Raw genomic sequence first — 144,179 nt, forward strand, 5'->3', positions numbered from 1 at the left:
TTCAATCAAAACAGTATAAAACAAAATAAGAAGCAAAAATATTTGTTGGATAGTATTGAGCTTTTTTTCTTCGACTCTCTTTCCCCTAGAATTTTTTTCTTTGAAAATGTTGTGTACGCACTTGCGTACTCGCGTATAGGCAGTTATAGGCAGTTATTCCCGAATGGTTATGGTGCAGCAAGAGAACGGGGGGGGGGGGAGGGGGGCTACCACTAGAGCACCTGTACATAAAAATCTATACATTGGTATGTACACACATTGAAAAACTTGACCACGTATCATGTACATCAAGTTATCTTTCTTTGCACTCGCTTTAGTTTTCCTCCTTCTGAAATAATGGAAAATTGATCAATCAAAATGGATAAAAACATTTATGCATTCGATAGAAAGAATGAATAACTTTGTATCGATTGATTTTTATCAAATAAATTTTCATGAAATGTCTGTGACATTAAAATGCACGTCATCGTCATCAATAAACATATTATTCATTTATTGCATAAAACACCCATATGGGTGAGTAATTACATACAAAATTTACATATATGACATACAGTTACACATTTTAAAATGGCTTCATTATAAGTACAATGTTAAAACTTTTGACTGACATGGACCTCATTTTCGCAGTTCTAATGACTGCTGCTCCAACTACTGACAAACGTTCATATTTTGGATTTACATACATGTATTACATATTCCTATGTAAAACTTTGATCCTAGCTGCAGAACTATACCGTTATGGTTTTATATTTTAATCTTTGGTCATTATGCTGTTATGGTCAAGACGAGATATGAAACCATAACGTTACGATTCTGCAGCTACTTTGATTCCTGTTGTGACCCCCACCCTACCCCAGGTGTCATGATTTGAACAAATTTAAATCTACCATATCTAAGGATGCTTCATATTCATACGACTAATCTTGACAAGAAGATTTTTAAAGATGTGGCCCCACCCTCATGATCTGAACAAATATGAATGTACATTACCTACATTGCCTGAAGGTACCTCCAAATCAATTTGACTAATCATGGTTTTGCTGCTCTTGAGAAGATTTTTATATTTTTTTCTATTTATCCCTGTGTTAACTCCGATAGCCCATTCTGGCCCAACTCTACCCCCAGGATCATGATTTAAACAAACTTTAATCTGCACTAACTGAGGATGTTGCCATTTCAATATGACTATTCATGGTTTTGCTGTTCTTTAGAAGATTTTTTCCTAGATGTTCCATTGTAAAACGTTGATCCCCCATTTTGGCTCCAACCTATCCCCCATCCGGGGGGGAGTTCATGATTTGCTCTGCTGTTCTTGAAAAAAAGATTTTAAACTATATATTCATATGTAAAACTTTGAGCCCCTCCCCCCCCCCCACTGTGACCCCACCCTACCCCTGGGATCATGATTTAAACAAACTTGAATCTACACTACCTAAGGATGCTGCCATATCTATATGACTAATGATGGCTTAGGCTTAGCTGTTCTTGATAAGAAGATTTTTAAATATTTTTTTTCCTATATATTCCTTTGTAAAACGTTGATTCCCCATCATGGCCCCTGAACTAAACTGTGAAATGGTTTCACAAAAAGAAGATGGGAGAACAGGGAGGGCGAAATGCCTATAGTGCGACAAACATGAAGGTAAAAAAATTAAATCTCAATTATAACAAAACTTTCTTTGATATTTCTTATAACATTAAAGTATACTTTATGTAAAATCTCCACAATTTGCAAAAATCACACAAAGATTGAAATTATTTGCCTATGAAATAGCATACACACAATAAAGAGGGCAAAAAGGACCATTTTCTTATACTGTGACACAATTTTTTCGATTTGAGTGGGTCTTCGCTCCGTTTTTCTGAAATTTTATCCACCAAGTTCGCATAGACTCTTCCCAAAGCCATCACATCTTGAAAAACGCTCTTCTGAAATCTTTGCTGAACAAAGTAAGAGACAAGGCATTGCACTAGAAAACAAAGTAATCACAACTAGCAGTATCAATTTAGAAGTTCCTAATCTATTTTGGGCCAATGGCTATGTTCACTTGGAAGTTCAAATCTTAAGGATATCCGATCCTCAGCTAGGAATTATAACTCTTAAATCTATTATTTAATTAAAAAGGTCTCAAAATGAAGCTTGAAATTGAAATATTTTCTTGCAACAATTTTCATTTTATGCATCTCAATATGATTTAAGGTTCTTTGAAGTCTTAGAAATGATATTATAAAGAGTCGACATTTGTACCCCACTAAAGTAAAAAAAAAATAATTCATTTTTAGAGAAATCAAATTTCCTTCAATGTAGCATTAGATCCCGGTAATTATTAACATGATATGAAATTAGAAGTGATCTGGGATGTCTTGCAATGCTAACAAAATTTTTTCACACTATGTATTTTATAACAATTGAAGTAAATAGAACTAAAATACTGTATAAGTGTGCAAAACATGCAATTTTCTCCAAATGCCTGGATACCTATAATTTTGAATCCAAAAATATATTTTTTGATCAGTTTTCAAGTAGAAAATCCACAGCTGGTGCTTTTATTCGCATTTACTGAAAATATATTTGAGATCTGATAATTTTCCCTGTATAATATGATTAACTTAGTGATGAACTTTGAAGAAATACCACGGGTAAAAACACGTTATTCTGTGACATCCAAGACATTTTTGTGAGAATTTTCAATTACTGAAAAGCTGATTTTCGGAACCTGAGGATCGGACTACCTTAAAGATTTTTAGAATGTTGGATTTTAACCAATTATACAGCATAAATAGCTCATTCATAAAATGATATGCATGTACAATTACTGAAGTTTTGCTGTCAATATGATAAGTACGAGGAGTGCGATATTTACCGAGTCATAATAAACAAATAATAAAGGAATTCATTTTGGGATTCATTAACGAGTTGGCGATGTGACTCAGGTGAGCGTTGTTTCCTATGGTCATCATTATCAAAACAATAGAGGTTTCGGCCCATCGTTGACTGCAAATTGTTTGTTGTTTACTTTTCAATTAAAAAAATGTTCATTTGCCAGATTGCATAATTGTTTCCAAAAGACATAGAAATTTCAAGTTGAAGAGTTAAACTGTTTGTCAGTCTAGCAATATCATAATATACATTACTTTTGTCATATATTTAGATGCCGTATATTTGAAAATTTGAACAACCGGCGAATTTAAAATTGAAGTGGTTTTGTAATCTTTGGAAAATCATACTTTACGTTGACAAGAGAGTAACCAGTGAAATTAATCTTCATTATACTATTACTCATTATCGTAGCGTTTGAGAGAATTCATAAATCTTGCAATTAATACAAACATTTTTTGTTTAAATGAAATTTGGTCATTAATGTAGAAATATAATAAAACTTGAATTGTTATCCTGCAACGTTGGCGCATAAATGAGTCAAAAATCAACCAACCAGTATTCTTACTATATTTCTCAATGTCCTACTACTGTTTTGAAATTTTCCACTTTCATTTACGATGCCGATCGAAACATGATTCCACAACAGTAAATACTTAACTAATTAAAAACAGAAAATGAACGTAGTTAATGAATTTCCCCGAGTATAAAATCAATTTACTTCATCCTCATAATCGCAAACAAGTGTGATCCCTTCTTGATAAATAATTAATCATGTTATTCCGTTCAAAAATTCAAGTTTTGGTTCAGTTTCATATATTCGAGCTTTAGATAGACCTATTTATCATTTTTGAGTTAACAGATCAGAAAAATCCCCTGCAGTCTTATAATGGGGTTAAAATTTTCAACCAAGCTTTCAAAAAAGAATTTTAAATCACCAAGCTGTGATCTATCAGTTCCGCAATGCCTGGGAGTTGCATAACATGCCATAAAATGAACTGATTGGTTTTTATTAGAAACCCTCGTTTCTATTTACGCTGACATGATAAATCGTTAAATTGAAATGAAATAGAAATTTATTACAAGTTAATTGTCATTCGAATCCCTACTGTGCTTATACAGCCATCATGTTTGGTTCATGGCGGTTTTGTTAGTTGTTGTGAATTACTTCCATCGATTAAATCGTTTGCTTTCGAGGAAAAATAAGAAAACAAAAACGTCACCAAGGTTCTTACATTGTGAAATTCTATCAATATAGGATACAGCACACGACGTTTCCTTTCGGAACAGTTTGGAAACAAATACATTGCCTTTGTTTGTTAATTGGCCGTTGAATTCCTCTCAAACAAATATGATGTTTGTGTTTAAAAATCAATCTCTTTTAATAAGTGCAGTTCGATACCTGTGTTTTGACAGGCAACAATATACATTTAAACGATAGATTCATGGATTAAATCGTATACTTTCTTCCAAAATTTAAGGATGTGCTGTTCTTAGTAAAGCATGACAATATCTAAAGATAGAAGGATAATGGCAAGACCAAATATTATTATAAACGGAGTTAAAGAAGACACGGATCGAAAAGTTGTTTCGGCTTTCTCTGATTGTGAGGATTGGTTTACACAAACTTCGAAAAACTCCGCCAGCAAAGAACATAGACGGAACTCAAGTCGAGATATTTTGGTAAGACTTTATTCAATCTGGCAGCCCCAAAACAGCGAATCATACAGACCAAGTGCTGTAGAGATGTCTCGCCCTCGAACACGAACCCGTGAACATTCGCGAAATAACAGAGGCGCAAAAAAAGAGAGCAGGGAAGGAAAAGAATCGCGAAATGGAAGGGATTCGTCAAGGTCTAAGTTACGGATTATTGAATCTGTGGTGGAAACGATTAACCATCTTCAGAAAAAACATAGGACTGCGTCAGAAGGCACATCACCGTCCAGCAGTGTGATAACCAGTAAAGCAAGGGACCAGTTTAAAAAGAGTATCCAGCAGACTTTAAAGACGCCTCAAACAGAAACTTAATTTTTTTTCGTAATGAAAACGTGTTGTGATTACCCAAATTCACATGACTGGCTCAAGGTTCAGGGATTTTCACAAAACTGCTTCTTAAAACGTGTATCACGTGTCACATGAGATACTTAATCATGTGTTCGGGAAAAAGGTTAACCAGGACATTTTGCTGCACAGTGTAGTTTACCTTGGAAATATGTATGTAAACTCTGGGATGTTGTCAACGTATACTTCTGGATATTTACATGTTCAAATTTCTTTGTCCTAGAGAAAACTGTAAATAGTAAAATAACTTAATTTAATTCAGGAATAACTGTCAGATTTTTTGGTTTTATGATGTGATCAAGCAATTGGCTTGTGTGATAATTTGCATAAATGCCGAAGGCGTTTATGCATAAGATTATCACACAAACCAATTGCTTGATCAGCATCATAAAACCGAAACATCTGACAGTTATTCCTTATATTTACGTGCTCTTGATTCCGTAAATTCATGTGCTTTAAGTCTCTCTCTCTCTGTCTCCCGCCCCGCACTTGATTTTTTTAAACCACGCCTATCGATGAACCAGTAGTTTTATGTAGAAATCAAGTAGTTTTGTTATTTGTAGTTTTATCTTGGACAAAGAAATTTTAAAAATGTAGATATTTCTTCATAAAACTATTGTTTCATCGATAGGCGTGGTTTAAAAAATCACGTGGGGGCGAGAGAGAGAGAGAGAGATAGAAATGGGCGGGGCTTGGATCGAGCTCGTGAATTTACGGAATCATGTAAATATAAGGAGTAACTGTCAGGGTTTTTTTTTTGGGGGGGGGGGGGGGTTCATGATGATGATCAAGAAATTGGCGTGAGTGATAATTTTTGCATAAACGCCTTCGGCATTTATGCAAATTATCACGCAAGACAATTGTTTTCTCTTAAGACGTGATTTTTTTAAGTATTGAAAGCTAATGGTTTTCATGATTTAGGAAAGGCGTACAATTTTTATCATTTACATCTTTTTTTTATTTGAAGAAAGAATGTTAATTATAATGTCATGTTCTAATTTTGAATTTACTGAGTGCACGCGAGTTAAAAATTACGATGTTGTCATGTTCTAAAACTTTGTACTCCCACCCAGTAAGTTCAAAATTTAGGACATGACATAATACTTTTACCCCCCCCCCCCCCCGAAGGTGTTAACACTTAACAGAACAGTATATCCAATGGGTTTCTCACTCAGTTTGATGTACAGTGTATAAGTTGCTTTCATTACAAAAAGAAAGGGTTAAAGATTTTTTTCTGGATCTGTTTTGTTTTCTTTTTGAAGTTTGTAATTGTACTTATTACATGCAAAAAGATTGAATAGGTTTTTTTTTTCAGCTTCGTGATTTCAAAAACAAGGGTAATAATGATCAGTCGCAGAAAAGGTTTTTAAATTTTCTTTTTATTTATACAACGTGAACTTATAATTTTGAATGACTATGGGAGAATATAATGGTATATGAATTCTCCATTATGAATGTTAATTAAATTTGCATTTATAAGGAATAAAACACGAGATTTAAGACCACCTTAAATTTTGTCAATAATTTCATGATGCGTTTTGATTATAACGAAATCTATTTAAAGAAACAAATTGTTTTTTATCGTTGTTATAGTGCATAAGGATCCGTTTTAGATGTTTCCTTTTAATTCTGTTTACCTATTTGTAATATATTCTAGATTATACAATACCTTTCCATAAGCGAGTCATATTTTTTTAAGGACAAATTTCATTGAAAAATTCCATTTTTGAAAAAAGTGCAATATTTTTTTAAAACTCATTTTAGCTCTACTGGTCAGAGACCAGAAGAGCTTATGTAATAGTAAGGTGTCAGTCGTCCGTCCGTCAGTCAATATGTCTGTCTGTAAACAATTTTTCAAAACACTACTCCTCCTACAGTTTTGGTCTGATTTCAATATAACTTGGCACACAAGTAGAGTACACTAAGATACTTAATTTAATACATCGGTTTTTGATTTTAATGAATGGTGTTTTCATGGATACTAAAAACAGAAATTTCTGTGAAATACTTTCGAAACGCTACTCCTCCTACAGTTCTAATCTGATTTCAATATAACTTGGCACACAAGTAGACTACACTAAGAAACATAATTTAGTGCATCGGATTTTTAATTTTGATGAAAGGTGTTGCCATGGTTACTAAAAATAGAAATTTATGTGAAATACTTTCAAAACGCTACTCCCCCAACAGGTAATCTGATTGCAGTAAATCTTTCCACAAAGAGACTAAACCAAGGTCCATTACTGTATTTATTGCTGTTGCATAGTTTCAAGTGCAAGTGCTACTTTTCTCTTCCTTTGTTATAAATACAAACCGATAGAGCTACAGTCTCATCAGAGAATTCTAGTTAATCATTGGATGCAGAATTTTTTGCACTTTCTTCACATAATATTTTATCAGTAGGCGTTTTGATGATATCACGTGTCAAAAATGAAACATAAATTTTATGGCACAATTTCTTAAAGAAACCATATTATGGGTGACCAAAAAAATTCCATGATGATTTCTTAATTTTTTTTTCTCATTGGTCAGTGTATCATTTCGCTTAAAGCATAGGAAAAGAAAATTCAAACAATTCTGCATAATCTAGTTTAAAAAATCCTGGAAATTGGGCTAAAATTGATCTCACAATAAACATGCCATATGCCGTATCTATACAATCACAGTAAATCAATTCATCTTCTTTCATTCATTTTTTTTCTCTTGGATTTCTTTAATTTTCAAATTTAATTTTTGTCATACGTATCCATGGAGATTTTTTTTTACCTCGGGAAATGCATGTACGCATGAAACATTGGTCGATAAAATAGAATTCGACAAAAGGAAGTTGTTGGGTTTGGTACATAATCAGATATTATGAAAATATCAATATTTCAACCTATTGGGTATCTTTATAATTTTTTTTATTATTATTACTATTAATATTAATATTTCATCGTGAATTCGATCTGAAATCGCAAAAAGTTTAGTCTTTACCATTATCTTTCATTTCAAGATAATGATTTTTTTTTTAAATGCATTCTTCTATTTTACTGCTTTAACGATACTCGCTGTAGTTATGTTTAATAAAATAACAAGCAATGTTTAAACTCACTGAAATATAAAAAGTAAAATACATGTAAAGTAAATTTATCAATATAAACTACGTACATGTAAAACAATGTCAACAGATTAACGATTTATCAACGCTTTAAACGCCAAGTCATCTTCTCTGAACATTTGTAATCTACAAAGAAAAATACGAGCAGTAATAATCATGTGATTAAAATTATATGAAACGTATGCATGTTGAAAATCGCTTCGATAATAAATAAATATACAGTACCTTACGAATGTCTTTCGTACAACAGCACAGTAATGTTCTCAAACGTCTTTTTCTGACTTTCATTTCTTTATCCTGCTTTTGATAAATTTTGAGAGTATACACAGTATACTTGTATGGTGTGTAAAATATTGCATTATGATTATATAAATGTTGACAAAACTTGTGATTTATATCCAAAATCTTGTTATTCATATTCGAGAAAACTTGTTATTATGTGCAAAAACACGATTTGTTTTCGATAGCGAATACGAATCACAGGTCTCTGAGGTCTCTAATTTTTCGAATATGAATAACAATTGTTATCAACATAAGATTTGTACAAGTATTAGCTTCCCTAAAAAGCTTGTCTGACTTGAGCAAATTTATTTTTACGTGAAGAATCAAGAAATGTTAAATACAGTGTAATCAACATGAGTCTTAGTCATGAAATGAATTCTTTTGCTAAGAAACAAAAAAAATTTCAATTCAGTGGCATCAACATAAAATAAAACTTGTCATGAATTTATTCTGTGTACATTATATTACTTGTAATTTCTTTTTTTCTTAGATGTAGGAACCGGGGGGGGGGGGGGGGGGCAATAATTTTGTCGATTTATATACATAGCTATTTTATGATTGTGTCACCTAAATCATGTAAATATTAACTTCTGATAACTTTTGTATGCTCTATAAGGATTTTTTCCTTGATAGTGTCCACCCTAAACTGCAAATTTCTGAAATTTCTTCCAACGGGTCTGTTCATTGGATACAAAGATAAAACCAGTCTTTTTGAAAGAAAAAGTTGCAACATATAAAAATCAATTGGTGAACAATTTTGATAGTTAAGAAATGTCTTATTTAAAGAAATGAACGTACCTAACATCTTGGCATTTAAGGACAAATGATACAAACAAAAAATGGATGTCTGGATAGGTGTATATTTTTGGACCTATTTTGATCGCAAATGATGCAAATAATAAATTTCTAAATTATTAAGAAATTGTAAACTTTCTATGGTGTTCAAAATTCTACCTGTCTTCAACCATCCTTATTAATCTATACAATTTTTGTCACTTTAAATCTTATTAATGTGAAATTTCGAATGAAAAATTAAAAAATATGCGGTTAAATTTATTCATTTTACTTATATAAACATGGCTTTAGTTGTTATTTTCAAGATATTCAATAAAAGTTTGTTTGTATCATCTGTCCTTAAGCAAAAGAATATTCAACATCTATCCTTCACTTTGATAATTTTTGAACTATGTTATAGTTAAATTATAGATATTAACTGGTTATTGGTAAATACACTCACAATTTTTAATTCACGAGGGGCGGAAATCAAACATCTGCAAGTTATGAATATGTGTAGATTTATAAAAATTCTAAAGGTAGAGAGTCTTAGTATGTATTGAAAATATACATTCATTAGTTAATCTGATAAAGATAATCGACAAGTGTTGACCTGATCAGCTTCTTCCTGCTGTTTTGCTGGACATAAATGATATGCATTCGAGAATGGCCAAATGTTATGTAACCTGTAATGTATAATGTGATAATAAATAGGTCCAGTACTCTGGCTTGTTTGGGTGTTTAGCATGATTGTTTTCTGTACTACCCATGCTCTCCAACTGAGTATGAAGTTTCCAAGATCAAGTTATCACAAGAATTCTATTGAACGACTTGACCAACAAGCCTTGGCTAAATCTAATACTGTCTGACGCCATGACGTCAGACAATAATAATGCAATGTTTTACATGCCATATACATGTTATCAGATACGTGTTATATACTTGTGGCTCCAATAATGTAACACGATGTCCTTGAATTACGGATCCAAGCCGGATGGATCTCAGAAATAAATGGCCGGATCTGAGAACCTTCTCCTCAAATTCATTTCAGATCTCTGAGAATTTTATAGCTTTGACCTTGAAGCATCCATACTTTCGCCTCAAAGAAGCTTTTTCCCCCAAAGGAATCTAATACATATGGCCAAATATAAAGTTTAATTGTGAAAGAATAAAAAAAAAAAAAAAACATGGCCATGGTATTGGGAGGGGTGTATGTGTTAATCTTCGACGTCCAAGCATGATCTGGACCAAATATAAAAGTTATCAAAAATTAGTTTCTTTTTTGTTTTGTTTTGTTTTGTTCTTTTTTCTTTTCTTTTTTTTTTTTGTGTTTTGTTTTTTTGTTTTTGTGTTTGTTTTTTTTTTTGCTTTTTTTTTTAGTTTCGATTACAATATATAAGAATGTGTATATGGATTATTCTTTCCCAATGAAATTAAACTTGTATCCCCAGTAACATCCAAAATCAGGATCCGTTGGTTCTAACCAACATCATACATATGGTTCTAACCAACATCAGACATATGGTTCTAACCAACATCAGACATATGGTTAAATTTAATTTTACTATCTACTATGATACTTGAAAACTTACCTTATTTTTATCGTTGGTTTTCTTTTTTGAAAACTCATCCAAACAGCTATAGAAAATGAACAAAGATAAGCTTTCTTACCACTCTTGCCAGAGGATAATTGCAAACATATTTATTATAGAAATGTATTTGCAGTCAATTTCATAGCACGATCAGTTCGAATCGTGAATTACATGTAGATCGAATGGATATCAATGAGTGTATGTACAGGCATGCAGGAGGGGGGGGGGGGGGTCCTAGGAAGCTGTAGATATTGCTTGTTGTGTTGTTACCTTTGAATAACAGTTTCAACAGAGTTTTAACATCAAACCGGACATTACATTATAGTATAACTGTACACTTAAAAGAATAAGAATGGCCAGAATCTTCGGATATTCAAAATCTGCTTCTTTTGCGCTTTCTTTATGCGACTATGATCTCCTTTTGTTTTTAAAATAAGATATACTTTTTTCATACATACCTTCTAATAATCGCAGCGCCTGTCAGTAACTGGTCCACATCTTTTGCGGCAGCTGTGTCGGTTTGCTTTACAAAAATTAAAATTATGATATTTTTTTTCCACAATTATACTTTTAGAAAGGGTGTTTAAAAAAAAAAATAACCCGTTGTAACATCTGCAATTTCTAAAAACATTCAGAACAAAACAAAGAACAAAAAAAATCCAAATACCTCTTGGTCAGCAAGTTCTCGTAGATTCAACGACCTAAAACATTTCGTGTCTCCGAGGTATTGGTCTACGTTCTCCATTTGGGCACATTGTCCATGATTTGTTTTCGCAGTTTTAAATTCATCAGAATTATGTGAAAATGAGTGGATGAAGAGGGACAATTATCATATATTATCAGACTTCCATTCGTCACGTTTACTGCAGGAAAGAAGATCAAATGTTAGATAGTGACTTTGTCCATAAAAAAAGTTCTAATGACGGTGTCGACTATAACGAAAAATATGACAGGAGAGCAGAACATTAAAAAGCGGAGATTATAAAATATTCAAATACATAACAATTAGTTGAATGAATTATAGGCGGAAAATCCGTGTGCATCGAAGAGTGTATACCCCATATACTGCAAACCTAATTAAGCTAAAGCCGACTCAAGGGAATAAGAGTGTCTTTTATAACTGTTTTAGTCTCTAGTTTATACGATAGACTTGAACAATCTATCAAAGATATGCAATGTTCCAAGTTTGAATGAATCAATTTTTTTTTGACTGGGGTGGAGCCCCCCCCCCCCCACCCTTCTGGAAAAAATTCCTGGATCCGCGCCTGTCCTGTATCAGCCCGAGACACCAAATAATATCAACCAGAAGGCCTGAGGGTTGATATTGGTCGAGACAAAAGATTAAATGAGAACGTTTATTGATCCCAATACGAATTTCAAAGCAGACATATTGTCCTTCCTGATATACTTTATTTTGACAAATAAAATATACGATAGTCAAGATAGTCATATTGTATATTTTATTTGTCAAATAAAGTATATCAGGAAGGACAATATTTTATTAAAACATCATGGATGCTTGCTGTAACTGAAGATTTCAAGACCGCGCGAGGCATTTTATATGTTTGAAGTATTTTTATTCAACTGTTCAATCTGTTGATTCAAATACATAAACTATCATAACCCGTGTCCTGGAAATTAAAAAAAAATCATATCTTTACAATTTTATAATCAAGATTTAAATCCTTCTATGAATCCGGAAATTGCATTCTTACTGTTCATGAGTTTTATGTCTCTTTGAAAATATACACTTCTCTGAAATTCAGAAATCCTTAAATTTTAATGTATGAATTTAGAAATAAATGAGTGAAACCTGGTTTGTAATTAAGAGTGATTAGGTAATTAACAAGACACAAGATGAACATATTTAAAATCTAATTACTTTTGTGGCTTTATTTAATTAAGGACTTAATAACATAATTATCGAACAGTTTCATTGTAATTCCGACCAACAATAAAAACAAGAAATGGCTTGTTGAAGAACCTGCTATATATTCCATTGTTCGGCATAATCCAATGTTTCAAAGACAGAATCTCTAATCACTTTGTGACGAACCGTTATTCGGCCATGTTTTTTTTTTTAATCCTCTGTCATCATGGCTGACCGAACATTATGGTGTATTACGTCATATTACACGGTCAGTATAAATACAAAGACAGTAATGCTATGTCTGCCAGTTTTAGATGTTGCCGTATATAATTCACAGGGTAAGTGGTCAAATCCAAGTGTTTTCTGTTGTTAATATTATTTTTCATACGTTGGGAAAACAGTTTGTTGCAAAATATGTATCTAGTTATTCCTTGTAATTTAGGTCATTAGATCGAAAATATAATTCGGGTTTGTCGTTAATCTTTAAAAAAAAATCTCAGAAAAATATAATATCTATCGTGTTACCGTGAATTGTTTATTATTTTAAAAACAAGTATAATTTACGTTTACTTATTCAAGTATTCAGTAAAATCAATCCTGAAAGTTGTACTTTTTTGTCAAATGCCAGTAATGATATTTGATCAATTTTTTCCTATACTAATTTTGTCAAAATCATTTATTTAGATATGAGTTTAAAAATGCAATATTAGGCAACACAACATCTAGAAAAATTCTTGTACACTGTTTTACGTAAAAGCTGAGACAATGCAGATAATCATCAGTCTCCAGGCCGCCCTTGTAACATGTAATACATGCATGTATTTGTCTTGTCAAATGATTAGTCGATATGTCATTGATTACATCGAGGAAGTTTTTGGCAGATGTGTTAACACCTCACTGAAAATGATACGTACGAAATTGTGTCAACTGACAATGCTAATGAAAGGTTCCTAATTATATATTGATCATAACGTCCATTTTACAGTTTTATGTAGAAAACTTTAATCGGGTGTCTTTTAAGTGTTCAACAACAGACGGATTTGAGTTTGGCTCAGATATTTTACGGTGATAAGTTCATGACTCTTCAAATATCAGGATATATACTTATATATATATATATATATATATATATATATATATATATATATATATATATATATATATATATATATATATATATATATATATTTCATGTTAATAATTGTAGAGCGCAACAGTTAAAAAATCATGCAGTCCCAGGATATATCAAAGGAAATTCTTGAGAGAATGAAGACCATTGTGCAAGCCGAGACGCGTGGAAAATCTCAGCTTGCTTTACTTGATGTCAAAATAAGAGACCTTAAATTTCGGATTAAGCGTTGCTCGGAGAATGGAAATAAGGCGTACAAGTATACATTAGAACACCGGAAGCGCGTGGCACAGAATGTGCGCGCAGTATATCAACGTTACGTCATGAAGAAGAAAGTGGATGCTGCTCGTCTTCTCATCCGAGACTTCATGAGACAAACTTTGCCAGCGGTGCGAAACAGGGTCATAGTTCAAGAGCTGTCACCACCCGTGGAGACAGAAAGAGAATAAATATTGTACTTGCTGTATTAGTATTGTATTGAGGAAGAGGAAGTATGAAAGAACGGTTGTTTAGAACTTGACTTTGAATGCAAAGGACGAAATCCGGGAGTACACGAACTATCTGTATAAATGTGGTATATCATTAGATGATATACTTGTCAAGAAATCCGACATCCACCGAAGTGTTAACCAAAACAAAATGAAAGGAATCCTTTTAATACGCAGAACAATTATGAACATAAAAACTTTGTATATAAATTTATTCATGTAGATTGACATTTATTTATGTTGTTGACTATGTTGTATGTCTTAACGAATCATTTTTATGTATTATTTTTATTATGTATACATGTTATATGCAGTTCTACTATTTGAGTGCTAATCTTAGCAAAAATTCATAAAAGAATCAATAATATTGCAATATCTGTTTTTAATTATTTAAAAACATTTGGGAATCGCTGGAATCATGCATTTCAAGATCTGATCCCGTCCGAAGATGAAGGAAGAGTTATAAAACTTTCGCTTTGATTTAAGAAATCTCTTCGAAATGCAATGACTAAAACCATTTGGTCGTTTAAAGCACTGCCCATAAAACCATAAATCCGGCTTCCATATTTTTAAAAAAAACTTCTATAACAGGCTACGCTACTCATACATCTGAATTTATAATTGGACATTGCTGCCATATGCCAACATGATCATATCAACTTGAACCTCGGTGTGCCTAATATACACTATACAAAATTTCTAACGCACCACCGAAGAAAATTCATATCTGACTTTTCATAAATTGCTTATAATGTATTTAATGTATAAAAACGTTACTAAAGTTAAAAGTCATTTAAATGTCTAATGACATATGGAGATAACGAACAGTATTCAAGCTCAAAGTCCATTCAAACAATACAAATCGGAAGCAGAGCAAACACAAACCTCCAAAAATATCAGAGGTGGGATCAGGTGCCATGGAGGAATGAGCATCCCCTGCCGACCGGTCACGAAATGAAAATAATAACAAAGAGCTGTACGTACTCTATGAATTACGATACTGATTTAAAGATATGCGCATTGTTTAGAGAAATTCAACATAAAAGGATGACTGCACTTAACGCCTGTTTTTGGGTCTTTTTCGGTTGCTTCTGTTGCTTTTATATCTAAACCTTATTTCACTTTTGTATGTTTATGAAAGAATCCTGTCAATTTGGAACCAAATTTAAATCTTAAAATCATTTTAGACTGTGATACAATAAAATGATTCAATGTTTTTTGTCCTTATTGCTTTCCAAATATAGTGAATTTACACTTATCTGCCCTTGATTGAACATTAGATATGCATGAGAGGTGGAGCTAACATTGTAAGAATGGGTCTAAAATTAGACTTTATAAATAACAATGACATGTTTGGAAAAATAGAACGTGATCACTCTTTCCAGTCTCCCTCTCCATTCTGTATGGCACAAATGCACTTCTGACAAAGGTTTCAAAACGAAATTAACAATAGGGGCACGTCAATGTAATTAAAGCAGATTTTATATCAATGCCAGATGACTTAACGTGTTCGAACAAAATGTCCTAGTTAGCACAAAACATGCTTCCTTACAAGTCACGTGACGGAATTTAGTATTCACAAAGTTACCTGAGGTAAGAAATCATGTGGTGAATTACAATATTCAACATGTCACAATCCTTGGTTACAACTCAGAGAGCAAATGTAAGAAGAAGCAGTTTTTTTTCTCTTTTTAACCATGAGCGCATGTTTGTCTATTAATCTCCTTTTGACACATTATTATTTATGCAAATATACAACTACTGTTAAACGTAGAACAATAGACAAACATGCGCTGACTATATATAAAGTCAGTAAAAAAGTGGGCGTCCTCATTATCGAACGGAGATTCAAGAAATTGTGATGACCCCGGCCTTTGAAAATAGATTCGAACTTCGTAAATACACACTTTTTTTAAACGTAATTAAATAAAGTTGTAGATTGGATGTTGACCATTCTTGCAATGAAAAGAAAAATACTTGTTTTGAAAGTTTATTTTGTCGCAAATTTCGCATATCCTTAAGTGCAGTCATCCTTTGTACATTTGATGTTAATAAATACACGAGAAAGAGAGAAATTCTATAATTAATTTTCTTTCTTTATGAAAATGCTAAATTTTATATAACTTAATTCCATTAAAACAATACAAATCAGGAGCAGAGCAAACACGGACCTCTAAAACATCGAGGTGGGATCAGGTGCCATGGAGGAGTGAGCATCCCCTGCCGACCGGTCACACCCGCCGTGTGCTCTTTGTCATGATCGGGAAAAACCAGAAAATCCGTAGATAATTCATTGTGTAAATCATGGCCTAACAATATTAGTATAAAAAAAACTTGACTTAATGATAGGTTGCATTTGCTAAAGGTCATTGTATCGACCATAAAATGATGACTTTAAACGAGACTGTTGATATCCTTGTTTCATCAACTTGTTTGTCAATAACTTGCCTCGTTTTAGAAATTTTTCATACGTAAAGTATGCTCTTGCGCATCGAATCAGCTGGGAGACAAAAACCCCATATGCAGGTGATAAGGGTATATTGCTACATAAGTAAGGGAAGATGACGATTGAAAAATTGAAGTCATCACGTTTATCATAAAGCTTTGAATAGCTTAGCTTAGAATACCATTAAGGTCTTCTTCTTTTTTTCTAGTGAAATATCTAAATATGAAACAGATGTGTCCAACTCTATGGTATCTTTTATTTCAAGCTCACTGGGATATATTAGTCGAAAATTTCGACTCGAAATATGAATAGAAGTAACTATTGTTAATTGATATTAAGTCCTTGATATATTTAAATGTCAAGTAGAAGGTCACAACAAGTTCTTCTCATGGAGAAGTTTTTGAATAAATTCTGCTTCATATGAATACAAAAATAGGTTTGCTAATAAGGAGGCGCAATTGGTACCCATGGGAATTCCAAAAGATTGTTGAAAGACATGATCTCCAAAAGCTACATAGATATTGTCAATCAGAAACTCAAGCATCTTTTTAATATCAACTTCAGAGTACTTGTTTGTACAATCAGGATGATCTTTTAACAAAATAATTTTGCTAATGTTCAATGACAAGATAAGAAAAACTTTCGAGTTCCATTACAAATGAAAAAGCAGCTGTCTAAAAAGCCTGGACTTTAATTTATCGTGGGGAATGGTTGTATAGTTTGTAAGGATTTTTATGGAGTTTTGGAATCCAGTATAGGTATATATGGTAATTCAAATTCATTTTGATGGTTGTCTAACTGATAAATAAATGCAATGTTAACCATTTCATAGAAAACATCAAGATCGTACTTACTGGAGGAACTAAAACTCGGGGGAAAAAAAACAACTTATGCGGCGTTTGACACGAGAAGAGCGTGCTAAAGTAGCCAGTATAGTAGTTGAAGGGTGTTCCTTTGAAAAGGTTTATGTAAAAATTTCAAGAAATCAAACATATCTCTTTCCTCCAGTGAAAAATTGTTGCAGATAAATTAACAAACTTTAAAATGTTTTCTATTGATGACAACAGCATTCTGTTGTCACCACACGACAATTGCAGGATTGTTCCACAAAACTGGGGCAACCGGAAGTATGGTAGACGGGGTATGGATACCAAAGCACTAGGTGACGACTAGGTGTCGTGATATGATGGACAAACCGCCCTATAGCATTTGACTTTTGACTGGGAGACCACCATTGGTAACCCTCAGCTTTATATCAAAACAAAGACGGTGCGCAGAGGACTTCTGGAAATTGTGCTTTGGATACGACGACCATTTGAGGGTCTTTTCATGACACCGAGACATTTTCTAATTCGACTACATTGGGTAAAAAGGCATATCAAATATGCTACAGTCGATTAGGCAAATGTTCAATAATAAAATGGGAATACTGAGTGGTGCGTTAGCATTTTGTTAGTGCATAGGATCTAGAATGGATACCCTCTTAGAATATATCACTGATTCAAGAAAATTACCAAAAACACAACTTTCGTCGAAATGTTTTTTTTTAATTAGCGTACACATTGAAATAAAAGTTAAGTTAACACGTATTTTAATATGTCAATGAAATCTGAACGCAGATCAAAGTAATACTTCAAGGTATTATCAAGTCTTTTACCTTGGAGATTTACAAATAAAATATTAATTATTATTATATATTATATGAACCACAACTGACATTTTCCAATCAATTGCCGCAAGATTTTAATGTAGCTCTTATACGTATATAAGACTATTGTGTGAAATCTTACAATGCAAGAAACTATATTTACTTAGATTTAGAAAACAGTATTGATTAACAAATATTTTTTAACGTTTGAAAGCCAAACACACTTGTTAAATGATACAAAGAGTAAGACATTCGAATAGAAACTGTAAGATCTAATAAAAACATTACCACTCCTTGTGGAAGCAACAACTCTCTCTCTCTCTCTCTCTCTCTCTCGTGATTAAATGACCTACGGATAAAATGTCAGCTCAAACCGACATCTTATATTTTTTCAATGATCAAAAACTTTAAGCGATGTGAATACTTTAAGTACTGGTTATTTAAAATCGATACGTCTCATTTCTGAAGATTGTACGGGTTGTTCAAAAGTTTTAACACTTACATAAATATAAAATACCAATTTATGCAAACAAATACGCAAAAAAAAAAAATGTCCAACATGCTATAGAATTACAACAAAATCAATTCAAATTTTATAATGATTCAGCGTTTTAAATTTTAATAAAGTTTTAATTCAAATTTCCTAATTTCAAAAGCCCATACTGTCTATGTATTTTATAACTTAAAAGGAGATGGGCGAACATAACATGCAGAAAGCCTATAGCTTCAGATATATAAAAAAATCATGTTCAATTTGTGAATTTAGTATTTAGAGTAAAGTTCTCATTCTTGAAATTTATGAAATTATGATAAACAAAACTTTTCTGAGAAAAATTTTCTCGGCAAAATTTATTCTTTTATTTAAAAAAATTAATGTGGTATTCGTGGGGTTCGTACCCTAGCAATAAAAATCCTGAGTATCATTTTCTTACGAGACTAGCACGCTAACCACTAGGCTACACAAGTCCTGATGAAGAGTGGCATTTAAATCATGTTTGTGATATGACCCTTGACTTAATGTACTTCAAGAGTATTTTTCGAAAAGATGCGAATGTTATGTAATAAAAGTATATTTTTAAGGTATAGTGGGTCATTGCTCCATATTTTTGGTAACCATAAAATGTATATTTTTATGCAAACTTTGAGGATTAACTTTCAAAAAGGTGGAGCAAAGACCCACTCATATCGAAAAATAGTGTTATAGTATGAGAAAATTACTCTTTTTGCCCGCTTTAGTGTGTGTCTAATATTTCACAGGCAAATAATTTCTATCTTTGAGGGATTTTTGCAAATTGTAGAGATTTTACATAAAGTATATTTTAATGTTAGACGAAATATCAAGGAAAATTTTGATATCAATGAAATTCAATTTTTCATCTTCATGTTTGTCACACTATAGGTTATCGCTCGTCATGTTCACCCGTTTCCTTTCTGCTGAAAAATCTAAATTTTTTGATTTTTAAAATTTCGAATATGCATAAGATTTTAAGATAAATAGAATTTTTACCTTAAGTACCACAAAACACAAACAAATCTTTATTTAATACTAATATTTATTTTTTTCTTAAAGAAATGAAATAAACATAGACGTAAACTTGTATCCCTATACGCTATAGTTTCAGAATGAAATTGGACGACTTGTGCATTGGACGTTGTCAATAATTTTTATACATGTACGTTAATATCTTTGAGATCTGTAAAATGTTCCTCGGTACAATTTTATCATTTTCACCGTACCTAATTATTGATTTATCAAGATTGGACAAAAAAATCAAGATTGAAACAAAATAAACAAATACAATTTTTAGTTACTATAAAACGTATGTATTGTCTTCTGAAAGAAAGCTTCTTTTTAATCTAAATGATACAAATGTTGAGTAAAATTGCAAATATTTTCAGATTCCTATATTGTTCACAAAGTATATGAAAAGACATAGATACATTATCTATAAAGACACAAACTTATTAAAGATCAACATTTAAAAACTTACACAGGTTTGATATCTGTATTTAACAACTTCATTTTCATAATCAATTCAAACGCCAATGATAAATTATCATATTTTTTTTTCTAAAACAAACTTGCTTTTTAAATGCCTTTTCATTATCTTCATAATTTAATTATTTTTATAATATATAATGAAATACATTTATTAAAATGTTAAAAACTGGTTTAAAATAGATAATGTTTTGATCATTTGTAATGCGCGCCACCAACAGAGCCTAATTTCTTTTCTGTGTGTTGTTGCACATTTGATACCGTCTGTATTTGTGAACAAGAAATAATAAATATTATTTCAATTCTTCCTGTAAACAAAGCAATAGTCCCAGACAATATTAGTCATAAGATGTTGAAATCCACAATGTATACTATAGTAAAACCGTTATGTTTATTGTTTAACAGGTCATTAGTTGATTGTATTTTTCCTTGTAAATGGAAAGTTGCTAATGTTCTCCCTTTATTTAAGAACGATGATCCTTCTGTCTAATTATAGAACTGTGTCATTGTTAAGTTGTATCGGTAAAGTAATGGAACGAATCATATTAAACATTTGTACAATCACTTTCGTAATAACAGTTTTTTTAAATAAATACCAAGCTAGATTCTTACCAGGTCACTCTACTGTATATCAACTAATAGAAACATATGATACTATTTTGACGACGGTGAAAATCGTTGCATGATATTCTGTAATTTTTCTAAAGCATTTGATCGTGTGTGGCATAAGGGTCTCTTATTTAAACTCAGAACTTATGGTATAGAGGGAAATCTGCTTTATTGGTGTAAGAGTTACATAGAAGGTAGATCACAACGAGTTTTATACAGACACTTGTTATCTAACGAAAAACCTATATAAGCAGGTGTCACTCAAGGTTCAATGTTAGGACCTATATTATTTCTTATATATGTTAATCATGTTGCTGAAGAAATGACAAGTTTTTGTAGATTATTTGCAGATGATAACTCCTTACAGCAGTCATCTTAAGATGTTAATACTATCGAAAACAAACTAAATTCTGATCTTACCGAGCTAGAAATTTGGTCGAAAAATATGGCTTCTTAAATTAAATCCTTCTTCACTTATGTTCCTGTGGAAGAGTGGAGGACACTCATCGTTATTTCTTCTCAAGCAAAAAATATACAGAAGCCAGAAAAGAATTTTTCGATAAATTTCTGCGAATGGGTAAATTACATACTTTTGATACTCACTTTACTCTGGGGAGATGAATATTTAAATGATGTGGAAAATGAATACCTATTTTCCATTGTACAAACATTTATTAAAAAGTCAGGTCGATTTGGTTGATGCAATAATTACTTCTTGCGAATTCTATACAGCTTGTATATTATATAAGGAATGTATTCTATTGAATGTTTGTTCCTCTGATTATTATGCTTTTCTTTTTTTTATTCATTTTAAGCTGAAACCCATGTATGTAAATATGTTTGATATAATTCATATGTAGGGAAAGGGTGTATTATGTTTTTAAAACTTTTGCCCAATCCCATTTGTAAAGTTTATGGACAATAAAATATGTTCAAATCAAATCAGAGCTTAATACCAAAATGTTCAAGTTCATTTATGAAAGTTGATATCAAATACAATGTATAGTTATCAATTAGAATGTAAAAATATCAAATAGAATGTATAGATATCAATAAGAATGTAAAAATATCAAATACAATGTATAGATATCAATTAGAATGTAAAAATATAAAATAGAATGTATAGATATCAAATACACTGTATAGATATCAATTACAATGTAATGATATCAATTACAACGCAAAGATATCAATTACATTATATAGCTATTAATTACATTGTGTAGACATTGTGTACTTTGATTAATATATTGCTGTATTTCTTTTACTTCAACAAAATGAAGATTTTGATATGTCTTTTTTTTCAATTTCAAGTTCAAGTTCTTTATTTCTTTGCGTCATACGACACATCAGATTACATATATTAATAACTAAACATAAATACAATATTATAAAATATAACAATATGAGAGTGAGCATAATCATTAAATTGCAAGTAAACTATGTAGGACGTGTTTTCTAACAGGCAACTGTAATTATAAAACACTAAAACTTTACAAATGTTTCATTCTTCTAATGGAAGCTTGATATAAATATTTTCCAAGGTTACAAAGTTCCTTTATATTTTGTACACTTAGAAGATGAATTAATTTCCAAACACTGGATTTCATATAATAATACTTTTTCAAATAATTAGATCTAAGTTCATGATAAAAAGGACATTGTAAAATAAAATGAAATTCGTCTTCGACAACATTGAAAGAGCACATTTTACATAATCTGTTTTTTTTCTAATTTCATTAACATATCTACCAGTTTCAATATTTAGATTATGGGCAGATAGTCTAATTCTAGCAATTTGTATTTTGTACATATAATTAATAGGTTTACGTAGGGAAATTGTATACCAAAATTATCAACCAAATGTTGGTATAGCGGGCTATGAACACAATATGTAAACCAAGTACTGTACTAGTTTTGTTTGCACTTTTGTTTGCGATTTGTCTGTCCGCGACGTCTGAGATATATAATTCATATATACATAATAAATTATTAATTTCAGGCTAGAAACAAGGTCTGTCTGAAACGCGGATTTTTCTCCGATATAAACCTGTTTACATTATCTAAGGTACATTTAGTTACAATGAAGGGACGGTTCCATCACTTTAACTCCACCTTTCTTCCTTTCTCTCTCAAAAACATAAACAATATCAGAAGTTTAATGAATGATACAAATGGAGCAAATATTCTTTTCATCAGTTTAACACTACTTAATATAAATTTGCATACTCGATCAAATATTTAACCAGTATAGATATAGTGGTTTAAGTAATGGACATTAGAAATCGAACTCTCTTAGACAGAATTCTGGCTTTTAGAATACCTACAATATATTTCAATATAACAAGGTTAAGTATTTTAAGCTTTCAAATAAACAATGAAAAATCAAAATGTTTTCTGTAAGGCACTGTTTACCGATTTCCAGTGGGGTCCCATGGAAAAGGTTAAACAGATCATCACGCTAAATTATTAAGACAAACAAGGGATTTTTTTGCCATTACTAATGGTCTCTAGCAAAAAGCTCAGTTTATTGTGTTTTTTACCTTGATATTAGAACAAAATGTTTATCATTTGAATAAAACTGTCTTGAATCAAATGCAATGGTTAAGCTCATTAAAATTTAAAGTTCTTGACTGTAGTTTTTCTAAAACAGAAAAAGATGTGCAAGATCCAGACTATTGTTCCAGACAAAATTTGACTAAAGATAGCTATAGAATCCCAGAAATGAAGGTACCGTGACCTTCTTGTTTGTTGCAACATACCGGTAATTATGGCACATTTCGCTATGTACAGATGCATCAACTGACCAAGGTTTCCTATCGTGGAAGAAATATTCCAGACATCGTATTACTACATATATAAAGCTATAAAATTCCAAAATGAGCCTACAGTTAGTTGCCTTTGGTTCGCGACATGTACCCCCCTCCCCCACCCCCACCCCCCACCCCAAAAAAAATTAAAATGCATCGACTAGCTAGGTTTGATGGTCCTAGGCTTCACAGTGTGCAATATATGAATCTGACACAAAAAAGCCAACAGACGAACGGACGAGAAAGCCAACATCATAATATATACGTAAAAAATTTGCTAAGATACACACTGAAGGAATAGTAAACATATACAATGTATAATACTTTAAAATACAATGTACATGTATAATAAGTTAAATTTACCCATTTCCTGATGAAATATACGTGTATATCCTAAGAACGCGAAATGCTATTTCAAGTTACAATACTATATATATAGTATTTTAATTACTGTTGTTCTTAAGGCAAATACGATGATTTAGCCACCTACGGAATATAATATTTACCAAGCCCGGAGGAGAGGTGAATATTGTACTTTGAGGGTGACTAAATCACCGTGCTGACTGAAAACTGCAATGATTATTTCATTATATGATTCAATGATTAAATGAAACAAACTCGTTAAGTAAACCTTGCTATCTTTCTTGATTGATTACATTTGTTGAAACAAAGAAGATGGGCGTATTTAGCGTGTAATCTGCAGGAATTATCTGTACGAAACATTTATAGTTTAAATGTACACGATTTGGTCGGCTGACCGCAGCTGGACAGACTTTCCAAAGTTACGCACATAGGAGAATGCTATATTTAATTTGAAATATCTTGTCAAATTGTTATATTTAAGTCCGCTTATCTTAATAATTACTACACTGTATAACACATTAATGCTTCACGTAAATAATAAACACCTATAAGATAATAAGGGTATAGTTAAATGCAATTACAAGTACGCAGTTGTATATTAAATGGATTTTAAAACGATAATGAAGCACTGCATTTACACATTGGATTTTTTTTTTCGAAAAAGTTCATTTTTATGGTCTCAGGGTCTTCTCTCCATTTTTACAAATGTTTGTTTGTTTGTTTTGAATGCACGTAAATAACGTTCCAAATATTGACAGATGACCCAGAGATAGCAAACTTTTTAGAAAAAAACGTGTTTAAAGATATAACATTTTGTATAAAATGACTCGTCTAGCAAATTCTCAAGTTATTTTTTAGCAAATCAAAACACAATATCAGGAAAATATTTCTTTCCTATTTCACAGGAACCCGATACATCGAAAGAAAGCTAAAATTTGACATATCAATGAAATTTTCACTTTTCAAGTGCGTCCAGATTCCTATTTATTAAGTTTAATCTAAAGTGCCCTCGTTCTTTGATTTTTTACATTTGTTTTTTAAAAATACATTTCCTGAAGTCCTAGCCAAACGCAGTGAGAGAAGTGGGATTTAAATAAATATTACCAGTTGTATTTATTTGGAATCTCTTATCTATTTTTGGTTAAAAAAGTTATGCTCATCTTGAAAACTTGTGGGTGAAATAATGAAATATGGAGATAACGAATAGTATTCAAGCTCACAAGTCCATTAAAACAATACAAATCGGGAGCAGAGCAAACACAGACCTCCAAAAACATCAGAGGCAAGATCAGGTGCCATGGAGGAGTGAGCATCCCCTGCCAACCGGTCACACCCGCTGTGTGCTCCTTGTCATGATCGGGAAAAAACGAAAAAATCCTAGACAATTCAGTGTATAAATAATGGCTTTACAATATGTATGAAAAATGTCAGTCAGCGTTTGACTTTATGATGGGTTGTATTTGCTGACAAGTCATTGTATACCATAAAACTTGCGAAATGATGACTTCAAACGAGACTGTTGATATCTTTGTTTCATCAACTTGTTTGTCAATAGCTTGCCTTGTTTTAGAAATGTTCATACGTAGAACATGCTCTTGCGTATCGAATCAACTGGGGGACAAAAGCCCCATATGCAGATGATAAGGGTATATTGCTACATTATAAGTGATCGAAGTTGGCGATTGAAAAATTGAAGTCATCATGTTTATCATAAAGCTTGGTTGTTGGGTTACCATTAAAGTCTTTTTCTAGTAAAATATCCAAATATGAAACAGATGTGTCCGACTCTGTGGTATCTTTTATTTCAAGATCACTGGGATATATCGAGTCGACATATGAATGGAAGTAACTATTGTTAATTGATAATACGTCGTTGATATATCTAAATGTCAAGTTGAAGGCCACAGCAAGTGTTTTTTCTTCTTCTCATGTAGAATTTTTTGAATAAATTCTGCTTCATATGAAAACAAAAATATGTCTGCTAATAAGGTGGGGGGTGGGGGTGGTGGTACCCATGGGAATCCCAACAGATTGTTGGAAGACCTTATCTCCAAAAACTACATAGATATTGTCAATCAGAAACTCAAGCATCTTTTAATATCAACTTCAGAGTACTTGTGTGTACATCAGAATGTTTTTTAACAAAACTTTTCATAACTGACCGTATCAATTTAGAAGTTCTTGATCTATTTTTGGTCGTATGTAGGGAAAAAAATGTTATGTTCACCTGGAAGGATGGGTGCAGGTGAACATAACTTAGTATGATCTAGTTGGTAATTATGTATCATAAAAATATAAATTAATTAAATTATGCTTTATACTAAAATGAAGTTAAGACCTTTGTAAGAAATCAGTGTCACCCGTTCCTTTTTCTATCCCTGAATGAAAAAAGTAAAGCGTTCAAGTAAAACACCCCCATGCTGAAGACTTTTGATGCGCGCAACAATTCTTTTAGAGATCTTATCACGTAATTAGCAATACCTTCAATTCTGAATTATTGTACACATTAATTCAATTGTTGATAGCTTTATTACATATCACGTAATTAGCAATACCTTCAATTTTGATTTATTGTACACATTAATTCATTAGTTGATAGCTTTATTTTGCTGAAATACACACGATGACTGAATTGATGCTCTCTTCAAAAGAATAAATGATAGCCCTAATTGAATTGAAATATTTTTTGGAAAAATGTTCGAATTGAAGAGAGCAATAATTCAATTAATGTGCGCATTTATCTTTCTCTCTCTCTCTCTCTCTCTCTCTCTCTCTATATATATATATATATATATATATATAAAATTAATTCATTTATCTACGGTTGAGGGGTCATTTTTCGAAGTTGAAAAGTGACCCGGTCATTTTTGCACGGGGTCAATATTTACCTTTACACCGACGACAAAATGGGATCGATTGCATTTCATAAAAAAAAGAAGATATGTTTGCACTTCTGTATTTAGAGTGTATGTATTTAAAGGACACATGAATATACGTATTGATTGATATTCAGAAGTGAACTCTTAATCAAATAGAACCCAATTAAAAAACGAGGGTATTCTGACACTATAGAATTTTAGAAATAATAAATTTTTTAATACTTTACAGAGGTTTTCTTTTCTTCAAGCAGCAGATATCGCCATAATTTCACTCTTAAGAATCCTTCTTTTTCCTAAAATCAACACACCACATGGTAAATAAAAATTAAGAAATAAAGCATTTCTCATTTGTCTCAACAATACCTTTTTCCTTAAAAGTTTTACAGAATATCCACAGAGAGCCATGATGTATAGGTATGATAAAACTAAAGTAGATGTCTTATTACATCAACTTTTAATATCTATTTCAGAATTAATTTAATTTTGCGGATAAAATAAATGAAAATACACAAAAATGTACCTCTGTGATTAAGTAAATTTTAATCATTTTTTTAAGTAATATTTTATCAAACAATTCAGACAAAAAATATTGCCTTCCCATATTTCGTGTCACAATGCTAGGCCTCATATCAAATGATATACATGTACATATACTTGGTTGCGTAAAAAGGAAAGCAAAATAAATATATACACCTCGCAGATTGCATATTTGGAAAGAGAATAAAAAAATGTTGATCATGGCTTTATTCTTGATTTAATTACCATCAAAATGCATAAAACATTATACAGTTAAAATGCTTCCCGTTTTGCTTAAAGCTATATATGGCGTATATGAGCTAAAAAATGATAATACGAGATTGAGTGTAGATATACATGATATAATGTAATTTACGTTCAAATTAAAATTTTCACCGATTTTGAACTTCAATAACCTCGCATTTCTATAACTAAATTGACTTTAAATGTGTCTTTTATTTAAATGTGGAGTCGGTAAATAAATCGATTATTGTTTTAATTTTTTGATATCTTTGAAGCGCGGTTGATTTAAATTGTGCAATTTACAGATAACTCCTATCTTCAAGTAATAAATCAAATAGAGAGATATTTTAATTTTGGTTATCTGAACTTATAAAAAAAAATACGCAATATATGACTTTAAGCCGTTCCAGGCAGTAATTCACATACATGTATTTAATTCTCACATTTATGCATTCAGAGAAAATATTTGAGTAAGTGATTTTCGCAACATTAGTAGGAAAATCTTACTAGAGACGAGGGTACCCTTGCCAGTATGTAATATTTACCCCTGTATACTAACAACACATTAATAAAGAGTAAAAATAGTGAAGGAGAAAACAAAATAAAGTCACGGTCTCTCCCAAACGAAAATTTAAATTTCAATCTGTTCATAAAATATTGACTCTCCTAACCTTTTGCGTTCACATAGGTGATTGGGAAATGTTTTAAGTCAATGATTTCCCAACATTGCTCATAGGTCTGCAACATTTACTCAGTAAAGGTACTGATCATTGCCTGACCTCTCATTTAATTATTGATTATAAATGGAAGATAACTTCATATTTATTGATTTAAAAAAAATACAGGTCAAGTTTGGACTGTTTCAGAATATTTTTCTCGCTCCTAATTTTGTGATTTTTGCTGATTTTTAGATTTGACAGACTTATTTTCGGAATTTATTTTAAGAGGATTGTGTGGGGGAAATTCTTAATGTTTGTCTTGTGATTCCGTTTGCTGTGGAATGGTGGAACTACAATATGCTATACTGGTCCTTTTTCTGGTGTCCGGAGCAGTCAAAGGCAAGTCAAGACAGTTGTCCAAAAAAAACCTCATGATTATTACAGTGATTTTCCCTAAAATGGAAAAAAGTACTGATACACTGCAGATAATGCTTATAAGTCCTTTTTTTTAAATTCAAAATTGTAAATTAAGGAAATGTTGTTAAATGGATTTTTTTTTATCATACTGGACTAGTGGTCATAATGTTCTGACTTTTGTTGTAGAATTGATCGCTTAAGTTAAAAATTATCTGAATTTGAAACCTTTCCGACTAAGGAAATGGATTTGACAAAAGTAATTTACAGTCACGAGAAAGAGAGGGGGGGGGCAATTTTTGATTATTAAATTTTTGAGGAGCAAATACATCATTGTATTAAGAATTTTGAAGAAAGAAATATATATTATACATAAATCTTAAATTTTTCACAATCAGAATAAACATTTTCTAAATCCTTTTGAACAACACTTAAGTTCAAAGCACACGTACAGTATAAGAGTCAAAAATAAAACTTTCATCATGTATTGTCTCATAGATTTAATTTAGTTTCGTTAACTGATACTAATTTCTATTACCTCAACGAATATTATAAGGAATCTGTTAATTACACAATGAAGAGCCTTAATTCTCACTGAAATAGGAGAAATAAACTTAACTGAGCAGTCTTTTATGACCTGATTTAAACAATATTCACAAGATTTTTCGACAGAGAAACAAGTCAATAAGAACAGGTTTCATACTATGAAAACATGGTTATTTCACAACTTGCATATCCTGTAGAATCATGATTGTTCGTGGTTTTCTTGGGGACACTCTTACCCACCAATTTACATGTCTAGGAACAATGACTTTGTAAACATATCGGTATGTACAAAATTGATGCAGAAATCAGTTTCTATGATTCATGGGACACAAGTTTTTAACTGAAAGAAGCTACGACTATATAACTGGAATGGTTTTTTTTCTTTCTGGTTCAAAAATGAATTAAGATTACACGTTACCGTAGTAGTAGCCTTTATTTCTGTATATTTCCCCCTTCTCACTTATTTTCTTAAAATAAAGATATTTGCAACTGCCATATTTGAACGCGAAATTTCTAAATTTAAAAACACATTTCCAATTCTTCAAAAAAGATTAACAGAAATAACACAGAGAAAAAATATGATACCAATTTTTTTTAATGCAAGTTACGTTCAAGAGCATAAGAAAATTACCTTCCTGAAAACAATAACTACTGACTTGCATGCAATAACCCTTCCAGTTCCATTAACATTTATATGCTACATGTACAAGTAGGTGATACTTATGACATTTAAAAGTTTTGCTTTTAAGCAAACCTCACATTCACATTTCAACATCTACAAAGCGACCTATGTAATCATCGAGTAATTTTTGGATTTTAACTATCTCGAAGATGCAATCCGAGAACGTTCAGGTACAATGGGTTTGTGTGAAAACATTTAAAAGAATCCCGCTTCAACATTTTCTATTTCTATCAAATCCTACATTATAGGATAATCTTCAAAAAATATACATTTAATATATACAGGAGGAGTTTGCACTACGTCTTAATGATATGTACATATCCAATGCTTCAAGGAAACCATTGAAAGGATTTTCTGACCGCGTAAGCGGTTATGTATTTTTTTCCTGCAATAGCTGCCACGCTAATTCCCGTACTAACAAAGAAAGAAAGACATTTTATTGTTTATATTTATATCTGTATAAAAACATTTAAAGTAAAATTAAATGTGTTAAATATTGAAATATGGATGTGTATGTCACTGTATGCATAATTGATGGAAGAGCGGTTTCTCAAGAAATCTATGCAAGTGGCTTGCTTAGTGGCGTTTACTGACTGATAAACGACAATGGTTTTCATAAGAAATAATACACAATGTTACAGCAAGCTCAGTAGGAAGTCAAATGCCTACTAGGTTCAGTATCTTTCACAGTTTGGCCAGCCACGAAGCTAAATTGAAATAAATTTCTTTAAATGAATGACCTGTCCTATCGTTAATGAAACATAAAACATTGGATAAATTCATCTGTTTTCGTCAAAATTCCTTTCTGATTAATGAAATATCTGAAATTTGTATTCTATCATGACTTTGAATAAAGTAGTCAGGTGCTGTAAACTTCTCTTCAGCCCATACATAGCAAATGTACATGGATATTTTCTCTGGCAATTTGATCACTCGTTATACCAGATCAACAGCTTAGGAGGGTCTTCAATAAATAATACAAAATGCGATCTAAACAAAAAAAAAGCATAAGAGGCAATTTCTTCATTATACCCCCGCTCCGAAGGAGAGGGGGGTATACTGTTTTACCCTTGTGTGTCTGTCTGTCTGTCTCTCTGTCCGTCTGTCTGTCTGTCCGTCACAAATTTTGGTCGTAGTTTTCTCAGCAACTACTCATCGCAGGTGCTTGAAATTTTAGCACAATCTTTGTTTAGGCATGCCATTTGGTGGGATTCATTTTTGAACTAATCCGATGTCAACTTCCTGTTTATCCGTGCGTCTGTCCGTACCATACATAACAAATTTTGGTCGTAGTTTTCTCAGCAACTACTCATTGCAGATGCTTAAAATTTTAGCACAATCTTTGTTTAGGCATGCCATATAATGGGATTCATTTTTGTACTAATCCAATGTCAACTTCCTGTTTATCCGTGCGTCTGTCCGTACCATACACAACAAACTTTGGTCGCAGTTTTCTCAGCAACCACTCATCGCAGATGCTTGAAATTTTAGCACAGTCTTTGTTTAGGCATGCCATATGGTGGGATTCATTTTTGTACGAATCTGATGTCAACTTCCTGTTTATCCGTGCGTCTGTCCGTACCATACATAACAAATTTTGGTCGTAGTTTTCTCAGCAACCACTCATTGCAGATGCTTGAAATTTTAGCACAATCTTTGTTTAGGCATGCCATATAATGGGATTCATTTTTGAAACAAATCCGATGTCAACTTCCTGTTTATCCGTGCGTCTGTCCGTACCATACATAACAAATTTTGGTCGTAGTTTTCTCAGCAACTACTCATCGCAGATGCTTGAAATTTTAGCACAGTCTTTGTTTAGGCATGCCATATGTTGGGATTCAGTTTTACAAATCCGATGTCAATTTCCTGATTATCACTGTGTTTGTCCATAACCGAACTTGTGTATTCACATCAGAGCGGGGGTATTATTAGTGAGCATTGGCTCACAGACTTCTTGTTTTTTATTACTCAAAGTATTCCCTGTTTTCCTTAATACATGTCTAAAATTTTTATACCCATGACCAGAACACCTCAGCATGCTCTTCTTTAGGGACGCCGAAAAGACGCTGATAATAAAACTTTCAGTGACATACAATAAATCGTAGAGTCGTCTTTTGATTGTTTTCTTGGGTTTTTGGAATTAGAAAATCTCACAATGATTGAGATTTAGCGAATACGGAGGATGGCTAAGCTCTGTAAACGTTCTTTTCCTCAAAATTTCGTTTATATCTCCATGCTTATTTACAGCAGAGTTGTAAGACACAAGAAAATTAACTCCGGGACCGGTATTTGGACTTCCCTCACAGAAAAACTACTGAACTTTCCTCAATGCAATTTTGACATTTAAAAAAATCCATTGATTTCCCTTCCTTTGGGTGTAGGTTGATGTATTACCGGACCTCTTGACTAAAGAGAAAACCTGTATGAAAAATGTTTGGAGCTCTTCCTTTTCTTTGAAATAATAAGATGATTTCTCTCTGGTTCCCCTTCTTATTATTGTTCTTCCTTTTTGGCTGTAAAAAACGTACCAATGTTTTAACAGCCATAACCCATGTTTAGCATATTTTTTTGGAATAATGTTTATTTTTACTAGACCATTGTGCATTTAACTTATGTTTCCCCTTAGGCATCTGTAAGGAAATAGACACCCATCTGATAAAGAAACATTTTTTGATTCATATTTCCTTTGTCAGAAATCTATGAACTGTGATGATAAATTGTTTAGTGTCTTAGCAATTTCTTTCACTGTAAATCTGGCATTAACAAATATCAAGTTGATCACATCATAGACATTTGTTGGTGTCTCTACAAATTTTGATCTACGAATTCAACTGCAATCTTGTAACACTCTATTTCCATTTTTGGATTTCTTATTCCATCTGTACACTGCATAGTTTTAAGGCTTGTCTTTCCAAATATCTAAACCATATCTTTCATATTGGTTCTTCAGCGATTTTTGTAAACGAATAGCATTCTTAACATACGCCCTCATTTTCTTCTTCGTGGATGAGCCCATTTTTAAAAAGCACTTCTCGACTGTGAAAAAAAATTAACTGTTTCTACATTTATTATGATAAACCGTATGTTGCATTACTTATTGAACGACCCTCGTATTAACAAGCCATGAAGCATCGATTGAAAAAAAAACAACAATTCTTAAATAATTTGCCATAAACCGAATTTATTTCAAACTGAGAAGTACCTATGTTTTATTTGAACAACTCTAGAGAAATCAATGAAAAATACACAAATTCACTTCTATAGGTCAGTCTGCTCAAACCCTAATGATAGATGTGGATGATCGCCTACTGGTGTTCAGCGGAGGAAGTATTAGTGGAACGGCTTGTATCTGGGAATTTGACGACAACGATGCCAGCGTTTTATGCCGGCAGTTAGGATATGGTACTCATGGCACGTCTTACGCTGTCCCTCGATCGAGTTTTCCACATGTCTTATTCAACGTCCAATGCCAAGGAACCGAGGCGAGATTGGATGAATGTGCCTACGATACACAAGATATTACTTTAATGTGTCCTGGTGCAGATGATGTTGGAATTACTTGTTCCACTTCCACAACGACAGTTACAAGTCAAAGTAGTCAAGGTTTCATTTCCACAACAACAGTTGCAAGTCAAAGTAGCCAAGGTAGATAATGTAGGAATTTACATTTACGATTATTACCTTACTCATAGACCTTCTAATGAGAAATAGGAAGGTTACAAGACAAGATTTGCAAAACATCTCTTGTGTCTCAATAAAAACATTTTGTTTTTTAAAGATCAAGTTTAACTCTCTATCTATAAATAGGTATTACTTTATCAGTATTATATAAATTTTCTTATAGGACAATTCACCATACATGAGATGTGTGAAACAACATTTTCTTTTGTAATAAGAAAAAATCCATATTGCCCTCTTTATAAAATACAGATGTAGACTTAGAGATTGTTTACAAATGAACACGTAGAGAGAGTTTAAAAACATAGATGTAGATAATTTCATATAATACAAAAAACAGAGATATTTTACAAATAAAAGGTTTCGATAATTTAGGAATATAAATGTATAGATACATGTAAATTACGAACGTAGATGTATATAAGGAGGTTGTTCGGTTAAATCTGTACAAATTGTACAAATCTAGAGTGAAAAATAATCAACACTAAAATTTTCCCTGCTGCTCAGAATATTAATCATCATTATAGGATATTCCACATTAAATATATGCTTAAACAAACAAATAGGGCATTTTATGTTAGGTGTGGGATCACCTTATAGCACACGGTCAAAGTATCAAATACAATGCCATCTCTGCTAAGAAAACCCCACACAAATCCAGAAATTTCATTAATGCTGACACTCTGACTTTCCTTTGATATTACGTAAACAGGTGAAGAACAAATCTTGCACACCCAGTGGACCATCAATATGTTCTGAACAGTAGTCTGACTACATTCAACTAAACAGGCAATATTGTTAACAGTTTTTCGACGGCCTACTTCTTTAGCAATTTTTAATCATCACAAGTATAGGTTTGTTCGTATGTTTTGTACTACTCAGGGGCTTTATGCCAAAAAGATTGAGCTTATAATTTTCCCATGCCATTTTCATGCACTATAAATCTAGTGATAGTTTTAAATTTCCCTGAAAGTTCGTAGAGGCATCATTACTAAATCTACATAAAACTGAAGTGCTCCACTTTGCGCCCTGACGTCACCAAACATGTTGCATTTACCACTTTCCATTTCAAATCTCCAGGAAACTGCTGAAAAATTAGGCAAATGACTTGAAATTCTCAAAAATAAAAAAAAAATTCTATATTTTTTTTATATTGAAACCAGATCCATTCTCTACTTTCATTTCGAAATATTGCTTGCGTATTTGCTGCGTCTTTTAGTTGTGCGCTGTAGGACTATATGTACCTTCAAATAAACCTTATTCTTTTCTCTCTTTTTCCAAAATATTTAACATATATTCAAATTTGATAGAACAATATTTACTGAATTTTTCTGCTTATTGCACGCATGGCATTTCAGTAAAAAAGCTTCGTCTATGAATTTAACCGGTCACGGTAGCCTAGTTCGCTTCGTGATCAGGAGGCCCGTTGTCGTATAGTGAGACTTCCCCCGGAAGACTGGCTATATAGTGAGACTTCCCCCATAGAGAGATTTCTCCAGGAAGATTGGCTTTATAGTGAGACTTCTTCCGGGGAAGTCTAACTATATATATAGCTAGTCTTCTGGGGGGAAGTCGTACTATATAGTCAGTCTTCCCTTCTTCATAGCGAGACTTCAGCCTCAAATATAGTTTCCGGAATAATTTTTTTTATTGAAACACAATGTTTTTTTTTTACACTAACGTTTTCAGTGTTCGAATAAAAGTCATATGAATTAATTATTCAAACATCTTAATAGCGTTTTAACAGTTTCTTAGCGATAAATACTTTGGGGATTACATGTATTTATACTTGAGTTAATTGAAAGAAAAATGTGCGTATACGTACATTATTGTAAGAAATATATCTTTACTAAATTTTATTATAGGAACCTCCATGCCGCCATACATAGAGTACGAGTCCACGAGTAATGACCTCTTACATGTTACTAATTGTGTATTTCTTTTGATAAAAAGTCGTTTCGAAACGATTCAATATTTTGCTGTGCACGACAGTTTTTTAATGCGCTCTTTTATATTCATTTGAAAATATATATCTAATAGTATCTAATAAGATCATTACCTACAGTAAATTGTTTCAGAGCTTCTCAGCGGACGCCCTATAGTGATAAGTTTGTCCGCCCGTCCGTCCCGCTGTCCGCCAGAGTTCCATTGCCCGGAGCATATTTCCTTTCTCTTTGGCCAAGCTGGGCCCAAACTTCAACCATAGAGTGCCCATGGGTAGAGGTGGTCATTGACCTTGATTAAAATTTCTGGAATAAAATACAAGGTCGATAGACCTTTCTCTTTAAAATACTTGTCAGGGGCATTTTTTCTCTCCCTTGGTCCAGTTGGGTTCAAACTTCACGTAAGGAGTGCCCTTTGATGTGCAGTGACCTTGAACTAATTTTTTTTTCGATCAAAGGTAAAAAAAACTTGTAAATTAATTTATACAAGGCAAATTTTCATTCCCCTGAGCCATGTTACATCATTATACCCATGGAGTACCTGTTGGTACATGATACGATGTGATTTTGAATGAAGTGTTTTGATCAAAGGCCAATGGAAGGTTTTTAATTTTTTGTAAATTCTTCTTTGAGAATATTTTCTCCTCCCCTTTTGGGTGCAAACTTTACACATAAATTGCAATTGGGTAGTGGGCGTGTTGTGACCTTCAACCAATTTTTTTGTACAAGGTTCAAGGTCAAACATATACTTGATTCAAGAATTATCATAATGTTTATTTGACACTCATTGAAATTCTGTAGTGATTCGTGCGATTTTTTTTATTTGCATATATCTGTTTTTAGCATATACTTATAACATTGCTATTATAAATTTAGCGCTTAGTTAATTTATGCAAGACAAACCAAAGACGTTAAGACGTTAACTTAGGTAATAACTGCTCCTAGGCCAAACGCCTAGCATTAGAAGTGAAAGTCACGGGTCCTTCGGATGAGACCTTAAAAACCGAGGCCCCGTGTCAAGGTAGGCGTTGGCACGATAATGAACCCTCACTGCTCAAAGGCCCTGGTCCTGAGTGTAAGTCTAAATTTGAAGCTCTTCAACGGTATATAGTGACGTCTCTATATAAGTGAAAATTAATTGAATGTAGCATAAAACAACATATAATCAATCAGTCTATGAATTATAAGAACATTCCTTGTAGATAGAATTAGTCTACCAACAAACACGTAGAGTGTACAAATACAGAAATAGAATTCGTTAAATGTTTCCAATTATAAAAATCATTCACAACCAACTCTCCACACTGTAATTTTCTAGCAAATAATAGAAACAAGATTTTTAATTTTTAATAACATAATTTAAAAATATTGATATTTTAGAAAACAGCGTTATATTTAGTGGACAACTAATTGCCGCTCATTTACTTTTGCTCCTTCAGTTTGCAAACTAAATTATAATTGAATATCAAGGGAAATTGAGTATAAAGTTCCATTATCTATAGCGAGATCTTCATTGGACTTAACTCAAGTGTCATGCACTACAACCAACGCGATTTGTGCATTTATCGAGTACCTTCGCGGTGTGAATCTCGTTACAGTTAGTACAGGTGTCACGGCTAACAACCGTAAGCCACTGCAATTCACATATACCCTTTTATCCTTCGCTAAACACATTCCTTTCAATTCAAAACTTGTAGTACTAAAGAAATATTATACTTGAACAATTCTAGAGAAATCAGTTTAAAGTGTGTATAATTCATGTTTAGGTCAGCCAGCTCTAAACCTGGTGATAGATGTGGATGATCGCCTACTAGTGTTAAGTGGAGGAAGTATTAGTGGAACGGCTTGTATCTGGGAATTTGACGACAATGATGCCAGCGTTTTGTGCCGGCAGTTAGGGTACGGTACTTCTGGAACGTCTTATGCTCTCTCTCGATCGAGTTTTCCACATGTCTTATTCAACGTTCAATGCCAAGGGACCGAGGCGAGATTGGATGAGTGTGCCTACGATACACAAGATATAACCTTCATGTGTCCTGGTGCAGATGATGTTGGAATTACTTGTTCCACTTCCACAACCACAGTTGCAAGTCAAGGTAGATTTTGTGAAAATGATAATTTTAGTAAGTGACAATTAGGACGCTTTCACTTTGCTCACGAAATATGATATAAGAAATAGGAATGGAACAAGACAGATTTTAAAGAATTCTTGTCTTTCATTAAAATGATAACACAACGTAATACTTGTTTTTACTCTTTTTTTTTATTTTATTCTGATTCGATAAATGGATATAAATTCGTCTTAATCTACTTTGAACTCTTCATTAAGTAACAGGCATAGACATAGAGGTAGTTTACAAACGTAGATATAGAATAACAAGCAGCTTACAAATGTTGAGATAGTCAAATATTTACAGGCATAGATATAGTTTACAGTCTCTACTGTGTTATGACGCTGTTTTTTTCTTGGAAAAAGATGATATGTTTATTATTTTCTGATTTGCTATTCAAATTTTTCTCACATACAAAGCAAGCATAAAGCACGGTTGAATAAAAAAATTATCGGAAGAAAAGGGAGAAAAGACAATAACCAAACAACCACATCTTACTAATTTTCCTATATAATTTTGTATCTGTTTTAAAAAGGACATTCAACTGTGTGGGTTGGACCAGGAGGTAGGGTGTTCGCTTCAACCACGAATGGAACGGGGACTGTGTGCAGTGACCGGTGGGATGATATGGACGCTGACGTTGTTTGTCGACAGATGGGATTTCCTTCTGGAACTGCAAGTTTTCTTCCACGTGACTACATGAACAATCACATCATCTTCAATGTTCGTTGTCAGGGTAACGAAACCAACGTTCAGCAATGTCCAGTAGACGAGTGGGATATGTTTGGAAACTGTGTTTATCATGGTGACGCCGGAGTCAATTGCATGAATACCTCTCAGGGTTCGTGCTTTTTTTTTAATATGAAATCCTATTTGATCTCAGGGCTTGAAATAATTTGATAGGTTGAGGGGAGTTGTTGTTTGACATAAACCGGTGGTTGTGTCTTGATAGGGTTTCTGTTCATACAAAGGGTTTCTGTTATCTCGATATAGTTAAAATTCAGAATACAAAATAGAAGGTGAAACAGGATGATCAAATGGCAGTAGTACTTTTCATAACTCTCTAGTAATTAAATCAACATTTCGAAAGAAGCTTCTGAAAAACATGATGTACAAAGGATACGAGACCAGAAAAATCAATATTGATTTGGAAAAATGATATCTAAGGAATCAGTCCAAATGATTGCTGATAAATGTCAATAAACTTAAGAAGGCTTTTATGCATCTTCTCAGGTATGCAAGCCGTTGTTTCTATTGGACCCAATGGAAGAGTATTTGTTCACAGTAACACGACTGGCACGGTATGCGGTAACATGTGGGATGACGTAGATGCTAATGTCGTCTGCCGTCAGATGGGATTTTCCTCCGGAACTGCAATCCACTTGCCACGTGATTACACGTACAACCGCCTGTTATATAATGTCAATTGTTTCGGACACGAGTTCCAACTTCAATCTTGTCAGGGTGAAGACTATGATATGTCAGGAATGTGTGGATATGCTGATGATGCAGGTGTTTCCTGCAGTAACATGACCAATGGTAAGATTGGAGAGTATGGACATGAAGAAAATGTCTAAGCCTTTAAGTAGTTATTTCTAAGACAAATGAGAATGCACTACTGAAAAGAGAAAAACACACACCATGTGAGAATTATACTTTAAGCGCATTTCATTTGATTGTGTATTCTATTTTGTGCCTTCGGCAGAAAGCATCCTCAGCTAATTGCAATAGATCGCTTTACATCTTGCAAACCTTTTTATTGATATATACCTACAATCTAACATGCGCTTATCAAAATCCACACTTCTTTGTTTAAAAATCTATTACCGACAAATGTCGCTAGAAGAAATACTTTTGAGGAAGTAATGTCAATACAATGTAGTTTATTTTCTTTTATGCTCCGAAGAAGATTTCCTGACCATGATTTCTAGACTCAAAACTTGACGATGCACAATTCATTTAATTAACCTCTATATATATCTGTCTTTCATTTCTAAAGTTCAATCATCCGTGACGCTGGGACCTGGAGGAAGAGTGTTAGCTCACACCTCGAACGGAACAGGGACGGTGTGCAGTGACCAGTGGGATGATATGGACGCTGACGTTGTTTGTCGACAGATGGGATATCCTTCTGGAACTGCCAGTTTTCATCCACGTGACTACATGTACAATCACGTCATCTTTAATGTTCGTTGTCAGGGTAACGAAAGTCATGTAGAGCAATGTCCAGTGGACCACTCGGACATGTTTGGAAACTGTGCTTATCATGGTGACGCCGGGGTTAATTGCATGAATACGTCTCACGGTTAGTGTTTTATTTAAATTGTTAAATTACATACAGTACCAAGATATCTAAGAACTAGACAGAATTGAGTAGGAATAGAGATGTTATTTTGCTTAGTAGACAGGAGAGCTTTTTGTTTCGGAAGAGTTTCCCATCACTCAAAGAGTTTGTGATTTCTCAGTGATATTGTAATCCAAAATAAAAGTTGAAGGTGTAAACAAAATCCGAATGTCACTTTTTTGTAACATCTTGAAGATTTGATAAGAATTGCAAAAGAACCAACACAGAAGTTAGCTGTAGAAAGGCCAAAAGAACCAGTAATTTTTATGTTAATTAGGAAAGATTTTACCAAGAAACCACGGTAAACAATTGATGACTTGAGTTTTGTTTCCGAAAAGTGTCAAGAAAGTAAAAGAATGCTTTCATGAATTTTCTCAGCTATGCAATCCATTGTATCTGTCGGACCCAGTGGAAGAGTATTTGTTCACAGTAACACGACTGGCACGGTATGCGGTAACATGTGGGATGACGTAGATGCTAATGTCGTTTGCCGTCAGATGGGATTTTCCTCCGGAACTGCAATCCACTTGCCACGTGATTACACGTACAACCGCCTGTTATATAATGTCAATTGTTTCGGACACGAGTTCCAACTTCAATCTTGTCAGGGTGAAGACTATGATATGTCAGGAATGTGTGGATATGCTGATGATGCAGGTGTTTCCTGCAGTAACATGACCAGTGGTAAGATTGGAGAGTATGGACATGAAGAAAATGTCTAAGCCTTTAAGTAGTTATTTCTAAGACAAATGAGAATGCACTACTGAAAAGAGAAAAACACACACCATGTGAGAATTATACTTTAAGCGCATTTCATTTGATTGTGTATTCTATTTTGTGCCTTCGGCGGAAAGCATCCTCAGCTAATTGCAATAGATCGCTTTACATCTTGCAAACCTTTTTATTGATATATACCTACAATCTAACATGCGCTTATCAAAATCCACACTTCTTTGTTTAAAAATCTATTACCGACAAATGTCGCTAGATGAAATACTTTTGAGGAAGTAATGTCAATACAATGTAGTTTATTTTCTTTTATGCTCCGAAGAAGATTTCCTGACCATGATTTCTAGACTCAAAACTTGACGATGCACAATTCATTTAATTAACCTCTATATATATCTGTCTTTCATTTCTAAAGTTCAATCATCCGTGACGCTGGGACCTGGAGGAAGAGTGTTAGCTCACACCTCGAACGGAACAGGGACGGTGTGCAGTGACCAGTGGGATGATATGGACGCTGACGTTGTTTGTCGACAGATGGGATATCCTTCTGGAACTGCCAGTTTTCATCCACGTGACTACATGTACAATCACGTCATCTTTAATGTTCGTTGTCAGGGTAACGAAAGTCATGTAGAGCAATGTCCAGTGGACCACTCGGACATGTTTGGAAACTGTGCTTATCATGGTGACGCCGGGGTTAATTGCATGAATACGTCTCACGGTTAGTGTTTTATTTAAATTGTTAAATTACATACAGTACCAAGATATCTAAGAACTAGACAGAATTGAGTAGGAATAGAGATGTTATTTTGCTTAGTAGACAGGAGAGCTTTTTGTTTCGGAAGAGTTTCCCATCACTCAAAGAGTTTGTGATTTCTCAGTGATATTGTAATCCAAAATAAAAGTTGAAGGTGTAAACAAAATCCGAATGTCACTTTTTTGTAACATCTTGAAGATTTGATAAGAATTGCAAAAGAACCAACACAGAAGTTAGCTGTAGAAAGGCCAAAAGAACCAGTAATTTTTATGTTAATTAGGAAAGATTTTACCAAGAAACCACGGTAAACAATTGATGACTTGAGTTTTGTTTCCGAAAAGTGTCAAGAAAGTAAAAGAATGCTTTCATGAATTTTCTCAGCTATGCAATCCATTGTATCTGTCGGACCCAGTGGAAGAGTATTTGTTCACAGTAACACGACTGGCACGGTATGCGGTAACATGTGGGATGACGTAGATGCTAATGTCGTTTGCCGTCAGATGGGATTTTCCTCCGGAACTGCAATCCACTTGCCACGTGATTACACGTACAACCGCCTGTTATATAATGTCAATTGTTTCGGACACGAGTTCCAACTTCAATCTTGTCAGGGTGAAGACTATGATATGTCAGGAATGTGTGGATATGCTGATGATGCAGGTGTTTCCTGCAGTAACATGACCAGTGGTAAGATTGGAGAGTATGGACATGAAGAAAATGTCTAAGCCTTTAAGTAGTTATTTCTAAGACAAATGAGAATGCACTACTGAAAAGAGAAAAACACACACCATGTGAGAATTATACTTTAAGCGCATTTCATTTGATTGTGTATTCTATTTTGTGCCTTCGGCGGAAAGCATCCTCAGCTAATTGCAATAGATCGCTTTACATCTTGCAAACCTTTTTATTGATATATACCTACAATCTAACATGCGCTTATCAAAATCCACACTTCTTTGTTTAAAAATCTATTACCGACAAATGTCGCTAGATGAAATACTTTTGAGGAAGTAATGTCAATACAATGTAGTTTATTTTCTTTTATGCTCCGAAGAAGATTTCCTGACCATGATTTCTAGACTCAAAACTTGACGATGCACAATTCATTTAATTAACCTCTATATATATCTGTCTTTCATTTCTAAAGTTCAATCATCCGTGACGCTGGGACCTGGAGGAAGAGTGTTAGCTCACACCTCGAACGGAACAGGGACGGTGTGCAGTGACCAGTGGGATGATATGGACGCTGACGTTGTTTGTCGACAGATGGGATATCCTTCTGGAACTGCCAGTTTTCATCCACGTGACTACATGTACAATCACGTCATCTTTAATGTTCGTTGTCAGGGTAACGAAAGTCATGTAGAGCAATGTCCAGTGGACCACTCGGACATGTTTGGAAACTGTGCTTATCATGGTGACGCCGGGGTTAATTGCATGAATACGTCTCACGGTTAGTGTTTTATTTAAATTGTTAAATTACATACAGTACCAAGATATCTAAGAACTAGACAGAATTGAGTAGGAATAGAGATGTTATTTTGCTTAGTAGACAGGAGAGCTTTTTGTTTCGGAAGAGTTTCCCATCACTCAAAGAGTTTGTGATTTCTCAGTGATATTGTAATCCAAAATAAAAGTTGAAGGTGTAAACAAAATCCGAATGTCACTTTTTTGTAACATCTTGAAGATTTGATAAGAATTGCAAAAGAACCAACACAGAAGTTAGCTGTAGAAAGGCCAAAAGAACCAGTAATTTTTATGTTAATTAGGAAAGATTTTACCAAGAAACCACGGTAAACAATTGATGACTTGAGTTTTGTTTCCGAAAAGTGTCAAGAAAGTAAAAGAATGCTTTCATGAATTTTCTCAGCTATGCAATCCATTGTATCTGTCGGACCCAGTGGAAGAGTATTTGTTCACAGTAACACGACTGGCACGGTATGCGGTAACATGTGGGATGACGTAGATGCTAATGTCGTTTGCCGTCAGATGGGATTTTCCTCCGGAACTGCAATCCACTTGCCACGTGATTACACGTACAACCGCCTGTTATATAATGTCAATTGTTTCGGACACGAGTTCCAACTTCAATCTTGTCAGGGTGAAGACTATGATATGTCAGGAATGTGTGGATATGCTGATGATGCAGGTGTTTCCTGCAGTAACATGACCAGTGGTAAGATTGGAGAGTATGGACATGAAGAAAATGTCTAAGCCTTTAAGTAGTTATTTCTAAGACAAATGAGAATGCACTACTGAAAAGAGAAAAACACACACCATGTGAGAATTATACTTTAAGCGCATTTCATTTGATTGTGTATTCTATTTTGTGCCTTCGGCGGAAAGCATCCTCAGCTAATTGCAATAGATCGCTTTACATCTTGCAAACCTTTTTATTGATATATACCTACAATCTAACATGCGCTTATCAAAATCCACACTTCTTTGTTTAAAAATCTATTACCGACAAATGTCGCTAGAAGAAATACTTTTGAGGAAGTAATGTCAATACAATGTAGTTTATTTTCTTTTATGCTCCGAAGAAGATTTCCTGACCATGATTTCTAGACTCAAAACTTGACGATGCACAATTCATTTAATTAACCTCTATATATATCTGTCTTTCATTTCTAAAGTTCAATCATCCGTGACGCTGGGACCTGGAGGAAGAGTGTTAGCTCACACCTCGAACGGAACAGGGACGGTGTGCAGTGACCAGTGGGATGATATGGACGCTGACGTTGTTTGTCGACAGATGGGATATCCTTCTGGAACTGCCAGTTTTCATCCACGTGACTACATGTACAATCACGTCATCTTTAATGTTCGTTGTCAGGGTAACGAAAGTCATGTAGAGCAATGTCCAGTGGACCACTCGGACATGTTTGGAAACTGTGCTTATCATGGTGACGCCGGGGTTAATTGCATGAATACGTCTCACGGTTAGTGTTTTATTTAAATTGTTAAATTACATACAGTACCAAGATATCTAAGAACTAGACAGAATTGAGTAGGAATAGAGATGTTATTTTGCTTAGTAGACAGGAGAGCTTTTTGTTTCGGAAGAGTTTCCCATCACTCAAAGAGTTTGTGATTTCTCAGTGATATTGTAATCCAAAATAAAAGTTGAAGGTGTAAACAAAATCCGAATGTCACTTTTTTGTAACATCTTGAAGATTTGATAAGAATTGCAAAAGAACCAACACAGAAGTTAGCTGTAGAAAGGCCAAAAGAACCAGTAATTTTTATGTTAATTAGGAAAGATTTTACCAAGAAACCACGGTAAACAATTGATGACTTGAGTTTTGTTTCCGAAAAGTGTCAAGAAAGTAAAAGAATGCTTTCATGAATTTTCTCAGCTATGCAATCCATTGTATCTGTCGGACCCAGTGGAAGAGTATTTGTTCACAGTAACACGACTGGCACGGTATGCGGTAACATGTGGGATGACGTAGATGCTAATGTCGTTTGCCGTCAGATGGGATTTTCCTCCGGAACTGCAATCCACTTGCCACGTGATTACACGTACAACCGCCTGTTATATAATGTCAATTGTTTCGGACACGAGTTCCAACTTCAATCTTGTCAGGGTGAAGACTATGATATGTCAGGAATGTGTGGATATGCTGATGATGCAGGTGTTTCCTGCAGTAACATGACCAGTGGTAAGATTGGAGAGTATGGACATGAAGAAAATGTCTAAGCCTTTAAGTAGTTATTTCTAAGACAAATGAGAATGCACTACTGAAAAGAGAAAAACACACACCATGTGAGAATTATACTTTAAGCGCATTTCATTTGATTGTGTATTCTATTTTGTGCCTTCGGCGGAAAGCATCCTCAGCTAATTGCAATAGATCGCTTTACATCTTGCAAACCTTTTTATTGATATATACCTACAATCTAACATGCGCTTATCAAAATCCACACTTCTTTGTTTAAAAATCTATTACCGACAAATGTCGCTAGATGAAATACTTTTGAGGAAGTAATGTCAATACAATGTAGTTTATTTTCTTTTATGCTCCGAAGAAGATTTCCTGACCATGATTTCTAGACTCAAAACTTGACGATGCACAATTCATTTAATTAACCTCTATATCTGTCTTTCATTTCTAAAGTTCAATCATCCGTGACGCTGGGACCTGGAGGAAGAGTGTTAGCTCACACCTCGAACGGAACAGGGACGGTGTGCAGTGACCAGTGGGATGATATGGACGCTGACGTTGTTTGTCGACAGATGGGATATCCTTCTGGAACTGCCAGTTTTCATCCACGTGACTACATGTACAATCACGTCATCTTTAATGTTCGTTGTCAGGGTAACGAAAGTCATGTAGAGCAATGTCCAGTGGACCACTCGGACATGTTTGGAAACTGTGCTTATCATGGTGACGCCGGGGTTAATTGCATGAATACGTCTCACGGTTAGTGTTTTATTTAAATTGTTAAATTACATACAGTACCAAGATATCTAAGAACTAGACAGAATTGAGTAGGAATAGAGATGTTATTTTGTTTAGTAGACAGGAGAGCTTTTTGTTTCGGAAGAGTTTCCCATCACTCAAAGAGTTTGTGATTTCTCAGTGATGTTGTAATCCAAAATAAAAGTTGAAGGTGTAAACAAAATCCGAATGTCACTTTTTTGTAACATCTTGAAGATTTGATAAGAATTGCAAAAGAACCAACACAGAAGTTAGCTGTAGAAAGGCCAAAAGAACCAGTAATTTTTATGTTAATTAGGAAAGATTTTACCAAGAAACCACGGTAAACAATTGATGACTTGAGTTTTGTTTCCGAAAAGTGTCAAGAAAGTAAAAGAATGCTTTCATGAATTTTCTCAGCTATGCAATCCATTGTATCTGTCGGACCCAGTGGAAGAGTATTTGTTCACAGTAACACGACTGGCACGGTATGCGGTAACATGTGGGATGACGTAGATGCTAATGTCGTCTGCCGTCAGATGGGATTTTCCTCCGGAACTGCAATCCACTTGCCACGTGATTACACGTACAACCGCCTGTTATATAATGTCAATTGTTTCGGACACGAGTCCCAACTTCAATCTTGTCAGGGTGAAGACTATGATATGTCAGGAATGTGTGGATATGCTGATGATGCAGGTGTTTCCTGCAGTAACATGACCAGTGGTAAGATTGGAGAGTATGGACATGAAGAAAATGTCTAAGCCTTTAAGTAGTTATTTCTAAGACAAATGAGAATGCACTACTGAAAAGAGAAAAACACACACCATGTGAGATTTATACTTTAAGCGCATTTCATTTGATTGTGTATTCTATTTTGTGCCTTCGGCGGAAAGCATCCTCAGCTAATTGCAATAGATCGCTTTACATCTTGCAAACCTTTTTATTGATATATACCTACAATCTAACATGCGCTTATCAAAATCCACACTTCTTTGTTTAAAAATCTATTACCGACAAATGTCGCTAGATGAAATACTTTTGAGGAAGTAATGTCAATACAATGTAGTTTATTTTCTTTTATGCTCCGAAGAAGATTTCCTGACCATGATTTCTAGACTCAAAACTTGACGATGCACAATTCATTTAATTAACCTCTATATATATCTGTCTTTCATTTCTAAAGTTCAATCATCCGTGACGCTGGGACCTGGAGGAAGAGTGTTAGCTCACACCTCGAACGGAACAGGGACGGTGTGCAGTGACCAGTGGGATGATATGGACGCTGACGTTGTTTGTCGACAGATGGGATATCCTTCTGGAACTGCCAGTTTTCATCCACGTGACTACATGTACAATCACGTCATCTTTAATGTTCGTTGTCAGGGTAACGAAAGTCATGTAGAGCAATGTCCAGTGGACCACTCGGACATGTTTGGAAACTGTGCTTATCATGGTGACGCCGGGGTTAATTGCATGAATACGTCTCACGGTTAGTGTTTTATTTAAATTGTTAAATTACATACAGTACCAAGATATCTAAGAACTAGACAGAATTGAGTAGGAATAGAGATGTTATTTTGTTTAGTAGACAGGAGAGCTTTTTGTTTCGGAAGAGTTTCCCATCACTCAAAGAGTTTGTGATTTCTCAGTGATATTGTAATCCAAAATAAAAGTTGAAGGTGTAAACAAAATCCGAATGTCACTTTTTTGTAACATCTTGAAGATTTGATAAGAATTGCAAAAGAACCAACACAGAAGTTAGCTGTAGAAAGGCCAAAAGAACCAGTAATTTTTATGTTAATTAGGAAAGATTTTACCAAGAAACCACGGTAAACAATTGATGACTTGAGTTTTGTTTCCGAAAAGTGTCAAGAAAGTAAAAGAATGCTTTCATGAATTTTCTCAGCTATGCAATCCATTGTATCTGTCGGACCCAGTGGAAGAGTATTTGTTCACAGTAACACGACTGGCACGGTATGCGGTAACATGTGGGATGACGTAGATGCTAATGTCGTCTGCCGTCAGATGGGATTTTCCTCCGGAACTGCAATCCACTTGCCACGTGATTACACGTACAACCGCCTGTTATATAATGTCAATTGTTTCGGACACGAGTCCCAACTTCAATCTTGTCAGGGTGAAGACTATGATATGTCAGGAATGTGTGGATATGCTGATGATGCAGGTGTTTCCTGCAGTAACATGACCAGTGGTAAGATTGGAGAGTATGGACATGAAGAAAATGTCTAAGCCTTTAAGTAGTTATTTCTAAGACAAATGAGAATGCACTACTGAAAAGAGAAAAACACACACCATGTGAGATTTATACTTTAAGCGCATTTCATTTGATTGTGTATTCTATTTTGTGCCTTCGGCGGAAAGCATCCTCAGCTAATTGCAATAGATCGCTTTACATCTTGCAAACCTTTTTATTGATATATACCTACAATCTAACATGCGCTTATCAAAATCCACACTTCTTTGTTTAAAAATCTATTACCGACAAATGTCGCTAGATGAAATACTTTTGAGGAAGTAATGTCAATACAATGTAGTTCATTTTCTTTTATGCTCCGAAGAAGATTTCCTGACCATGATTTCTAGACTCAAAACTTGACGATGCACAATTCATTTAATTAACCTCTATATCTGTCTTTCATTTCTAAAGTTCAATCATCCGTGACGCTGGGACCTGGAGGAAGAGTGTTAGCTCACACCTCGAACGGAACAGGGACGGTGTGCAGTGACCAGTGGGATGATATGGACGCTGACGTTGTTTGTCGACAGATGGGATATCCTTCTGGAACTGCCAGTTTTCATCCACGTGACTACATGTACAATCACGTCATCTTTAATGTTCGTTGTCAGGGTAACGAAAGTCATGTAGAGCAATGTCCAGTGGACCACTCGGACATGTTTGGAAACTGTGCTTATCATGGTGACGCCGGAGTTAATTGCATGAATACGTCTCACGGTTAGTGTTTTATTTAAATTGTTAAATTACATACAGTACCAAGATATCTAAGAACTAGACAGAATTGAGTAGGAATAGAGATGTTATTTTGTTTAGTAGACAGGAGAGCTTTTTGTTTCGGAAGAGTTTCCCATCACTCAAAGAGTTTGTGATTTCTCAGTGATATTGTAATCCAAAATAAAAGTTGAAGGTGTAAACAAAATCCGAATGTCACTTTTTTGTAACATCTTGAAGATTTGATAAGAATTGCAAAAGAACCAACACAGAAGTTAGCTGTAGAAAGGCCAAAAGAACCAGTAATTTTTATGTTAATTAGGAAAGATTTTACCAAGAAACCACGGTAAACAATTGATGACTTGAGTTTTGTTTCCGAAAAGTGTCAAGAAAGTAAAAGAATGCTTTCATGAATTTTCTCAGCTATGCAATCCATTGTATCTGTCGGACCCAGTGGAAGAGTATTTGTTCACAGTAACACGACTGGCACGGTATGCGGTAACATGTGGGATGACGTAGATGCTAATGTCGTCTGCCGTCAGATGGGATTTTCCTCCGGAACTGCAATCCACTTGCCACGTGATTACACGTACAACCGCCTGTTATATAATGTCAATTGTTTCGGACACGAGTCCCAACTTCAATCTTGTCAGGGTGAAGACTATGACATGTCAGGAATGTGTGGATATGCTGATGATGCAGGTGTTTCCTGCAGTAACATGACCAGTGGTAAGATTGGAGAGTATGGACATGAAGAAAATGTCTAAGCCTTTAAGTAGTTATTTCTAAGACAAATGAGAATGCACTACTGAAAAGAGAAAAACACACACCATGTGAGATTTATACTTTAAGCGCATTTCATTTGATTGTGTATTCTATTTTGTGCCTTCGGCGGAAAGCATCCTCAGCTAATTGCAATAGATCGCTTTACATCTTGCAAACCTTTTTATTGATATATACCTACAATCTAACATGCGCTTATCAAAATCCACACTTCTTTGTTTAAAAATCTATTACCGACAAATGTCGCTAGATGAAATACTTTTGAGGAAGTAATGTCAATACAATGTAGTTTATTTTCTTTTATGCTCCGAAGAAGATTTCCTGACCATGATTTCTAGACTCAAAACTTGACGATGCACAATTCATTTAATTAACCTCTATATCTGTCTTTCATTTCTAAAGTTCAATCATCCGTGACGCTGGGACCTGGAGGAAGAGTGTTAGCTCACACCTCGAACGGAACAGGGACGGTGTGCAGTGACCAGTGGGATGATATGGACGCTGACGTTGTTTGTCGACAGATGGGATATCCTTCTGGAACTGCCAGTTTTCATCCACGTGACTACATGTACAATCACGTCATCTTTAATGTTCGTTGTCAGGGTAACGAAAGTCATGTAGAGCAATGTCCAGTGGACCACTCGGACATGTTTGGAAACTGTGCTTATCATGGTGACGCCGGAGTTAATTGCATGAATACGTCTCACGGTTAGTGTTTTATTTAAATTGTTAAATTACATACAGTACCAAGATATCTAAGAACTAGACAGAATTGAGTAGGAATAGAGATGTTATTTTGTTTAGTAGACAGGAGAGCTTTTTGTTTCGGAAGAGTTTCCCATCACTCAAAGAGTTTGTGATTTCTCAGTGATATTGTAATCCAAAATAAAAGTTGAAGGTGTAAACAAAATCCGAATGTCACTTTTTTGTAACATCTTGAAGATTTGATAAGAATTGCAAAAGAACCAACACAGAAGTTAGCTGTAGAAAGGCCAAAAGAACCAGTAATTTTTATGTTAATTAGGAAAGATTTTACCAAGAAACCACGGTAAACAATTGATGACTTGAGTTTTGTTTCCGAAAAGTGTCAAGAAAGTAAAAGAATGCTTTCATGAATTTTCTCAGCTATGCAATCCATTGTATCTGTCGGACCCAGTGGAAGAGTATTTGTTCACAGTAACACGACTGGCACGGTATGCGGTAACATGTGGGATGACGTAGATGCTAATGTCGTCTGCCGTCAGATGGGATTTTCCTCCGGAACTGCAATCCACTTGCCACGTGATTACACGTACAACCGCCTGTTATATAATGTCAATTGTTTCGGACACGAGTCCCAACTTCAATCTTGTCAGGGTGAAGACTATGACATGTCAGGAATGTGTGGATATGCTGATGATGCAGGTGTTTCCTGCAGTAACATGACCAGTGGTAAGATTGGAGAGTATGGACATGAAGAAAATGTCTAAGCCTTTAAGTAGTTATTTCTAAGACAAATGAGAATGCACTACTGAAAAGAGAAAAACACACACCATGTGAGATTTATACTTTAAGCGCATTTCATTTGATTGTGTATTCTATTTTGTGCCTTCGGCGGAAAGCATCCTCAGCTAATTGCAATAGATCGCTTTACATCTTGCAAACCTTTTTATTGATATATACCTACAATCTAACATGCGCTTATCAAAATCCACACTTCTTTGTTTAAAAATCTATTACCGACAAATGTCGCTAGATGAAATACTTTTGAGGAAGTAATGTCAATACAATGTAGTTTATTTTCTTTTATGCTCCGAAGAAGATTTCCTGACCATGATTTCTAGACTCAAAACTTGACGATGCACAATTCATTTAATTAACCTCTATATCTGTCTTTCATTTCTAAAGTTCAATCATCCGTGACGCTGGGACCTGGAGGAAGAGTGTTAGCTCACACCTCGAACGGAACAGGGACGGTGTGCAGTGACCAGTGGGATGATATGGACGCTGACGTTGTTTGTCGACAGATGGGATATCCTTCTGGAACTGCCAGTTTTCATCCACGTGACTACATGTACAATCACGTCATCTTTAATGTTCGTTGTCAGGGTAACGAAAGTCATGTAGAGCAATGTCCAGTGGACCACTCGGACATGTTTGGAAACTGTGCTTATCATGGTGACGCCGGGGTTAATTGCATGAATACGTCTCACGGTTAGTGTTTTATTTAAATTGTTAAATTACATACAGTACCAAGATATCTAAGAACTAGACAGAATTGAGTAGGAATAGAGATGTTATTTTGTTTAGTAGACAGGAGAGCTTTTTGTTTCGGAAGAGTTTCCCATCACTCAAAGAGTTTGTGATTTCTCAGTGATATTGTAATCCAAAATAAAAGTTGAAGGTGTAAACAAAATCCGAATGTCACTTTTTTTGTAACATCTTGAAGATTTGATAAGAATTGCAAAAGAACCAACACAGAAGTTAGCTGTAGAAAGGCCAAAAGAACCAGTAATTTTTATGTTAATTAGGAAAGATTTTACCAAGAAACCACGGTAAACAATTGATGACTTGAGTTTTGTTTCCGAAAAGTGTCAAGAAAGTAAAAGAATGCTTTCATGAATTTTCTCAGCTATGCAATCCATTGTATCTGTCGGACCCAGTGGAAGAGTATTTGTTCACAGTAACACGACTGGCACGGTATGCGGTAACATGTGGGATGACGTAGATGCTAATGTCGTCTGCCGTCAGATGGGATTTTCCTCCGGAACTGCAATCCACTTGCCACGTGATTACACGTACAACCGCCTGTTATATAATGTCAATTGTTTCGGACACGAGTCCCAACTTCAATCTTGTCAGGGTGAAGACTATGACATGTCAGGAATGTGTGGATATGCTGATGATGCAGGTGTTTCCTGCAGTAACATGACCAGTGGTAAGATTGGAGAGTATGGACATGAAGAAAATGTCTAAGCCTTTAAGTAGTTATTTCTAAGACAAATGAGAATGCACTACTGAAAAGAGAAAAACACACACCATGTGAGATTTATACTTTAAGCGCATTTCATTTGATTGTGTATTCTTTTTTGTGCCTTCGGCGGAAAGCATCCTCAGCTAATTGCAATAGATCGCTTTACATCTTGCAAACCTTTTTATTGATATATACCTACAATCTAACATGCGCTTATCAAAATCCACACTTCTTTGTTTAAAAATCTATTACCGACAAATGTCGCTAGATGAAATACTTTTGAGGAAGTAATGTCAATACAATGTAGTTTATTTTCTTTTATGCTCCGAAGAAGATTTCCTGACCATGATTTCTAGACTCAAAACTTGACGATGCACAATTCATTTAATTAACCTCTATATCTGTCTTTCATTTCTAAAGTTCAATCATCCGTGACGCTGGGACCTGGAGGAAGAGTGTTAGCTCACACCTCGAACGGAACAGGGACGGTGTGCAGTGACCAGTGGGATGATATGGACGCTGACGTTGTTTGTCGACAGATGGGATATCCTTCTGGAACTGCCAGTTTTCATCCACGTGACTACATGTACAATCACGTCATCTTTAATGTTCGTTGTCAGGGTAACGAAAGTCATGTAGAGCAATGTCCAGTGGACCACTCGGACATGTTTGGAAACTGTGCTTATCATGGTGACGCCGGGGTTAATTGCATGAATACGTCTCACGGTTAGTGTTTTATTTAAATTGTTAAATTACATACAGTACCAAGATATCTAAGAACTAGACAGAATTGAGTAGGAATAGAGATGTTATTTTGTTTAGTAGACAGGAGAGCTTTTTGTTTCGGAAGAGTTTCCCATCACTCAAAGAGTTTGTGATTTCTCAGTGATATTGTAATCCAAAATAAAAGTTGAAGGTGTAAACAAAATCCGAATGTCACTTTTTTGTAACATCTTGAAGATTTGATAAGAATTGCAAAAGAACCAACACAGAAGTTTGCTGTAGAAAGGCCAAAAGAACCAGTAATTTTTATGTTAATTAGGAAAGATTTTACCAAGAAACCACGGTAAACAATTGATGACTTGAGTTTTGTTTCCGAAAAGTGTCAAGAAAGTAAAAGAATGCTTTCATGAATTTTCTCAGCTATGCAATCCATTGTATCTGTCGGACCCAGTGGAAGAGTATTTGTTCACAGTAACACGACTGGCACGGTATGCGGTAACATGTGGGATGACGTAGATGCTAATGTCGTCTGCCGTCAGATGGGATTTTCCTCCGGAACTGCAATCCACTTGCCACGTGATTACACGCACAACCGCCTGTTATATAATGTCAATTGTTTCGGACACGAGTCCCAACTTCAATCTTGTCAGGGTGAAGACTATGACATGTCAGGAATGTGTGGATATGCTGATGATGCAGGTGTTTCCTGCAGTAACATGACCAGTGGTAAGATTGGAGAGTATGGACATGAAGAAAATGTCTAAGCCTTTAAGTAGTTATTTCTAAGACAAATGAGAATGCACTACTGAAAAGAGAAAAACACACACCATGTGAGATTTATACTTTAAGCGCATTTCATTTGATTGTGTATTCTATTTTGTGCCTTCGGCGGAAAGCATCCTCAGCTAATTGCAATAGATCGCTTTACATCTTGCAAACCTTTTTATTGATATATACCTACAATCTAACATGCGCTTATCAAAATCCACACTTCTTTGTTTAAAAATCTATTACCGACAAATGTCGCTAGATGAAATACTTTTGAGGAAGTAATGTCAATACAATGTAGTTTATTTTCTTTTATGCTCCGAAGAAGATTTCCTGACCATGATTTCTAGACTCAAAACTTGACGATGCACAATTCATTTAATTAACCTCTATATCTGTCTTTCATTTCTAAAGTTCAATCATCCGTGACGCTGGGACCTGGAGGAAGAGTGTTAGCTCACACCTCGAACGGAACAGGGACGGTGTGCAGTGACCAGTGGGATGATATGGACGCTGACGTTGTTTGTCGACAGATGGGATATCCTTCTGGAACTGCCAGTTTTCATCCACGTGACTACATGTACAATCACGTCATCTTTAATGTTCGTTGTCAGGGTAACGAAAGTCATGTAGAGCAATGTCCAGTGGACCACTCGGACATGTTTGGAAACTGTGCTTATCATGGTGACGCCGGAGTTAATTGCATGAATACGTCTCACGGTTAGTGTTTTATTTAAATTGTTAAATTACATACAGTACCAAGATATCTAAGAACTAGACAGAATTGAGTAGGAATAGAGATGTTATTTTGCTTAGTAGACAGGAGAGCTTTTTGTTTCGGAAGAGTTTCCCATCACTCAAAGAGTTTGTGATTTCTCAGTGATATTGTAATCCAAAATAAAAGTTGAAGGTGTAAACAAAATCCGAATGTCACTTTTTTGTAACATCTTGAAGATTTGATAAGAATTGCAAAAGAACCAACACAGAAGTTAGCTGTAGAAAGGCCAAAAGAACCAGTAATTTTTATGTTAATTAGGAAAGATTTTACCAAGAAACCACGGTAAACAATTGATGACTTGAGTTTTGTTTCCGAAAAGTGTCAAGAAAGTAAAAGAATGCTTTCATGAATTTTCTCAGCTATGCAATCCATTGTATCTGTCGGACCCAGTGGAAGAGTATTTGTTCACAGTAACACGACTGGCACGGTATGCGGTAACATGTGGGATGACGTAGATGCTAATGTCGTCTGCCGTCAGATGGGATTTTCCTCCGGAACTGCAATCCACTTGCCACGTGATTACACGTACAACCGCCTGTTATATAATGTCAATTGTTTCGGACACGAGTCCCAACTTCAATCTTGTCAGGGTGAAGACTATGACATGTCAGGAATGTGTGGATATGCTGATGATGCAGGTGTTTCCTGCAGTAACATGACCAGTGGTAAGATTGGAGAGTATGGACATGAAGAAAATGTCTAAGCCTTTAAGTAGTTATTTCTAAGACAAATGAGAATGCACTACTGAAAAGAGAAAAACACACACCATGTGAGATTTATACTTTAAGCGCATTTCATTTGATTGTGTATTCTATTTTGTGCCTTCGGCGGAAAGCATCCTCAGCTAATTGCAATAGATCGCTTTACATCTTGCAAACCTTTTTATTGATATATACCTACAATCTAACATGCGCTTATCAAAATCCACACTTCTTTGTTTAAAAATCTATTACCGACAAATGTCGCTAGATGAAATACTTTTGAGGAAGTAATGTCAATACAATGTAGTTTATTTTCTTTTATGCTCCGAAGAAGATTTCCTGACCATGATTTCTAGACTCAAAACTTGACGATGCACAATTCATTTAATTAACCTCTATATCTGTCTTTCATTTCTAAAGTTCAATCATCCGTGACGCTGGGACCTGGAGGAAGAGTGTTAGCTCACACCTCGAACGGAACAGGGACGGTGTGCAGTGACCAGTGGGATGATATGGACGCTGACGTTGTTTGTCGACAGATGGGATATCCTTCTGGAACTGCCAGTTTTCATCCACGTGACTACATGTACAATCACGTCATCTTTAATGTTCGTTGTCAGGGTAACGAAAGTCATGTAGAGCAATGTCCAGTGGACCACTCGGACATGTTTGGAAACTGTGCTTATCATGGTGACGCCGGGGTTAATTGCATGAATACGTCTCACGGTTAGTGTTTTATTTAAATTGTTAAATTACATACAGTACCAAGATATCTAAGAACTAGACAGAATTGAGTAGGAATAGAGATGTTATTTTGCTTAGTAGACAGGAGAGCTTTTTGTTTCGGAAGAGTTTCCCATCACTCAAAGAGTTTGTGATTTCTCAGTGATATTGTAATCCAAAATAAAAGTTGAAGGTGTAAACAAAATCCGAATGTCACTTTTTTGTAACATCTTGAAGATTTGATAAGAATTGCAAAAGAACCAACACAGAAGTTAGCTGTAGAAAGGCCAAAAGAACCAGTAATTTTTATGTTAATTAGGAAAGATTTTACCAAGAAACCACGGTAAACAATTGATGACTTGAGTTTTGTTTCCGAAAAGTGTCAAGAAAGTAAAAGAATGCTTTCATGAATTTTCTCAGCTATGCAATCCATTGTATCTGTCGGACCCAGTGGAAGAGTATTTGTTCACAGTAACACGACTGGCACGGTATGCGGTAACATGTGGGATGACGTAGATGCTAATGTCGTCTGCCGTCAGATGGGATTTTCCTCCGGAACTGCAATCCACTTGCCACGTGATTACACGTACAACCGCCTGTTATATAATGTCAATTGTTTCGGACACGAGTCCCAACTTCAATCTTGTCAGGGTGAAGACTATGACATGTCAGGAATGTGTGGATATGCTGATGATGCAGGTGTTTCCTGCAGTAACATGACCAGTGGTAAGATTGGAGAGTATGGACATGAAGAAAATGTCTAAGCCTTTAAGTAGTTATTTCTAAGACAAATGAGAATGCACTACTGAAAAGAGAAAAACACACACCATGTGAGATTTATACTTTAAGCGCATTTCATTTGATTGTGTATTCTATTTTGTGCCTTCGGCGGAAAGCATCCTCAGCTAATTGCAATAGATCGCTTTACATCTTGCAAACCTTTTTATTGATATATACCTACAATCTAACATGCGCTTATCAAAATCCACACTTCTTTGTTTAAAAATCTATTACCGACAAATGTCGCTAGATGAAATACTTTTGAGGAAGTAATGTCAATACAATGTAGTTTATTTTCTTTTATGCTCCGAAGAAGATTTCCTGACCATGATTTCTAGACTCAAAACTTGACGATGCACAATTCATTTAATTAACCTCTATATCTGTCTTTCATTTCTAAAGTTCAATCATCCGTGACGCTGGGACCTGGAGGAAGAGTGTTAGCTCACACCTCGAACGGAACAGGGACGGTGTGCAGTGACCAGTGGGATGATATGGACGCTGACGTTGTTTGTCGACAGATGGGATATCCTTCTGGAACTGCCAGTTTTCATCCACGTGACTACATGTACAATCACGTCATCTTTAATGTTCGTTGTCAGGGTAACGAAAGTCATGTAGAGCAATGTCCAGTGGACCACTCGGACATGTTTGGAAACTGTGCTTATCATGGTGACGCCGGGGTTAATTGCATGAATACGTCTCACGGTTAGTGTTTTATTTAAATTGTTAAATTACATACAGTACCAAGATATCTAAGAACTAGACAGAATTGAGTAGGAATAGAGATGTTATTTTGTTTAGTAGACAGGAGAGCTTTTTGTTTCGGAAGAGTTTCCCATCACTCAAAGAGTTTGTGATTTCTCAGTGATATTGTAATCCAAAATAAAAGTTGAAGGTGTAAACAAAATCCGAATGTCACTTTTTTGTAACATCTTGAAGATTTGATAAGAATTGCAAAAGAACCAACACAGAAGTTAGCTGTAGAAAGGCCAAAAGAACCAGTAATTTTTATGTTAATTAGGAAAGATTTTACCAAGAAACCACGGTAAACAATTGATGACTTGAGTTTTGTTTCCGAAAAGTGTCAAGAAAGTAAAAGAATGCTTTCATGAATTTTCTCAGCTATGCAATCCATTGTATCTGTCGGACCCAGTGGAAGAGTATTTGTTCACAGTAACACGACTGGCACGGTATGCGGTAACATGTGGGATGACGTAGATGCTAATGTCGTCTGCCGTCAGATGGGATTTTCCTCCGGAACTGCAATCCACTTGCCACGTGATTACACGCACAACCGCCTGTTATATAATGTCAATTGTTTCGGACACGAGTCCCAACTTCAATCTTGTCAGGGTGAAGACTATGACATGTCAGGAATGTGTGGATATGCTGATGATGCAGGTGTTTCCTGCAGTAACATGACCAGTGGTAAGATTGGAGAGTATGGACATGAAGAAAATGTCTAAGCCTTTAAGTAGTTATTTCTAAGACAAATGAGAATGCACTACTGAAAAGAGAAAAACACACACCATGTGAGATTTATACTTTAAGCGCATTTCATTTGATTGTGTATTCTATTTTGTGCCTTCGGCGGAAAGCATCCTCAGCTAATTGCAATAGATCGCTTTACATCTTGCAAACCTTTTTATTGATATATACCTACAATCTAACATGCGCTTATCAAAATCCACACTTCTTTGTTTAAAAATCTATTACCGACAAATGTCGCTAGATGAAATACTTTTGAGGAAGTAATGTCAATACAATGTAGTTTATTTTCTTTTATGCTCCGAAGAAGATTTCCTGACCATGATTTCTAGACTCAAAACTTGACGATGCACAATTCATTTAATTAACCTCTATATCTGTCTTTCATTTCTAAAGTTCAATCATCCGTGACGCTGGGACCTGGAGGAAGAGTGTTAGCTCACACCTCGAACGGAACAGGGACGGTGTGCAGTGACCAGTGGGATGATATGGACGCTGACGTTGTTTGTCGACAGATGGGATATCCTTCTGGAACTGCCAGTTTTCATCCACGTGACTACATGTACAATCACGTCATCTTTAATGTTCGTTGTCAGGGTAACGAAAGTCATGTAGAGCAATGTCCAGTGGACCACTCGGACATGTTTGGAAACTGTGCTTATCATGGTGACGCCGGGGTTAATTGCATGAATACGTCTCACGGTTAGTGTTTTATTTAAATTGTTAAATTACATACAGTACCAAGATATCTAAGAACTAGACAGAATTGAGTAGGAATAGAGATGTTATTTTGCTTAGTAGACAGGAGAGCTTTTTGTTTCGGAAGAGTTTCCCATCACTCAAAGAGTTTGTGATTTCTCAGTGATATTGTAATCCAAAATAAAAGTTGAAGGTGTAAACAAAATCCGAATGTCACTTTTTTGTAACATCTTGAAGATTTGATAAGAATTGCAAAAGAACCAACACAGAAGTTAGCTGTAGAAAGGCCAAAAGAACCAGTAATTTTTATGTTAATTAGGAAAGATTTTACCAAGAAACCACGGTAAACAATTGATGACTTGAGTTTTGTTTCCGAAAAGTGTCAAGAAAGTAAAAGAATGCTTTCATGAATTTTCTCAGCTATGCAATCCATTGTATCTGTCGGACCCAGTGGAAGAGTATTTGTTCACAGTAACACGACTGGCACGGTATGCGGTAACATGTGGGATGACGTAGATGCTAATGTCGTCTGCCGTCAGATGGGATTTTCCTCCGGAACTGCAATCCACTTGCCACGTGATTACACGTACAACCGCCTGTTATATAATGTCAATTGTTTCGGACACGAGTCCCAACTTCAATCTTGTCAGGGTGAAGACTATGACATGTCAGGAATGTGTGGATATGCTGATGATGCAGGTGTTTCCTGCAGTAACATGACCAGTGGTAAGATTGGAGAGTATGGACATGAAGAAAATGTCTAAGCCTTTAAGTAGTTATTTCTAAGACAAATGAGAATGCACTACTGAAAAGAGAAAAACACACACCATGTGAGATTTATACTTTAAGCGCATTTCATTTGATTGTGTATTCTATTTTGTGCCTTCGGCGGAAAGCATCCTCAGCTAATTGCAATAGATCGCTTTACATCTTGCAAACCTTTTTATTGATATATACCTACAATCTAACATGCGCTTATCAAAATCCACACTTCTTTGTTTAAAAATCTATTACCGACAAATGTCGCTAGATGAAATACTTTTGAGGAAGTAATGTCAATACAATGTAGTTTATTTTCTTTTATGCTCCGAAGAAGATTTCCTGACCATGATTTCTAGACTCAAAACTTGACGATGCACAATTCATTTAATTAACCTCTATATCTGTCTTTCATTTCTAAAGTTCAATCATCCGTGACGCTGGGACCTGGAGGAAGAGTGTTAGCTCACACCTCGAACGGAACAGGGACGGTGTGCAGTGACCAGTGGGATGATATGGACGCTGACGTTGTTTGTCGACAGATGGGATATCCTTCTGGAACTGCCAGTTTTCATCCACGTGACTACATGTACAATCACGTCATCTTTAATGTTCGTTGTCAGGGTAACGAAAGTCATGTAGAGCAATGTCCAGTGGACCACTCGGACATGTTTGGAAACTGTGCTTATCATGGTGACGCCGGGGTTAATTGCATGAATACGTCTCACGGTTAGTGTTTTATTTAAATTGTTAAATTACATACAGTACCAAGATATCTAAGAACTAGACAGAATTGAGTAGGAATAGAGATGTTATTTTGCTTAGTAGACAGGAGAGCTTTTTGTTTCGGAAGAGTTTCCCATCACTCAAAGAGTTTGTGATTTCTCAGTGATATTGTAATCCAAAATAAAAGTTGAAGGTGTAAACAAAATCCGAATGTCACTTTTTTGTAACATCTTGAAGATTTGATAAGAATTGCAAAAGAACCAACACAGAAGTTAGCTGTAGAAAGGCCAAAAGAACCAGTAATTTTTATGTTAATTAGGAAAGATTTTACCAAGAAACCACGGTAAACAATTGATGACTTGAGTTTTGTTTCCGAAAAGTGTCAAGAAAGTAAAAGAATGCTTTCATGAATTTTCTCAGCTATGCAATCCATTGTATCTGTCGGACCCAGTGGAAGAGTATTTGTTCACAGTAACACGACTGGCACGGTATGCGGTAACATGTGGGATGACGTAGATGCTAATGTCGTCTGCCGTCAGATGGGATTTTCCTCCGGAACTGCAATCCACTTGCCACGTGATTACACGTACAACCGCCTGTTATATAATGTCAATTGTTTCGGACACGAGTCCCAACTTCAATCTTGTCAGGGTGAAGACTATGACATGTCAGGAATGTGTGGATATGCTGATGATGCAGGTGTTTCCTGCAGTAACATGACCAGTGGTAAGATTGGAGAGTATGGACATGAAGAAAATGTCTAAGCCTTTAAGTAGTTATTTCTAAGACAAATGAGAATGCACTACTGAAAAGAGAAAAACACACACCATGTGAGATTTATACTTTAAGCGCATTTCATTTGATTGTGTATTCTATTTTGTGCCTTCGGCGGAAAGCATCCTCAGCTAATTGCAATAGATCGCTTTACATCTTGCAAACCTTTTTATTGATATATACCTACAATCTAACATGCGCTTATCAAAATCCACACTTCTTTGTTTAAAAATCTATTACCGACAAATGTCGCTAGATGAAATACTTTTGAGGAAGTAATGTCAATACAATGTAGTTTATTTTCTTTTATGCTCCGAAGAAGATTTCCTGACCATGATTTCTAGACTCAAAACTTGACGATGCACAATTCATTTAATTAACCTCTATATCTGTCTTTCATTTCTAAAGTTCAATCATCCGTGACGCTGGGACCTGGAGGAAGAGTGTTAGCTCACACCTCGAACGGAACAGGGACGGTGTGCAGTGACCAGTGGGATGATATGGACGCTGACGTTGTTTGTCGACAGATGGGATATCCTTCTGGAACTGCCAGTTTTCATCCACGTGACTACATGTACAATCACGTCATCTTTAATGTTCGTTGTCAGGGTAACGAAAGTCATGTAGAGCAATGTCCAGTGGACCACTCGGACATGTTTGGAAACTGTGCTTATCATGGTGACGCCGGGGTTAATTGCATGAATACGTCTCACGGTTAGTGTTTTATTTAAATTGTTAAATTACATACAGTACCAAGATATCTAAGAACTAGACAGAATTGAGTAGGAATGGAGATGTTATTTTGTTTAGTAGACAGGAGAGCTTTTTGTTTCGGAAGAGTTTCCCATCACTCAAAGAGTTTGTGATTTCTCAGTGATATTGTAATCCAAAATAAAAGTTGAAGGTGTAAACAAAATCCGAATGTCACTTTTTTGTAACATCTTGAAGATTTGATAAGAATTGCAAAAGAACCAACACAGAAGTTTGCTGTAGAAAGGCCAAAAGAACCAGTAATTTTTATGTTAATTAGGAAAGATTTTACCAAGAAACCACGGTAAACAATTGATGACTTGAGTTTTGTTTCCGAAAAGTGTCAAGAAAGTAAAAGAATGCTTTCATGAATTTTCTCAGCTATGCAATCCATTGTATCTGTCGGACCCAGTGGAAGAGTATTTGTTCACAGTAACACGACTGGCACGGTATGCGGTAACATGTGGGATGACGTAGATGCTAATGTCGTCTGCCGTCAGATGGGATTTTCCTCCGGAACTGCAATCCACTTGCCACGTGATTACACGTACAACCGCCTGTTATATAATGTCAATTGTTTCGGACACGAGTCCCAACTTCAATCTTGTCAGGGTGAAGACTATGACATGTCAGGAATGTGTGGATATGCTGATGATGCAGGTGTTTCCTGCAGTAACATGACCAGTGGTAAGATTGGAGAGTATGGACATGAAGAAAATGTCTAAGCCTTTAAGTAGTTATTTCTAAGACAAATGAGAATGCACTACTGAAAAGAGAAAAACACACACCATGTGAGATTTATACTTTAAGCGCATTTCATTTGATTGTGTATTCTATTTTGTGCCTTCGGCGGAAAGCATCCTCAGCTAATTGCAATAGATCGCTTTACATCTTGCAAACCTTTTTATTGATATATACCTACAATCTAACATGCGCTTATCAAAATCCACACTTCTTTGTTTAAAAATCTATTACCGACAAATGTCGCTAGATGAAATACTTTTGAGGAAGTAATGTCAATACAATGTAGTTTATTTTCTTTTATGCTCCGAAGAAGATTTCCTGACCATGATTTCTAGACTCAAAACTTGACGATGCACAATTCATTTAATTAACCTCTATATCTGTCTTTCATTTCTAAAGTTCAATCATCCGTGACGCTGGGACCTGGAGGAAGAGTGTTAGCTCACACCTCGAACGGAACAGGGACGGTGTGCAGTGACCAGTGGGATGATATGGACGCTGACGTTGTTTGTCGACAGATGGGATATCCTTCTGGAACTGCCAGTTTTCATCCACGTGACTACATGTACAATCACGTCATCTTTAATGTTCGTTGTCAGGGTAACGAAAGTCATGTAGAGCAATGTCCAGTGGACCACTCGGACATGTTTGGAAACTGTGCTTATCATGGTGACGCCGGAGTTAATTGCATGAATACGTCTCACGGTTAGTGTTTTATTTAAATTGTTAAATTACATACAGTACCAAGATATCTAAGAACTAGACAGAATTGAGTAGGAATAGAGATGTTATTTTGTTTAGTAGACAGGAGAGCTTTTTGTTTCGGAAGAGTTTCCCATCACTCAAAGAGTTTGTGATTTCTCAGTGATATTGTAATCCAAAATAAAAGTTGAAGGTGTAAACAAAATCCGAATGTCACTTTTTTGTAACATCTTGAAGATTTGATAAGAATTGCAAAAGAACCAACACAGAAGTTAGCTGTAGAAAGGCCAAAAGAACCAGTAATTTTTATGTTAATTAGGAAAGATTTTACCAAGAAACCACGGTAAACAATTGATGACTTGAGTTTTGTTTCCGAAAAGTGTCAAGAAAGTAAAAGAATGCTTTCATGAATTTTCTCAGCTATGCAATCCATTGTATCTGTCGGACCCAGTGGAAGGGTATTTGTTCACAGTAACACGACTGGCACGGTATGCGGTAACATGTGGGATGACGTAGATGCTAATGTCGTCTGCCGTCAGATGGGATTTTCCTCCGGAACTGCAATCCACTTGCCACGTGATTACACGTACAACCGCCTGTTATATAATGTCAATTGTTTCGGACACGAGTCCCAACTTCAATCTTGTCAGGGTGAAGACTATGACATGTCAGGAATGTGTGGATATGCTGATGATGCAGGTGTTTCCTGCAGTAACATGACCAGTGGTAAGATTGGAGAGTATGGACATGAAGAAAATGTCTAAGCCTTTAAGTAGTTATTTCTAAGACAAATGAGAATGCACTACTGAAAAGAGAAAAACACACACCATGTGAGATTTATACTTTAAGCGCATTTCATTTGATTGTGTATTCTATTTTGTGCCTTCGGCGGAAAGCATCCTCAGCTAATTGCAATAGATCGCTTTACATCTTGCAAACCTTTTTATTGATATATACCTACAATCTAACATGCGCTTATCAAAATCCACACTTCTTTGTTTAAAAATCTATTACCGACAAATGTCGCTAGATGAAATACTTTTGAGGAAGTAATGTCAATACAATGTAGTTTATTTTCTTTTATGCTCCGAAGAAGATTTCCTGACCATGATTTCTAGACTCAAAACTTGACGATGCACAATTCATTTAATTAACCTCTATATCTGTCTTTCATTTCTAAAGTTCAATCATCCGTGACGCTGGGACCTGGAGGAAGAGTGTTAGCTCACACCTCGAACGGAACAGGGACGGTGTGCAGTGACCAGTGGGATGATATGGACGCTGACGTTGTTTGTCGACAGATGGGATATCCTTCTGGAACTGCCAGTTTTCATCCACGTGACTACATGTACAATCACGTCATCTTTAATGTTCGTTGTCAGGGTAACGAAAGTCATGTAGAGCAATGTCCAGTGGACCACTCGGACATGTTTGGAAACTGTGCTTATCATGGTGACGCCGGGGTTAATTGCATGAATACGTCTCACGGTTAGTGTTTTATTTAAATTGTTAAATTACATACAGTACCAAGATATCTAAGAACTAGACAGAATTGAGTAGGAATAGAGATGTTATTTTGTTTAGTAGACAGGAGAGCTTTTTGTTTCGGAAGAGTTTCCCATCACTCAAAGAGTTTGTGATTTCTCAGTGATATTGTAATCCAAAATAAAAGTTGAAGGTGTAAACAAAATCCGAATGTCACTTTTTTGTAACATCTTGAAGATTTGATAAGAATTGCAAAAGAACCAACACAGAAGTTAGCTGTAGAAAGGCCAAAAGAACCAGTAATTTTTATGTTAATTAGGAAAGATTTTACCAAGAAACCACGGTAAACAATTGATGACTTGAGTTTTGTTTCCGAAAAGTGTCAAGAAAGTAAAAGAATGCTTTCATGAATTTTCTCAGCTATGCAATCCATTGTATCTGTCGGACCCAGTGGAAGAGTATTTGTTCACAGTAACACGACTGGCACGGTATGCGGTAACATGTGGGATGACGTAGATGCTAATGTCGTCTGCCGTCAGATGGGATTTTCCTCCGGAACTGCAATCCACTTGCCACGTGATTACACGTACAACCGCCTGTTATATAATGTCAATTGTTTCGGACACGAGTCCCAACTTCAATCTTGTCAGGGTGAAGACTATGACATGTCAGGAATGTGTGGATATGCTGATGATGCAGGTGTTTCCTGCAGTAACATGACCAGTGGTAAGATTGGAGAGTATGGACATGAAGAAAATGTCTAAGCCTTTAAGTAGTTATTTCTAAGACAAATGAGAATGCACTACTGAAAAGAGAAAAACACACACCATGTGAGATTTATACTTTAAGCGCATTTCATTTGATTGTGTATTCTATTTTGTGCCTTCGGCGGAAAGCATCCTCAGCTAATTGCAATAGATCGCTTTACATCTTGCAAACCTTTTTATTGATATATACCTACAATCTAACATGCGCTTATCAAAATCCACACTTCTTTGTTTAAAAATCTATTACCGACAAATGTCGCTAGATGAAATACTTTTGAGGAAGTAATGTCAATACAATGTAGTTTATTTTCTTTTATGCTCCGAAGAAGATTTCCTGACCATGATTTCTAGACTCAAAACTTGACGATGCACAATTCATTTAATTAACCTCTATATCTGTCTTTCATTTCTAAAGTTCAATCATCCGTGACGCTGGGACCTGGAGGAAGAGTGTTAGCTCACACCTCGAACGGAACAGGGACGGTGTGCAGTGACCAGTGGGATGATATGGACGCTGACGTTGTTTGTCGACAGATGGGATATCCTTCTGGAACTGCCAGTTTTCATCCACGTGACTACATGTACAATCACGTCATCTTTAATGTTCGTTGTCAGGGTAACGAAAGTCATGTAGAGCAATGTCCAGTGGACCACTCGGACATGTTTGGAAACTGTGCTTATCATGGTGACGCCGGGGTTAATTGCATGAATACGTCTCACGGTTAGTGTTTTATTTAAATTGTTAAATTACATACAGTACCAAGATATCTAAGAACTAGACAGAATTGAGTAGGAATAGAGATGTTATTTTGTTTAGTAGACAGGAGAGCTTTTTGTTTCGGAAGAGTTTCCCATCACTCAAAGAGTTTGTGATTTCTCAGTGATATTGTAATCCAAAATAAAAGTTGAAGGTGTAAACAAAATCCGAATGTCACTTTTTTGTAACATCTTGAAGATTTGATAAGAATTGCAAAAGAACCAACACAGAAGTTAGCTGTAGAAAGGCCAAAAGAACCAGTAATTTTTATGTTAATTAGGAAAGATTTTACCAAGAAACCACGGTAAACAATTGATGACTTGAGTTTTGTTTCCGAAAAGTGTCAAGAAAGTAAAAGAATGCTTTCATGAATTTTCTCAGCTATGCAATCCATTGTATCTGTCGGACCCAGTGGAAGAGTATTTGTTCACAGTAACACGACTGGCACGGTATGCGGTAACATGTGGGATGACGTAGATGCTAATGTCGTCTGCCGTCAGATGGGATTTTCCTCCGGAACTGCAATCCACTTGCCACGTGATTACACGTACAACCGCCTGTTATATAATGTCAATTGTTTCGGACACGAGTCCCAACTTCAATCTTGTCAGGGTGAAGACTATGACATGTCAGGAATGTGTGGATATGCTGATGATGCAGGTGTTTCCTGCAGTAACATGACCAGTGGTAAGATTGGAGAGTATGGACATGAAGAAAATGTCTAAGCCTTTAAGTAGTTATTTCTAAGACAAATGAGAATGCACTACTGAAAAGAGAAAAACACACACCATGTGAGATTTATACTTTAAGCGCATTTCATTTGATTGTGTATTCTATTTTGTGCCTTCGGCGGAAAGCATCCTCAGCTAATTGCAATAGATCGCTTTACATCTTGCAAACCTTTTTATTGATATATACCTACAATCTAACATGCGCTTATCAAAATCCACACTTCTTTGTTTAAAAATCTATTACCGACAAATGTCGCTAGATGAAATACTTTTGAGGAAGTAATGTCAATACAATGTAGTTTATTTTCTTTTATGCTCCGAAGAAGATTTCCTGACCATGATTTCTAGACTCAAAACTTGACGATGCACAATTCATTTAATTAACCTCTATATCTGTCTTTCATTTCTAAAGTTCAATCATCCGTGACGCTGGGACCTGGAGGAAGAGTGTTAGCTCACACCTCGAACGGAACAGGGACGGTGTGCAGTGACCAGTGGGATGATATGGACGCTGACGTTGTTTGTCGACAGATGGGATATCCTTCTGGAACTGCCAGTTTTCATCCACGTGACTACATGTACAATCACGTCATCTTTAATGTTCGTTGTCAGGGTAACGAAAGTCATGTAGAGCAATGTCCAGTGGACCACTCGGACATGTTTGGAAACTGTGCTTATCATGGTGACGCCGGGGTTAATTGCATGAATACCACTCAAGGTTTGTTTGTTTTTATTAAAAAGATTAGTGATGTTGTTATTGACAATATCTATGTACTCTTTTAAGATCAACAGATTTTCAATCTGTCGGAATTTCCATTGGTATCAATAGGCAATTGCGCCCGTTATTTTCAAAGCCATTTTGTATTCACATGAAGCAGAATTTATTCAAAACATTCTACATGAAAAGAAGAAGTCTCTTTCTGTCGCCTCCAATTAAACATTTAAATATACTGACGACATTTTATCAAATAAAAAACTAATTTTTATTCCTAGGTTGATTTGATATTTCCTTTTGAACTCGAAATAAAAGATACAACAGAGTTTGACAAATCTGCTTCATATTTGGATTTTACTGGAAAAATAAAGTTAATGAAAATATAACAACAACACTTTATGATAAACGCGTTGAACTCAACTTTTCTTTCGTCAGCTTCCCTTATTTATGTAACAATAGACACACCTCCATATGGAGTTGTGTGTCCCACAGTTGATTCGAAACGCAGGAGTAGGCTCCACGTACGAACAATTTCTTAAACGAGGCAAGCTATTAACAAACAAGATAATTAAACAAGATTATCAACTTTTATAGTCACCATTTCGTAAGTTCTTTGATCGATACAAATGACCTTGTAAGCAAATACAATATATCATTAAGACGAATACTGACTGATGTTTCTCATACAAATTGCTAGGCCATTATTTACATACCGAATCGTCTTTGGATTTTTTTTTCATTTGCCTGATCATGAAAAGGAGCACAAGGTGGATGTGACCGGTCGACAGGGGAATGTTACTCCTTCATGGCACCTGATCCCGTCCCTGATATTTTTGGAAGTCCAAATTTGCTCTGCTCCCAATTTGTATTGTTTCGATGGACTTTTGAGCTTGTTTACTATTCGTTATCTCCATATTTAGTTTTAGTTTTTTTTTTTATCACATATGAGAAGTTTCTGTTTGGTTAGTTATTCATATTGAAATGAATATACAAAGTCATTCAATTTAAGATAGAGAGACAATCTTTCAAGACTTACCAAATTTGTTCCTAACCATGTTGATGTAAGTACACAAAGTATAAAGTTAATTTACTAACGAAATTTTGGAATTTTCCATGACAAGGTTATATGTTTTGTAAAGCATATATTTCAGAAAATTGTCTACAGAGATTTCACTTATTTTCCGATCATGACAAGGAGCACTCGGCGGGTGTGACCGGTTCGCAGGGGATGCTTACTCCTCCATGACACCTAATCCCACCTCTGATGTTTGAGAAGTCCGTGTTTGCTCTGCTCCTGATTCGTATTGTTTGAATGGACTTTTGTTTTTGTTTGTTTGTTTATTGTTTTTAAGTCCCTCTCACTTTTGTTTTTGTTATTTTGTTTATTGTTTAAGTCCCTCTCGAGAATTTTTCACTCATATGGAGAGCTGCAAATGTTGACCTATACTCGGCACTCAGGGTCATTGAGCAGTGAGGGATTTTTTTTCTGCCAGCACCTACTGCGACACGGGATCTCGGTTAATACGGTCTCATCCGAAGGACCAGTCTCCACGTCTCACAGTGGGATTCGAACCCGCGAATTAAGGATCAACTCTAGAGCGAACGCTCTAACCACTGCGCCATGCGGGCAACTTTTTGAGCTTGAATACTGTTCGTTATCTCCATATATTTCATTTGTACAGTTCGTGTCACATACTTGTAGACATTAAAAAAAACTCCTATGCCCTGCTATTTAGATTTTTAGAGTGGGGTTCCGGGAGTCTATGTGGTGGATGGGGTGTTTGGGAACTCTATCCCTGTACTCAAGCATCCGTGATTTTAGTGTGAACCAGATGATTTTTCCTTATCATACCTATACTATCCTTATTTAACGAGAATTTCGGTCACTGAACTACTAAGAAATGTCTAACCAATTATTACCTATCTTCAGAGTCTTCGTTATTGGTAATAATCAAGCATTAAGAGAGTATCGTCTATGTAAAACTACTCAGTCACTTTCAACAATTTTTGGCATATATGGCATCTTTTATTGAAGGGAAAAGGGTCTTGAATTCCATGGTCCCTTTCTCCTTGGGACCTGAGGGGTGGGGCTAAAACCATCAAATTTAATGATTCTTTACTCCTGGACTGCAAGCAGTTAAACTGTGCATGATTGTAAGCGTTGAGCCCTCTACCAAAATTGTGAAGTCCATGGCCATTGGTCAGGGTTCTGGAGATAGATTGATGCTTTGTTGTTCATATAGTAAAAATGCATACATTCTTTTAATATCTTCTCTGCTTCTGGTTGATAAGCATATTAACTACGTACTTGATTATAATGAGCAAGGATGCATCTTCCAACATTTTGAATGTTATGGCTCAAAGAGGTGGCTCCAAGGTTTTTAGTGTTGTTGGGAGGGGGGCTCTATAAAGTACACGGTGAATACCAGTATGCATTATTTCTTTGAAAATCTTCTCTGGTGCTGGGTACTAAACAAGCAAATGAAGAAAACATTTATGATAAGCAAGGGAACCTCTTCAAAAAATGTGAATTTCATAGCTCTGTGTCAGGGGTTCTGGTGTAGCTGCGGGGCTCTATTGATTATACAAATGTACAGTGAAAATGCATTAATTCTTTGGAAATCTTTTATTGTCCTTGTATAAATAGCTGACAACCTAAGTCATTGCGAGGAAGAGCAAGAGTGCCTTTTCCAAAATTTTGAAAATTCAAGGCCCATGTTTTAGGGGCTATGGAGTCAGGACGGGGCTCTATGGATTATATAGTGAAAATGTATTATTTCTTCGAAAACCTTCTCTACTCGTGGTTGTATTATACTCAGATGACCGTTAAGGCCCTTGGGCCTTTTGTTCTTACATCCTCCCATTGTTATTTTCACAATTTTGGACTTTACTGATACATAGATACACCTAGTAAACCAATGCTGGTTGCCTTGATGTAACTGCATGTTTTAAATTATGATTTTTTTTTTCATTAGATCTTGTCAATATGGTATACATTGGACATGATGGAAGAGTAATGGCAACACATAATGTCACCGGGTACACGGGGACGGTCTGTGGTTATCTATGGGATGATCTGGACGCTGATGTATTGTGCCAGCAGTTTGGTTACCCGTCAGGAGTTGCAAAACTGATGCCACGAGACTACAACTATGAAAGAGCTATATTTAATGTACAATGTACAGGAATGGAACCTGATGTTTATGCTTGTCCTGTTGATCACTCGGACACATCGGGCAACTGTGTTGTCGCTAGTGACGCAGGAGTTATTTGCCAAAATATATCGTCTCCCTCATCGTCATCTCAATACTCCCAATATGCATACCAATCCTCCCAATATTCTAATTATCAGTCTTTATCTTCATACACTCCAATGACCTCACAATATTCTCAATATCAATCAATGTCCCCTTATCCTACGATGTCCTCACAGTATTCTCAATACCCAACAATGTCCTCTTATCCTACGATGTCCTCACAATATTCTCAACACCCAACAATGTCCTCTAATCCTACGATGTCCTCACAATATTCTCAATACCCACCAATGTCTTCTTATCCTACGATGTCTTCACAGTATTCTCAACATCCGTCAATGTCCTCTTATCCTACGATGTCTTCACAGTATTCCCTATACCCATCGATGTCCTCTTATTCTACGATGTCCTCACAGTATTCACAGTACCCTCCGATGTCTTCTTATCCTATATTGTCTTCACAATCTTCTCAGTACCCACCGATGACCTCTTATCCTACAATGTCTTCACAATATTCTCAACATCCACCAATGTCATCTTATCCTATGATGTCATCACAGTATTCTCAACACCCACCAATGTCCTCTTATCCTACGATGTCTTCACAATATTCTCAACATCCACCGATGTCTTCTTATCCTACGATGTCCTCACAGAATTCACAACATCCACCAACGTCCCCTTATCCTACGATGTCCTCTCAGTATTCACAACATCCACCGATGTCCTCCTATCCTACGATGTCTTCACAACATTCTCAAAACCCAACAATGTCTTCTTATCTTACGATGTCCTCACAATATTCTCAACATCCGTCAATGTCGTCTTATCCTACGATGTCCTCTCAGTATTCACAACATCCACCGATGTCCTCTTATCCTACGATGTCTTCACAATATTCTCAACACCCAACAATGTCTTCTTATCTTACGATGTCCTCACAATATCCTCAACATCCGTCAATGTCCTCTTATCCTACGATGTCTTCACAGTATTCTCAATACCCATCGATGTCCTCTTATCCTTCGATGTCCTCACAGTATTCTCAGTTCCCACCAATGTCCTCTCATCCTACGATGTCCTCGCAATCTTCTCAGTACCCACCGATGTCCTCTTATCCTACAATGTCTTCACAATATTCTCAATATCCACCAATGTCTTCCTATCCTATGATGTCATCACAGTATTCTCAACAACCACCAATGTCCTCTTATCCTACAATGTCTTCACAATATTCTCAACATACACCGATGTCTTCTTATCCTACGATGTCCTCACAGAATTCACAACATCCACCAACGTCCCCTTATCCTACGATGTCCTCACAGTATTCTCAACATACACCAATGTCTTCCTATCCTACGATGTCTTCACAATATTCTCAATACCCATCGACGTCCTCTTATCCCACAATGTCTTCACAGTATTCGCAATATCTATCGTCAATGTCTTCACAATCGCAGTATCCCACGATGTCTTCGCAATATTCTCAACACCAATCAATTTCTTCTTACCCTTCCATATCTTCACAGAACTCACAATACCAGTCATTGTCCTCTTTTACTACAACATCGTCACAATATTCTCAATATTCATCAATGTCTTCAATGTCTATGCAATCAACAACAACTTCTCCTGCTATGCCAACCCAGCAAATGACTACCCAAGGTACACAAACCTCAGCTTCAGCTGGACAGACCACAACTTCTCCTTCAGCTGGACAGACCACAATTTCTTCAGCTGGACAGACCACAACTTCTCCTTCAGCTGGACAGACCACAACTTCTCCTTCAGCTGGACAGACCACAACTTCTTCATCTGGACAGACCACAACTTCTTCTTCAGCTGGACAGACCACAACTTCTTCAGCTGGACAGACCACAACGTCTCCTTCAGCTGGACAGACCACAACGTCTCCTTCAGCTGGACAGACTACAACTTCTTCTTCAGCTGGACAGACCACAACTTCTTCTTCAGCTGGACAGACCACAACGTCTTCTTCAGCTGCTCAGACCACTACGTCAAGTAATTGTCAGCCAGGATCTGGATCTTGTATCTTGCAAATGGATTCTTTAGGTGGTGGAGGTATGTTATATTTCTGATTTCATCAGCAAGAGTACAGGTTGGTGAAGTTTATGGCAATTTTTAGCAAGAGTAAAATTTATATTATTGTTGCATATTTAAAATGATTTTTCTTTTTTCCAGCGGATTCAAGAATGGAAATACACCTAATTTCTGTGCTGTTCAGTGTTTTTGCAAGTACTGTTTGTTTAATTCTATTGTATTAGTATAAAGTTACTGAGTCTCCTAAAATTAATCAACTGATACTTATATAGTTGTGTAATGAGTCAGTTCTCTATATATGAAGCTGAGTATGAAATTAAAGTAGACATGTACATATGTATATTATGAGATGACGATTACTTTCAATCCGAGCAGAAATATTTATTACTTTAAAAAATAATTAGTACTACGCAGTCTTTTTTACACATGTAATTCGTTTTGTTGTTGATTTTGGTTTGAATTTTTATTTCTCTTGTTCTGTTAATATGTTATCTTGTTATTAACTATTAAACAAATTTCTATTGATCGCTTTGGCTTGTTCATTTTAAATCCAATTTAAACAGACTATTCTTATCTACCAGCAATTGTATGAAAGCTTTACATTTTAAAGAAGATGGGCGAGCAAAGCAAGCAAAATGCCTATGGTTCGACAAATATGAAGGTGAAAAATTAAATCTCAATTATAACAAAATCTTCTTAGATATTTCATCTAACATTAAGGTATACTTTATGTAAAATCTCCACAATTTGCAAATATCTTATAAAGATTGAAATTATTTGTCTATGAAATGGCATACACACACCAAAGAGAGGAAAAAGGATCATTTTCTCATATTATAACACAATTTTCCGTATAAGTAGGTCTTTGCTCAATTTTTTTTTGAAAGTTTATCCTCAAAGTTTGCGTAAAAATGTACATTTTTGGTTTACAAAAACATGGAGCAAACACCCACTATATCTGAAAAATACACTTTTATGACACAACATTCGTATCTTTCCGAGAAATAATTGAAGTCCAATATTCATAAGGAGTTGTATAACGTAGTGATAAGCGTGTTCGTCTCAAAGGAAATTATACTCTGGATTTTTATCGCTGGGGTTCGAACCCCAAGAATACTACATTATTTTTTACTAATAGAATACTTTTTGCCGAGAAAATTTTCCTCAGAAAAGTTCTGTCTGTCACAATTTCAATTATGAGAACTTTACTTTAAATACATTCACAAACTGCATATTTTTTATATTATATCTGAAGCTATAGGCATTCCGAACGCCGTGTTCGCCCATCTCCTTTAATCTTACAAAGCATTTTTAAAAAATACTACAAAGAGACGTATGCTTTTCTGTTAAACTTTATTCATGTCTTGTCCCTTTAATTTTGGTATTGTGTTGAATGACGACTTCAACCAAAGAAAGATTTTAAAGTACTTTTAAGAAAAACTACTAGTATTCCACGTCCAAAATCATGGCTAAGTGAGGAAGTGTTACAGAAATCATGGAAATCGAGGACGAGATCAGTGACATCTATGTCATTTTCTCGGAGCTAGGGGCTCGGAGAAAGTGTTTGCTAATGTGGTTTATTGCAGGAATTAGGCGCTAGGGCATTAAACCACACCCTATTGACTTTTTTGGTTCTTCAAACTGCGTACCTTTCCAACTGCTTTATACTGGCAAAAATGACACATCATTATATTAGATTTATATTTTCCGCAAATTCGTAAAGTAACTTTCTTTATTATTAGTGTCATAATTTGCTGGGCAACCCAGGCTTTTAATTTCTGAGACTTCCATTCCCAATGATATTAAAGAAGCAGCAAGATGTTAAACCATTTCTTTTACATATTCCGCTCACTTAGGGCAAATGAAGCCCCCCCCCCCATTTTCCCCAATAATGCGATGGAGTCAGTTCCAGTTCAGCTGAAAAAAGGGGGTTCTACGGTGTGAATGTGTTCTAATAATGTGGCCAAGATTATTTGTTTAATCATTTTTCTCTTACATATACAGCGTGTCCCAAAATATATATCATTTTTAAAAAAAAAAATCTAACCGTGTTATATGGATACACCTTAATTGATTTAAGAAATCAATAGATAAATATTTTTTCTGTAGAAAACTAACTCCCCTTCTAGGTCTCCATCCTTACTGCGGACACCATGACATAAACCATGTAATGATACTGGACTATTATAACATAATAAACAAAATGTTTAATTCATTCAACTAATCTTAATAACCTCTCCTTCAATCGTTGGGAATAATGTTCTTCGACTCAAGGATGCTTTGCGATAAGTTTAGTTTCAACTGGTTTTGTTGTCGTACCTTTTGTTCAAGCTAATAAATCATATTGCATACATTATATAGAAAATATTTTTTTATGCTACAGTATTTTTCCCCTATACAGTTCATTGAAAAATAGCTTTTTCCAAAGCCTTATTGCAACATTATTTGTGGTCATTTTTGTTAGTATGACTATAACATCATAAAATGCAGAATCATTTGTCGTTTCTTCACATAATTTCAAAATAATGTTATCTCTAGGCGTTGGGATGATATCATATTTCAAATGAGAAATCAAAATTTTATGACTCAAATTTGTTAAGAAATCATAGTAATTTGAGGTTAAAAATTTTTGCGTTGATGAGTTCATAAATTATTCTCAATGTTTAAGTGAAAAAATCATGGAAATCAGGTTAAAATTGATCTCACAATAATTTTTTTAAAATAATTGATTTTTTCAATGAAATATATAGTGAAAATAATGACTTATGCCATAAAATATAAATTTCTCATCACTGTATTACATGTATGTACATCACCCCATGAAATGGTCAAAACCCAAATAATTCTTAGTAGCATTGCCTACCCCTCCTCCCCCTCTTTCAAAGCAGCCCCAGACCCCTTGCCTTTTATGTCCTTTCATTCCAACAACAGTGTGCATCAAAAGATCCATCTTCAATGCAACTTAGAGCCAGAGGGAAAATTTTCCATTTTAGAAACAAGGGCTGCAGTATTGAACAGTTAAACTAAATAAATCTAAAAGTCAGGAACCTGTTCACTTTACAAGTAACTGAATAAATAGAAAAGGATCCTCTTTCTGACTTTACCTAGTAATAGACAAAGTTCCATCAAATAAACATGGATTTTGTGACAGAGTAAATTACAGTTATATACATTCCAGAACATTTCTTTGTAGCCATAATTAAAATTAAAAACATCCATCTTTTCAGCTTTAATAAACATAATTCATTGTTCAACATAGTTTGATTCATGCATTTGGTGTGAAATACAATATAAATTTTATCACATCTTCATATATTTTCCTCCACTTTATAGCTGAATACACCTTTGATTTGAACCCTCCCTCAATTTAAAAATGTATCCTTTTTAATCCTATAATTTTGCCTGTATCTTTATTTTTCTTTTTATTGTATTATTTCTTATTCAGCAGTATCATTAATCCATGTATGTCATAAATAAAAACACTGCCTGCAAACTGGAAAATAAAATCAATAATTTAAACACATGAAAAAAAGGGAAGACAAAAAAAAATATAACCTGATTGAGCAAACATATATACAGCACAGCGAGAACGAAAAAAAAAAAAACTTTTAGTTTATCCCTAAAAATTTATTTTTAATGATATTATAAATAAATAAAGATGTGCAGCAAAGGAAAAATATCAAAACTATGTGTTAATGTTAATGTTACATGGTATGTTCAAATAATATTCTGTTCACAATGAGACTACATTACACTCAAAGGTAAAAAAAATAGAAATAATACAGCATGGTCAAAATTTATACCAATATTATTATCACATTCATAAATATATTTCACATTTATATATACACTGTGTTTATACAACAGAAAAAAAAGATGGCCTTTGAAATTCAAAGAACTCTTTTTTTGTAGCACTTTTACTGTATATGACACAGCTCCTCCTTCCAAATCCTCCTGAAGAACGTGAAGTAATTGAACTTTTTTCGGTAAGGTGTAAGCTTCTTGTAATAAACAGAATCCATGTCAGCTTTAATTGTAAGCAACCGGTTGAGCCAAAAATCCATTGTTTATTTAGCACTAAGTGGGTGTGGTTTGTATCTTCAGTATTCTTCTTCCTCTTCTACATTACCATCCTCCTCGGGGGGTGCAAATCCCTCCTGTAATTCAAACAATGCTGTAAACAGATACTGCAAAGCAGTGCAGATTTCTCCAATATTTTACAGTGATACCCTATTACCAAGTGTCTTCATTGTCAGTTTTACCAATTTCTTTTATGTACATGCAATAACCTTATACTTTTCTGTTCAAACATGACATGCAAATAAGTAAACATAATTTACACAAAAATAACCTGAAAAGCAGCTGGAAAATAGAAAGCGAGAGGATTTTCTACATGTATGCCTTTTGGGAAGGAAAATTTACATTACATGTATCTGGATATGTTCATAACAAAAAAATGTCAGCTGACTCAATTGCATTGCAAATTTTGTGCAGAAGGGGACCAATAACTCACAACTGCATATAGGCATAGGTGGTGTACATGTATGTATATATAATGCAGCAACAAATGTTTTTCTATATAAAAGTGTGGATTTTACAGGAAGCAATATGTGCTCTGCTCTTTGTTATGCCTTGGATCATGTGAAATCGAATAATGAAAATGTGAATTGAAATGATCAAAATATGTAATTCTCTTATTACAATATAGTTTGCCAAACGTAAGAAGGCAGCACTCGTCAATATGAGGGCTTTTTTGAAATGTGACAACTAGCCAAACAATCAAAACAATTAACCATTTATCATTATCCTTTCATAAAAATTTAGCTTCTCTGTTATACTGTTTAAGTATAACCCTCAATATCAATTAAAATATTTGGAAACCAAAAAAAAAAAAAAACTTGCCACTGGTACATTTTGTTGACTCTGAAATATAACATTATTTGATTGTTTCAGAATTTTCCTTTTGAAGTCCATTGTAGCCAATGACACTGTGATTTGATGTTAGATATAAAATTCTCGTTACACCATTTGTTTCAAGCTTTCACAGCCAGTGTTAAACTTTTACAGAACAAACATACCTCTGTTGCATAAAGGACATCCATGATTGACTTGACAACTTCATTATCCTCATTCTCTTGGCATGTGACCTCAATATCTCGGAGTTTTCCAAAATAAAAATCTCTTTCCTTTTCTAATCCTTCTACTGTTAACCTCAGTTCATTGATCTGAAACATACACAATGTACATACGCAAGAATCACTGCAAAGAAGAAATAAATTTAATCAATCTTACCTAAAAGCCTTTAAATTTTAAGCAGTGAAAGGAATTTTTGTAAAATCTTTTTTTTTTTCCCCTAATGTCAGCTTTACCTTATAAACAGAATGCTTAATTAAAACATTTGGAAACGTGCACACATTTTTAAAATAGAATTGAGAAACCATACAAGGTGGTTTATAATGTCATTCAATAAAAATTACACAGAGACCAAACGTTTCAATTTGTCATATTTGATAGTTCTACTGCCACGAAGACACTGCTGCATCAATATCATTACAGACATGAATATTTGGTTAAGTACCTGTTGTGTTAATTCAGCTATTTTAGCACTATTATCCCCTCCTCCATGACTGCTGTTAACTGTTGCTTTAACATTTGCTACAGGTTTACTTATAGCAGAGGTGTTCTTTGTGGTTGTCTTTGCTGGAGCTGAAAAATGGAAATCAAAATTATGACAAGACTCTATAATATTCATGACTTTAATGAACATCAGATAATACAAAGAATCATTCATGAAACTTTTTTTCTCTGTCATTCCTATGTTCAAACTTTTTGGAGAGACACATATAGCTTTAATGAAACAAACTAATGTCCTACAATTTCTTACGACTAATGTTCCCCCTTGTAAATCTCACCTCTAGCCGGTCCCCTGGAGATACCAGTTTTTGCCGCTGCAGGAGATTTGACCCCTCCTGGTTTACCCACATTTCCCACCACTTCCCCACCTCGGGCCATCACCGGATCGTACTCTGTGTCACCATTGAAATTGGCATCAAAAAAGCGTTTAAACCACTGAACAAATTCAAAGTTATCTTGGAACCTTCCTTTAACGAGTCTTTCAACAGGAATCACCTTGAAAATATTTCCTCAAATTAATAAAAGCTTTAAAAAGATTTAATAACGGACAGTTATAGAAAAAATGTTTTTTTGTCAATGTTATAGAATTTATAAAACTGAAAATTAATATGAAAAGAACAGTCAAAACATGGCCTTTTCCCATTTATCTTTTCCATCACCACCACCATTTTCAAATTATTAAAAATTCCTTTTTGTTAGAATACAAACAAAACAATAAATTTTGTTAGCCTGTGGATAGGAACTACTATTTAAATCAAATCAATTAGTAACTCCATCCCCCCCCTCCCCCCAAAAAAACATCTTCATTATCAAAATTACAAAAATCTGTATCATACAAATAAAAAAAAATATTAAGACCATATACTTGTATAAGTTGCAGTATCATACAAAACATAATAAAAAATAATAATAAAAAAAAGTAAGAAAGATTAAAGTAGATGAATAAAGGTTTGAAATAATAATTGGTACCTTATAAGGTATGGCGTACAGTTTACAGAAACAGCACCACCACTTACCTTATCAACCCCTAATTTTCCAAATGAGGATTGTAGAATTTTGTAGTTCTGAATATATTCATGTTCTAACTTTGTATTGAATTTAATTTTTTTTATCTGTATAGAACCTGAAATATACAGAAAAGTATACAGCAGATGGAAAAAAAGAGGGAATTATTCATAGCACCAGGAATACTGTTAGTCGAGCATGCTTCGGTATGGCAAGATGCAATAAGAATTCTTGACAGTCCAACACACACATGTTCATCCTTTTCCTCCACTGTTCCCAAATTCCCAACATGCAAATTAATTAAAGGACACAATACCATGCTAGGGTTTAACTGTCAAGTTCTGCCTGCATCTGTGCTATATGTGACCTGTAACTGAACATTTTATTCAGCGAAAGTCGCTATATAAGCAGGACATGCATAAGTAGCCAAGGTGTTAGGTTCCCCTTCGTGTTCATCGATTTGGTCATCTGTAACAGATGGAACCAGGTGTAAAAAGGATCTTTGTCTAACCTTTCCAGAAGTTGAATCACCAAAACTTGAATAATACATTATACATTTATGTCTCAAAAACTCATTCATACTTGTTAATTGTATGACATGCCGAAAAGGATATGGCCTTAGAATAGTATACTGATTTTAGAAATGTTAAAAAGAAAAGCAGCAGAAATTTTGATCCAAATAGAGTTCTGGAAAAGAAGACAGATCCCTCCTTGTTCCTCAGCCTTTCCCCTCTCACCTTGTCGACACTTGTTTTTTTGAATGAATTTTGTAGGAGCTTGTAGTTCTGGATGTATTCGTGTTCTAATTTTGTGTTGAATTTAACTTTTTTGATAGGAAGGGAGCCTGAAATATCACACATAAATATATAAACCAAAACATTATTGAATTTGATAGTACACAGGTAAAATGTCACCACAAGGACACAACATCACTCATTACCATACAAAATGAAATGGAGGACTCATACATGCTACCCTCTAAATAAAGAAAATGGAGCTGGTTGGTTTCAGGTTTGTGGTAGCTTTGTTTTTTTATCAAAAGAGTTCATTCAATTAAGAGTGATACTTTCAGTGGTTGAAAAAAAAAAATTATGTCAACTTAAAAAATTACTGAGAAGTGTACATTAAGCATTTGAAAACTTGTTTGTAAATTAGAGGAAAAGCAAAAGTATTTAAATCTGCTGGATCCAAAATATTAAAGGCAAAAAAATGTAATGAAAATATGTTAATTTTTTTTTCCTAAGCCAATGATGAAAATAGAGATGTACTGTATGTGCTTTTTATACACCAATACATGTTTAAGGAACTTTTGAAGCTATGTAGCAATGCTGTGGCCAGAATTTGAATTAAAAAAGCAGCTGTCTGATGTAGAACAATTGGTCTGATGTGTATTTAAACTGCCATCAGCAATACATTTCATGAACATTGTACCATTTGGACATGTGCACATATTTTCATGTATGATAAACATGTAATCAAAGATATATAAATACTTATCACTTGAGACACATAGATAAAAAAAAAATCACAACATATTTATCTACTCTATTATTAGTTTACAGAAAACTTTAACCAAAAAGAAAACCTATAAAAGATATTTTTCAAGTATATTGTGCATTAATGTTTTAAAAATTGTTGACTAAAACAAACAATGTAATTTATTTCCCTATTTAGATGATATTAAGTTCTATAAATAAAGTAGAAAATACAAACCAGGAAATAACATATCCATAAACTGGCAGTAGGCAGCCCCTGTTTAACAGAAAAATGCATTGTAATGAAAAAAGTGAACTTCACTTGAACAAATATGCATTGTAATTTTATATTCAACACCAAATAAATTAACACATCTGTGGTCAATATTTTACCTATTTTGATCTGTCATGTTCCTATTTTGATATATCATGTTCTTATTTTTATTTTTTTTTTTAACAATATGGGTAAACACCACGTATAGTTGCCCACACTGACCTGAACAAAGTTCCTCGATTTTGCCGTAACTTGTGTGGATGCTGTCGTTGACCCAGGCCAGAATATCATGGCGACTAAGATTGTCTGCCTGGTTATTGGTGCTATACACATTCACAGCCATGGAGCGGTCTGTTCTGCAAAGAAAACACACAAGCATTACAGCTGCTTCAACATTGTCTCAACAAATAACATGTCAATGAGATTGGTAATTTCCTAATTAAGAAACAAAGTATAGATTATCATTCAGCAGATAATTTTTAAAAAAAATCAAAATAAAATTTCCTTTCATTTGAACTTTCCAAGCATTTGGACTACTTTGAAATATGCTTATATATAAAACGAGCATGTCTTTTGTATACATACTAAATTGATCTATTTTGTTTTGTATACAACTTACAAAGCACACTTCAGAGATGAAAAATACAAGATCTATGCAGATGGAAGTGATTTTTTTTTCTCTCATTTTAAAGCAACAATGCTCTTGATCTTTTTTTCTTTAAGTGAAATAGGAATTTATATCAGACTTATGTACATGTGGAATGCAATATCCCAATGACTAGTCATAGTAGTCAAGCACTAAAATTTCTGTGGAGACGTAAATACTTTTCAAATCTATAAAGAAAATCCTGTAAAATATCAATCCATTTAAGATATCTACCAACTAAGACACAATGTGACACTACCAGTAGTCTTGTAACTCTAGAAAAATCTTGAAGAAATTAAGAATTAGATTTCCCTCCAACCACCTGACCAAATCAGCCATGAATAGAAGCAGTAAACACATTCAGCAATACAGGACAAAAATGATTCCATAATCTTACCCCCTACTAATTCACCTACTGAAATCTCTTCATTATACAGCACAAATATGGAGCATACTAACCAAGCATTCTCTCCCTCAAATCCTGTTCCCTTAAAACATGAGAGCGAGCTTTTCTCCATAACTGTGTAGCACGGTTGTTGCTTCTTTCTAATTGTCTTTGCCTAATTTGTTGCTCTTTTTCTTTGTATCTAGCCACAGGATCTACTCCACTATGGTAGTAGGACATATTTCTTACAAAACAAAATCAGTCCTCCCCCATCCCAATTTTTATGTGATAAGATGATTGCATGGTCTTATTGACCTAGTAGATAAGATAAAGGTGAGGAATGTATTTAATATTTATGTCATTTGTATACATATTTTCATTTAAAATTTTTTTTAAAGAGAAATTGGAAATACCAGGTATTGGCAAACCATTAGTAGACTATCCATCTCTATTTTAATGGAAGCTAGCAGTGTTTACTTTAATGCATAAATGTGTGTCAAATACACATAAAATATAAAAGAAAAAGAAAACCTCTGTGTCAAAATGACCCTTAAAAAATATAATACACAACCTATGAAAACTTTTGGCATATTTATTTGAGTTTGAATTTGTCAAAAAGGCTGGAGATTGTACTAAGTGAAAAAAGTTAGCAAAACTCAGGTCTATGATTTACAGTTTTGCAAACAACAAACAAGGCTCAAACAACTTTCAGAAATCAGCTTTGCAAGAAAACATCACATCTTCTGACAAATGCAAGATGGCGGAATTGGTAAAATATATAAATAAAACAACAGACACAATTATTTCTTTACTTACCTTATTTTTTAAATATTAAAATTATGACCCAAGAACCACAACTACCAAAATCATAATCAGAATGCACTTTGGCCCTCTAAAATTCTCTGAGACTCCCAAAATTAATTTCAAAGGGTATAATGACCCTTGGTTTTCAAAGCATAAACAATGGTTAGTTTTGTAAAATGTATGACTATGTGCATCAGCAATGGCTACAATTTTTTATTGCACAAGTGCATGATCTCTCTGGAAAACAAATACATTGTAATGTTCCAAGAATTTACAAAATATAATATGTACTAGTACTACTACTCAAACTTTATACAATCTATACATCTTTTTTTTTTTTTTAAATATATGCACCACCTTTATCATTATGTTCCTATTTTGCTTTGCATAAAATGCATAAACTCTAAACAACAGAAATTAAAGTGTGGAGGTTATCTATACAATTATTCAAGAAAACCTCTCTGCATCTATATTTGTTGTTTACCTTAATTGGGAAAACATAAATGTTGTTGGCATTGTGGAAACAAAGTCTAAGCCAAGTATTTCCATAAGCAGCGTACACAAAAAAATTCCACATCTACCATAATAATTTTGTTTTTTGATTTGGAAAGATTTTTTAACAAGAAATTTATACTTTTTAGAGTAACATGTAATTCAAAATATGTTACTTATAATCATTGATGTTCAGGGTTTGACACTAACATTAGTCTCAGACTAATAGTTTTAAATTCTGACTTTAAAAATCTGTGGCTTTTTAGTCTGAACGGACCAAGAAAAATTTCTGGAAAACAATATGAATATAATACCAATGTCTGATTCTCTACAAGAAATCCCTGCATGTAATTTAGCTTTCTAGCTTCTTGGCAGGTAGTTAAGCAATTTCAAGTCAATCCAGCACTTAATGACATGAAGTAAAATGTTTTAGTGATCATGATTTAGTATGATGCATAAAAGGAAGATGTTGGGACGTTTTGAATATAATGTATAGTCTACAGAAAAAAGAACAAGATCAGGAATGCAATGGTACTTGCTGATCATGAGATTTCAACGAATCTGTGGAATAAAACACTTAACGTAAATGCTTTGCTTATTTCTAAAAAAAAAGTTATAAAAAATACATTGTACATTTATCCTTACAAAACATTTATGTTTTTTTTTTTTTGACAGACTCAAAAAAACACCAGTAAAGAAGCGCTAGTCTGTCTGGACTAAAGCCTAAAAATGTTAGTGTCCAACCCTGGTATTTGAATCATATTACCTGTCTTACGATACACCGATTCAGATTATCAATGGCATTACAAGTAAAATTAATCTTTTTAATAATTATCTAACCAGAGATAATAAAAGAAATACCTGATTATTTTCTTTTCAAATTAATTCGATGCATGTTATGAAGTTATGCTTACCGGTATAATGCATAACATGCGTGTGTCAGTATTTACGTAAACAAAAATCATACCCAAGCGATATTAATGTCAAAGGTTTGGCTTCGGGTAATTAAACAGTTCTTGGTATCCATCGATAATTATTTTAGTTAACTAGTGCAATGAACAATCAGTGCTTTGACCATGATGACGTGCTAAATGAGCATTTTAATGTTTATGTCTTATGAACATTTTCTTGAATGTGCTTGATTGTATTCTACAAATACGTTTTTATATGTGCTTCTGACTGAAATATGTTTAAAAGTTCTTTTAAAAAACGCGTTGATTTCATTGAAGGTGTTGAGGTGATAATTGTTAAATAAACAATGGTCATGTCCTACGTGACAACATAGACTGAAGTTATATATAGCAATGACGAGACAATAGAATCCCTAACGATTTGCAACTCTAATTGCATATCTGAAATTTAAAAAAAATAAAAATAATATACAGAATTAAGGATAATTCAGAATATATATCACAAAGATCATAGTTGTTGACTCATTTATAGGTATTAATATATCTATGTCTTAAGCGACATGCAGTTCTTGTATATGATATAAGCGACGGTAGTTCAAAATGGCGGAATAGGCAATGAAAATAAAACAAAAACAAAGATCATTTTTCATTATGGTTTTATCTACGAAACGATTAACTTTTTTTTTTTTCAACAGGTAGGGTAGATGTATATGACTACAACAGGTAGGGCTGACGTAAATGACTCTGAAATTAGAGTAATAGTAATAAACTTTGATGTAATTGGTTACAAAGAGTAATCAATTCAAATGGATTGGGAAAATGGTCCTTGGCACTGGGAAAGTGACCTGGAAAAAAGGGGGTTGTATTTTGTTCCGATGTATTAAGCGCATCCCCAATTTCATACAATTTTCTGAAGAAAAAAGTGTGGCCAATACAAGCGACTTTACGGTACATTAAAATCATTACATATTGGGTTTCTGGTGGTTGTTATCAACTAAATTTCTCTTTTTCAATATAGAGGAATATGAACAACAAGTTAAGTAATTACGTTACTTACTATATGTTCTTTAACTTTTGGTAGCAGCGAGAATCAGGAAAATTAACACATTCAATTGGGGAAAAAGGTACCTTTTTTTTTTGAATTGGGAATTGGGCCTTTGAATGGCCTCAAATAGATAGCTTTAGACAGGCCTGAATTTAGCAAGAGTTATTTCCCATTGGCCGCCATATTGGAGGTCCAACGAGTGAATTTTCCCCTTTGAGCAACCATGCAATTTTAAACTTGTATAGCAGAAGTACAAGAACAAAAATCTTTAAAGTACTAAAATTACAAATTAAAGGAAGTTTGTGTTAACATAAATACATAAGAAAAATTGTGTTATCTTCACCCAATTGGCCAGTATGACAAGTTTAAATTGGCTGAATAATGAAGGAATACGTTCTATTTCCACCATGGAAGAGTTATAGTTCTTAGTGCGTTCTTTTGTGAAAAAGTCGGAAAATGTACAAATCTCACAGGATTTCGGGGACAATCGTAACAACATGTAAACAGTATGTTGAATGTTGATGAAAAAACGCGTAACAAACATGCAAATGAGACACTGTATTGTTGTGGACTTAACATGCATAAGAAGTAGAAACAACAACGTCAATTTTTTCACCATAGGAAGTTGTTGACAAGACTCAGTGTTGACGGTTCGTCTCTAAATACAATGTATATGCCTCGGAAACGTCATAATGTTTATCAATGGATGATAAATTCTGGGCTTTCGCGATCTCACATATGCCTATTAGTTCTTATATTCTAACTGGAATGACAAATTCATTAAACATTCAAATTTGGATTGAGATCGGCATGTTTTGTATTCTCCACTATGTCATTGTTGTCCCAGTCAGACGACCAAACGCGCCTCTAATTTGAAGAGTTCCAGTAATGGAAATAGAAAGTATTTGGGCTTGTATACCTCCAATAAGGCGACCAATGGGAAATAACTCTTGTAAAATCGTGTCAATTGAAAACTATCTATAGAGAGAATCAAGAGCCCTGTTTCATCCCAGTCTGTGTAACCCTTAGCTTTTAACAGTCATGTAATGCTAAATACATGTACTTTAAACTGAGAAAACTTCTTTTAAAGGTGACAATAACTCCTTAAAACATTTCTGAGATCTTTTCATTTTTTTTTTTATAATGGATGTTCATTAATCATTTAATTTACAAATCATTCATGAATATGGATATATTTAGATTCCCCAAATTAGATATGGAGCAGGTCTACTCTTTCTGTCACAATGCGTGTATACTGAATCTGATGTATCCCTACTGTGGTAAAAGGCATGTAAGACACAGATAATGTTAACAGTAGTGATAGCAAATTTCATGATGTTGAAGTTAAAGTTCTCACTTTATAATAAAATTATGCTACAAGTAAATACACAATACAAATATACAAACAGATGCAGTATTGACAATAGAAATCGTTCAAATTTAAATCGTCCTAAAGTGGTTTACATCACAGGAAACATGTTTTAACGTTTAAGAAAGTCAGAGATTATTCGGGACAACAAGTTTGAATGAAAATAACAAATTGGCTGTTCTGTCATCGTTTTTGAGTAAATCCGTGGCTACAAACCTGTGGTCAATGTTCATATATCCACAGAAATAAAAGAACTATCATATCTTACCTTTCTCTCACTTAAAAACGCAAAATTCCTGTCTTCTGAAACAATGTCTGTCTGTTAGTCGCCCGGCGCAATTCGTAGCTCGGAAATTTTCGGGTGTTTCCGTAGGTCATAAATAATATTAACAAAAACTATAAACTTAATGTTCTTTCGATCTTTTTTGACACACTTCGCTGTGATAAACATTTTTTAATATTAATAGCTAATAATAAATTTCTAAAGGACAAAGGGTAGGTAACTCCAATTTATGTCACCGGAAGCGCATTGGTCAGATTTGCTTTTTCATTCAGACAGAAAAAAGAACCATGGAATTTTTGATAGGTATTCAGGGGAAAGACTTTGTACTTGTGGCTTCAGACACTTCATCTGCAAGGAGTATCCTTTCAATGAAGCAAGGTAAAACGATAGTTGGGTTGTTATTTTGAATTTATTTCGAATTGTGTTTCTGTGTTTCCACTGCTGATCGGGTAGAAACATAGAAAAGGTTACATAGAAACCTAGAAAAAGTTTATGAATATTTTAAAATGACACGTTTTTAATATCTTTATACCTTTTTTAGACACTGACAAAATGCATAGAATGACAGACAACCTTCTGATGCTGGTGAGTGGAGAATCAGGAGACACTGTTCAATTTGCAGAATTTATCTCCAAGAATATTCAACTCTACAAAATGAGAAATGGTATGCCTACTTGTCAATTTTATATAGTTTTGAGTGAGTGTGTATGTGTGGAGGGCAGGCAGTTTGATCACTGTTGGACAGATAGCTCAGTTGGTAGAGAACTTGACTAGTGAATTTGGGGGCCTGGGTTTGAGTCCAGGTATTGGTGGTATCCAGTCAACTTGTACCCATTCCGACTCGTACCCAAACCGAGTCGTACCCAAAGAGTCAACTCGTACCCAAAACTGAAGTCATAAAATAAATAATGAAAATATTTCTTTTTTTGATATATTTTCAGAAAGATATCTGATTTATCATTCCAGTTTAGTTAATGGTTACACTACTTATATTTTATTTTGTTTTGTTTGTTTGTTTATTGTTTAACGTCCCTCTCGAGAATTTTTCATTCATATGGAGACGCCACCACTTACCGGTGGAGAGCTACAAATTTTGACCTATACTCGGCACTCAGTGCCATTGAGCAAAAAGGGATCTTTTTCGTGCCAACACCTTCTGCGACACAGGACCTCGGTTTATTCAGTCTCATTCGAAGGACCGGTCTCCACGTCCCACAGTGGGATTCGAACCCTCGACGTAAGGATCAACTCCTTACGCCGCGACTCTAGAGCGAACGCTCTAACCACTGCGCCACACGGGCGACACTTATATTTTATAAAATAATGACAATAAAATTAAATTTGTTTGAAAAATTCAACTTGGCATAATATAGATAAGGCCTAGATAGATTCTTTATTTCCAAATCAGGGTCCTTTGAGGCATCACAAACAACAAGCATGATTTATGCAATTACCAACAGCACAGACAAATTATGTACATGTGTATACTAAATAAACTTAAGTACATGTCTTTGTATATAGTATAACACTGTATATGTATGTAACAGTTTTGGGTACAAGTTGACTCCTTGGGTATGACTCGGTTTGGGTACGAGTCTGTTTGGGTACGAGTTGACTGTAAATCGTATTGGTCTGTCACATTTTTTCCCTTGCTGGTTACATTTGGTGCCCTGCCATGCCCTGGAAGTGACAGGTGAAAGATATACCAGGGAAAAGCCTGGGTTGGGGTCTCCCAGGGTTAAGAATTTTAAAAATGGAGGTTTGTGGCTGTCAGAAAGGTATACATTTGATCACCAGTGGTCAGATAGCTTAGTTGGTAGAGCACCTGACTAGTGATTCGTGGGGCCCACCTTCGAGTCATGGTCTGGTCTGCTGCATTCTCCTCTAAGCTGTTTATATAGGAATAATAAATATTTAAATAAAAATAATTATGATAGATGTTAAACAACTTAGTGCTAAATACTTAAGCCAACCATAAAGGCAGTATGCACCAAAATGACCTGCCTGATGCCCGAACACTAGTAAAAATTTGATTGGGCTAGTAAAATGTAGATTGACACTAGCCAGATCAGACCAGTTGCACTTTTAGTGACATATATCTTCTTTTTAGCTCACCTGAGCAAATGCTCAAGTGAGCTTTTCTGATCAAAATTTGTCCGTTGTCTGTCGTTGTTGTTGTTGTCGTTGGCATTGTTGTCGTAAACTTTTCACATTTTCATCTTCTTCTCCAGAACTACTGGGCCAATTTCAACCAAACTTGCCACAAAGTATCCTTGGGTGAAGGGGATTCAAGTTTGTTCAAATAAAGGGCCACGCCCTCTTTAAAGGGGAGATAATAAAGAATTAGTGAAAAATTAATAGCATCTTTTAAAAATCTTCTTCTCAAGAACCACAGGGCCAGGAAAGATGAAACTCATGTGGAAGCATCCTCAGGTAGTGTAGATTCAAGTTTGTTCAAATCATGACCCCCAGGGGTAGGGCAGGGCCACAATAGAGGATCAAAGTTTTACATAGAAATATATAGAAAAAATCTTTAAAAATCTTCTTCTCAAGAACAGCAAAGCCCTGATGAGTCATATTTATATGGAAGCATCCTCAGGTAGAGTAGATTCAAGTTTGTTCAAATCATGACCCCCGGGGGGTAGGACGGGGCCACAATGGGGGATCAAAGTTTTACATAGAAATATATAGAAAAAATCTTTAAAAATCTTCTTCTCAAGAACAGCAAAGCCCTGATGAGTCATATTTATATGGAAGCATCCTCAGGTAGAGTAGATTCGAGTTTGTTCAAATCATGACCCCCGGGGGTAGGGCAGGGCCACAATAGAGGATCAAAGTTTTACATAGAAATATATAGGAAAAACCTTTAAAAATCTTCTCAAGAACAACAAAGCCCTGATGAGTCATATTTATATGGAAGCATCCTCAGGTAGTGTAGATTCAAGTTTGTTCAAATCATGACCCCTGGGGGTAGGGAGGACCCACAATGGGGGATCAAATTTTTACAAAGGAATATATGGGAAAATTGTTTAAAAATCTTCTCAAGTACAACAAAGCCATTTGTTATATTGACATGGAAGCATCATCAGGTAGTTTAAAATTCACCCCCCTCACCTTCCCGGTAATCTTTTTAATACTGAACTGATTTGTACTTTTGCATACCAAATGTCCTCAAGTGAGCGATGTGGCCCATGGGCCTCTGGTTTTTTTCCTCATCTCAGTATTGATAAAAAATGTTAAAAAACATTTTGTTTGGAAACAAATTTTCTTCATTACATATTTAAGACTCTCTTGATGATTTTCATATCCTGGTAGATTTCTCTAGATGTCTATCATGCATGATTTGGTTCATCATTGCCATGTTGAAATGGCTAAAGAATGACAGAAATGCTTAAAAAAAAGTTGAGACTGAAATACATAAATCTAAGGACTGAAATTAAACAGAGTCATTTAATTTTTAAACTTTGGGTGGGGTGGGTGCAAGTGGGCTAGTAAAGAAATGATTCAGGATAGTAAAGTGTTGCCCTTACTTGCCTGATTAGGCTAGCACAGAAAAAAGATTCTAGTGCTCACTATAAAGGGCACATTTTAAGATATTTTCTAATTTTTATGCCAAACTTAATATAATATATGTATTACCAAATATTTTATAACTTTATGAGAGTCCATGGCTATGGACATTGCATCAGTATCACAATTTAATACTTTTGCTTTATTGATTTCGATATCATTAATATCAGTTGTACATGCACATTTATAATTGTTGTTAATTTTCTTTGCAGGGTATGATTTATCACCAGCAGCTGCTGCCAACTTTACGAGGAAAAACTTGGCTGATTATCTAAGAAGTCGGGTATAAAACAAAAAATATTTGATGTATTCTTGCCTTTAACACAAAATCGCTTTTCAGCTGAAACTTAATATTCCCCTTATCATCTGTAAAATAAACTTTTTTTTATGGAGAGGAAATAAAAGTAATTTTGTGTACTATCAAATAGAGTGAAGGCCTGACAACAAGTTCCTCGAATATTTGTCTTTGCATTTCTTTGTATAAGTTTGTAATATACCAGAAATTTTTATAATTATTATCTTCTGATTTCTAAGCTGCTTTCAACATGTCTAAAAAAAATATTGTAATATCAGCAATACATGTACAAGTGATTTCCATAGAATTATAATTTGGGAATAGCATCCTATGGAATCTGGCACTAAGACCTGGTAATGTACCTCAATTTTTCGTGAAGAAAATTTAACACAAAATCACTTTCCAGCAATACTTCAATCACAAAGTCTTGGGGAAAAATGATATATTATTGAGAATTGAGGAACATGTTGTCTGACCTTAAAAAAGAATTTAAGAATCACTGAAATGGCTTTGATGTGCATAGCTTGTTAAATTCCAGTGTATTTACCATAATTTACTTCATTTTCTTCTTACTGGAAGTTGAACTTACTTTCTCAAATAAGAGATGCTCATAGTAAATGCTTATGTAACATACAAGATATAACTGTAAATGGTTATGTTATATATTCAGCCATTTGCAGATTCTGTATGCCAGAAATAGCTTATTACACATTTTGATATATTTCTCAATAAAATGTATAGAGAGTTCCAAGGCATATACACATAGCTTTATCAGCCCATACTGTAAATTCTTGGGGATAACTTTTGTGTTTGTGAGGTCACAGTATATTTTCCTGTCTCTCCATTGTTAATGATATCACATACATGTACTAATGTTGTAGGGATGTTTAAGATAAGAAATTTAGAGAAGATCCACTCAAAATGTAATGGTACTATCAAAATATGTAATAAAAAGATTATAAACTGAATATCAGGAAATCTTTATGCAGATGCTTGGTCTGCTTTACTGCACAAAGACCTTGGGAGGGCATATTTCCCAATATTCTGTCAATAACTTACATTTATAAATAATGTATGAACTTGTTCTGAAATATGATTTTTCTTTTACGGTAGACTCCATACATGGTCAACCTGTTGATGGCAGGATATGACAAAAATGAGGGGCCCTCTTTATACTTTATGGACTACTTAGCCTCAATGAATAAATGTCCGTTTGCTGCCCATGGTTATGGTGCCTTTTTCTCCCTTGCTATATTAGACAGATTCTACACTGAAGGTATAGCACATAGACTTTTCTTATTTTCTATTGTTTCTGATTGCAAGTCAATATGATGAAAGACAGGGACTTTTTTTTTTTTTTTTTTTTTTTTTGGCTGTCTTCAGAGGAATGTACATTTTAAAAAGATTTTTTAAAGTGTAATATGCAAGAAACTTTGTGCACTGGACTTGGTTCACATTAAAAGTGAAATTTAACATTTTGTTTACAACATACTGATCTTGTATTCTATTATATTTCAATGTTTTTGATGATAAACGTATTTTGCAGACATAACAAGACCCAGAGCAGTTGAGTTGTTGACAATGTGTATAGAAGAGGTTAGTTGCAATTTCCTTTTTCTTTTCCCCTTTTCTTTGTTTATTAATCTCAAAAAGAACATTGAAGTGAAATGAACAATTATTTAAAGGTAAAAACTACTAATGACATTTCTGCAGAAAGAACTTGCTAATCCTTATGTAGAAATGTTTTATTTGTGAATCGGTAGTAGTTAAAGAACTCTACAATTTGATAAAAAAAAAATTATTTCATTATTGGTTCAGATAAAAGATGCTTTAGAAAGTGAGATGCACTGTGCATGCATGAATTGATTATTTTTCCAAGAAAAAAAATAATTCTGAAGTTGAGTCTAAATAATAGAGATAAAACTAATGCCAGCAGAATCTTGAAAATGAAGATAAAACTACTTCCAGGTTACCTACCGGTAAATAATTTGAAATAAATAATTGTTATTTTCAGATTAAAAGAAGATTTATCATTAATCTCCCGGCATTCAGAGTAAGGATGGTTGACAAGGATGGAATACATGAATTGCCAACAATAAAACCTCAGTTATCCGTCCCCACTGTACCAGTAGAATCTTTATAATGCAAAAACTCATTGAATTTAAATAGTGCTACACATTAGACATTCATCATTTTTGTCACATGTCTACTACATATGTCTTCTTATAACAATGAAATGATCTTACAAACTTCTTGAGTTATTTCTCATTGAAATGGAAAGTATCGACAGTGAAACCTGTCTAATCCAACATGCAGTGGGATACAAATTTTGTGTCAGAATAGACAGGGTGTTGGATTACACAGTGTAAAGAATGTGGAAAATAGTGAAATGGGAATGAAAATAAAAGATTTCAAATTGAAATGGACTGCATAGGTGTCAGATTAGACTGTTTTTGCTGTACTATTGTAAGGTAAACATGATAAAGGATTAATAAGTAAATGACTGAATCCAGATGCTGTCATGATGTTTTCTTAAGAGACAAAATCTTTTTATTGGGGTAAAGAAGTTCAGAAGGAACTTATTTAAAATATTCTAATGCCCTGGACTAAATGAAACAGTACTGTGATATGGGTTGCATTCATAAGAACTGCAATGCTAGGTTTCATTGTTTTTAGTTGACTATAAGTACACAGTGTTTAACATTGCAGTCAATGCTCTATTAAGAAAAAATAAAAATAGAAGAAACTAGAGGAACTATGAGCACTGAGCTCACAAAATGATACCCCCTGCCTCCCATATGTTTATAATGGCAAAGTCCATGTCTTGCTTTGGGAAATCCGAAATAAGTATCTAATCAAAAACGTAAAATAATAAAATTTTATTCAGTGGTATAGGAGGAGTTGCGGATAAGAGATGAGTACCCCTCAATATTATAGAGAGAATGGCAGTGTTCTATGTGGTGTTATTGGAAACCCAAAATATGTTTCTGATCAAAAAGTATAATAGGAGGTCACAATGGCACTATCTAACAAAGATTCTGTGAAAGTATCATTAAATTTTATTCAGTGGTATAGGATAAGTTGCAGATAAGAGATGGGTACCCTTCAATATTATAGAAAAAATGGCAGTGTTCTATGTTGTGCTATTGGAAACCCGAAATATATGTCCGATCAAATAGGAAGTGCAAAATGGCACTGTAACAAAGATTCTGTGAAAGTATCATTAAATTTTATTCAGTGTTATGGGAGGAGTTGCGGATAAGAGATGGGTATCCCTCGATATTAATGAAGAATGGCAGTGTCTAGGTTTTGCTACTGGAAACCTGAAATATGTGTCCAATCAAAAAGTAAATAAGAAGTTCACAATGGCACTATGTAACAAAGATTCTGTGAAAGTATCATTAAATTTTATTCAGTGGTATAAGAGGAGTTGTGGATGAGAGATGGGTTCCCCAAAGGGTAACGGAAGAATGGACGGACGGATGGACACCCCCATAACAAACTAGGATGTGGGGTTTATAGTTTATCTGTGGGACTCTGGGTTTATACATGTTACCGGTATACAGTAATTTTTTTATTTGTGAGAAATTCAATAATACGAGGTTGTCTTTTCATAAAAATTTCATTCTCATGTACGTTTATATCATTAAAGATTATACACAACAATAATGAAAATTTATGAAGGACTTGTTTTAGACTCGCTTATAAATACCAAAATAACAGTATAATTTATGCAAAAATGAATTTGCCTTTATGCAATGAGACAATCATTTTTTTAAATGAGTACAGAGGGATTTTTTTGTGGGGTGCCAACTTTGGCATATTTTAGTAGTTTGGTAGTAGCCTGCTAAAATTTTCATCGCTAAATTTGTGCACTTACATAAAAAATAATTTTGATCAGTCTTTTATTAAACATTAAATTTTTCTGAACTCTTTCGTAAATACTGAAGGCTTAACTTAATTGAAGATAAAATTACATATCTAAGGTACCTGAAGCACCTTTCTCTTCATCAGTACCAAATTATTTTATGTTTGCACCTTCATGCTACACTGTGTTCCATCAAAATTATTGGCATACTTTTAAGCATGCAATACACTAAATTTTACACCTGCTAAAGAAACCTGCTATATCACAATGCAAGAAACAAACTGCCAATTGTCCCTTACCTTTTAAGTCTGCCACTTTCCCAATTTTGATTCATTATAAAATATGTTATAAACATATAAGATAAATACAATATCTGTCAGCTGCATTTATTATTATTTAAGTTTACATTCTCATTATTTTACACCCTCATACAGTATGCATAAACATTATTTTGCAACACATTTTATTTTTTCTCTGAACCTAGAAAGTAAATACATGTACACTTCTTACATGTAAGAGAAACTGACCTCTTAGCATTCACACTTATGTGCAATATATATAAGACATAAAAGATTTTGATGAAACAAAATGTCAGAATAAAATCTTTTTTCCTATATAGGGTTATAAACGTTGCCTTGAATCACTTCCAGTCAGGCTGGTTGGCTTCTTGGAATACATCTGAGAACAAGTTTCTTGCTCGAAATAAAATTGTGGGTACCGGTACTCAGTTATAAATATCTATGCACATGAGAATCATCAGCTGACAGCTTTGCTGACATTTGAGTAGCCCACTCCCACACAAGTCATGAGGAGTTTCTCTCCTCCCATCCTTAATTCCTCCTCCTCAGGAATCTGCTGTGGTTCCACTTTGAACATCACATCAAAGAAATCATAGATGTGCCTCAAAAACTGGATTCTACAAGTGACATACATGTAAATTATTTTACCCCACCTCTGTTGATTTTTCGATGAAATCCTGGCTTACGATTGGTTGAAGTCTGTCACGTGAAGGGGGTGTATTACTTATACTTAGTCGCTTGAAAATCAATACATGGTCGATACGGAGTTATCGTTCTTTTGTATTGTTCGAACAACTCGAGTTCACGCGATTTGCCGAGTGTCTGTTGACAATGTTACAGTTAACTAATGTAAGTAACGAAGATGGAACCTTTTTCTCCCTTTACTGAAAGTCTTCAAAACTGTCAGTACGTAACACTCGCAAAACAACATAACGTCACACAACGTGACGTCATAATAGGCATTGTATGAGTGATGAAACATATATATAGAGAGAAAAACAATTTTACAAACCACAGACGATGCATAAATATTTTATCGGTGGGGTAAATTCGTTACATAGTTTTGTAGTGACAGGGTACGGGATGATACCTGGTTAGTAAATTCCATACCTGGCTCGGCTTCGCCTCGCCAGGTATGAAATTTACTAACCAGGTATCATCCCGTACCCTGTCACTAAAAAACTATGTAACTAATAAAATCTTCTGTAAAAACAAGGCTACTTCAAAATTACAGCCCAACAAACCAGTATAAATCTTGGTTGCCCATCAACATTGACCATCTGACTTACAATGATTCCACAGTAACATAAAATTCACATGTATTGACAAGAAAAAGATACTTGTTAGATAAACAAAAACATGACAGTATTTTATTAAAATGTACAAACTTACGTGTATGGTGTTAGGGAACCTGTCTGAACTTTGGAGACATTCTGTTGACCTAGGACCATAAATAATGCAGTCATGCTTTGATTGGTGGAATCAACACATCCCCCCTACAATGAAAAAACATGAAAGCTACTTTAGTTTTTCTAAGAAAATACACTGTTAAAGTTGAAGACAATAAACTATTTCATTATTGTATAAAACTGTAATACTTGTATTATATTGCGGCTTTTGTTTTTTTGGAATCAGTTGTTTATGTCACAACAGATTTACGATGTATGTAAATGGTGATCAGTTACAAGGACAGCAAAAAAAGTCAGGAAAACGGTAAATAATGAGACATTTTCAAAGTCTAAGGGCCATAACTTATGTAAAAATGTCTCAAGGAACAGGAACAGGAAATTAAAACTTGATTTGTAGGTCCTGATTTAATGAGACATACCAAACAATTAAAATTATAAGAAACAATCAATGAAAAATTGATATGTTTTGCGTGATATACTGGTAAATCAAATCTTGTACAAATACACAAAAAAACACTGTTAATGGGAATCACTAGGGACAACCAACATACATGTATATATAATGTATCCATACATATTATATTTCAATTGATAATTTATTTTACAATATTGGGTTAGAAAAATATTATTTTGCTTACCACCAAAAATTATCAACCTGTAAAATCACTCACTTTTGTGGGGTTAAATTTTCATGGCTTGAGGAAAAACTATAGTTTAATTGTGGGATTTGATTTCTTAGTTGAGGAAGCTAGTGTATGAATTGTCTTGATTAAATTATTAACATTTCTTGGCAGACAAGGATTCCTGCAATGCTTCATAACATTTTTTTACAGTATTTGTATAATCCTATTCTCCATGCCTGATCACCTTATATATTTCCTCTAGAAGTAGTTTTGCAGCCTCTTTCCCAATATCCTCTGGAACAGAGGGTCCTTTTTCTGATCCTTTAGGATTTGAGGAGGTTTCTGCACAAAGAAATACTCCATTAGTTGTCTCTGCCACTAATGTCAAACCAAAGCCAGGGGATCTGTTTATAAATAATATAGAAAGTAATGAGTGATACATAAACTCAGAATAATGAAAGGCAAAAGAAAGTCTGCATTGCAAACAGCATTTCAAAAATCTTGAGAATTTTACATTCCTTCACTTATTATAACTAGAAAACTGACCAGTCAGCAAGGGCCCCGCCGAGGGGTAGAAATATAAGGGTGCAGCTTACAGAATGAGAATTTTAATTGATTACAAAAATTTAAAAATATATGAAGGAGAATATGCAATAACAACTGTATTTATAAAATTTCAAGATAATTCCTAAATATCCAACAACCTGTAAAGAGTATCCCTGTATTTACATACCAGTAAGGCAGTAAAAAACATATCTATAATAACTCAATTAAATGTATATTGAAACAAGAATAAAGCATGTGTTTTATAAAATGCCAGCCTTCAGTGAATACAAATATCACCCAGACTTGACCTTAACTTCAAAACAAACATCAGTTGCAGACAAAAGTTAATTTATCTTAAAATGACAAATAAAGATAAGCCTAGAAAATTTCTGCCCCAGTCAAGATAATTTATCCCAAGGGATTAATTGTACTGCTCTCTCATCCTTTTCTTCCAAGTTTACAATAAGAACTCTTTCAGTAATGATAGAATGAGTTTATTATTGGACTACCCGTTAAAATTAATAGTATTCTTGAATTTACATACAGCAGACAAAAAAAATTGAATAAATAAATAAAATAAATAAATAAAAAGTAAAAAATAAAAAAAAAACATATCTTTATATCTTGTTTTTAGAATTCAATAAATTCATAACTCATTGTATATTTTACCAAAATAAAGTATGAACATTATTTAAATCCATATATCAGAAAATGTAAACACCATCCAGAATTGACCTTAACTTCAAAACAAACTTCATTTGCAGACAGAGGTGTTAATTAATCTCAATTTGACAGCAGCAGATAATGCTTTGGATTTTCTTCAAGAGGAAAGTTAATTAATCCCATGGGACTAGTTGCAGCTTTCATAGTTTACAATAGGAACATTCTCAGCAGTTATCTCTCTTTGCCCTGGCATTCATTCTCATGTAAAGTTAAGGAATCTACCCCACCACCCCAGCCCCAAACTGGATGACATAGAGAACCAAACTTAGCATCAAAATGTGTCTTACTGCCTCTTCAACCAACATACCAAATTTGAACTTAATTGGTCAACTACAAAAAAAGTTATTAGAAAAAAACAGAAAATTTGTGGACGGAAGAATGACAGACGGACGGACAGCTAGACAGACAGATGGACAGACAGACAGACAGACAGAGTGATTACTATAGGGCACCCGCAAATCCTTGCGGGGCCCTAAAATGTCTGATTACTGCATACACAAGTTGACCTGAACCAGTCAATGAATACTATGTACCATAAGTAATAAAGATTAAGAAAGGTCCAGTCAGGTAATTATCTTTTTGAGCACGTATATTTGATAAAATTATATTTAAGGTAAAGAAAATAGCAAATCAAAGAGACTTATCAATTGGTTGTTTCCTATGTTCCTAACCTAGCAGTGAGGAAAGCAATGTGACATTCTATATATTAGGGGTGTCAATTTTGTCAATAATTCATATTCGAATATTCAATGAAAGTATTCGAATATATTCGAATATTCGATAAAATAAATAAAATCTGGTTTATTTTAAATATGCATGATCCTACTCCCATGAAAGGTTTTGCGTAGGTATTCTAATATTGGAGTAAAATTGTGTGAAGGCTTTTGTAGATGTACAATAAGAAATTCCATTTGATATTTGTCAATGTTTGAAATAAATAATTGATTTAAATGTAGAAAATATGATTTTAACAAATTTAATAATTTAATAAATTTATAGTAGCTCCAACTGAGGAACCAATCGTCTTACCAAAGGCAGGATAGTCGTATACTGTTTAGATTTCAATACGTGTAATTAATTACAATTATCAGTCTAATAAGAGATATGATTAAAATCTTTGATAAAATATTTTTAAAATATAAACAAATATTTCCATAGACACTTTTCCTAGGTAATTAATTAAGTTACCGATAATGAATATAAAATTCAGGATTACACGTATGTACAACCCGAGATAATCAAGTAATTTACACATTCATTTTGAAATTGAGCCCTTTACAATATTACAATGTAGTTACAGACTAATTCTATCAGATACTCATTCAATGATCAATTAAATCTATTTTGATAAGTATACTATTCATGTCTTTTAGACATTCTAAGAAGGTTTTCATTTAATCAAAATTTATTAATCACTATTTCTTTTCACGAAATCTGTAAAACACCGAATATTCGAATCTTGAATTTATATTGGAATATCAATTCATCGAATGAATATTCGAATGTTCGAATATTCGTTGACATCCCTACTATATATATATATACTGACACAATTTAAATTTTCTTTGAGATGACATAAACTTACTTTTCTGACTAGCTCCCTTTATAATTGTATACTGTGGAATCATCATCGGTCGTGGGGGACCCATGTTCATGGATTTCATGGGTCACCCTTACCCATGAATTTACAATCCCACAAATTTTTTGTAAACATACCCATTCAGGAATCTAACATATATCCAATTTAACATATAAACGAGTAACCAACAAAATTATGTCCCCATGAACAAGTAAAAATTTTGCTTGCCCAAGAACATTAACACCCATGAATTAAAATGATTCCACATTATATGTAGATATCTGATATAAACCTACTTTCCTGACTGACCCTCTTTATAATGGAAAGTGTATGTAGGTAGATATCTGATATAAACCTACTTTCCTGACTGACCCTCTTTGTAATGGTCAGTATTTGTGTAGATATCTGATATAAGCCTACTTTTTCTGACTGACACTCTTTGTAATGGTCAGTGTATATGTAGATATCTGATATAAACCTACTTTCCTGACTGATCCTCTTTGAAATGGTCAGTATTTTTGTAGATATCTGATATAAACCTACTTTCCTGACTTGCTCTCTTTATAATGGTCAGTATTTATGTAGATATCTGATATAAACTTATTTTCCTGACTGGCACTCTTCAAAATGGTCAGTGTATATGTAGATATCTGATATAAACCTACTTTCCTGACTGACCCTCTTTATAATGGTCAGTGTATATGTAGATATCTGATATAAACTTATTTTCCTGACTGATCCTCTTTGTAATGGTCAGTGTGAATGTAGATATCTGATATAAACCTATTATCCTGACTGACCCTCTTTGTAATGGTCAGTATTTGTGTAGATAGCTGATATAAACCTACTTTCCTGACTGATCCTCTTTGAAATGGTCAGTATTTTTGTAGAGATCTGATATAAACCTACTTTCCTGACTTGCTCTCTTTATAATGGTCAGTATTTATGTAGATATCTGATATAAACTTATTTCCTGACTGACCTTCTTCGTAATGGTAAGTATTTGTGTAGAGATCTGATATAAACCTATTTTCCTGACTGACCCTCTTTGTAATGGTCAGAATTTGTGGAGATATCTGATATTAACCTATTTTCCTGACTGACACTCTTTGTAATGGTCAGTGTATATGTAGATATCTGATATAAACCTACTTTCCTGACTGACCCTCTTTATAATGGTCAGTGTATATGTAGATATCTGATATAAACTTATTTTCCTGACTGGCTCCCTTTATAATTGTCAGTATTTGTGTAGATATCTGATATAAACTTATTTCTTGACTGACCTTCTTTGTAATGGTCAGTATTTGTGTAGATATCTGATATAAACCTATTTTCCTGACTGGCTGTGCCCCCCAATAATTTTGCTGATATACAGATTTCTATAGTAAACATAGATAATATATGCTGTCTGATGACCTTTTTTTTTTCTTTTTTTTGCTTGTCAAGGAATTTTTGGTAGTTGATAGTGCCCCCTCAACTGAAAATGTATGGCTGTGCCCCCCCCCCCCCCAAATTGCTTCCTACAGGCCTGCTTTGTAATGGTCAGTATATATGTAGATATCTGAGATTACTTACTTTCCTGACTGGCCCCCTTTGTAATGGTCAGTGTATATGTAGATATCTGATATAAACTTACTTTCCTGACTGACACTCTTTGTAATGGTCAGTGTACATGTAGATATCTGATATAAACCTACTTTCCTGACTGACACTCTTTTGTAAAGGTCAGTGTATATGTAGATATCTGATATAACTTACTTTCCTGACTGGCCCCCTTTGTAATGGTCAGTGTATATGTAGATATCTGGTATAAACTTATTCAGTATGCTCCTGGCAGAGTCCACTATTCGGTTTGTCACAACAGGTGCGACTCTCACAGCCCAGCTGAGATTTGCTAAGGAGTATCTTAAATATTACATGATATATTGCAAAGAAGTAATAAGTAAAAAATCAAAGAAAAATTCTGGATTTGAGGTCCTACAGGATCTAAAGTAGTCAAATTACTCCTTATTTCAACATCAATGATGGTACAAGTTTTATTAAAATAGAAAGCACTGTCAACCATTAACATTTTTCTTGGCTGAGTATGACTGATCTTAAACCCATGCATATGAATCCTTAATAAAAGTTTCTTTTAATAAATGTAAAACATTACTAAAACATGTTTTTCTGTACATTTTATTTCTTGAAGGATACGCTATGCCTCTTATTCTTTTGATCTTTCCTGGGTCTGTGAACAGTAAGGGTCGTAGTTTCTGTCGACAAGGACAAGTGAAGGTCACCTCCCCACCTCCCTCTGGGGCAGCTCCCCTCCTTACGATCTGTAACAAAAAGGTCCTCTTCACTATTTTTTCTTATAATTACATTTTGAATTTATTTTTCATTCAAATTCACATTAAATGAAAAATCTATGGAAGGATTATTTTTTCTTTATATTTACAGATCAATGTAGATCTACCTTTAGTTCTAAACCCTCATCTGTGCCCAAAAATCTTTTCAGTACTGGAAAAGTAGATAATTTGATCATATCAACCTGAAAAATAGAACCCAAAATATTTTATCACACTATATTAATATTTACATTCACTGAATATTTCCCCTTTATTTTTTATAATTATGAAAACCACTTCCCTTAACTAATCCATTAATGCTCAACTAGTTAGAACCAGTTTTACAAGGCAGTGGGGTGTTTCATCAATGAAACATGATCATGACATACAGAACAATAATACAATATTTTACATACTTAAACTACTTCTTACAATTATTTATACAACATGAATACATATATAAACAATACTAGAAATCTGACCAGTCAGCAAGGGCCCCACCGAGGGGTAGAAATATAAGGGTGCAGATTAGGGGATGAGAATTTTACTTGATTACAAAAATTTAAAAATATATAAAGAAGAATAAGCAACAGCATTTGCTAAATATCCAACAACCTGTAAATAGTTCCTTTGTATTTACATAACGCAGTAAAATACATCTATAATAACTAAATTAAATGTATATTTAAAGAAGAATGAAGCATGTGTTTTCTAAAATGCCAGCCTTCAGTGAATGCAAATATCACCCAGGCTTGACCTTAACTTCAAAACAAACATCAGTTGCAGATAAAGGTGTTAATCAAACTTAAAGTGACAGAAAGATAACCAATTTTCTGCAAGCAGCAAGATAATCAAACCCAGGGGATTAATTATACTGCTCTCTCAACCTTTTCTTCTAAGTTTACAATAAGAACTTTTTCAACAATGATAGAATGAGGTTATTATCTGAATACCTGTTAAAATAAATAGTATGCTTGAATTTACAGGCAGAAAAAAAAGAAAAAAAAATAATAAAAAAGATATCTTTATCTATATCTTATTTTTAGAATTCAATAAAATCATAACTCATTGTGTATTTTACCAAAATAGAAAATAAAGTATGAACATTATTTAAATCCACATTTCAGAGAGTGTAAACATCATTCAGAATTGACCTTAACTTCAAAACAAACTTCATTTGCAGACAGAGGTGTTAATTAATCTCAATGTGGCAGATAAAGATAAATGCTTTGGATTTTCTTCAAGAGGAAAGTTAATTAATCCCAAGAAACTCATTGCAGCCTTTCCTAGTTTACAATAGGAACATTCTCAGCACTTATCTCTCTTTGCCTATTCACTCTTATATAAAGTTAAGGAATCTATCCCACCACCCCAGCTCCAAACCGGATGACATAGAGAACAAAACTTAGCATCAAAATATGTCTTACTGCCTATTCAACCAACATACAAAATTTGAAGTTAATTGGTCAACCTTAAAAAAAAGTTATTAGAAAAAAACAGAAAATTTGTGGACGGAAGAATGACAGATGGACAGACAGATGGACAGACAGACAGACAGAGTGATTACTATAGGGCACCCGCAAATCCTTGCGGGGCCCTAAAAATGCTTTCTTTGTTAATGGTTGCAACCACTGCTGAAAATATTTACAAAATCTGGGTTCAGTTTTTTTTTCTGCAACAGTTGCAGCCATTAATTCCCACATTAACAAACAAAGCATTTTATTGCTTAATTTTCTTTCATTTCATGAACTTTTGTCCATTTTGTAGCATTAAACAGAAATTCATACACTTTCATGAACAATAATTGTTTTGCAAGTTTTCTTTTGTGTTTCCTCAGTGGTTCTAGGGAGAATGATGTAAACCTTAAAAGTTTACAGATAATAGCAGACATAACAAGGCAAAAGACTTACAGGCTAAAGACCACACATGACATGTACCAAGACAATCAAATACCAAACACTCTAGAAAGCATTAAACAGCCTTTACTAGATAAGATGAACAAAAAATACCAAGTTCTTCCTTAAAATAACTGTAAAGACTACTGTAGATTCTTTATTTAGTTATCTTACAAGGGTACTTAATATCACAAAATGACTCATAAAGACCATGAATTCATGAATGTTTTAACATGCATATCAGCAACTAACTAATGTGAAAGATTTATTTTATTTTGTGAGTTGTGCTTCTCACAAAATTATGCAATATTAAATTCTTTCTGTATATTAAAAAAACCTACAGTATTGCTGAAAGATGTTTGAGTTATCACAGCTAATTGGGCATACTATGATTACTGAAGAATACTTGCATTTTGATGCTGAAAAGTTGCAGATAGTATAAGTTACTATTTAATTAAAAAAAAACTTACTGATGGATCAATTTGGTCATTGGTGACTCCTTTTAAAACTGCTTCAATTGGTTTCTTTGTAAAAGGAGCTAAGCATATTAAACCTTCCAGGTAATAGCCTATGCTGCGCTGTATATTACAATCATGCTCTATTTTACCTCCTACCAATAATCCTGGCTGGTATAAAATACTTGTACCTAGGAAACATAAAATTAAATCTTAAAAATACATTATGTCAAGTCATGTCTAGAAAAACACAAACATTATAATTGAAATATTGTAACTAACTTCATACCTGGTAATTAAATTTATATAAAGGTATTATGAGCACTGAGCTCACAAAATGATACCCTTCCTTACATAAGAGATCATATGATGGCAAAGTCTATGTTTTGCTTAGAGAAACCCCAAATATCTGTCTGATCAAAACAATAAATAAGAAATGCACAATGGCACTATGTAAGAAAGATTCTGTGAGAGTCTTGTTAAATTTTATTCAGTGGTATAGCAGGAGTTCAATGCTGATAATAGAAAGGTACCCCCAATATTATAGAAAGAATGGCAGGGTCCGTGTTTTGCTATGGGAAACTCCTAATATCCTTTTCACCCCTTTTGTCCAATCAAAAGGCAAAATTAGGAGGTGCACAATGGCACTAATGTAATAAGGATTCTGTGAAAGTCTCATTAAATTTTATTCAGAGTTGCTGATAAGAGATTGGTACCCCCATTATTATAGGAAGAATGGCAATGTCTATCATGTCTATATTGCTATTGTAAACCCCAAATATGTGTCCAATTGAAATGCAAAATAGAAAGTGCACAATGGCACCATGTAATAAGGATTCTATGAAAGTCTCACTAAATTTCTTTCAGTGGTATAAGAGGAGATGCAGATAAGGGATGGCTATACCCAATCGATGGACACCACCATCACTATATACCCCTGCTTTTCAAGTGGAAGGTATAATAAAGCAAATAGAGAGTAATATATAAATATATATAAATTCAATATTTAACACTGGTATACCTTTTCAGAAAGTTAAACTGATGCAACAATGTAAAAATGGTACATTAAATATGAGTGCTGAGGCCCATTGCTACTAGTAATTGAAATATCATCAAAACAAATTAAACAGGTAAATAATAACATGGGAGAAATGATGCAGAAAAATTAAAATGTCTCTAATAAACACATACCTGTTTCATTTACAATAATGTTAGAGCCATTTGTCAGTTTGTCAATAAGGCGAATAAAACTTGCTTCAAAATCTGGAAAATGGAGAGAAAAAAATAAACACATATAAACATAAGAAGTCCCCAGGATTTTTTTGCAACAAATTTCATTTATTTGCAAGGATTAAAATGTAAAAACCATGTCACACTGTCAGGACTTTGAGCTAAGATTTCTTTAAATCACAGAAATTTGAGATTCATTGGAGGACATAATAATAGGAGATCTTTATTCATTTTCAATCCCCAAACTTGGCAATTGTTTTGATCATGTTGAAATCATCATGGTGTGAGATAAATTTTCCAGCAGAGTTTGGATACAGTTTACAGAGAAAAAAAGGTAATAGAGACATGCAAGCATGCCAGTATACTGGTTTTGTAGATCAATTATTGTAGAAGAGAACAGTTTTAAACAGTTTGCTAATGCATTTTCTCTGAAAGTGTAAATAACTGTGATTCTTGGGAGGTCAGGACACTCCATGTTATTTGGAGTTAGATACCTTGTATTATGGGTTAAAAATTTAATTTAAAAAAAAAAGTGCCTGTGATTTTATTGTTAAACCGGGTCCATAGGACAATATAATTTTAATGTCTTGACGTTCTAGCAAAGGGGAGACGTACTTGATACATTAAGATAATAACAGGACTGTATGACAATAGAACAAGTGATACGTTTCAAATAATGAAATAACCAAATGTGACTTAAGAGGCCATAGTTTGAAATTAAGCAAATCAAGAAGTAAACTTTATCTTCGAAAGTAATATTTCACGCAAATAAAAATATGTCTGGAATAGTCTGTCAGATTATGTCAAGTTATCAAGGTGTTGAATTAAAAAAAAAAAAGAACGTAAACATAGTAAGTCTCCCAAAACTCAAATTATGCAACAAACCTTTTAAACCTGGATCATCGTCTTTCGATCTAATTTTCTTGATTCTTAATGTTTTCCCGCTAAGAGTTGATAAAATTAATCGCTGTCTAAAGTAATTACAACCTTCAAAAGTAACCGTATTTCCACTCATATTTTTTTGTTGACAACACGTGTTTGTCAATGCTAAATACTATCTTCAATGTAATTCAATGTAAGCACCTTATATGAAGTGCACAGATGACCAAGTACTGAATATAGACGTAAACTAACTTCTATGACAGAAGAGTTCTACTTTCACATTGGATCAGCACTTTTTTCTTTGCCCTCGTAACATGACAGATTTGAAGTGTATGTATTGCATAACCCACAGAAACAGTCTTGTGAAAATTTAGTGATAAACTATAGATATGTTGAAGTTCCTGAAAGCCAGAGAAAATGGTATCGATGACCCTGTTATCTTGAGACGTACAGAATCAACAAAGCGAGCGTACTCATTAGAACTGAGCAAACACAGGGACGTGGAATCTGTGTTTTATGGTGGAATTAATTCACTTGATATAGATCCAGTTGAAGCTAGATAGTAAGTTTAAATGTGCACTCGTCAATACACATACACACACACACACAAAACGAACATGTTAAGCATTTTATCACAATCATGTAAAAATTACCTACAAAAATTAAATATTTTATTGTCCATTTTTTTTAAACAGTTTGCTGTCAGGGACAGTTGCTGGAACCATTCATATACATGATCTAACAAACCACTCTGGTCAGGTGAAGCACACCACCAAAGCAATTTGCAACATCAGTCGCTCTAGTCCATATAAACACAAACATAGTGTGGAAACTGTCCAGTGGTACCCTTTGGACAGTGGAATGTTTCTTTCAAGTGGAACAGACAAGGCTCTTAAAATATGGGACACCAATAGTATGAAGGTAAATTATCTTTTATTTAAAACAAAATATTGAGAGAGAGGGAAGAGAGAGAAAAAAATTTAAGCATTAGGTTTTATAACATGATGCACAGGACATATTGGGGGTATGTAAAAGTAAACCCGAGACTTCACAAATAAGGACTAAGGGTACCCAATTTTGTAGGTAAAGTAAATTATACTAATAAACAAAATGATTTTATGTTTTAAATCCTTTTCATATCTATCCATCTATAAAAATTTCTACATTAGAACCCTAGTTCATTCCTAAATTCTGCTTAATTCCCATGATATAATGAAATCAATTGCAAAGTTTTTTCCATTTTTTTAACTAGAAACTAGCTTGGGCCCATTTAGTACCCTATCTGAGAAGTTCCACACCTTTATTTTTTAAACATCCCCTGTACGTCAGTAAGATCTAAAGTGATCCGAAGGACTGTGTATAATGTAATATCTTTGAAGGAGGAGTGCAAAAATGGTGCATTTGTGTAATTCAGTAAGGAAAAGCTAAATCTCCAATCTTCTGTTTCCCACTAAATCTTGCACATTTTATATTTAAATATAAAATATATACATGTATTTATATTTAAATGTTTAGTGTCTATAATTGATTCATTCTTTCATTTAAAATCAGCCAGCAGATGAGTATGAGTTCAGTGGTATCGTGTACAGTCATCACATGTCTCCTGTAGCTACATCACACTGTTTAGTGGCTGTGGGGTGTCACAGTTCTACCCTGAAGTTAGTGGACCTGAAGTCTGGATCTGCAACACACATGCTCAAGGGCCATAAAAAGTCAATCCTGGCAGTAAAATGGTCAACCAAAAATGAATTCCTTCTGGCATCAGGCAGGTCAGTATCAAAATATCCATTAATTTTATGATGATGATGATACTGGTACATTGTATTTCATTCCATCTTAAACTTTTATTGTTTCATTTTTATTTTAAGTGAAGACAACAGGGTACATTTATGGGATATTAGAAGTTCAAAGGGTTCATTAATGAGTCTAGACCAATTCAATGGACAGGAAGTTCCAACTTTACTTAGTGGTAAGTTTTCAACACTTATGTTTCTTACTTGAAGCTTTTGGAAGAGCTAAAGTTCAGAGGGTCTGAGTTTACATCCTTGTCCAATCTGTCATATTTTCTCCTTGTTACACATCTTATATATCCAAGTGTAGTCTTATATAACATCCAAAACATGATCCATCTCTTACCATGAGATAAAAAGTAACCAACATGAAAATTCAATTTTGTGCAAGATTTCAAATGTTTGATGAATAGATTGAAATGGAGTACATTTTACTTGTTTTTTCCTTTAAAGCTTGCACGGCACACAGTGGCTATGTAAATGGCATGTCCTTTACAATGGATGGACTCTATTTGGTGACATCTGGTACAGACAACAGAATAAGACTATGGAACATTGATACAGGAAGAAACACCTTAGTAAATTTTGGAAAAATTCAGAACGAGACAAGAAAATCCTTACAATTTGCAGTTTCTTGCTGGTGTAAATCAGATTTGATTTACATTCCGGATGAGTACTGTAACATACAGGTGTACGAGATGTTTACAGGAAGGAAAATTGACACACTCCGTGGACATCTTCAACAGGCCAACTGCTGTGTGTTCCATCCGGATTATCAGGAGTTGTACAGTGGAGGAAACGATCGTAATGTCCTGGTATGGGAGCCGGAATCAGATGGAGCTTTTGACAACCATCTTAAGGAACACAGTTCTAAGAAGCAAACTAACACCAGAAATTTTGTGAGTAGAATAGCAGCTACTGCTGATGCATGGAGTAGTGATGAAGAAACTTGAAAGTAGAAAGTAAGAGTAAAATTGTGAAGATATTTCATATAAGGCAGCCCCAAGCCTTTGCACAGTAAGAAATCTAAGTCTTTCCATGGACAAAATGGAATATAAGAGAAATTAGATTCAACAGGAAGACACTGAGCTCAGACATTTCAGTTGACAAGTTTCCATTGGACTACGAAGTTCTACAGAGAATTTTTTTTTTAATATTTTTAAAAATGAATACTCTGTAACATCACAAAACTGTTTGTGTAGATATTGTTGTGCCATATTCATGATATTAAACCAATGAATTAGGTGCAATAAATACTACTCAATGCAACAAATTATTCTTTTCTTTTGGTTTAGTATTCCCCTTTGGTGATTCAGCATTTGAGTAACTACATGTAGCTAAGATAAGGAAGAAAATTATTTCATTGCCATTGTCCTATTTAGTTTTGACTTAACTTTGATGAAAATATATTTAGAGAAGCACCAATACAATATTTTTTAACACCACACCTTTCAATATTTTGCAAATGAGAAAAAAATGCTTCATGGTTTGAATCTGAGCAATTGATAAAAATGATTCCATTTCATTTGCTATAAAGGTGTGTATTTTACATGCTTCGCAAAACTTTTATTGTCCCCATAATACTCATGTATCAAATAATTTACAAGTATTCAAAATTCTTTGGAAAACATTACTGTTTTTGTGTATTTTTTAAAAGAACAGAGGAAAATCTGAAGTTCATGAAGGAATACTTTTTTAATAGGTAGGTACATGTATATCAAGATACTGAAATTGAATCAACTATGTTTACATCCACTGAATATTTTCTCTCTTTCTTATGAACACGACTTCCCTTTATCAATCCATTACCACTAAACTAGTTAGAACTGGTTTTTCAAGGCCACCTGTATGAAAGATTTCTTAATCAGTGGGTTCTTTAACAACAATGAAACATACCATGATGTACAAATCAATAATTCAATATTTTACGTATATAAACCTACTATGCATGATTATTTTTACAGACTCAAAAAATAATAAAAGTCTTTCTTTTTGTGTTAATGCATGATCAAGAGTTGCAATCATTGCAGAAAAAATTCACATAACCCGCTTAGTATTAGGTATTAACTGTATTTGGATTAACTACATGTATATCCTTCTCAAAACCCTACTCTCCTCCTCCCCCTCCCCTGTGGTGAGAAGGCAGTACCAGACAGTCTGGTTAACAGGAGAAATATATGTTTATTTCTCACTAAAATGCCCACTTCCTATTTTAAATTCCTCTAATGTCCACACATTTTCCGCTGAAATGTCCATTTTTTAGCCCACCTTAACAAAGTTGGGAGGAGCTTATGTGATACCGTCGGTGTTGGCGTCCCAGTTTTTGGAGAGTTTTCTTTTTAAGTATTTCTATGCCCTACATTAATCAGAGATGCATGGAAAATGCTTCTAGTGTGTTTCATTGTACCAGTCAAGGTTTCAGATGCTGCAATTTCAGCTAAGGAATGGGCAGATTGATGTTTTTAGAGCAGGTTAAAGTTTTGGAGCAGGTCTCATTTCCAAGTAACAATAAGCCCTATGTTGTCCAAACTTGCAGGGATGATACACCTAAGGATGCACACTACCAGGCTTGCTTGGGATGCTGGATCAGACCTACATTTTCCAGATGACTGACCAGATAAAAGTTTTTGAAGTAGGTTCATTCTAAAGTAACAATACAGCCTATGTTGTCCAAACTTGCAAGGATGATACATCTAAGGATGCATACTTCTGGACTTGCTTCAGATGCTGGATGAGGGACTAGGTTAAGTTTTCGGAGCAAGTTCATTCTAAAGTAACCAATTGCCGTACCTTGACCAAACTTGCATGGATGACACATCTAAGGATGCACACTACTTGACTTGCTTTGGATGCTAGATTTGACCTACATTGATCAGGTCCATTACTAAGAAACTATACGGTCTATCTGAACCAATCTTGCATGGATGATGCATCAAGGGATGAACACAGTTAAACTTGCTTCAGATGCTGGATTTGAGTTATTCTGGATGAGTTAATAGTTTGAAGTTTTTGGATAAATCCATTCCCAATTAACTGCAGGCCCTATCAGTTCAAAATTGCATACATTTTGCATCTTGAGATGTACACTTCTAGACTATTAGTTTAATGTGGGACTTTGCCTTACTTAAAGACAACATTTGTTGAGGTGAGCTATGTAATCTCTGATTACTTATGTTTCCTAAAACGTCCTGTCAATCCACTAAAATGTCCAATGCCGCCATCCATCAGCATAATAACAAGATGTGTTTGTGAAACACTGATGCCGCCGTATGACAGCTTATGGTGAAGGTTTAAGTTTCTCAAATGCAAGTCAAACTTCAAGGTCATGAGATCAAATGTTGTTACCCAAAGAAAGGACTATGTCAATGGATATACCTGGTAAATATGAAAACCCAAGCACCAACCATTCAAAAATTATGGTCAAGATTAATGTTTTCTAAAAGTTGTTAAACTCCAAGATCAAAGTCAAGAGGTCAAAATTAATGGTACACAGGAAAATTCCTTGTCATAAGAAATACATTTGCAAAATATAAAAGCCCTTGCATCAACTGTTCAAAAGTTATGGCCAATTTTAAATTTTTTTCAAAAATAGGTCAAACTCCAAGGTCAAAAGGTCAAAATTGTTGGTATCCAAAGGAAGGTCTTGTCACAAGGAATATACGTGTGAAATTTGAAAGCCCTAGTACTAACTCTAAGGTCAAGGTAAAAAAAAATTTTACACCCATGGAAAGGTCTTGTCATGATGAATACATATGTGAAATATGAAAGCCCTAGCACCAACTGTTCAAAAGTTATGGCCAAGGTAAAAGTTTGGTAAATTTTTGCAAAAAAAGGTCAAACTCCAAGGTCAAGAGAGGTCAAATATGTTGGTAACCAAAGGAAGGTTTTGTCACGAGGAATACACAAGTGAAATATGAAAGCCATAGCTCCAACCAATCAAAAGTTATGGACAAGGTTAAAGTTTTTACGGACAAACAGACAGAAAGACGGATGGACAGGGCAAAAACTATATACCCCCGAATCTTCGATTACGGGGGCATGAAAATACTTTTATATGTCGTTTTTTTTAGTTGGAAAAACTCTAAAACTTAACAAAATTAAATGGAATTATATGATAATGAAGGTATACATGTGTACTTTTTTTTTTAAATTTGTTTGACTGTTTTTTTTTATCCCACTGTAATCAAAGATTCGTGGGCATATAGTTTTGTCCTGTCCGTCCGTCCATCTGTTTGTCTTATCTATTATCTTCACCTTTTTTCATTCTAAATGCTCGCATGCATTAAATGGATAAATTTAATTATTGAGTTGATGCGAGCATCAATTTAACTATTATAAATTAAATGATATATGGTATATAGATCTATTTATCTGCATTCGGACCAAATGTTTCATTAGTTTGCTTTCTGCATTATGGAATCTTATAATTTTTCGAAATTTCTGTTGTTATATACATGTAGGTACTAGATGTGTTATAGCACATATTGGGAAATACTTCAGCACTAAATTCCGATGCGTACCTAGTTTAAGGGTATTTCATCTATTACAAAGGTTCCCATTTTGTTTTCTATGGAGACTATTGTTGTTTAACTTTTAACTATCCTTTTTGTGCTGCATCCCAAAGCTAAAGAAGCCTAATTCAAGGTGTGATCTTATAAGGGGACGACCATTTGATTTGGGGTGGGGGAACTGGCAAATTTTTCGGGTTTCACTCTGACAATTAATTTATTTTCATGCCAAGGAAAGATTTCTTATTTTCAAGATAATCAAGGACAGATCATGTATTTTCTTCTTCAATGGAAAAAAAGTTTGACTCTATTTCAAGGTACAATTGTTAGTACCAGTCAAGGTCAGATTATATATTTTCTTGCCAGTTGAGGTCAGATTATTTATTTTCAACATTTTCAAGGCCAAATTACTTATTTCCCCCCCCCCGAATAAAATGGTCGCCCCCTAAATATATATACATCAGGCACGTATCCTCATTTTTTCAAAGTAAGGGATGGGCGACAGGAAAAAAAATTACAAAATACCTGGTGATAGTTTAATAGTTTTGCCCCCCCCCCCCCCCAAGAAAGAAAAATATATGCATTACGTTAATGCGAGTAACATTCTACCACGAATGTACTCTGGCTTACTCTGGGCATTAATTGATCTATTTTGTTGTTGTTGTTTGCATCCTACACGTTTCTAGAATGGGCAAATGCTCTACTTAACACTAGAAAAAAATCCCGAAAACTTAAAATCTAGACGTGATTGAAAACCTAAAAAACCTATTGTCCTATCCTATTCGCATCATTTAAAATTTTTGCTGTCTGTGATTCCATTAATTTCACCTCCTCGTGATGAGAAGGGCAATATTGAATATTAATTTGAAATATACAATATTACTTTTTATAATAAGGAAAAAATCATGTCACAGGAGTCCTCTTCTGGTGTCGTGCGCAAGACCAGCTGCGATTTTTCCATGTGCAAAAATCAAGGTATGACATTTGTGGACACGTGGTTTAATTCACCAGGATGAAAAGTATTGAGTTTTGTAATGGAATATTTGCATTCTGAGATAAATTAAGGACGTATATATTGTACACTTGTGTCTCTGAATGAAGAAGTTTCGAATTTTGATGGATGCGTACATGCACATGCGCTGATCTACAGGAGGTTGGGGATTCGGAGCACACACACACACAACCCTCCCCCCACTGAGATTTTCAGAGTGAGTAAATTCATAAACTAAAATAATCTACACTGACATTGGGAACTCTTAGGAAACACGGAACTGTCCTAAGTTGGTAAGAAGAGTCGCAAATATGAACAAATGTGAAGTGTGCTTGAGGTGTCCATCCACCCCCATCCTATACCCCTCCCCAAATTCTAATTTGGATTTTCTTTCTAGGAAAAATTCCTGGAGTCACTCAAGTGTAACTTCAATGCTGACATATTCTTATGAGGATATTCATTAACACTGTATTTGTTTAAAAAATCTTTAAAAGTTTGGGAAATAAATACATAAGGGCCACATCATCAATTTTTTTTTCAGCATTAACAATGATGTTGGTTATGGAGGGTAATTGTTTTCAAAAATCCAAACTTGCAAGTGTCACATTTTTCATTTTTTTTTTAAAGTCATCAATACTCTAAGAAAGAATTGTCGAACTTAAATACATAATTATTCCCAAACAATGCAGCTGGACAATTTTGTGAAGAGAGAAGGTGAAATTTCACAGCTTCAAAAATACTTGCATATGGCCATTTTGTTGCCATTAATGTTCATATAAATTCAAAATTTTTTTTTAAATGCTAAAAAATGTCACAGTACTGTAAAACCAACAGGGATGGTGAAGATTGACACTTAGTCTGAGAAAGGCCACTCGAAATGCACCTATAATTGATTTCATTCTATTTGATGTTCAGTTCTAACCCTTCATATAACAATGAATGAAATATATATATATATTTAAAGTATTTAGGAAATTTTGCACAGAGAAATCACTGTATAGTATTTTGAATTGCATAAGGTGAAGAGGTGGCTGCAGTAAAGAAGGCACTCAGAGAGTATACGTACAAGAACAATTTTGATTGTCATTTGAAAACATTAAAAGTTTATTTTTTATTTTCAGTTTTGGTTAACATGCAATTTCAAAGAACAATTTATGAAAATATGTGGCAAAATACTTTAATATTCAGTAATAGATATGTCTGGAAAAATATATAGATCTGTCTAAAATTGCATATGTATATGTATGGAAAAATATCGTTGAATTCAATTTCAAATTATTGATTTGCATATTAAATAATAGCCTAAATGTAAGTAAATGGAACAGAGATGTAAAACAGTGTTGAAGACATCGATTGAACATCTATAGTATAAGTGTAAACTTTGTAAAAATATTTGGATTAAAACTTTTTTTTTAGTTTTTAATTACCTGGAAAATGTTGGTGCTTGGTTTTTACTTTTAAATTAAATCCATAATAAAAAAAAAAGGCTAAATTGACTAATTTATTGTCATTTACTTGTTTTAGGGTTTATAAAATGATATACAGATTTCAAAAAAGAACATGTCTGAGAAAAATATTCAAACAAAAAAATGTCTTTGTTAATAAACGTAGTCTCTACTCAAATAACACTATAGCCAGTAGTAATTTTTACAACGGATTGAGAATGTATAATGATAAATATGATCTTTTATGATGAATAAACATTTTTAACCATTTTGTAGCATGGCTAACAAGGTTTAAATTTGATTTTAACTACCTTTACATTTCAAAGTGTTGTTTTTATACACATACATGTACACTTTTTTTAATATCTGTGTAACATTCATACATTGCTTATAAAATATATGCATTCTATAATAAAACTTTTTTTCTTAAAAATAAAGAATTCTATTATTTTTGAAAGGAAACAAATGAAAAAAAAAATTGTGTCTTAATTTTCTAAAGAAATATGTTTTAATGACACATTTTTCAAGTTAAAGATGATTGATCCATTTGGGGATATACATATTCTAGATATTGAAGAAGTGTTACATTTATAGATTTTTATATGCAATAAATGCAAATCTAACATTTTTAAGGAAAAAAAAAAGTAATAATTAATAAAAGTGAGACTTATTGTGAATTTCTAACTTATTAATATCTGATAAATAAATAGATATGAAAGTTATTTGGCTTAATATTGTATTGAGAACTGCCGACTATTGATTTTTGTTAAAATCTTGTGATGAATGAAGGGGGTATTTGTCTTTAGGAGATTCTGATCAGAAATGTAACCAGTCAAGATGTGTATTTTATGGGCTTTTTAATTACTTCAGATATAACGATTCCAAGAAAGAAAACATTGAATTAACCCAGAAAAAGTTTAGTAGGGTCACCTACCTAAACAAAGAAAGCATGTATGATTAATGTTATCTTATATAGAAGCAGGCAATTATTTAAGAGTTTGATAAAATTTATTACCATGATTTAAGGACATAAGATACATTAAAAAAAATTGTTATAGAAATTTGTAAAACAGTCTGTTCAGGTTTTATTGAATTTCCTATCAAACCAGCTTTATTTTTTTCATTATCCCCAAATCTTTACTTTAAAATTTATACACTGAATTAAGTCAATACAAAAAAAAAAATTCCCCAAAATAAATAAAGATTTACTCATTTACCATAATAAATGATAAAAAAAACTTTACCCATATTTTTGGGTATCCTGTGACCTTTTAAATAAAAAAAAAGCAGCAATTATGGTAGTCAGTAAAAATGATATACATGTATCAGGGGAGGTAAAAAACAGTGAAGGGGGTAACTGTGGGTATGCAGAAAGGACAGGGCTGTGATGATAATAGAGTCAAAGGAGGCCATACAAAACAATATACCTTTCAAGGGAGATCATTAGGGATGTAAATTAGAAACATTGGGTGTCTGGTATTTGTTTAGGGGTATACAGTAGAGTTGTCAGTGAAGGGAGAGATATGTTACAGTGATCAGTGAGGGGGTGAACCAGTGAGAGGTGTACAGTACTGAGTACCTCAGGAGGGGGTACGGATAGGGCTGATGTCATGGTAGGGAAACAACAATACACAGAACAGTAGTCTAGTGGTATACTGATAATAGGGTTACACAAGAAAGGGAGTTGACTGGGGGCTGGAGGAGCTTATGGGGTGTACATACAGAACAATAGTCAAAAGAAAGGAAAAGAAAACAAGTAGGGATATGTACACAACAGTATTCTTTGATTTGGTCAAAAGATATATACATAGAACAGTCCATGTACACTCAACAGTAGTCTGGGATATACACAGAGCGGTAATCTAGCCAATCTCAACAGATATATATACAGAATTTTGAGAAAAATAATCAACCAAAAACATCAAAGACATATTACAAAAACTTATAAATACAAAAAAAAAACAATTATAGATAAAGATTTAACAAGAAAAATTATTCTTCTTCATATCCAAGAATTTTTATTCAATTCCAAAAGAAGAAAAGATTTACAGTCAGATCACTCTTTAAAAAAATGTTTGTTTGCCCTCTCCTGATGACTGACTAAAAATGATTATTTTTTTTTATTCATTAATAACTACTTTAACTTCACATTAATTTTGCAGATGTTTTTAAATTTAACAAAATTCTGCCCCTACCTACCTAACCAATTTTTTTTTATCCAGGGTTGGGAGAGGCAAGCAAACATTTTTTTAAAGATGGAATCAGCAAAAATTTTTTTTAAAGAAATGGTTTAATTGTTATGTGTTTTAAGTTCAGCTTCTAATACACTAAAGTTATGATGAAAATGAAATATTGCTAAAATTAAGTACACAAAATTTCATTAAATTTTTAAAACCTAAAATTATGTTTTAGGAGATCAAAAAAAAATAACTTAGTCCCTCATGTAATATAGGCCATTGTGCAAATTTCCTTAAAAATAAAAAACAAATTAATTTTAAAGTACTGTCAAAATCATGGTTATAATTTTTAAAATGCATGTCCAAAAAAGTTAAGAAATTAGGTAAGAATATTTTTCAATTTATTTTCTTCAATCCTTCAATATAAAAAAGAAGACAGACATTTAAAATTTTTAAATAGAAACAATAAATAAACCGAAAGAATAGAAAGGAAAATTTAATGATAGAATTATTTTTAAAACTCATCATTGTTTTAGTGTCTTTTAGAAATATTTGTTTAAGTTTGAAGCCAATTTAACAGTTTACTTTAACCCTGTCATTAATTGTCAACCTTTTGTCTTTGTCTCTGATCCCAGTTGTTTTTACAGCTGAGTCTATCATCATCTGTTTTGCATTCTAGACCTTTTCTATCAAGTGTCACACAATTATACAAAGCTTCACATAGTAAACAGTTGGGAATTAAATCATCTTAAATTTCTATGCTCAAAAATTTGTTATTGTACAACTCAGTGTTCATAACTTCATTAGACCTTTAACTATATATATATTATTAAACATTATCTAATTAATAATTAAGTTCAGAAAGTAAAAAATAACTTAATTGAATTTTAGACAAGCAAACATATTACAACATATAAAATGTGAAAGTTATTTTTGAAATGTTGATGAATTATCATGTGTTTAATTATTTTTATTTATTTATCATTTTTTAATATCTTCATTTAGGGTAAACTAATCTTTCCTCTGAGAGAGGAAAATGTCTAACTTGTAATTGGCCAAAATCAGAGGGAGACTCTGCAATCTGATTGGTTGACATGGGGAAGACATAAGAGGGACCCCCTGTCAGAGAAGCTCAGTTTCCAGTGCACCTGTTAGAAGCAGGGTGACCCTTGACCTACATAACAAGTTACTGGGTAAGTTGTTGATTTCACTCTTATTTCAAAGCTGACATGTAGGTTATTCAAGGTACCTAGTGTAAGGTTTTTTTTTCAATGATTATGAAATGTATGGAAATTGTTAATTTTGTTGGAAGGAAAATACATATTTTAATCCAAATATTTTTTTATGATTGACTTGTTGATTAAGTTGGGAGGAAATAAGGTTAAAATCAGTTTTTAAGTTATGTTGATAACCATTTAATAAGATAACCATTTAATAAGAAGCCTATCTGCATACCGCAGACAGAGTGAATGCAATGACAAGTATAATGCAAATGGACAGGGGAGATTGTGAAAGCATGTCTGTATACTCAATACAATATAATCAAGCATCATTGTGGTTTGCTTCTGACAATCATCTATTGTAAAATGTATTTATATCCAAATCACCCACAAATATTTAAATATTTGCAGAGAAGTAATTGGTTAAGTCTGACATATAAGTTGATGTATATATAATGTATTTTGTAAAGTTCATTTGCTACTTTGATTTCAAGAGGTAGCTTCTCCTTCTACAGTTTTGGTATAATTTCAATATTACTTGGCACACAAGTAGACTACACTAACATACATAATTCTCTAAAATGATAGTCATTTTATATCTTAAAAAATGTTAGCGTATAGTCTCCACAGTCACAGATTCCATTTAGAATAGGTGCATGCGTAATACTAGGAACCAATTTAACCATAATGAGTTAAGACATTTACATTCCATAGTTTAATAAAGTTATGTCAATTTATTGTTTAACATCACATAAAATGTTCTGTGAAAAAAATAAAGTACCCACAAAATATTTAATGAAAAATTAATTTATCGGAATTTGAAGAATCAGAATATGAAACAATTTTCTACATAGATTACCATTATAAAGGGGCAAACTAGCTCTTCTGAATAGAACAAATTTCTATAAAAATTAATACTTGGAGTGTGTAGAACAAGTCTTTCTTCTGCTTGCTAAAATTAAACTTTTAAGGACTTATGCTATGTTGAAGCGAGCAACATTCCTAATACATGTATCATGTATGACTACATGTATAAATGCTTTCTTTAAGATAAAATTGATTCATGAATGATCAAAATAATGAGAACGTTATTTCCTTTAATCTTCTCAGGGAAAAAAATGAATGGATTTACAGAGTTATGCCCCTTTTCTCTGGGATTTATATGGGTAATTCAAATGCCCAAATTTCTAGATTTTATAATTGCTTATTCATTAATCAAGCGTCCATCTGTCTGTCCATGAACAGTTTTTCGAAACACTGCTCCACCTACAGTTTTGATTTGATTTCAGGAAGACTTAGTACACAGAAAGACTAAACAATTAGATACATAATTTTATTTATCAGTTTTTGATTTGACAAACCAGTTGCCATGATTACTAACAATAGATATTTCATTCAAAACACTATTCAGGTGTGTAGCCAGCATGGAAATGAAGTGTACGCAGAGAAGGGAAGGGGGGATACGTTAGTTTCAGATTTCACAAATCAAAATTTTACATTACCAAATTACCGTGATTTCACTATGCTACAACAAAAGGGGGGGGGGGCACTCTTTCAATAAACATTTTAAATAGTAAAAGGTGCAGGTTAGGTTTGGAAATATGTGGGGGGCAGGGCACCCCAGCTCCCACCCACCCCCGATACTAAGTGTCTGCTGCTGAGGGCCCAGAAGCTCCTGAGTTTCACTAAATATTTTATTCATTTTCTTGCAAAATAAAAATCATTCCATTTAGGCATTTAGGTTTTGTTTAGAAAATAAAAGACATTGTATTGTTTTAATGCAAAGTTAATACTTACATGGAAACTTATTGTACAGGTAGTGTAGGCTAAATATGTAACTGATATATTGGTATCATAACTCTTTTTTAAGTTCAAAAACAAGTATACTAAATGTTAATTATTATAACAAAAAATATCGTATTTTAAATCATATACTAGTAGATAATAGCATTCAACAATGTGTTTGAAATTTAATTGCTCAAAGATCTTTAAAAAATTTTCAATGTATTAAAGAATGATTACAAATTATTGAATGATTTATTTGGATTTGGCAATGATTTAATAAAGGATTTCATTTTTTTTTTACATAGTCGTGATAATATAAAATATAAAATTCAAATCGAAACAGTATGACACAAAATAATTCGAATATTTGTGGGATGGTACTGATATATTTTCTTTGAATAATCCCTCTCTCTCTCCTAGATTTTTTTTTTTTGGAAAATGATGTGTACGCACTTGCGTATTTGCGTATAGGCAGCTACGCCACTGCTATTCCTGCCTTCTGTTTGGGTCCTCTTTCAATAAGACTTCGTACACAAATAGATACATAATTCTGTTCAGTGTTTTATTTTAAATTTTGAAGTGTTGCTATGGTTATCAAAAATATAAATTAATAAGTACTCCTTTTTGTTTTTGGTTGGATTTCAATGAGCACTGTCAATGAGACTTTGTACACAAATAGACTATACAAAGATGCATACCTGGAATATGCAATGGTTACAGAAAAATAGATATTTTTGTGAAATTCATTTAAAATGCCTCAACTAAAGTTTTTGTCCAATTACAATAAGATTTGGTAAACATATAGTCTACATATATACCAAGATATGCAATTCTCTATGTTGGTTTCAGTTCTGACAAACAATGTAACCATGGTTACAAAAAATAGAAATTCCTGTGAAATTCTTTTTGAGTTACTCAGGTGACCTATTGCTTTCTGTTTCTGTGTGTCATTGTGCATCTTTCATCATGCTGTGTCCATTATATTTAAACATTTTCAGCTTCTTTTCTGGAACCACTGAACCAAAAAATTTTGATTTTCATGGTCCCAGTCCCCCTCGGACTTGAAGGGCAGGGCTAAATCCATCAAAATTAAAATGCAATCTTAAACAAATGAGCCGAGATGCCTCTTTTAAAATTTGACTTTTAAGACCCCTAGGTGAGGAATTTTTGGTGTGGGGCTGTGTTGAATCTATAGTAAAAATGCATTATTTCCTTGAAAATCTTTTTCTATGCTCCTGAGTATTTAGCAGATAAACTTAGCACTTCGTTATAATAAGCAAGGGTGCCTTTCAAAATTTTGAAATTTGTGGCCTGGGTCAGGAGCCTTTATGTAGGGGGAGGGGGCTCTATTGATTATACAGTATGATTTGTTTTCCTTGAAAATCTTCTCTGCTTCTGGGTATTTAGCAAACAAACTACAATATGAGTGCAAAGTTATGATTAGAAAGAGTGCCTTCGCCAAAATTTTGAGTTTCATGGCCCCTGGGTCAGGGGTTCTGTTGGTAAGACAGGGCTCTATAAATCAGAGGTAAATATGCATTATTTCAATGAAAATCCACTTTTCTGCCCAGGGGTATTTAGCTAGCTGCAATTATGTAGCCCTCTCTGATTTTCTTTAATCTGATATTTTCAGGAGATGGCTACAATTCCACTGCATCTCCGTAATGGTGCAAATATATTTTTTAGATACAGGCGACTGCAGGCAAAATAAATTGTTTTGCATTCAACTTACTTCCAATAAGACGGAATTTTTATTCACTATCAACATCATAGCCCTTTATACGCGAAAACCAAGTAAAATAAATCTGCGTGTTTTCCAGTCGTTCTCCTCAGCAGCCATGACAGTTCTCGCGTGATGTAAGGAGACTTGCGCTTGAAATTTAGAATCACTTGATAATGTAAATGTCTGTGTTGATAAATGTTTGTGTTGTATGATATCACTAAACATCGATAAATAAAAGCATTCCATGTGATATTTTTTTCATAAACTGTGATATTTATGCTTATAATAAGGGAAATCCATAAAGATCCGCTCCCCTAGATCCCGAATTCTCATTGGTTGTCCCAAAATAAAATCGTTCAAGGTCAGTAAACATGGCGGATAAATTCAAGTTGTGATGTTGACATACTCGAAAAATAACCAATTTACGGATTGTTCTGTATATTTTTGGATCAGTTCATGTCCTGCATAACTACATTTTATGAGTTCAGGTAAGATATGTTAATAAAATACCCACTTACTGATAAATTGAGCCAAAATCTGTGCGGTAGTGAATCACCCCCGCACTTGCACCATTACGGAGATCCTAAGGAGTTGTAGCCCTCTCCAAAAAAAAAAAAAAATCGGGAGAGGGCTACATTATTGCAGCTAGTATTTAGCATACAAACTAATTGCATTGCTATGATGAGCAAGAAAGCCTCTTTGAAAATTGTTAAATTCATAGCCCCTGGGTCTTGAGTTGTTGGTGTTAGGTTGGGGCTCTGTTGATAATATGGTTAAAATGCATTAATTTCTTTGAAAATCTTCTCTGCCCCAGGGTATTTAGCAAATGTACCAATTGCATGGTTATGATAAGCAAGGGTGCTTCTTCCAAAATTGTAAATTTCAAGGCCCCTGGGTCAGGGATTTTGTGGTTAGAATGAAGCTATATTGAATCTATAGTGAATGTATTATTTCCTTGAAATTCTTCTGCTCTGCTCTTGAGCATCTAAGAGGAAAATTGAGTACAAAGTTGTAATTAACAAGGGTATTTTTCCAGTTTTTTTTTTCAATTTTGGACCACTTGGTCAAATCTGCTGGTGCTGGGCAGGGCTGTACACATTTGTAAGTTATTAGTCCCCTACCGGTGAAACCGGAGGGGACTATAGGTTTCCTCTGAGTCTGTCCGTCCGTCTGTCCGTCCGTCTGTCTGTCTGTCCGTCCGTCTGTCTGTCTGTCTGTCTGTCCCTCTGTCTGTCTGTCAGTCTGTCCCACTTGGTTTTCCGCACTTTTTTCCTAAACGCTTGCAGATATTGAGCTGATTTTTGGTATGTGAGTGTATTTTGATGAGTTACAGATCAAGTTTGAATTTCGTTCCATTTCATTGATTTTTGACGGAATTACGGCCTTTTCAATTTTTTACGGGTTTTCCGCAATTTTCTTCTAAACGCTTGTAGATATTGAGCTGATTTTTGGTATTTGGCTTTACCTTGATTAGTTATAGATCAAGTTTGCATTTCGTCCCGCTTTATTAATTTTTGACAGAATTATGGCATTTTCAATTCTTAACGGAAACCAGATTACATGCACTTGCCGGTAGGGGACTAGTATTGCTAATGCAATACTCTCAGAATGCTTGTTATCTTTGCTATTCCCCTGCCAACATAGATTCATGTTTTAGTTTATTTCATTTTATTTTATACTTCTATGGATCCTTTACAGTGTTGTATAATACTCAGGTGACTATTAAGGCCCACTGGGACTCTAGTTTTGTATTTATTTATTTACTTTTTCATACATTCCTATATTTATCTGCTTCTTTTATAGGACAGTATTTTGCATTTATATACTGTATATTTACTTTAAAAAGTGGGCTTCCTATTTTAAGCTGATATGGTGATGACAATGATGCATCAATTAATGAATACCATCAATAAATCATAAATGAATTATTTCAATGCAGACCACGAGCATTTGTAGAGCAAATCCAATCCATATCAAGTTATTGCGCTAAATTTTGAATATGTTAATTTATGTACACATACAGTTCTCTTCCATCTGTGTTTCCTTTTTTCTCCTTTTTAGAAGAAAATATGAAAAGTATTTTCTAAAACTACCTTTGAATTAGCTTTAGTAGTGAAAAAAAATGAATAAAAAAGCGAAAGAAAAAGAAATATGCAGTAAAAGGGGAGCACAAAAAGTGCTAACTTTGAAAATAAATTGTAAAAGATCTAGACATAGAATCTGAAATTGCCACATACAGTAAGTTTAATGTTTGAATTTTTATTTACATGTTTTCTAGTGCATGTACTTTTTCAATAAAGGTAGGCACAAGGCCTTTTAAAATTACCTGTGCTATCCTCCGAAACAGAGGATAAACTATTTCACAATGCATCACAATTTTCTATATATGAGGAAAAGAAGATGGGCGTACTTGGTGTGCGATCTGCAGGAATCATGTGTACGAAACATTTATGGTTTAAATGTCCACGATTTGGTCGGCTGACTATTAGTGGACAGACCTAACAAAGTTACGCACATAGGAAAATGTTTAGATTTACACTGAAATAGCTTGCAAATTTTGAAATATTTTAGTTCACTTATTTTAATAGTTACGATAACACCGTAACACTTCCTATAGATAATAAACACCTAACAAGATAATTGGGTATGATATATGAAATGAAGTTTCAGTAAGTTTGAAAATTTCTTTCGCTCCCCGTGCAACTGAACCAAAATTTACCTCTTTTAAAACTTTTATATATAAAATAAAATTCAACTGATAAACGACTTGATTGTTCAAAAAAGAAGAAAAAATGCTCCATGCGAGGATGGAACCAAAAACTTCTCGATTCCTGTGTGGACAGAACTGGTAATGCACACAACTGAGCTATCATTGCTACACGAACATTTAGGAATTTAAAAGAACAAAGAAGCAACGCATTTATACATTGGTATTTTTTTTTTTGGAAAAAGTTCATTTTTTATAGTCTCTGGGTCTTCCCTCCATTTTTTACAAATGTTTGTCAGTTTCTTTGAATACAAATGCACACAAATTTCTTTTTAAAATCGTGGAGAGATGACCCAGAGAAAGCAAATTTTTCGAAAACGTGTTTAAAAATGTAACATTTTGTACCAAATGACCTGGCCATGTTTCAAGTTATTTTTAAGGAAATCACAACACACTATATTGAAAATATTTTTCTTTCCTATTTCATAGGAACATAATACATCAAAAGAATGTAAAAAATTAATTTAATTTCACTTTTTCCTGATTTCTTGCAAATGTCAATCAAAAGCTCCCTCGTTCTTTGGCTGCGAAGTTGAATTTTGATTTTCAAAAATAGAGGCCACCTAGACCTTATGAATGTAAATTAGATTTAAAGCTGATAGCCTGATACACCTTGTGAGATGTAAAAAATGGCAAATCCGTCCAATAACTCATAGACCGGGTCAACATCTCACTCAGCAGTCCAATATCTTTTTCTTTGGACCACTCGGTAAAACATTTGAAACTGTTAACCTTTAGAAATTGGTTCCTATATAAATCTATACCGAAAAAATTCTAACATTTCCAATGTTTTACTGAGCGGTCATAAAAAATCGACGTTTGACTCACAGAGTGAGTAGTCTTCTTGGGTACTTGAAAAAATGTCCAAAAATGTGTATTTTGATACGATTAACTGATTAATTGGTCGGAACGTCTTGCGGTTAACCGATTAGCAATTCTGTATTCGATTGCCATCCTTAGTATATTGTTAGACTTCTTTTCAGTATAATTCATACAGGAAACAATATTTATAGGTATAACAATTCTTATATATTGATGTTGGTATTGCTGCTAAGTTTCAAGTCCAGATGCTTCTTTTCTCTTAAGAACAAATCAGTAGAGCTACAGTCTCGTCTCCTCACTCATTCCCCATCCCACTTTCTTTCTCTTTTTCTTTCTCTGAAAGTGGTCTAAAGGACTAATCATAGCAAGGTCACTATAAAATTTGTCACTAAAAATGTCTTAAGAGATTTTTTGGCACTTGCAGTAAATTCATAGTTAGATATTTAGAGTAAAAAAGTCAGGTAATGCTGACGGTAAGAAACAACATTTTCTTAGTGTGGATTTCAAGATTGTGATGAATTTATGAATTACATGTATTTACTTTAAAATGTGTTAATTTAATACTAGTAAAGCATTCAAGAAATTCTCTCTCTTTTTTACTCTCTCTCTCTCTCTCTCTCTAATTAAAAGAAAAAAGTTAAGTGTTTACTTTGTTATTTCAGAATTTGATTGAAAGCCTATGAGTTAAGAAAATACAGACAAAAGTCTCAGCGATTTACTGGGTAAGTCAATTTTAGTTTTGCAACCTTCTTTAGTTTATTTAGTATACATGAGGCATTGTTCTTTGTTAGCTGTGCTACTTATAGTCCATGAGAGGTTATAGGTACCATGGAATGATTGTGCTGATCAGTCAGTTCATTTTTTTGTCTGGGTCATATTAAATACTTTCCAAAGTATTTACTATTCTTCCTTCAGTTTTTTTTACGTCATCTGAGTCATTAAGGTGACCTATTGCTATCTGTTTTCTTCCGTCAGTGTACATTGTGTCACACGTGAACATTTGAACATTTTTATCTTCTTCTATGGAATAGCTCAATCAATAGCAAGGGGAACAAAAATTATGCAATTCATGTCCCCACCCCCCTGGGGCCTGAGGGGTGGGGCTAAAACCATCAAAATTAATGTAATCTTTAAAAAATCTTCTGCCTTACTCCTGGACATCATGCAGTCAAATTGTTGGCATGATTGTTACAAGTAAGCATTGAGCTTTCTACCAAAATTGTAAAATTCATGGGCCCAAGAACAGGGGTTCTTGAGTCAGGGTGGGGCTCTAGTGACCATATAGTGAAAATGCATATATTCTTCAAAAATTTTCTTTCCCCCTGTATATTTAGCAGACGTAAGTAAATGCATGGTTGTGATGAACAAAGGGTGGCTCTTCCAGAATTATGAATTACATGGCCCTTGAGTTGAGGTTCTGGTGTTAGGACAGGGTTCTATTGATTATATAGTGAAAATGCATTAATTCTTTGAAAATCTTCTCTGCTCCAGGGTACAAAGAAGATAAAAATAAAGTGCATGGCTATGATGAGCAAACATGCCTCTTCCAAAATTGTAAAATTCATTGCCCTTTGGTCAGGGGTTCTGGTTTTTGGGTGGAGTAATATTGATCATATAGTGAAATGCATAAATTCTTTTGATATCTTCTTCTCTGCTCCTTGGTATTAGGTAAGACAAACTTTAAATTGCATGGTTACCAAATTTGTGAAATTCATTGCCCCAAGGTCAGGAATTGTGGTTTCAGGACAGGGCTCTATTGATTATATAATGAAATTTCATTTATTCTATAAAAATCATGTTCTCTGCCTTTGAGTATTAAGCAAACTAACTAAGTGCATTTTTAAGATGAGCAAATGGTAACTCTTCCAAAATTGTGAATTGCATGGTACCTGGGTGAGGGGTTTAGGTGTTTTAGGGGTGGAGCTCTATTGATCACTTAGTGAAATGCATTAATTCTTTGAAAATCTTGTCTGCTCCCGGGTATTAAAGGACTTATCGCATGCTCTTAAAAAATCGTAATTTTATGAAAAATATTATCTACAATCTTGTTTTTTAAAGGATTTATCGCATGATTTTTCAAAAATCGTAATTTTATGAAAAATGTCATCTACAACCTTGTTTATTAAAATTCTGAATACAATAAACGTTGTTGAAAGCATATTTTAAGAGATATTGAGAGTTGAAATTCAAATACGCCAATATGCATATTTCAGTCGGATTTCGGCGAAATACTGCTCTGACATCATAGGCAACAATTCAGTGATAGAGAGATGAGAAAATGCACACTATTTATGGAGTTATCAATGACAAATGCAGCTTAATTACGAAAAATGCTGAAAAAAATAATTCCTAACATGCTTTTCAATTACTATAGGTATATTAAATAGTTCTAAGGTATAAGCCTTATGAGATATTTTCTTTTTTTGATTCCTAACATTTAGAATCTGTAGCTCTGATTACTGCAATGTTTTGTGATTGGAAAATTATTTTTCAAGACCACGAAACAAAACATATGAAGGCATACTTGCATAAATTAATGTGCTAAAAACGAAGAATAACAAAGTTGTGTATTATTAAATTTGTGAATCAAATACGTTAATACATGTGATAAGATGACAAATCATATTGTATTGTGATGGCAAGTTTCTTCGTCTTCACCATGTCTCCTTGGCTATTGTCACTGCTAATTTTACAATGTCAACAGATTTTTCAGATTTTTTTCTTGCTGACAATTCTAAAATATAAGGTTGGATATTCAATTTTTTATCAATAAAATCAGTGATTTGGTTGTCTATAATGCAGAAAATTCAGGTTGTATCGTGTATATTTTAGTAAGATTAACTTGAAGAGCTGATCAGCCATTGTCACCTTCGAGGTCACAGGGTCACGTGATCGCTATCTAATTAACATAAATTTTTAAATCAAGGGTTTTCATTTGAGTCAATAATTCGTTAATTACCATGGTTTATCCACAGAAAAAACACAAATTTATTAACTGTGGTCATAAGGAACGTTTTATGCTTTTAATTTCAAATAATTTAGAAATATGCGATAAGTCCTTTAAAATACTGAATTCAATAAATATTTTTTATGCCTATTTTAAGTGATACTAAGAGTTGAAATTCAAATATGGTAATATGCATATTTCAATGAAATACTGCTCTGACATCATAGGCAACAATTCATTATTAGAGAGATGAGGAATTACACAATTTAATGGAGTTATCAACGACAAATGCAGTTAATTACGTAAAATTCTGAAAATTTTAATAAATTTTAAATCCTAACATGTATTTCAATAACTAAAGAAATATAAACTAGTTCTAAGGTTTAAGGCTTTTGTAATGTTTTTGTTTTTTATTCTAAACTTTTAGAATCTGTAGCCCTGATTATGGTAATGTTTTGTGATGGGGAAATTATTTTTCAGTCCGTTAGCCTTTACAAAATATACAAAAGTATACTAGTCTTGTATAAATTAATATTATAATAAAAATGAACAATAAAAAGTTCTGTTAATTTGGTGAATAAAATTGGTTAATACATGTGATTAGATGAAAAATCAAATTGTATTGTGAGGCAAGTTACTTCGTCTTCAGTGTGTCTCCCTCACTATCTTCGCTGCTATTTTACAAATTTTGAAAGATTTTGCGGATTTTCTCTTGCTGACAGTTCAAAAATATAAGGTCAGATATCCAAATTCATATCAACAAAATCGGTGATAAGGTCATCCATTACGCAGAAAATCCAGGTTGTGTCACGTATACATTGTATTTTAGTAAGATAAACATTGCATGGTTATGAAAATCAAGGATGTTTCTTTCAAAATTATGAATTTCATGACCCATGGGTCAGGGATTTAGGTGTTAGGGCGGGGCTCTATTGATCATATAGTTAAATACAAAAATCTTCTCTGCCCCTGGGTATTTAGAAGCCAAGCTAATTGCATGGGGATGATGAACAGGGATGACTCATCCAAAATTATGAATTGAGTGTTTTTGGTTAGGCAGGTGTTCTGTTGATTATATAGTGAAATACTGAGTGTACAGAATTTTTTTAAAATACAATCTTTTTCACTGTCCCTTGGTATTTAGCTGACAAACTAACTGCATGGTTCTGATGAGCAAGGATACCTCTTCCAAAATTCCAGGTTCAGACCAATTAAGTGTTAAGGCAGGGATCTATTGATTATACAGTGAAAATGCATTATTTCTTTGAAAATCTTCTTCTCTGACCTTTGGTATTTAATATATAAATTTAGTGTGTGGTCCTGATTAGCAAGGGTGCCCCTTAAAATATTAATTTCATGACCCCTGGGTCAGGGGTTCTGATGTTCGGGTAGGGCTATATAGATTTCAAAATAAAATGCTTAAATTCTGTAAAACTTATTCTCTGCCCCTGAATATTTAGCAAACATAGCAGTTATGATGAGCAAGGTTAATTGCCTCTTCCAAAATTTCAATTTTCTCAGGCCCTGGGTCTTAAGGGCCTCTGTTTCTAGGACAGGCTCTGTTGATTATATAGTGAAAATGCATTGATTCTTTGAAAATCTTCTTCTCTTTTCCTGGCTGAAGGGGTTCTGGTGTTATAGCAGTGCTATGTTTAAACCATAGTGGAAATGCATTATTCTTTGAAATTCTTTTTTTCTGTTCCTGGGCAAAGAACAAAGTTGTAATAAGCAAGGGTATTTTTACCAGATTTTTGAAATTCTGCACCATTTGGTCAAGTATTCTGGTGCTGGACAGGCCTCTATTAATATGTAGTCTTCTAAAAGAAGGTATTCCTTTTTGCTATTCACCTTTGATGATTAATCACTGTAAATAACATAATTGAAAGGTCAATTGAATAAGAGAATTATACAAAACTTATATTTTTAGGTCACCTAGGTTACTCAGGTGACCTATTGCTATCTGTTAATGTTCGTCGTCATCCGTCAAGCGACATGAGTTGACATAAACTATTGAACATTTTCAGCTTCTTCTCTTGATCTGGGAACCAATTTCATGATCCCTGCCTAGCTGGGGCCTGTGGGGTGGGGCTAAAACCATCAAAATTAATGCTATCTTATAATAAAAAATCTTCTTTACTCCTGAACATCAAGCAGTCAAACTGTTGGCATGATTGTAAGAAACATTGAGCCCTTTACCGAAATTGTGAAATTCATGGCCCAAAGGTAAGGGGTTCTAATTATCATATAGTGAAAATGCACAAATTCTTTAAAAGTTTTCTAATGAAAATATCATGAAATTGCATTATTTCTTCTTTACTGTCCCTGGATATTAAGCAAACATACTTAGTGCATGGTTATGATGATATGATGAGTAAGGGTGTCCCTCCCAAAATTGTGAATTTTTCAGTCCCTGGGTCTAGGTCCTTTGGTGCTAGGTTGTGGCTCTGTTATTTTTTCAACTGAGAGGTTTTACCCTTCGCTATTGAACTTTGATAATTAATAATAATATAGTGTTAAATCTAAAGCAAACTACCATGGCGCGGGGCCATGCCCTTTTCTCTTGGCGCCATGCCCTTTTTTCCAGCGCCATGCCCTTTTTTCCTTGCAAAAATAAATAAATATGCCTAGCAGAGGCAAGATGGACTAGCGGCTTTGTTTATTCAGTGCATGCTGATTAGCCCCTTTGTTTATTTAATGCACGCAAAGGTGTGAATTCAGGACAGGAAATCACTTCTCGCTTGAACGCACACAGCCACCTGGCAAGGTAACATGCCTCAGGCTGTCAGGGTATAAGAGATAACACGAGAAAATATCATTTGATTGCATTGATTATGCGAGAATTAGCCCAATGTCAAAGATAGGTTAATTTGTAAATTAAAATTTTACACATTTTAAATCAGGATCGTTTTTTTTTAATTGAAAGTAGAAAAAAAAACAGAGTTGATGAAGAAATGTGAAAAATAAAACTGCTGATGAATTAAGTCAACTTACAATGTACAGTACCAAAAAAAAAACTGAATATTATGTGTGAAATGGGCTAGGAAACAACAAAGTATGAAGTTAGTTTCTTTCAACATGGCTCAATGTTTCTAAGCCAGAAAAAAGTTTTAACCAATTTATATATTATTTCAAGTTTAATTTTTTATGATCAGTTTTCACTTGATTTTGTTGGTAGATTATTTTCAAAATAAAGAGAATGCCCTCTACATTTATTATCCAAGTAGCCCCCCCCCCTTTTTGCAATTTTGTTCCGTTATTTACCTCATACACAAATAACAATATGAAAGCAAGGAAAAAAAAAATCATACCCCAAACTAAAATAATTCTTGAGCAAGTGACAAAAAGATTCACACCTATTACTTTTTAAGCATAACCTTGATAACCATACTAATTTCTTGATTAAAAAATTTGAATTTAAATTTTGGCAATAATTGCCCTCTCAGTGTGTATTAAATGAATTAAGCTGACAGATTTATAAATTTTTCTTTTAGATACTTGTATAACTAAAGATTTCAGTATTAAATAATAATTTAAGTACATAAACATGATAAAGAAAATATTTATAATTTCAAAGACGTTAAAAAAGTGCCCTCATGAAAACTTGTCGCGGCGTAAAGTGCCCTTTTGATTATTGGATTACCATGCCCTTTTTAGGGTCTGGATTTAACACTATAATGTAATTGAAATCTCAATTGAATTAAAGAATTGCACAGGAATTTTGATCCTTTATAATACAGAAAGTACAGACAGAGAATACTAATTATTCTCATGAGGGAAATTTAAAGGACAGTCAGAATGATACAGGGCACTAATAGGGGACACAGGGGCACCTGAGGGGGCAGAGGGGCGCACTGATTTGAGGGAGGGGCGCGGCGCCCCTCCATTTCACCCTAGTTGGAACACTGTCATTGGAACCTCATACTTGGTAAAGAGATTGTTTATGACCCCAGAGTATGCATGACCTTGATGCAAGGTCAGTCCAGGAAGTTCAAGGTCACTGGCAGAAAAAGCATAAAATTCTTGTTAAAGTTATAACTTTGTAATGGAGAATAATTGGAAGCTCGAACTTTGAGATTGGTATGACCTGTGTGGGTCATAACCTTGACCCATTATGGCAAATTCAAGGTCACTGGTATAAAAAGTGTAAAATTCATGACAGGTCTATAATTTTCTAATGGAGAAACATTGGATGTCTATATTTCACTAAAAGTTTACTTATGACCAGAGGATGTGTCATTTTTTAACCAATCAAGGTCACATTTACAAAATTTGAATTGGCACTTTAAAAAATTTTAAACCTGACTTGGCTATGGGGGGGAGGGGGGGGGGGGGGCTGGGAGGTATTATTTTGTGATCTCACTTGCAGTACCTCCAGTTTTATACATCTGTGGATCCTTTATTATGTTGTATTATAATCAGGTGACCGTTAAAGGCCTTTGGATTCTTGTTTATAATATATATTACAAATAGGGATGTCAAGGAGTACCCGGTTACTTGGGTATGAGTATCAAATACTAAAATAGGTACTCTGTTACTCTGATGTATATTTTTTCATATTTCAAAGTACATATATTTAAAATTTTTTCCCAAAATGTGATTTAAATATATGCATTGTACATGTCAATACAGTAATTAGCATCGCCTACACCAGTTAATACCAATTATCGCCTGTGGCTATGTACATGTATATACAGTAACTAACCGTTGTTGATCCCTGATCGTTCACATCCCACTAGATCAATCGCTCTAACCACAGGGGTGACAGTTGTTATTAGCAAGCAGATTCAAAGAACTTCAAACGTTAACTCTCAATTTCCGCCTACATTTTAAACCCATCTAATTCAATAAATCTTGGCCATTAAAACTTAAGAATAGTTCATTAGTAATTGATTTATTAATTTAAAACCAGCATCAAAAAAGTTAATTCCCTTTTTTAGCTCTTCTGAGCCAAAGGCTCAAAGAGCTAATGCTATGGCCATTTGTGCGGTGTGCGGCGTGCGGTGTGCGTAAACTTTTTAGAATATGGGCCATAACTCAAGAACCCCTTGGCCAATTATTGTCAAATTTGTCACAAGGTATCCTTGGCCCAAGGGCTCCCTTTTATACTAAAACTGGGGTTGTGACCCTTTAACAAGGGGAGATAATTAGGAAAATAGAAACAAAAGTACTGGTTGCTAAAAAATCTTCTTCTCAAGAACCACTGGGCAGATTATCACCAAACTTACACAAAAGGATGAGGATATGTTGTAGATTAAAATTTGCACGGGGATTTACCCTGGGGCAAAGGGCGTGGTCTCAAGGTCACTTCAAAGTTGACCAAAAATTACATTTTATTAAAATGTTGATATTTTGCTTACTATAAGGACTAGGATCATCAAATCTTGTCAGTTGATGCATCTAAGGACCTCATATCATGTTGACTCAAAAGTAGGTCATGGTGACCTTCTTTTTAAATTTTGCGGCCATTCTTTTTAAAAATGATTTAGAGGCATATTTTGAACAATTTAAGGCCTATGATCATCAAACTTTGTCAGTTTATGTATCTTAGGTCCTCGAAGTACGTCAACTAAAAAGTAGGTCACCTTGACCTACTTTTTGAATTTTATGGCTTATCTTTTTCAAAACAATTAAGGTCATTAATTCGAATACCGAGAGGTTTAGAATCATTAAATCTTGTAAGATGATGCATCTTGGGGCCATAAAACATATTTATTAAAAAGTAGGTCACAGTGACCTACTTTTTGAACTTTGCAGGCATTTGATTTCAAAGCATTTTAGAAGCATAATTTGGACATTTTTAGTTTTATGATCATAAAACTTTGTAAGTTGATGCATCTTGGGTCCTCAAAAAAGGTCAACTGAAAAGTAGGTCATCGTGACCTACTTTTCAATTTATATGACTATAATTAAATATTTCAGTTACTAATTGGCTTAGAATCATCAAACTTTGTCAGTTGATGCATCTTGGGTCTTCGGAGTAGGTCGACTAAAAAGTAGGTCACAGTGACCTACTTTTGAAAATTTATGGCTTTAATTAAATATATAGGGTACTAATTGGCTTTGAATCATCAAACTTTGTCAGTTGATGACTTTTGGGTCTTCGGAGTAGGTCGACTAAAAAGTAGGTCACCGTGACCTACTTGCAAAAATTTATGGCTTTAATTAAATATTTCGGGTACTAATTGGCTTAGAATCATAAAACTTTGTCAGTTCATGTGTCTTGGGTCCTCGGAGTGCAACAACTGAAAAGTAGGTCATGGTGACCTACTTTTGAAAATTTATGGCTTTAATTAAATATTTCGGGTACTAATTGGCTAAGAATCATTAAACTTTGTCAGTTGATGCGTCTTGGGTCCTCGGAGTACAACAACTGAAAAGTAAGTCACGGTGACCTACTTTTGAAATTTTATGGCTGTATTTAATATTTTCAGGAATTATTTGGCTTAGAATCGTCAAAATTTGTCAGTTGATGCATCTTTGGTCCTCGGAGTAGATTGACTGAAAAGTAGGTCACTGTGACCTACTTTTGAAAATTTATGGCTTTAATTAAATATTTTGGGTACTTATTGGCTTAGAATCATCAAACTTTGTCAGTCGATGTATCTTTGGTCCTCGGAGTACAGCAACTGAAAAGTAGGTCACCATGACCTACTTTTGAAAATTTATGGCTTTAATTAAATATTTCAGGTACTAATTGGCTTAAAATCATCAAACTTTGTCAATTGATGCATCTTGGGTCTTTGGAGTACAACAATTGAAAAGTAGGTCACTTTGACCTACTTATAAAATTTTATGGTTATAATTTTAAAAAATATTTTAGGTATTAATTGGCTTAGAATCATCAAACTTAGTTGATGGGTCCTCAGACAATGACAAGTGATAAGTGGGTCACCATGACCAACTCTCAGGTACTAATTGGCTTAGAATCATCTTGGGTTCTCAGAGTGTGAATTGGAATTTCAAGGGTTTATCTAAATATACAGGATACTTCGAGGGTTCAAATAGAAGTGATAGGTTGCACAGTTTATCAGAAGAGCGATTCAAGGCCCATGGGCCTCTTGTTTACAACTCTTTTCATAAGGGGGTTAAAACATTTTATCCATTGAAATCAGGTTTTAAAACATCACAAAATTTTCAAATATGCATGGAAATGGAGGGGGGATGTTTTAAAAATATTTTCTGTTTTTCATTGATTTCTATAGTGAAACAAAAGTTTTACCAAAATTATAGAGTTACCTCTCTTTGGTATTCCAAACCATTTATGTTTTTTGAAAATTCACATAAATATCTCTATAAATATGAAAAATCATTCCCAATTTGTTAACTTTTGAAAAATGACTTGGAGGTAGGCTGCAGAACAATACTATCATTTGCAGTTCTTTGTCCAATGGAGAAATTATGTTTATTCTGCTCATTTGCTAATCTGCAATATTTGATTTGAAAATTCCAGGGAGAGTTAAATGTTTTATGAAGGAAAGGACACAGAATTGTTGTATTTATCATTTATCATTAGCTCACCCAAGCGGAGCGCTCAAATGAGCTTTTCAGTGTCCAGCGTCCATCTGTTTTGTGTCATCTGTCCTCTATAAACTTTTCATATTTTCAACTTGTTCTTGAAAAACCACTGAGCCAATTTCAACCAAACTTGCCACAAAGCATCCTTGGGTGAAGGGGATTTAAGTTTGTTCACAGGAAGTGCCACACCCTCTTTCAAAGGGAGATAATTAAGAATTCCAGAAAATTAGGTGGCATCTTTTTAAAATCTTCTTCTCAAGAACCACTGGGCCAGAATGAAACTTGCATGAAAGCTTCATTACATAATGTAGATTCAAGTTTGTGCATATTATGACCCCAAGGAGTAGGACAGGGACAAAACAGGGGATCAAAGTTTTACACAGGAATATATTGGAAAAATATTTTAAAGATCTTGAGAATAGCAAAGTCATGATTAGTCATATTAATACAGAAGTATCCTCAGGAAGTGTAGATTCAAGATTGTTCAAATCAAGACCCCTGGATGTAGGGTCTGGCCACAACAAGGGATCAGTTTTACATAGGAATATATAAGAAATATCTTTAAAAATCTTTTCTTATGAACAGTAAAGCCTTGTTTAGTCATATTTATACAGAAGCATCCTCAGGTTCTAGATTGAAGTTTGTTCAAATCATGACCCCAGGGGTTGGCCGCAACAGGGAATCAAAGTTATACATAGGAATATGTAGGAAAATTCTTGAAAAAATCTTCTTCTTAAGAGAAACAAAGCTGTGATTAGTCATATTTTATACAGAAGCATTCTCAGGTAAGTGTAGATTCAAGATTGTACAAATCATGATCCCTGGGGGTAATATGGAGCAGAAATGGGGGGATTTAAGTTTAACATAGGAAGATATAGAAGTCTTTCAAAAATCTGTTCTCAAGAACAACAAAGCCATTGTGAAAATTTGGTGGCATCTATCAAAAACTTCTTCTCAAGAACCACTGGATAAGAAAAGAGGAAACTTGTGAAAGCTTCCAGACATGATTTAGATTCAAGTTTGTGTTCATATAACGACCGCCGTGGATGGGGGATTGGGAGGGATGGGCGCAATCAAAGATTTACATGTGTTTATATAGGTAAAATTTAAAAAGTCTTCTTCTCAACAACAGCAAAATTATGATCAGTCATATTTATATGGAAGCAGCCCGAGGTAGTGTCAATTCAAATTTGTTCAAAGCATGACCCTAGGGGGTAGGGTGGGACTACAGTGTGCAATCAAAGTTTTACACAGGAATGCATTTGAAAAATCTTTAAAAATCTTCTTCTCAAGAATAGCAAAGCCATGATCAGTCATATTTATATGGAAGCATCCACAGGTAGTGTACATTCAAGTTTGTTCAAATCATGACCCTCTGAGGTAGGGAGGGACAACTAGGGTGATTAAATTTTTACATGGATATGTATATTAAGTAAAATCTTTAAAAACCTTCTTCTTGAGAACAGCAAAGCCTTGATCAGTCGTATCTAAATGGAAGCATCCTGAGGTAGTGTATAAAAATTCAAAAAAGTAAAGTTATGTTTTTAAGGCATATTTTTAAGAAATATTATGGAACTTCATTTGAAATTGTAGTAAAAATTGTGTGTAAAAATATCACGAATTATCGTGATATTTTTGGGAAAAAATCGTAATATATCACGATACGAAATTTTTGCCGATACCCATCCCTAACGCTTGGGTACGTCCTTTGAATCCTCTAATTTTGTGTATTGAATTAAGCAATAAACAGATAATGAGCAATGTAATTAAGAAATGCACATAAACCTTATTTTAATTTATTAAAGCTGAATTGGATGTCATTGAAATAGCTCAAATTTATTATTTGGATACCTAGAGTTTCCTTAATTGGGGTTCTTGGTATCCTTTTGTGTACTAAAATATGCAATAAACAGTTACTAAGTTATTTAGAAAAGCATTAAAACCATTTTTAGATTTATAAAGGTCAAACTGGATGTCCTTGGAATATTTTGAGATATTTTTGGGGTTACCCTGGGATGTCCTTGTGGTAACTTAAGGCTATCCACTGGTTCTTATGTAGGTATCATTATGTTTTGTGTATTGCACTATATACAATAATCAGTTACTATGTCATTTACAAATGCAAATATAAACCATATTTACATGGTGTCATTGAGATATTCCTAGGGTACTTTTGGGTATTCTTGTGGTACCTTAAGCCTTGGGTATTCTTTGGGTTTATGTGAGTTTCCAGTGGTTCTGTGTATTGAAATACACCATTCATAGTTAACAGGATTATTTTTTTTACACCATATAAAATATTATTAAAGCTTAATTGTATAAGTATACTTGTTATTTTTATCTTGGATAACTGCTCTGTTTAGGACAATTAAAGTATTAATTTGCCCTTTAAAAACATTTTTTGTAGTTTACAAGTGCATATAAACCATATTTATAATAATTAAGGTTGTATATGGTGTCCCTGGGCTACCTTGTGGTATCCCTGGGGTTCCTTGTGGTATCCTTGTGGTTCCTTGTGGTAAAAAGACGCACCCTAGTTTTACATAGGAAAATAGACACAGAAAACATAGGAAAAAACTTTCTCAAGAACAGGAAAACCATGTAAATTCATATTTACATGAATTAATCCTTACGTAGTGTAAATTCAAGTATGTTCAAATCATCCCCTGGGGAAAGAGTGGGTCACAATGGGGATAAAAGTTTAAGATAGGAATACATAGGAACTACTTTAAAAATTCTCTTTTCAAGAACAGGAAAGCCATGATTAGGCATTTATATGGAAGCATCCTCAGGTAGTGTAGGGTAAAATGGAGCTTCAATGAGTTGTCAAGTTTTTACTTAGGAATATATAGGAAAAAGACTGCTGATGAAAAACAAGAATGGCCATAATTACTCAGGTGAGCATGTGGCCCATTGGCCTCTTGATTCCATATTCACATGATAATGGTAAAAAAGTAACTTGTCTGATCAAACATTGACTTGTCCAATCACAAAATGAACTGGACACAATCTGACACAGCTGGACCTCCACAAAAATAATAACATTTATGTCTCCTTTTGACTAAGATCTGTCTTAAGATCAAAAATTGCACCATTTCACAAAACTGTCATATCTTATGATTATCTTAAGATCTATCGTAATCTTAAGACAACTAGATACCTGTCTTAAGTCTAAAGTGAAACTAGCAACAGTATATCTTTTGGCTAAAAACCAAAGGATATTTAAAGAAAACGGTTTTTAGAGATAGAACAATCCTTTGGACTATATCAAGCCACTCGGAACAATGACACCCCCCCCCCCCCCCATAAATTGCTTCTTAAGGCCATATATATATGTACATGTAAGTAAGATCCAGATATCATATATAACTTTATTCAAAATTGTTTAATTTTGAATTCAATACCCTGCAAGAACATCACAGTTTCTATGACCAAACATTGTTAACTTTATATGCAATTTTTAAAATTGCTAATGTAATTCGAGATACATGTATTTTATTTATTGATATGTTAAGTAAACACATTTTATATATATAAATAAAAATATGAAATATATGCATTTTTATGGATTGGACAAGTCCCTCCCATGAAAGTAAAAAAAAAATTGAACTTCTGTGTTGCTATCTTGCATTTTTAAGACATTCATTATACTTTAATTTATTTTGTTACATTGTGGTGATTTTTTTTTTTTTTTTTTTTTTTTTTTTTTTAGAAATTTGAAAGTTAACATTTCTTTCAGTCTTATCAAGTTAGATGAAAATCAAATAGTTTTAATTCTTGGGGTATCCCTCATTAATCCACTGGAATGTGGATGAAAATTCAATATATTTACTGTTGTAGCATTTGAAGCTGCATGTAGTATACATGCTTTCTTCATGCTTTCTTAATAGCAGTTGAAACTGTAAAATTTTGATTAGAAATTGTACCGTTATTTCATTTCTGAGTTCTGAATCATCTGTTAGCATTGTTTTTTTGTTGCAGTAGTTGAAGCTTTTCAGAGACACCTTCATCGAATTTTATGAACGAATTTCGAACATGATTTGGTGTTTCAAAAGGATTCATTGCTCAAATCATTCATTATTTGCAAAGGTTTAGATACACTAGTAGATTAATTAAAAGTAGTATCACATATGTTTGATCAGCAACTACTATTTTCTGAGCAAAAACACTTTTAAGCAAATTTTATTCAATAATTTTTTTGTGATGAAATTAATTCAAATTTAGTTTTTATGACCCCTACCTCCCCCCCCCCCCCCCAACACACACACCAACACACACACACACATACAAAGTACATTAAAGTTGATGCAATAATGGGCGATCAAAGTTTTACTTAGGAATACATAAGAAAAATCTTTAAAAGTCTTCTTCTCAAGAACAGCAGAGCCATGGTTGGTCATATTTATAAGGAAGCATCCTCAGGTAGTGTAGATTCAAGTTTGTTCAAATCATGACCCCAGGGGGTAGGGTGGGGCCACAATAGGCGATCAAAGCTTTACATAGGAATACATAGAAAAAATCATTAAAAAATCTTCTCAAGAACAGCAAAGCCATGATTGGTCATATTTATATGGAAGCATTCTTAGGTAATGTAGATTTAATTTTGTTCAATTCATGTCCTCAGGGGGTAGGGTGGGGCCACAATGGGAGATCAAAGTTTTGCATATGAATACATCAGAAAAATCTTTAAAAATCTTGTTCTCAAGAACAGCAACCATGATTAGATATATTTATATGGAAGTATCCTCAGGTAGTGTAGATTCAAGTTTGTTCACATCATGCCCCCTGGGGATAGGGTGGAGCCACAATGTGTGATCAAAGTTTAGCATAGGAATACATAGGAAAAAAATCTTTAAAAATCTTCTTCACAAAAACAGCACAGCCATGATTGGTCATAATAATATAAAAACATCCTCAGGTAATGTAGATTTAAATTTGTTCAAATCATGACCCCCAGGAGAATAGAGGGGCCATAACTGGGGATCATAGTTATACAAAGGAATATAAAGGATATATCAATAAAAATGTTCATCTTAAGAACAGCAAAGCCATTATGTGTCATTCAAAAGCATCCCTAGGAACTGAAAATTCAAGTGTTCAAATCACCCCCCCCCCCTTTCCTGGAACCACTTGTACATTTATACTTTTTTATACCGAACTGATTTCTGCTTTTTCCTAGCCAAAGTGCTCAGGTGAGCGATGTGGCCGCTGGGCCTCTTGTTTTTTTGTTGTTTTTTTTAATCAATTTATAAGCTAGTTGACAAAAAGGAAATAAACTGAAGTGTTCATCAGCAAATTTAACCAAAAACAGAGAGAGATCCCTTGAAAACAAGCAATATTAGTAAAAATATATCACAGTCAAGCCTTTGTTTTCACAGTCATTAAAGTGAACAATTAATAAATTAGTGACAATTGAGGATACCTATAATAAGCCTGGAGCCTGGAGATATTTCTCTCTCTATTGATGGCAGAGGATATATTTCTTGCTTCAATGAATAAAATAGTGTAACATACATACATTTTTTGTAAAACTAAAAACTAGATGTGAAGCATTTATATTTTAGACCAATTTTTTAAAATTAAAAAAATGTTCATCTGTTCATATTTAAAACATTTTAAAATCATTTGCAAGAGTCTAACAAAATGTTAATATGATCTTGGCCCTATAGTTGCTTATAATACAATTTTCAGAAAGAAATAAAACTGTTTTAGAACATAATTGTATTCTTTGGAGTCACCAAGTCATACATTATTGTGATCTTTTGAAAGAGCAATTACTGAGAATAGATGGTTTGACATGGTGATGGAATCTGTGACTGTGGAATGACGTATGACATATTTTCCCTTCCGGTTATTCCATTGGCCACCATTTTGAAGGTCAAGCCAGTGAATTTTCTTCTTGTTTGTTTGTTGTTTCACTCATATGGAGATGCCATCACTTCCCAGTGGAGGGCTGCAAATTTTGACCTATACTTGGCACTCATGGCCTATGTGCAGTGACAGATCTTTTTTGTGTCAGCACCTATTGCAAAACCCACGTTTGACATTTCATTTTTATGAACATTTACTGCGGTTTATACAGTCTCATCCAAAGGATGGGTCTCCACATCCTGCAGTGGATTCAAACCCATGACGTAAGGATCTACTCCTTACACTGTGACTCTAGAGCAAGCGCTCTAACCACTGCACCACTCGGGCAACTTCCTCTTTGAGCAACCGATTTTAATAATGTATATCAGAAACACAAGGGCAAAAATCTTTAAAATACTAAAATTATGAATTAAAGGAAGCCTTTGTCAACATATATTCGTAGGAAAAACTGTGCTATCTTCACATTGTCCAGTATGACATGTTTAAATTGGATGAATAATGAAAGAATCTGGGCTTGGTGACCTCTAGTATGGCGACCAAAGGGGAAATAATTCTCGCTAAAATCGCACCTATTGAAAACTATCTATATTTGAAAGACGTAGGATAGCATTAAAAAAATGATCTAAAATTTTCCACAAATAGTCTTAAAGACATTTAGATAATTAATTAATAATAAACTAATTGATTAAAATTTATTCCTCCTTTTTGCTACAGAATGGAGAGACATCATCACGGCCACTATCTACCATCCAGTCATGAACCCATGGAAGTTGATCTGGACAACAATACAATCCAACCAATCCAGCCTGTGAACATCAGACTGCCCACATATAGCCGCCAGTCTAGCCCTTCTCCATTGAGATTGTCCAGACATAATGCAGAGGAACAGCCGCACTTTGGTACTTCACCACTGAGGACCCTAAGGGATCGTGCGAGTAGGCCATATCCTACAAGGAGGCAAGTTAAGAGAACCAACCCACCCCATCTACAGACACTGCATAGAAGTG

At 34.2% G+C, this 144,179-nt stretch overlaps 8 protein-coding genes across 10 annotated transcripts in view; 6 read left to right on the top strand and 2 right to left on the bottom strand.

Annotated features, from left to right (window-relative positions):
* The first annotated feature begins 33,278 nt into the window (after positions 1-33,278).
* On the top strand, positions 33,279-38,885 carry LOC133190737 (deleted in malignant brain tumors 1 protein-like). Its single transcript, XM_061326424.1, has 5 exons — positions 33,279-33,639; positions 35,538-35,576; positions 37,382-37,711; positions 38,262-38,567; positions 38,794-38,885. The coding sequence occupies exons 1-5, from the start codon at positions 33,279-33,281 to the stop codon at positions 38,883-38,885; spliced, it is 1,128 nt and encodes a 375-aa protein (XP_061182408.1).
* Positions 38,886-39,012: 127 nt separating this feature from the next.
* On the top strand, positions 39,013-68,543 carry LOC133190738 (uncharacterized). Its single transcript, XM_061326426.1, has 41 exons — positions 39,013-39,265; positions 39,726-40,031; positions 40,449-40,754; positions 41,215-41,520; positions 41,938-42,243; positions 42,704-43,009; positions 43,427-43,732; positions 44,193-44,498; positions 44,916-45,221; positions 45,678-45,983; positions 46,401-46,706; positions 47,167-47,472; positions 47,890-48,195; positions 48,652-48,957; positions 49,375-49,680; positions 50,137-50,442; positions 50,860-51,165; positions 51,622-51,927; positions 52,346-52,651; positions 53,108-53,413; positions 53,831-54,136; positions 54,593-54,898; positions 55,316-55,621; positions 56,078-56,383; positions 56,801-57,106; positions 57,563-57,868; positions 58,286-58,591; positions 59,048-59,353; positions 59,771-60,076; positions 60,533-60,838; positions 61,256-61,561; positions 62,018-62,323; positions 62,741-63,046; positions 63,503-63,808; positions 64,226-64,531; positions 64,988-65,293; positions 65,711-66,016; positions 66,473-66,778; positions 67,196-67,501; positions 67,958-68,263; positions 68,539-68,543. Exons 1-41 carry the CDS (start codon positions 39,040-39,042, stop codon positions 68,541-68,543), a joined length of 12,165 nt encoding a protein of 4,054 aa, XP_061182410.1. The 5' UTR covers positions 39,013-39,039.
* A 2,703-nt stretch (positions 68,544-71,246) lies between these two features.
* Positions 71,247-73,805, top strand: LOC133190739 (uncharacterized). Its single transcript, XM_061326427.1, has 2 exons — positions 71,247-73,602; positions 73,723-73,805. The coding sequence occupies exons 1-2, from the start codon at positions 71,247-71,249 to the stop codon at positions 73,803-73,805; spliced, it is 2,439 nt and encodes an 812-aa protein (XP_061182411.1).
* A 2,992-nt stretch (positions 73,806-76,797) lies between these two features.
* LOC133190520 (microtubule-associated protein RP/EB family member 1-like) lies at positions 76,798-87,999 on the bottom strand. 3 transcript variants are annotated; one of them, XM_061326194.1, is made up of 8 exons: positions 87,890-87,999; positions 82,192-82,325; positions 81,934-81,972; positions 80,232-80,338; positions 79,494-79,710; positions 79,160-79,287; positions 78,660-78,806; positions 76,798-77,738 (listed from the first exon to the last, which is right to left on the bottom strand). In XM_061326194.1, the coding sequence occupies exons 2-8, from the start codon at positions 82,310-82,312 to the stop codon at positions 77,682-77,684; spliced, it is 816 nt and encodes a 271-aa protein (XP_061182178.1). In that variant the 5' UTR covers positions 82,313-82,325; positions 87,890-87,999; the 3' UTR covers positions 76,798-77,681. The 3 variants fall into 3 exon arrangements, with proteins under 3 accessions (XP_061182178.1, XP_061182177.1, XP_061182179.1); XM_061326193.1 differs by lacking the exon at positions 80,232-80,338 and adding an exon at positions 80,958-81,064; XM_061326195.1 differs by lacking the exons at positions 80,232-80,338; positions 87,890-87,999 and adding exons at positions 80,958-81,064; positions 83,075-83,255 and having other exon boundaries at positions 82,192-82,320.
* A 124-nt stretch (positions 88,000-88,123) lies between these two features.
* Positions 88,124-94,018, top strand: LOC133190956 (proteasome subunit beta type-2-like). The gene is made up of 6 exons (XM_061326633.1): positions 88,124-88,282; positions 88,446-88,568; positions 91,687-91,757; positions 92,883-93,045; positions 93,316-93,365; positions 93,784-94,018. The coding sequence occupies exons 1-6, from the start codon at positions 88,192-88,194 to the stop codon at positions 93,910-93,912; spliced, it is 627 nt and encodes a 208-aa protein (XP_061182617.1). The 5' UTR covers positions 88,124-88,191; the 3' UTR covers positions 93,913-94,018.
* A 2,012-nt stretch (positions 94,019-96,030) lies between these two features.
* LOC133190957 (RNA 3'-terminal phosphate cyclase-like protein) lies at positions 96,031-107,776 on the bottom strand. The gene is made up of 9 exons (XM_061326634.1): positions 107,615-107,776; positions 106,691-106,762; positions 105,515-105,690; positions 103,278-103,352; positions 103,016-103,140; positions 102,578-102,703; positions 98,213-98,372; positions 97,329-97,432; positions 96,031-96,553 (listed from the first exon to the last, which is right to left on the bottom strand). The coding sequence occupies exons 1-9, from the start codon at positions 107,742-107,744 to the stop codon at positions 96,394-96,396; spliced, it is 1,128 nt and encodes a 375-aa protein (XP_061182618.1). The 5' UTR covers positions 107,745-107,776; the 3' UTR covers positions 96,031-96,393.
* Positions 107,777-107,921: 145 nt separating this feature from the next.
* Positions 107,922-110,638, top strand: LOC133190958 (DNA excision repair protein ERCC-8-like). The gene is made up of 5 exons (XM_061326636.1): positions 107,922-108,173; positions 108,307-108,532; positions 109,163-109,380; positions 109,480-109,580; positions 109,855-110,638. The coding sequence occupies exons 1-5, from the start codon at positions 108,001-108,003 to the stop codon at positions 110,352-110,354; spliced, it is 1,218 nt and encodes a 405-aa protein (XP_061182620.1). The 5' UTR covers positions 107,922-108,000; the 3' UTR covers positions 110,355-110,638.
* A 33,274-nt stretch (positions 110,639-143,912) lies between these two features.
* Positions 143,913-144,179, top strand: part of LOC133190740 (uncharacterized) — a 3,862-nt gene continuing 3,595 nt past the window's right edge. The window contains exon 1 of the mRNA XM_061326428.1: positions 143,913-144,179. This exon is cut by the window's right edge and continues 3,595 nt beyond it. Within this exon, the coding sequence (XP_061182412.1) occupies positions 143,936-144,179 (244 nt within the window). The 5' untranslated portion in view covers positions 143,913-143,935.

The sequence above is a fragment of the Saccostrea echinata genome, unplaced genomic scaffold (genome assembly GCF_033153115.1).
Source record: "Saccostrea echinata isolate AGI-Se365-2 ecotype Australia unplaced genomic scaffold, CSIRO_AGI_Sech_v1 ptg000022l, whole genome shotgun sequence".
NCBI lineage: Eukaryota > Metazoa > Mollusca > Bivalvia > Ostreida > Ostreidae > Saccostrea > Saccostrea echinata.

Coding starts and splice junctions, on each gene's coding strand:
- LOC133190520 (XM_061326195.1), bottom strand. CDS start 83,240: ATGTCCTACTACCATAGTGGAGTAGATCCTGTGGCTAGATACAAAGAA. Junction 81,973..82,191: donor AATCGAGGAACTTTGTTCAG/GTCAGTGTGGGC, acceptor TCTGTTAAACAG/GGGCTGCCTACTGCCAGTTT. Junction 77,739..78,659: donor ATGTCCTTTATGCAACAGAG/GTATGTTTGTTC, acceptor TTTGAATTACAG/GAGGGATTTGCACCCCCCGA.
- LOC133190737 (XM_061326424.1), top strand. CDS start 33,279: ATGATAGATGTGGATGATCGCCTACTGGTGTTCAGCGGAGGAAGTATT. Junction 35,577..37,381: donor CATAGAGTACGAGTCCACGA/GTAATGACCTCT, acceptor ATTCATGTTTAG/GTCAGCCAGCTCTAAACCTG. Junction 38,568..38,793: donor TTGCATGAATACCTCTCAGG/GTTCGTGCTTTT, acceptor ATAACTCTCTAG/TAATTAAATCAACATTTCGA.
- LOC133190738 (XM_061326426.1), top strand. CDS start 39,040: ATGTGGGATGACGTAGATGCTAATGTCGTCTGCCGTCAGATGGGATTT. Junction 43,010..43,426: donor TTGCATGAATACGTCTCACG/GTTAGTGTTTTA, acceptor GAATTTTCTCAG/CTATGCAATCCATTGTATCT. Junction 47,473..47,889: donor TTGCATGAATACGTCTCACG/GTTAGTGTTTTA, acceptor GAATTTTCTCAG/CTATGCAATCCATTGTATCT.
- LOC133190739 (XM_061326427.1), top strand. CDS start 71,247: ATGGTATACATTGGACATGATGGAAGAGTAATGGCAACACATAATGTC. Junction 73,603..73,722: donor GGATTCTTTAGGTGGTGGAG/GTATGTTATATT, acceptor TCTTTTTTCCAG/CGGATTCAAGAATGGAAATA.
- LOC133190956 (XM_061326633.1), top strand. CDS start 88,192: ATGGAATTTTTGATAGGTATTCAGGGGAAAGACTTTGTACTTGTGGCT. Junction 88,283..88,445: donor TATCCTTTCAATGAAGCAAG/GTAAAACGATAG, acceptor TACCTTTTTTAG/ACACTGACAAAATGCATAGA. Junction 88,569..91,686: donor ACTCTACAAAATGAGAAATG/GTATGCCTACTT, acceptor TTTTCTTTGCAG/GGTATGATTTATCACCAGCA.
- LOC133190958 (XM_061326636.1), top strand. CDS start 108,001: ATGTTGAAGTTCCTGAAAGCCAGAGAAAATGGTATCGATGACCCTGTT. Junction 108,174..108,306: donor GATCCAGTTGAAGCTAGATA/GTAAGTTTAAAT, acceptor TTTTTTAAACAG/TTTGCTGTCAGGGACAGTTG. Junction 109,381..109,479: donor TTCCTTCTGGCATCAGGCAG/GTCAGTATCAAA, acceptor TTTTATTTTAAG/TGAAGACAACAGGGTACATT.
- LOC133190957 (XM_061326634.1), bottom strand. CDS start 107,744: ATGAGTGGAAATACGGTTACTTTTGAAGGTTGTAATTACTTTAGACAG. Junction 106,763..107,614: donor CGATGATCCAGGTTTAAAAG/GTTTGTTGCATA, acceptor TCCATTTTCCAG/ATTTTGAAGCAAGTTTTATT. Junction 102,704..103,015: donor AAAAGAATAAGAGGCATAGC/GTATCCTTCAAG, acceptor AGCAAATCTCAG/CTGGGCTGTGAGAGTCGCAC.